Here is a 144,179-nt window from a genome sequence, read left to right on the forward strand (position 1 = left end):
TATATATATATATATGTTAGGTCCCCTTGCTTGGAATTGATTAGTATTCGCTGTAAGGACGCCATAGGATTTTCTTTAAATACATGTTTAAAACTTTTTCTTTCTATGTACAGAATACTGTATATCTCTACAAGGAAGTAACGGTGATTTGTCAAGGATTTTCGAGTGCTAATGGGCCAGCACTAAACGTGAAGATGCAGCATTTCAGCATATGAAGGACGAGTTCGTATGCATCTTGCTTAGCTACAAAAGCAGAGATACAAAGCAGTTTTCAATCCTGCTTTTATGACTGTCCACGAGAGAGTTTTTCCCATTTGGAACAATATTAATCATGGGAACTTAAAAAGACATACACGAGAAAACAGTTGACACAACACTTGTGGCTAACCGAGGAGACCAGAGAAATGAACTAAGAGGTACTTCCCACAGCCATCTGTGAAAAGATAGTCTTTCAAAAAGCAAGTCTAAAAGTGTAAGGAGGCTGATGATGGTGCAACAGTCCAATCACATCCACTTGAAGCGACCGATCATTGTACAGTGGTAGAGTTTATCGCCAGAGTCAGTGTGCTCACTGTCAATGCTCCATTTCACACTCATAAAGGTTGTTCCCCGCAGTCTGGGCTCAGGGAGAGGATGATGGAGGAATGGGTTGGAGGTGGAGGAGGTGCGTGTCCTCACGATTTGTTGTCGTCGTACATGTCCAGGGACGCCTGGATGTCTGGAAGCTCCATCTCACAGACTACGCTGCGCGGAGACACAGAATTACGGTTGAAGAAATGACTGCCTGAAAACAGACAAACAACAAAAATAATAGGGTTAGAGCACAACATAAAAGCCAACTGTACATTTGTGATAATGATCCGTTTTTGTGTACAACAGGGGGATAGAAAGAAAATGAAAAAGATGAAAGAATGATTCTTTTGAATGTTAATAAACTATTCAAGAGGCAGCTCCTGCTGACTGAAAAGACTTATTTACCTCCTCCATAAAGGTTGTGCTCAAATCTGACATTTCATCTCAGCACAAAATCGATGTCAGTTGTTTACGTGTAATCAACACTTATTATGTCTTTGACACCAGACCAATTACCATCAAGCTTCTCAGCAGAAATCTGATATATATATATATATGTATATAAGCTGTGCTTATTGAAAGAAAACAAGTTGTGAAGAGTGAATCTGAGGTTTGGTGATAATATAGCATAATGACATTTACCAACAATTTTTAAAAGGTAAAGAATTTTCAACAACACAATGTTTAAGTAGATTTTATGTACAATTTATAGGGCTACATATTACATTTTATTTATAGTATGTCTAGTATAGAAAGACTAGATTAGGTAGCAAATACTGAACTGCAGACTGTTACAACAAATATGTGGATTGTCTTTTATTAAAATAATTATACGCACAGTATGTATGTAAAACAATGTAACCCACAGGTGGGTAAATAAATGTATAAAATAATGAAATGAATAAAAACTTTATTGATTTACTAAAATGTGCTAGATATTTTATCATAAAAATGCTGTGCTAACTTGTAATTATATGACTATAAACTCAAAGACAGCTGCTTAATAATGTATATTATACTACAGTACAGCAAAATAAGCTTGACTCCATTAAGTAATCCTTCATTAGCTTGTCCATGTGTTGTTTTGTTTTTATGTATCTAATTAAACTCTGCTGGAGCCAAATGACATAAAATCCCTTATGCCCATGCATTAAATGTTAGGCTGATCCACAACACAATCTGTCCTCATAGATGAATTACACTATTTTTAGAGCTTTTGGCTTGACTTATTGTAAGGCACTACTGAATTGAACTGTACAGCTATTATATGCCACAGTAAATCAAGATTGTCTAGTAGACATGTGACATGATGGAGGTTCCTGGTCTGAATGTAAAAATTTGATTCAGGAGTCTCAGCATGGTAAACTGAGAGAGACAGAAATCATCAAAAGAGTATCAAGGAATACAAGAAGTAACTACTAACTTACTAAAAAGCACAAAGATTTTTGCACAAAGCAATTTTAATACACACACAGATGTCTGTAAAAATTCACATGACAATCACTTATGATAAAAAATAATACAAATTAAAAAAAAAAAAAAACATGTAACATGTGAACACTATTCCTCTAAAATGAAAACAAAAAAGGACGAATTAATTACAGCAATTGAATAAAACAAGAAGTTCATTAGCAATATCACTTAGTGAAAAGCTCTGAATATGCTTATCTCTACAGAGTTGAAAGCTAGCTTTATTAACACTACCAATACATGTGCAAGAAACGGACTTGAAGTGCGATCCACAACTTCATTTTTCAGGATGCATTTCAGTTTTAGAAATCAGGATGCCACAGGAAATTTTTTTTTAAAAAAAATCTTCATTCCAACTTCAGCCTGTAAAAGACAAAAAAAAAAAGAAAGAAAAACATTTAAAAGCACTGATTTGAAGTACATGGTAATAATAGAAAACTCATACAGAAGTTATTTAGTTGTGAACACACATTCCTTTTTTTTTTTGTAGTATTGTTTTTTTTAACTAAAATTAAAATGGAAAATACAAATTCAAACTGTAATAATATCTTAATGACACTGAACACTAGTTTGTTTAAATATAAAATGTATCTAAATAAACTGATAATTATTTTCTCAAACTCATTTAAAGATTCATTTTACAGCCCTTACAGCTACATAATACTATGACACTTTATAATTACTTGTAAAAAAAAAAATAATAAAAAAAAATAGTACATTAATATACATGTAATGTACTATGGGAAGTCGTGGCCTAATGGTTAGAGAGTCGGACTCCCAATCGAAAGGTTGTGAGTTCGAGTCCTGGGCCGGCAGGAATTGTGGGTGGGGGCAGTGCATGTACAGTTCTCTCTCCACCTTCAATACCATGACTTAGGTGCCCTTGAGCAAGGCATCGAACCCCCAACTGCTCCCCGGGCGCCACAGCATAAATGGCTGCCCACTGCTCCGGGTGTGTGCTCACAGTGTGTGTGTGTTCACTGCTCTGTGTGTGTGCATTTCGGATGGGTTAAATGCAGAGCACAAATTCTGAGTATGGGTCACCATACTTGGCTGAATGTCACTTCACTTTCACTTTTTTTCACTTTACATTGGGTACGGAAAGTATTCAGACCCCCTTACATTTTTTACTCTTTGTTATATTGCAGCCATTTGCTAAAATAATTTTTTTTTCTTCATTAATGTACACACTGCACCCCATATTGACAGAAACATACAGAATTGTTGACATTTTTGCAGATTTATTAAAAAAAGAAAAACTGAAATATCACATGGTCCTAAGTATTCAGACTCTTTGCTCTGTATTTAGTAGAAGTATGCTTTGATCCAATACAGCCATGAGTCTTTTTGGGAAAGATGCAACAAGTTTTTCACACCTGGATTTGGGAATCCTCTGCCATTCCTCCTTGCAGATCCTCTCCAGTTCTGTCAGGATGGATGGTTAGTGGACAGCCATTTTCAGGTCTCTCCAGAGATGCTCAATTGGGTTAAAGTCAGGGCTCTGGCTGGGCCATTCAAGAACAGTCACGGAGTTGTTGTGAAGCCACTCCTTTATTTTAGCTGTGTGCTTAGGGTCAGTGTCTGGTTGGAAGGTGAACCTTCGGCCCAGTCTGAGGTCCTGAGCACTCTGGAGAAGGATTCCGTCCAGGATATCCCTGTACTTGGCTGCATTCATCTTTCCATTGATTGCAACCAGTCGTCCTGTCCCTGCAGCTGAAGAACTGGACAGATGATGAGCAGGGCCTGGTTTTCTCCACACATACCACTTAGAATTAAAGCCAAAAAGTTATATTTTTGTCTCATCAGACCAGAGTACTTCAGGTGTTTTTTAGCAAACTCCATGCGGGCTTTCATGTGTCTTGCACTGAGGAGAGGCTTCCGTCTGGGCACTCTGCCATAAAGCCCCAACTGGTGGAGGGCTGCAGTGATAGTTGACTTTCTACAACTTTCTCCCACCTCCCGACTGCATCTCTGGAGCTCAGCCACAGTGATCTTTGGGTTCTACTTTTCCGCTCTCACCAAGGCTCTTCTCCACTTATAGCTCAGTTTTGCCGGACGGCCAGCTCTAGGAAGGGTTCTGGTCGTCCCAAACGTCTTCCATTTAAGGATTATGGAGGCCACTGTGCTCTAAGGAACCTTAAGTGCAGCAGAATCTTTTTTTTGTAACCTTGGCCAGATCTGTGCCTTGCCACACGTCTGTCTCTGAGCTCTTCAGGCAGTTCCTTTGACCTCATGATTCTCATTTGCTCTGACATGCACTGTGAGCTGTAAGGTCTTATATAGACAGGTGTGTAGCTTTCCTAATCAAGTCCAATCAGTATAATCAGACACAGCTGGACTCAAATGAAGGTGTAGAACCATCTCAAGGATGATCAGAAGAAATGGACAGCACCTGAGTTAAATATACGAGTGTCACAGCAAAGGGTCTGAATACTTAGGACCATGTGATATTTCAGTTTTTCTTTTTTAATAAATTTTTAAAAATGTCAACAATTCTGTGTTTTTCTGTCAATATGGGGTGCTGTGTGTACATTAATTATATTTAAAAAAAAAAAAAAACTTAAATGATTTTAGCAAATGGCTGCAATATAACAAAGAGTGAAAAATGTAAGGGGGTCTGAATACTTTCCATACCCACTGTAGTAGTACACTAAAGTGACAACTCATCCTGTGAAGTAGGTACTAACTCACTGTTAATGTATTTAGTGACATTCTGAAAATACTCACTCATAGGTGGGGGTGCTGGCAGTGGCTCTGATGATCATGTAGCAAAGTGTGAGAGCAGAGAGGATGCCGAAGCTGGCAACAATAAACCACTCTTCTGTTGACAGAGTAAAAGGGGGAGGGGTCATTTTCTGTTGAGGGCTGGGCCAGGGTATCATCTCGAACAGAGAGCCGAAGAGAAGAGGAAACTGGCGACAGGTGTGAAGAAAAGAGGAGCACTTCTCTAATCCGTGGAACAGGAGAAGAAACCACAGGCAAGCGATGATCGCAAACAAGACAGATTACAACACGAGAGAGAAACTGAACATAGCACATTCAGCGCACATGACACTTAGTGCTGGTTTAGCCGGACATTTACAAAGCAAGAGAGGATTTTGCATCTGCTAAGAAGACCATTTCATTAGAAGATGTATCAGCAGCTGAATATTCCATATTGATGTTTCTTTATTTGTATTAAATCTGTAAAATTCTACATTTTATTTACAAAATTAAGAAAAAACTACGTTTCAAACAAAAACCTTCTGTAAAAACATGAACAAATTGCAGCGCTGTTCAAGCAGATACACCTGCTTGGTGTTCTTGAACATAATTAATCAGTACAACACAAACACAGGCGAACAGGTGGGGTTAAAACTGCTGAACAGAATATTTTAAAGACATAGCACCAGGACAAATGGTTGGTAAATAACAAATGATTGCACTAATACCTAATTACCTTACATCTGTTTCTGCAACAAAGGTGAGGAGTTCCTTGAGCATTTACTTATTTGACTTGTTTGCAGTTTTCTGTTCTTTAGTCTAGTTCCACTGCACTCAGCATGATGTGTGCTACTGCTCTGTATAACCTACATAACTAAAATAACTTCAGATAGAAGGCGAACGAGAGGTTGTCTGTTATTAAGCCAGCTTGAACAAAAGTTGAGTCACAGGTTTGAGGAGAGTCTGATCACATATATTCTGATGTCAAAAACTAGATATGATTCAATTCCAGGTAAGAGGAGAATTAACCAATCTGAAAATAAATAAAATAATAAAGTGAAAATGAGATGAGATGCTGGAGTGGATTGTGTCTAAGAACAGATAAGAGGAAAATATATAATATGGAATATGAAGACTGAACATGATGTAATTAAATACATATTTTGGTTATGGTGAGGGTCTACGGTTGTTACTAGAGGTGTAGTAGAGACAAACAATTAAACTTAGAAATTTACAATCACTTTACATACAGCCACCACAATGACAGATAAAAGAGATACAAGGAGGAAAACAGCAGTATATTTATTGTAAAAAGATGAATACAAGATATTAAGATAATATATTCTTTATATAAAAATAAACTTAATACTATGAAAATGATTTTTGAAAAATATATTTTATAAAATAAAATAAGCCTTAGATCAAAAGGGAACTAACTATATATTAATAATAATATTAATATATATTAATATATATATATATATATATATATATATATATATATATATATATATATATATATATATATATATATATATATATATATATATATATATATATATATATATATATACAACCCGAATTCCGGAAAAAGTTGGGACGTTTTTTAAATTTTAATAAAATGAAAACTAAAGGAATTTCAAATCACATGAGCCAATATTTTATTCACAATAGAACATAGATAACGTAGCAAATGTTTAAACTGAGAAATTTTACACTTTTATCCACTTAATTAGCTCATTTAAAATTTAATGCCTGCTACAGGTCTCAAAAAAGTTGGCACGGGGGCAACAAATGGCTAAAAAAGCAAGCAGTTTTGAAAAGATTCAGCTGGGAGAACATCTAGTGATTAATTAAGTTAATTGATATCAGGTCTGTAACATGATTAGCTATAAAAGCTTTGTCTTAGAGAAGCAGAGTCTCTCAGAAGTAAAGATGGGCAGAGGCTCTCCAATCTGTGAAAGACTGCGTAAAAAAATTGTGGAAAACTTTAAAAACAATGTTCCTCAACGTCAAATTGCAAAGGCTTTGCAAATCTCATCATCTACAGTGCATAACATCATCAAAAGATTCAGAGAAACTGGAGAAATCTCTGTGCGTAAGGGACAAGGCCGGAGACCTTTATTGGATGCCCGTGGTCTTCGGGCTCTCAGACGACACTGCATCACTCGTCGGCATGATTGTGTCAATGACATTACTAAATGGGCCCAGGAATATTTTCAGAAACCACTGTCGGTAAACACAATCCGCCATGCCATCAGCAGATGCCAACTAAAGCTCTATCATGCAAAAAGGAAGCCATATGTGAACATGGTCCAGAAGCGCCGTCGTGTCCTGTGGGCCAAGGCTCATTTAAAATGGACTATTTCTAAGTGGAATAGTGTTTTATGGTCAGACGAGTCCAAATTTGACATTCTTGTTGGAAATCACGGACGCCGTGTCCTCCGGGCTAAAGAGGAGGGAGACCTTCCAGCATGTTATCAGCGTTCAGTTCAAAAGCCAGCATCTCTGATGGTATGGGGGTGCATAAGTGCATACGGTATGGGCAGCTTGCATGTTTTGGAAGGCTCTGTGAATGCTGAAAGGTATATAAAGGTTTTAGAGCAACATATGCTTCCCTCCAAACAACGTCTATTTCAGGGAAGGCCTTGTTTATTTCAGCAGGACAATGCAAAACCACATACTGCAGCTATAACAACAGCATGGCTTCGTCGTAGAAGAGTCCGGGTGCTAACCTGGCCTGCCTGCAGTCCAGATCTTTCACCTATAGAGAACATTTGGCGCATCATTAAACGAAAAATACGTCAAAGACGACCACGAACTCTTCAGCAGCTGGAAATCTATATAAGGCAAGAATGGGACCAAATTCCAACAGCAAAACTCCAGCAACTCATAGCCTCAATGCCCAGACGTCTTCAAACTGTTTTGAAAAGAAAAGGAGATGCTACACCATGGTAAACATGCCCCGTCCCAACTATTTTGAGACCTGTAGCAGAAATCAAAATTGAAATGAGCTCATTTTGTGCATAAAATTGTAAACTTTCTCAGATTAAACATTTGCTATGTTATCTATGTTCTATTGTGAACAAAATATTGGCTCATGTGATTTGAAAGTCTTTTAGTTTTCATTTTATTAAAATTTAAAAAACGTCCCAACTTTTCCGGAATTCGGGTTGTACATATATATATATTTTTTTTTTTTTTCATGTGAGGAAAGAGACACCAAAGAGTGCCATGACATACATGCAGTGACTTAAGAACTCTAGTACAGAATATTTACTGCTGTAAAGGGCAGGACACAATGCGGTTGAGCACAGACACCTGCTCACATCACTGAGCTCAGCCTCAGCAGCACATGAGTCACAGCACACAGATGTCCCTGAACAACAGGTGGAGTGATGCAGTCAGTGCACTACAGAAAGGAAAGCTTACCCCCCGCTGGGGAGGAAATGAGGGAGAAAGTGGGACAGAGGTGAGTAAATAAAGGTGATGGAGAAATTTTAAGATGAAGTGTGTTGCTTTTTTCAACATCAAAATACTTTCTAATATCCCAGTTTAGCATGCAGAGAAAACCTCAAGCCTGTTTGAAAATAATATTTGCAATTCAGTTTGGTGATGCACTTCACCTTTAAAGAACATCCAGATAGAACAAGAGAGACGTAAAAGAGAATTAGCCCTGCTCTTACTAGTGACAGCAATGTTGATCTCTCCAGAGCGAGGAATGAGCTCTTCGTCGGAGGGAAGCTGGGAAGAACTGGAGTGACGTAGGGGCTCTAGACTAATGCTGGTCTCAGAGGACAAGTCCACCAGCGCTGTCCTCTGGCTGGAAGTCTGACTGCGGGACATCCGATCCATGTCAAAAGCCATGTTGTCCACACAGGGCAGGTTGGGCTGTAAGTACAGGAATGTCTTAGTCCACATCTTAGAACAGATTCTATACAAACTCCACCCCAAAAAAAAAAAAAATTCTTGGTAAAATTACCACCAGAGGGAGCCACTAGATCATAAATATTCTACCCCTCACTGCAAAAACAAGATTACAGGCCAAATTACATTACATCATGCAACAATGTTTAACATGTTGCAACCAGCAACAAATACATTTTGCCATTTTTTAAAACAATGTCTACATGCTCTGATCTGTAATATTTTAGGTAATCAATCCAAATCAAACTGCAGTTATTTTTAAGATGATAAATCATAATAAAATCATAACAAATCAAATAAGAGCCTTATGAATGTCACCCTCTGAGATCAATGTGTCTGTTGTTTTTCTATTAAATTCAGTGAGTTCACACAGCTGTACATCGGGGGAAATTGTTCCCAGAAGATAGCTATACAGTAAATGTGACAAAACATATCTTTGGGGGCGTCCTCAAGGGTATTTTATATATATATATATATATATATATATATATATATATATATATATATATATATATATATATATATATATATATATATATATATATATATATATATATATATACATACATTATATATATATATATACATACATTATATATATATATATACATACATTATATATATATATATACATACATTATATATATATATATATATACATTATATATATATATATAAAGGCAGGTTCCTCAGCTAAGAAATGTAATGAGAGAGATTTTAACACACCCCAAACAGAACTACTGAGTGTGTGGAATAAAGCTGGAGCAATACATTTCCGAGGGGTTATTTAAGGATGTCAAATAATGCTTAGGACGTATGCTTCTGACAGACAAACTCCAACAAAGCTTTATTTGCTTGGATGGAGAACATGCAAACAAGGGTCAAATGAATTAATGATGAGGGTGCTTACAACACAAAGGATACATAAAGAGATGCATGACATCAAACTAAGAAAAGCTCTGTGTGTATATATATATAGTGTGAATAATTTTCTAAAAATGCAGGCTTTCTTTTACAGAGGTGGTTGCTTAGATCCGACTGTAGTAATTATAATTAATTTAATTATTCATTATTTCAATAATATTTAATAAATAACTTATACCTAGTGTATGTGTGGTCCTGGTTTTCCCAACATTAGAGACACCAAATGCCAACACAAGTATAGTAAACACCGGTTTTGACCTTATGGGGGCTTTTTTGGTTTTCATGAGGTTAGAAATCATACAGAACCATATTTTTTGAAAACCTAAAACTGTAGAAAGTTTTTTTGTATGAGGGGTAGGTTTAGGGGGAAGTGAATAGAAAATACAGTTTGTAGAGTATAAAAACCATTACTTCAATGTAATGTTCCTATAAAAAGTGTGTGTGTGTGTGTGTGTGTGTGTATGTGAGCTCACCATAACTCCCAGAGCTTTGAGGATGTTGAGTTTACACATAGGACAGGTGCAGTGCTCATTTAGCCACGGATCCACACACATTTTATGGAAGACGTGCCTGAAAAGATGGAAAAACATTTTAATAGCATAAATAAAGGACTTTTGCATGCTGTAATCATGTTTACTTTGTGTATATTTAAAATGTTATACAGTACGTTTAGTTTAAAATGTTATTTAGTTTTAATAAATATGAATGAAATGTTTCTAATAATTCTATTTCTATTATAACGAAGTAAGACCTTGAGATGCAGCATCAAGCCTTTGATATTACCATAACTCTTCACAGAAACGATGAATATTTGAAACTGCTCTAAGAACACAAGTGCAAGAAGGACATTACATGTAAAAGCACATTACACATTTATATTACAGCTAGAGAGAGGAGAGAGTGAGATAGGCAGATTAAAAGCAAGAAGCTGCTGGACTTCAAAGGAGATACATGAGCTTTCACAGAGAGCTTTTGAGTCTCTTCTCCTCCTCTTCATATCTGGCTGCCACACAATTTGAGTGGTGTTTAGTCCAGGAAAGACCCTGGGCTCTCGATTGCGGAAACCCTCTTCATGAGGAAGATTCTCAGCACAAGCCAGCTACTGAGGCTCATGCTAGAGACAAGGAAGCCATTGTGGCTCTGAAGATTGTGTAGAACCTTTATCACTGCATCATAACAATTCATTAAAATAGACTGTTTGAATGTAACAGAAGTCAACTGAACTTATTAACACTAACACCATGTTTGTTTTAGGAGTCTGTTTTCAGTTTTTAGGAAAAGTAATGGCCAAATAAAAATACATCAAATACACTGCCCTTTTAACTTTCCAATAATCAAAGAATCTTAAAATATGCATCATTGATTCAACATTGATTAGAAGCATATTAGAATGATTTCTAAAGGATCATGTGACACTGAAGAGTGGAGTAATGGCTGTTGAAAATTCAGCTTTGTCATTACTGGAATAATTTACAAATTAAAAAAGATGTACATAGAAAACGCTTATTTTAAAATGTAATATTTCACAATATTACTGTTTTTACTATATGTGACCTTGTGACTCACAAAAGCAGTCATAAGTAGCATGGGTAAATTTATAGCAATAGCCAAAATGTTTTTCTTTTATGTCAAAAACCATTAGGATATTAAGTAAAGATCATGTTCCATGAAGATATTTAGTAAATTTCCTGCTGTGTATATATATATATATTTAATCATCATTAGTAATATGAATAGCTAAGGACTTCATTTGAACAACTTTAAAGGAAATTTTCTCAATATTTAGATGTTTTTGCATTCTCGGATTCCAGATTTTCAAATCTTTGACAAATATTGTAATATTGAATGGTATCCTAATAAACCATACATCAATGTAAAGCTTATTTATATTTATTCAGCTTTCAGATGATGTATAAATCTAATTAATGCAGCCTTGGTGAGCAAAAGAGACTTAGTACAGAGCCCAAAATCAATGTAAATATACTCAATATATCGCTCATTCCCACTGCAATCATCCAAGCAGCCTCAAAACCACATTTAAAAACCCCTCAAGTGAGTATGCTAGTTATAGGAGTATTACACAAGTTCCCAAAGGAATAAAGGCAGGTTCCTCAGCTAAGAAATGTAATGAGAGAGATTTTAACACACCCCAAACAGAACTACTGAGTGTGTGGAATAAAGCTGGAGCAATACATTTCCGAGGGGTTATTTAAGGATGTCAAATAATGCTTAGGACGTATGCTTCTGACAGACAAACTCCAACAAAGCTTTATTTGCTTGGATGGAGAACATGCAAACAAGGGTCAAATGAATTAATGATGAGGGTGCTTACAACACAAAGGATACATAAAGAGATGCATGACATCAAACTAAGAAAAGCTCTGTGTGTGGGCCCAATCTTTCTGCACTGTATTATTTTACAGCTACAATAGCAAATGCTATTATATAAATCAAGCATATTTAAATACACATTTCAGGTCACCATGACACAGAACAGTCAGTCACATCCATGAAGTGAGGGGCACACCTCTAAGAAAGTTAAAGGAGAAACAGAGAAGCTAATGCACAGGGACGTAAATTGAATGGCCATGGCTAGGTCAAGTGTGCTGCCATTACTTGTGCTCGGAGTTATTGATTGTGGCTGGAGATGCTTATGCTTAAGAGAGCAGAGATACTCACATTAAGAAGAGATAACCATAAGATAAGAACAAATGACAACCATTTCCATATATACTGTGTTGTGTGTATATATGTATATATACACAAACACACACTAACATTTAGAAGTTTACGGTCTTTACTCTTTTCTTCAGTGTCACATGATCAGTCAAAAATCATTCTAATATACAGATTTTGTGCTTAAGATAAATTTCTATTTATTATCAAGGCAGAAAACAGTTACTTAATGCTGCCTGATTATTATTGTGGAAACCGTGATACATCTTTTAAGGATTCAGCGATGAATAGAAAGTTCAAAAACAGCATTTATTTTAATTTGATTAGATTTTTTGGTAGCATGACAATTGTTTTTGTGGTTGCTTTTGATCAATTGAAGTATTCCTTGCAGAATAAAAGTATACATTTCTTAAAAAAAAAGAAAGTTATTTAAATTAAGACAATTTATTTTAATAATCTTTCATCAAAATGTAATAGTAATCTAACCAATGGCACATTGACAGGAAAAACTAATATTAACCCATAATATCAATGCTTCTTTTTCATGATCCAATGATCCTGATGGTTAAAATCTTGCAAAATCTTGCACTACATGATTTTTTAAAAAGAAATAAACTATATAGTCAAAAGTATTTTGAATAATGGGTTTGGCTATAACAGTTATTCCAGTTCGAATGTCCAAATAAATCTTAATTATACAGCATCTAATTACATAACTGTATGACAATCTATGGTAACGTTGGGTAGGGCCTTTTCTATTCCAGCATGACAATACCCCTGTGCACAAAGCAAGGTTCACAGAAGTAGTTTAGAAGAGTGTGGAAGAACTAGCCTGGTCAAACCTGAACCCCCTATTGAACACCTCTGGGATGAATTGGAATAGATTATAGTCAGTCGACATCAGTGCCTGTCCTCATGGAGGTCATGCATTTGTACTTACTTTTGTATTTAAAATTCTTTATTCCATGATATACTTTTATAGCCTGGCCAGCCAGACTTACATCAAGATGTTTAGTCTGGAAACTCTCCATAGACGAGGTTTACTCCGAGGGGCGGGATAAACGGCTGTCTCTCAAAATCCCTCTGCATGCAATAGGATAGCGCTACAACCAATCAGAGCAACGTATCCAGTCGGCAAAACTCCAAACACGTCTTCCTTTTTTAAAAATGACTTAAGTGCCGTTCTTTGCTCTTTTCTTAAAGAGAAACTTAACTCCAAGTCCTCCAGAGTCGCGGCCAAAGCCGATTCAAAAGATCGTTGTTCGACAGCTGCAGCCGCCATTCTTTGTTTTCAAGTGGCAGCCGTCGCAACTCTCTGTCGTCATATGTTAAGCCCGCCCCGCCTGCTCTATACACGACGTGATTGGCCTGACCCAATCTGGGTTTTTGTTGCTAGAAGGTGTATTGAGAGTTGCTAGACTGTACTCTAGGCTGCGAAATGCACGCTAGGGTGCGTCTAGATTTCTAGGCTAATACTTTTATGCATATTGTAACTTTCCTTTTTGAAGGTCCCTCAGAGCAAAACTGTGAATATCTAATGCTGAACAGTGAATATGATAAATATCCAACATTCTTATTGTAATCAATGATTATGAGGAATTGCTAGAAGGCACTGGTATATTAAAGACCCCATGAAATCCAAGTGTCGGTTTTCTTTCCTGTGTTGATGTATCAAGTCTTCAAATAGGAAGTTACAGCAGCCAATATTTTTAATTGTCCATTAATTTTAATAGCTGATGGGCTCTCGTTTATTAATTTTGAGACGTTTTGGAAGTATGTCACCATATACATGGCCTCAAAATTCCAACCGACATAAAAGTTTAATGACCTGGTTGTTCATCCAACCATTTCTCACTATGACTAAGAGTTTGAGACTGGTTTGTTGCTGGATGCCAGCAGCTGTCTGAGGCAGCACAGTCTGCAGCTCATGAGTGTGTTATTTGATCTGACTGGAGTGAAGCAGTGATTCAGCCGTAAGCAGAGAACAATGCAATTAACCAGGCTCTGGATTAGCATTTCATCACTGTTGTACAGTTGTAGAGACAGAAAGCGGGAGCAAAAGAGATAATAAGGATAGAATGTGAGTGGGTGTGGATGAAAAGAGAAAAATATTAATGCTATGGTACAGCAGATATCGTGGCAAGATGACTGATACTATACTTAAAGAGATGGTTCACCCAATTTTTATTTATTTATTTTGAATCTTTAATTTTCTCATTTCAAACCCTTATGACTGACATTCTAGCATCAAACATTAAAGGAGATATTTAGCAGAATATCGAAGATACTCCATAAATTGAAAGTGGATGAAGAGCAGAAAGTTATAACAGGTCTGGAGCAACATGAAGGTGTCAAGACAAAATGGTTATTTATCTTTAAAAGGAAGCACCTCAATTGTTAAAAACATAAGCAACAAGGATATGTCTGTCAAAAAGGGGAAGGAATGACAACAAAACCGTAATCATGACAAAGACTGGTGAGTATTTAAGCAGTTATAGCATATGATCATGTACAGTATGCATGTTTGGTGTAAGATGATCCACAAAATTAGCAGTTAGACTTCCAGCTGTGTGACCGGGTCATGCTCGACAGATGGTGTCTGAAACTGTAGGAAAGGGCATGTTTGTGTTACATTCCTTTAATACACTGTGCATGAATAGTGTGTATTTGTTTGTCATTTTAAATGTGTGTGTATGTTTGTTTGTTGGCTGCCTAGAGGTCACTGGAAGCTGAGCTGCTAAAAATAAGCAGAGCAGGTCTGACAGGGCAGTGTTTCACAGCCACGAAAGTGCCATATTTCCTCTACAAAACTCACAACAGCAAGTGACCCCTGGATCTCTCTTTATCTCTTTATCTCTTCCCCCCTGTCTCTCTCTCTACAAATGTCATTTGAGCATTATTCAAAGTCTGGAGTGAAAACCAAATTGCATTGGGCAATGCAAAGATTTTGTCAGTGGACAACATAGACATTAAAATGGAAAAAAATATTCATGATTTATGAGTGACCATAACAAGGGCAGTTTCTGTTTAAATTCAGAAAATAAAAACATCAAGGATAACATTAATATAAATGTAATTAGTATTTTTCATGTTATACAACAACAACAAAATAATACTTTATTATTATTATTTAATAATTAAAACATTATTATTATTAGTGGTAGTAGTTTTCCAATAATAAACCAAAAAGAGAAAGATCAGCATTAAAATAAATAAATAAATAAATACATTTTCAAGTTAAAATAAAGTGGATATTGCATTGCCTTTATTCCACAAAGCAAAACTATATACATTTGCACATAAACACATACACTTACTTGCAAGGTAGGATGCGAACCACATCATTTAGCTGATAACCTTCAATGCACACAGCACAATGATTAAAATCTGGCTCTGTTTCCTGCAAGACATGAAGACACACACACAAAAAAAATAATAAAGTTAGAAGTAACATTAGGATACAGATGCAGGTTACACCAGGGCAGTTTCAGGATCATTTACCAGTCAAACAAGAATAGGACTATGTCAAATGCCAAGAACTAGCAAAAACCAATAAATGTCCACTGACCACACTTAAAGGGCCCTATCATACACCCAGCGAAAAGCGGCACAAGGTGCGGCGCAAATGTTTTTGCTAGTTTCAGCCCGACGCAGTTCTCATTTTCCTGTCTTGCGCCACATTGTTTAAATTGCAAATCCATTTGTATCCATTTGAGCGCTCATGTGCTGGTCTGAAAACGAGGTGTGTTCAAGCGCATTGCTATTTTGAGGAAATGAAAATAGACTGTGCCAAAGACAAACTCAAACCTGGTGAAAAGTCTGGCGCAATGTTTTTTTTGTTATTTAAAGCGCGTGTCAGTATATAGTGGTCAACAACGCAAACTGAAATTACATTTGGAAACAAATATAATTGTGTAGGCTATATAAATATAAAAATGCCTACATGCCTATTTGCTCACTCACAAGCAGTGCCGTTTCCTCTCTGGAGATGCATTCTGTCTTTACACTTGCAAATTCCGCTGTGTAAATAGCAAATCTGGCATGGTACGAGCGCAACTGGCTCTTAAAGGGAATGGGAGATGAGATTCTGATTGCACGTTATGCCCAAAAAACACCCATTACTCATTAAGAGAATAGGGACAAGCCGTTTGGACAATTCGCACATGCCTTGAGTGCACCTGCGCTGTGCGCTTTAGACCATGTGCTTAGATCGTTAAAATAGGGCCCAAAGTGTAAAAGCTGTCCGACAAGACACATTCTGAGCAAGATGCGATTGCAAAATTTGTTTTTTAAAATTGTAATGTGCAGCTGCATTTTTTACCAGTGCTACTCAGCACCATACCACTGAAACAGAAACCAAGTGACCATTGAAATGTTCTGTTGCTTATCACTGGATGTCACAAAGTCAAAAAAGAAGAAAATATTTTCTTCCCCCTGATTCAATGTAACTATACAAAAGCAACCAGTTCATAATATTACTTTTTATCATTATTATCTCAATGATAATCAATATCAATACAGAAACATAATGTACAGAAAACTCTTAATATAACTCTCTTTAGGACCGTCAGACTTTAATATTCCTTACTATTTCAACTTAAGCATCACAAGTCCATTATTATTAAATATGCATGCTGGCCTTATGACACCTATCTGTGAGAAATGAGAATAATGCAGGTGTTGAATTCTCTTTAAACGCTTGCCAATATGCTTTGAGTACCTGCATTTTGCTCTGTATTGATCTGATCTCTTGACCTCCTCCCTGCCTCCTCCTTGTATTCATCTTGCCAATCTTTCACTCTCAGGTGCACCATTTAAGGTTCAGATATCACACTTGTACACCCGATTATGAAGTGAAACTAACAGTAAATTCTTTAAATAGATTAGATTAAAATGGTCTAACTACAGCAATCTGTACAATTACAGTATCAAAGTAAGTAATATACATGTAGACAGTATTGCATGCAGAATGCTGTTATTATAACAGAGCACACTCTTCCTAACTTATGACAGTCCAATCAAACAATACACCAAGGCATCAAAAAGGATATAAACCAATAATAACTATTTTTACGTATGAGGTGATCACTAGTTGTCACTAGCTGAATTCAAAATTCAAAAGGTCAAGACAAGCACATTGAATTATGGGAAGCAGTATTTTTTGCAAATTAAGTAGGTCATCTGGGTATTCCATGTACACCATAAATTTGCATACTCTGCACAGTACACTTACAGCATACTCCATTCCTCATATTATGTTTGATGGCATGCCATTCTGAACATTTGACTGTATTTTGTGCCAAATAATTTCATAACACGGATCCAAAAATATGGGAATATAAATAGAATAAACAGAAAGTAGTGTGGAAAACATTCCATCAGTGTGCTTCTGGAAACTCATGTCAACTCCCAGAGAAAACTATAGGAAGCTGCTCAGGTAACTAGTTACTGCAGGGTGACTGAGCAGGAGAGAATGATTGTTTAGCAGATTTAGCAGATACAATGTATCAAAGATGCTGTATTTCTCTGGCTTTTTTCAGCCCATCTGTCACTTGACTGACCTACGAGGTCAGTCTGAATCAAATCTTGACACCACAGAGAAAACGCTGCCTACTTGGAGGATAATATATATATATATATTAGTGTTGTCAAAAGACCCGGTACTTCGGTACCAAGCCGGTACTAAAAAAATTAAAATGTCACGGTACCAGGTTTCTGTAAACCCAGTTCTGGATGCATACAGCGTATGATTTCCGCAAAGCAGAAAACGCGGACGGAATCTCAAAATCCAGTCATGAAAATTAAACTTACATTTTAATATGGACAGTCATGGAATTTGTCAAAGTTAGCATAAATTAATCAAATCAAATCTCCATATGGACCAGTATCTGTAAATGTTAAGCCGCAAAAATTGGTTGAATTATGAATCCTGCATGTTCTGCGCGCCTCTGTGTGAATGAATGAATGACAGAGACATGCAGGTTTGTTTATTACATAGACTGAAGCACGTGACGCTTGCAATAATGAGGACATAAATACACAAACAACATCACCAGAACTGTTCTGAGTCACTTCACAAGCATTTTACTGTTTCATTTGAGTAAAACCAGTGTCAATTTAAAGGTATTCACGGAAAACCGTCAAAATAGCCTCTACATTGTGAGTAAATCACTCGCATATGTGAATAAATTTTACTCAGGGCGACTAAATTATGTCTATTGTTAGCCATTGGCTAATAAATTCTTAGATTTTACTCGCCAGTGTGTGTGTGTTCGAGGCTTTTATAAGATTGGCGCAGATATATTTTCACTCGCTGAACACTGAGCGCTTCAGAGTTCTCTCTCCATCAAACGATGTGTACTTTTCAGAATATATTTCACAATATTACTGTTTTTTCTGTATTTTTGATCAAATAAATGCAGGCTTGATGAGCAGAAGAAACTTCTTTCAAAAACATTAAAAATAGTAATGTTTCCAAACTTTTGGTCTGTACTGTATATAAATATATATATATATATATATATATATATATATATATATATTCCTATAAGACTGACCATTATGCAGGAACCCAAGCAGTAGTAACGGTTTCAAAAACGATTTATGTATTATCATAGCATAAATATAACTCTAGCAGCAGGCAACGCATCACTCAGACCTCCCTGGGCATGGAGCCATTTAGTAAGTGACAAAAATCTTCATAGGTTTCATATCAGACTCTGCCATGTTCTTCCTGGAAGCATCTTCTCTACTCTAGATGCTATTTCCGTCAACCTGGCAGTGTCCGTCTACTCTGCATGGTCAAGGTCATGTTGTGGTGAGTGGTGTTCAGTTTCTAATGGGCCCCTCTCACTGTGAGAGTCATCGACTGTGGTCCGGTCAGTCCCTGCAAAGGACGTGGCTGATACTCAGAGGCTTAGAGGCTTCAGCCAAGGCAGTGAAGCTGTAAGGATGCTTTATCACTGGAAAATGTGTCATAACTGACCAAAAATGTGTATGTGAAGAAGAGAGAGAGAGAGTGAGGCAAGAGGAAGACAGACAGATGTTCTCTCACTAGGTCTCTACCAAGCATGACCTCTCAGATGAAAGGTTTCAATTTCTTGCAGCACTTCTCCAAGGCCACTGATGTTTTATTCATGGCTGATGTGAGCTGACCTTGACAGGGCTATGATACACACCGACTGGCGCGGCTCCACCCTTTTTCCGCTCCTGTTTTGTTTATATATATATATATATATATATATATAAATAAAATGTAATTTAGTTCTGTGATGGCAAAGCTGAATTTTGGTGCCCAAGAAGCACTTATTACTATCAATGTTGAAATTCGTTGTGATTTTTATGGAAACTTTCATACATTTTTTAAATACTTGGATGAATAGAAAGTAAAAAAAAAATATATATATGTATATGTATATGTATATGTATATATATATATATATATATATATATATATATATATATATATATATATATATATAAGGCTGTCACTTTTTATTCGATATTCGAATATGCATTTGAACATGACGTGAAATATATATATACATAATACATAAATGTCTTTACTGTCACTTTTGATTAATTTATTAAATCCTTGCTTAATAAAAGTATACATTTCTTTTAAAAATTATTATGCATTATATTATGCAAGTAATGATGCATTTAATGTGCATTCATTTTTATTGAAACCAGTACAATAAGTGCAGTGTTGTTAGTTTTGCTGTAAACAAAAACAGGGATTTCAACAATTTAACCTGCTCTGAGTTCGCTTTTTCTAAAGTAATAATAGTGAGCAGATACGTATCACCATCCAGCAATTTCCAATGGTGCCGCATTTTGTTTATGCTCTTTAGGAGTCTGCTTTTAAACCGCATGCACTCTTTGCAGACTGTAATGCATGGGTTGCTGCTAGACTGCAAGGCTGGTGGGAGAACCCTGGATTTAATGTAAATGCGATTGTAACTACTTGTATTTTTCAGGAGTTAATTCAGTTGTTGACCGCAGCTGAAAATAACCAAGCTGTGCGTATAAAGAATGAGATTAAATACTCAGAAGGATAGTGACAACTATATTTAGCTGCAGTGTGTACGTGTCCAGTGAGTCCTTCATGGAATACGGAGATGATGCATTATGAATGGAGATTTACACAAACAGTTCCATAATAGGACACAGTGCTGCTTACTACAGTCTGGCGAACATGACATGGATAGAGTGGAGCCTGAAAAAAGTAAACAAGCAATGACGTCAAAAGACCTCACCTTGTCCCCTCTTTTTACTGTCCTGGTAGTCAGCTTGCTAATGGCCTTCTTGGCAGCATTGCCCAGCCGTCGCTATAGTAACAAAGGACAGAGAGGAGAGAGTAATTCACACCATTTTAGATACACAGCTTGACTTAATGAAACAGGAAATTAAAATGACTGAACAAAGTTGGGGAATAAAAGACTCTGAACTGAAAAAGAACTGAAAAATTGTAATTCAGATTTTGATAATCAAGGTAGAGCTGAATAATAACGCAGAGAAGAAAACATGAACGATATTAATTGTGGTAAAAGCAACATATCAGTGTCTTATCAGGATTGTATAAAGCAACTGAGACTGAGTTAGTGAAAGGCCTGACAGAGAGGGCCATAAATAAAAGACTCTAAGTGCAGCCTGTGATGCGCAGTTCATTGTATGAGTGTGTGTCCTTAGTCCTTATTCTGCCAGTTTATTGCTAAATAAACAGCTCAGTAATTTACCTCCGACAGTTTACAGGAAAAAACTCACAGTGTGTGAGTGTGCTATATTTGCAAGGGTCTCAAAATGTCCTAACGAATACAGACACAAATAAACCTCTTTAAGCTAATTAAAGAAGACGTCTTCACAAGTAAAGTTTATTCAATGGCCAAATTATGTTTTAATTAAAATCTAAAAATGCCAAAGGAGTTAGGGTCAGTCTGGACTAATTATAATAAGCTTAATTAAATAAAAAAAAGAACAATAGAAGTCAATCATGGGAGGTACAGTATGTGTATGTGCCTGTGTGTGTAAACGTTTGCGATTACATTTAGGTTAGACAGTAAAAAGTATTATTGTGAAATATGTTTAGAATATTTATTAGCATTATTAGATCTTTCAGAAATTATTCCAATACTAATTTGGTGCTCAAAAACATTTCAAATTATAATCCACGTTGAAAACAGTTGTTCTGCTTAATATTTTTGTGGAGACAGACATACATTTTTAGGATTCTTGGACGAATAAAGTTTGAAAGGACAGCATTTTTTTGAAAATAGAAATGTTTTGTAACAACATTGTATGAATGTCTTCACTGTCGCTTTTGAATAAATAAATAAATAATAATAATAATAATTATAATAAACAAGACAAACAATGTTTACATAAAATGTTGAAATAGTTTTGACATCATAATATTTACAGATGTATTCACAAGACTGAATAAGCAATAATCAAACTGGCTACAATATTCATAGCAAAATTGGGTTAATGGGGGGAAAAAAAGCGACGTGCAAATTAGGTTATGCTGAAACTGTTTATGACTTGTCCCGTATAAAAAATGGTTTAAGTAACCTTACACATGGTCAGGTTATTAGGCATAATCTGTTTAAGGCCTTGCATTTAAATGCACTCAGTGTTTATATTTCAATCCTCCATAGTAAAAATTGTGTCTACTACTTTAAATCTAACTACTAAATAAGAGATTCTGATTTGACATATTTCACATTTATACCAGCAGCTGTTAATACAGCTTGATTAAAGCTTGTTTATGCCAGTAATAGATTCAGAGGTCTGGGAAAAGCGAAAGAGCTGAGAGACATCAATACTACAGTGGAGTAATGAGGAGGCTGTGTGTGTGGAACTAGACGGTGAAGAGGCAGAGTGTCACCAAACACACACAAACACACACATTCCTGCATTAAGATTTCATGAGCTGGGAAGGATGGGCCATTTACTACTATCTTTGAACATACAGGAAGTTCTCAAAGGTCAGATGAGCCTGTTAAATGTCATAGAGTTCTGTAAAAACCTTGCCAGATTTTTCGCTAGGATGCAAGCTTGAGGATGAGTGTGTATCTGTGTGTTCTGTTCAAAAGAGCTGCGGAAGAATACTTAAGCAGAAGTGCTAGGCTGGTATTTCAGTGTACTGTACTGTATGTTGTGTAAGACCTGACTGCGGTCCCGTGCACTGGTGTCTCTGATCTTCTGGATGAAGTAGAAGATCAGCCAAGCAGAGGAGATAATCATCAGTACGATAAAGGAGATGGAGACGAACACCAAGGAGCCGCGGTTGATGTTCTTGGGCGGTCCTCGTGACCCCACCATCACTGAAACCAACACAGTCTGGTTCTTCTCCAGGAAACTTAGAATCTCCTTTCCAAAGGACTCAGTGATCATTACTGCCACTATGTCTCCAGTGCCTTTGGAGAAAGAAGTTATATTGAGAAAATTGTGTGAAGGAAAAAACAAACAAATAATAAAAATAACAAACAAAATGATAAACAAACATTATTAATAATAAAATAATTAATAACATGTATATTATTATTTTGCAGCACCATTTATATATCAAATTAATTTGGGGGGAGGGGGGGGGTATTTTCATGTGATGGCAACCCGTCAAAAAATCTTGACCGTAAACTGTTTGAAAATTAAGAAATTCTGAATTTTACAGTAAATTTAATTTTTTGTATTACTTAAAGTATGTATTTTACAGTTTTTTTGCAAATTATTACAATATAGTTATTTTGTTTCATTTTTTATTGTATAAAAAATCTAAATACAAATAATTTTTATAGTCATATTGAATTGGTCAAAAAGAGTGGGATTAATGCCTATGCAAAGTGGAAAGAGTTTTCTGAAATGGTTAAGTATTAAGTATGTAAGCATAAAGTATATAAAATCTCACACAGACACGCTGATGTTGTCTGATTCAGTTTAATACTCCTGATCTCACCTATTAAACATTCACAGTCACTCAAATGCCACAGTAATCATGCCAACACAAAAAGGAAGATAATCAAACACTCCGCCCATCCCCCCACCACACACACGTGCGCGTGATGACATGGATCTGGAGCTTAGGCCGTACCACAGACACTGATATAAAACTGGCCCTAAGGCTTTCCAATAATAAGGTTAGAACAGTACAGATGGAAACCTACTGCAGACCTGTCTTAGTCAGTGATCTAATCTCACCGTATTTTGCACTTTAACTGCCCTAAAGGAAACCAAATGCAATGACAAATACCATCACATGACTGTTATGCTGGTCAGAATACATTTAAGCAAATGAGACTCAAACAATTTTTATTTTGACCAAAGCAAAAATATGATTAATCCTTAACACAAACTCAAATTACAAACCATTTAGAAAAGAGATGCAGGCTGCTTCTGCTGTAACAGCTGCTTCCATATCTAGACATGCCCTGACATTTTTAATTACAACTTTGTGTTTTATGGCATTTTAGTCAGCAAGTTTTTGGACTGACATGCTGCTGCAACACATCTTTGATGTAAGGTTCTCTGATTTACCCACTGAGATGCCATAATACAACATTAACTGGCTTTTTCCAATGAAAATGGTCTACATGCTACTAGGGTCTACAAGGCACAAATCTACTTTTACAGCTTTGTAGCACCAGATAGCATGGCAGGACGGTGAAAGAATCATAAGGGACCCAGGTTATGCAAAACCTCACAAAATGTTTCAATACAATGCAAAAAGTCATTAAAAAGGCATTTTACTAGTGGTCTCAAATGTCTGAATTCTGAGTAAATATTGAATGAAATAAGCATTTTATATATATATATATATATATATATATATATATATATATATATATATATATTTTTTTTTTTTTTTTTTTTTTTTAATAAACAGTTGGAACAAAACCAATTTAATTTTTACATTGTATAAAAACATATTAGTATTATATATTAAGCAACCTTCTTTTTACTTATTAGTACTCTTATTAGATGTAGCTCTATAGAGTATATGTCCAATAAAGAGATAATGGGCCCTATTTTAGCGATCTAAATGCAAAGTGTAATGGGCGTAACGTTCAATAAACCAATCGGAGTGTCATCTGCCATTCCTTTTAAGAGTGAGATGCGCTCACGCCATGGCGGATCACTATTTACATGGCAAAATTTGTTGGCGGAAAAGCTGAATGCTTCTCAAGCGAAGAAACCGATCTGCTCATGCGCAAAGTTAAAGTGCGCGAGCAGATCATCTATGGGACAAGCAGGAATCCACCAAAGCTTCCCGAGGTGACGAAGGCGTGGGATGAAGTAGAATGTCATTCATCATTATAAGTAGTAATAGGTTGAATTGCAAATAGGTAGCCTAATTCTAATACACGCAATGACTATCCATCATTACATTTTTATATTTATGTAGCCTACACAATAATATTCTTTTACACTGTAATCTTTTTGTTTTTAATATTTGGCATGTTTGTGTGATGCGCATCCCTGTGTGTAATAAGCAAAGTCAACGCGCACTGTGGACCCACCCAGAGGCGCATTTTCTACCAACGCGCTAAAAATAAAAATACAAATATTGCACTATTGACTTTAGACCAGGTTTGAGTTGGTATATGGCGCAGTCTATTTTCAGCTCCTTAAAATAGCAATGCGCCAGCAATGCACCTGAACACACCTCTTTTTTTTTAGACCAGCACGCCCATGTGCACACAAATGGGTGCAAATGCATTTGCTAATTAAACGGCGTGGTGCTAGACGGGAAAATGCGAACGGGCACAGGACTGAAACTAGCAAACACACTTGTGATGCGTCTTGCATCGCATTGCGCCAAGTGTACGATAGGGCCCAATATGTACGTATATATATATATATATATATGTGCTTAAAACAACATACAATGAAAATGATTTAATGTTCAAGGTTATTAAGAATTTCAGTGGATTAAGACTGTAGCATAAGGCTAAAGGGTGAACAGGCATGCATTTGGTATGGAAGTAATCAAGGGTACATCATCCCTTGTGCATAAAAACTGCTGCATCTTACAGCCAAATCCTGAATGTGATGAGGGAGCAAAGAGTGAAAAAGAAGTCTGAATGTCAGAGAATGTCAGTGTGAATGTGGCTGCTAGTGTGTCTGACATTATTATGTGTTCCGTCTTGCAAAACAAAAGTTTAATAATAAACAGAGCAATTCCAATAGGGTCCTCGCACTGCAGTGCTCGGGCCCTAATTATGCAGTCTCCCAGCTGATATCATTATGTACAGATTTTTATATGTACTGGTATATAATAGCACTTACAGTATGTTTATGCGCAGGTGTGAATGAGACGTGACTGTTTAGCATGCTGCCCTGGCTTAGAAGGCAGTTTGTTAGCAGTAAAGATGATGTCTAGGGCAGGACAGGGACAATTTACTCCATCGGTGACTGACCAAGCTCTGACCAACTCCAAGGCCGTTTCTCTCCATAAGTTGCTTGAAAACCAAGACGTATATCATGATATGCATCATGGTACCGAAGTCACTTCCACAGGCACAGTCTGTTGATGGTACTTACAGTATTATTAAACTAAATATTATGAGCTATGCTACTACTACTAATAATAATATAATTATCTAATATAATCCCAGTAGAGAACTCAATAAATTAGCCAAAGATTAAAGATTGAAGTCTAAATGGCCTCACTTTATAACAGCAATGGAAATTAATTTAATTAATTATTGATTGTTCCTCCCATAAAGGTCAAGGCATGCAAATATTGATCTGTTTTAAAAAGGGAAACTCCCTCAAAGGTGGTCTTAAGTCCTGCACATGCTGACTAACACCGACAGTGAAGGGGATGTGAGCATGTGACATTATGAATTTATATGCACTCTGGATTTAATTGGTTTTAAAATACTGGTTTCATCTCGTCACAGTCTCTTTAAACTGTAATCTCTTGAACAGATATTTAAAGGTGTTGATGCTTTTTGTACAAACAATGCTCAGAGAAAGGCACGTGGCTTCATATGGAAAATCAAATTCTCCTTACTATATTTACAATATACAACATGCAAATTAGAGTGCCAGTAAATTTAGAGCAGAGCTTTAAAAAAGAAATAAATAAATAATGATGCTTACATATCTTTGACATTAGCTAATAGCGCATTGAAACTTCATAACAAGTTTATGGTTTGTATGGTCAAAACAGTCCTTGGTTATTCTTCTATAAAAATATCATAACAGAACCTGACATAAACATAATGACAGCAAAACTTTCTATAACTAAATCTACATTATGTCTGTGGCTCTTGAAAATAGTTTGTCAGTTTGCTTGTGGTATTAGGGTTTAAAAAAACATCTCCACCCCCAAGCACATGCACAAATGCAACCCCAAACTTCCTGTGGGTGAACAAAATATGTTTATCTAGTAATGATCTGAATGTTTGACTGAAACCTACATGTATTTAGAAAAGAAAAAGTAATGTGGTGCAAGAAATATGATCTACCTGGATCAGTCCATACACTGATGCAATGCAATTCTTTTTCAAAAAATGTTCTAGACTGATCCGGACAAACAGCAGTACTATTATCATGTGCTTTTGTCATTATTATTATTATTATTATTATTATTATTAATAATAATAATAATAACAATAATTACCTTTGAATTATTATTTATTTATTTATTTATTTTACTTTTAGTTTAGTTAGTTGCCAAGGTATAATTTCTTAAAGCTTTTAAGTTTAAAAGATATTTAATATAAGATTTGTATTTTTTTATTACATCAACTTTATTTAATTTAAAGAAAAATTTACTTTCTTAGATACTAGTAGCTCTGATACAGCATTCCATTCACATTATACAAAAGCTGAAGATCTTGTATAAGATCTTAACACTGAACTTGGCAATAAGCCACATTAACTCAACAAGACTTGCATCTAGTGTTGTCAAAAGACCCGGTACTTCGGTACCAAGTCGATACTAAAAAAATGAAAATTAGGGTACCAGGTACCAGGTTTCTCTAAGTACCGGAGTACCCGGTCAACCTGGTTCTTGAAGTATACAGCGCTATGATTTCCACGAAGCAGAAAACGCGGACGGAATATCAAAATCCAGTCATAAAAATTAAACTTACATTTTAATATGGACAGTCATGGAATTTGTCAAAGTTAGCATAAATTAATCAAATCAAATCTCCATATGGACCAGTATCTGTAAATGTTAAGCCGCAAAAGTTCTGCATGTTCTGCGCGCCTCTGTGTGAATGAATGAATGGCAGAGACATTTCATAGACTGAAGCACGTGACGCTTGCAGTAATTTCAGCATCTGCCGTCTCAATGAGGACATAAATACATAAAGAACATCACTAGAACTGTTCTGAGTCACTTCACAAGCATTTTACCGTTTCATTTGAGTAAAACCAGTGTCAATTTAAAGGTATTCGAGGTAACCCGTCAAAATAAAAGTTCATTTTTACATAAAGGCATTGTGCTAAAAATATTACTATTATTTAGTAGAATGTACGTGATACTGCTACTACTGTTGATTTTTTTTTTATAAAACTTAATTTTTTTAAAGAAATAAATCACACAATATTTCTTCAATGTTTTAATTTTAATAGCAAATCCCCTTTATTTACCAAAAAATAAAATGTTTAAATTGCATTAATTAAAAGACAAATTAAATTTGGGTGAAACTTTTTTACTGATTTTCATAAGTATATTACTTGTAGAAAACTTTAAACACAATTTTAAATAAGTATAAAGAATGGCATTGGTTTTATTTTTAGTGATAAAAAGTTTTTTTTTTTTTTAATTAGCGTATTTTTGTGTTTTGCTTTGGTACCGAAATTGGTATCGAAAAGCATGGATTTTCATTGGTATCGGTACTGAATACTGAAATTTTGGTACCGTGACAACACTACTTGCCTACCTGTGCTGGTGATAAAAAAAATTAAGATGCAAAAAAAAGAACCGTTGTCTCATGACACTATGAATCCAAATCCAACTGAATCGTGAGGTACCTCAAAATTTAACAGCTGGTACATAGAGGTTTCATTCCCATAGGTGGCAGCGGAAAAGGACCCTCTAAATAAATCAAGCAATCCTGCTATATTTAAACATCTCATCGATCTGCCATGACTCACCATCTTACACCCTTTATCTTCCCCTTCTACCAGATCCTCCCTCAGCCCACCACTTTATACATCCTAATACACTTCTGATAAGCTTTAGGTTGAATCATATGTGCCCTGTGCATCCTAAGCTCTTGGATATGCGCCAAGCTCGAAGTGTGTGTGTGGACAGTCCTTCACCATGTCCGAATGTTCTCAAAAACCAAACAAACGGTCTTTGTCACACTCTCACTGCAGGTTTATAACCCCAAGACATATTATGAAATACCTACACACACAAAAAAACACTTTCAAAGCTTGGCAAACAGTAGAAGCTCTAACCAGCAGACATTTGAAAATATAACATTATTCAGCAAAAATCCTAAATGCTCATTCTCCTCAAGGCTGCTGTTTTGATTCTATACAATTGAGAATCATCCATATATTTTCTTGTAACATAAAAAATATCAAAATCCATGCACTGACAACCCTCCAGTCCCATCTGCAACTAAAAGCAACACACCTCGACAAACCGCTCTCACAGAGTCACAGTGAGCAGGCAGTACCAAATGAGTGAGGAAACGTTCATACAGGATGTGTTCTTGCATTCAAAATCAACTAGACAAGCACCACATAAATGCAACAGAACACAGAAGTTTCGAGAAGTTTCAAAGCATCTAAAAAAGCACCCACGCAGGAAGACATTTTGGATAGTCGCGATGCAACCATCACCAACGTCAGTTAGCATGTGCACACAGATGAACTAAAAAAAGTCTACAATACCTCAGACAGAGTGACAAAAAAAAATAGATGTAGAATTATAAATAGTGCCACTAATCACTGTTAGATACTGCAATACTAAAAATCAAATTAAACTGTATATTACAATTTGATCGACTATCTAACAGGACTACAATACATTTCAATAGCATGATTAATGTTACACGCAAGTATTATATATATACTTGCATAATTCATAATAAACAAACCATAATGTATTATATGTAGCTTGATGTATAGTGGTGGGGTGAATCATGTCCGGTTACCATCTGAGTGGTCTGAGTAAACATTAATGGAATGGAATGGGCACAGAAATTCCTGTGTCAGCTGTAGCTTTTACCAAAATGCTTTTTTAAACAAAAAAATGATAATAACAAGTATGTTTTTGCTAAGCACAGCAACATTTTCACCCAAAACATCCACTGCTCAAAACTCAAACTAGTGTGACAGCTACACATGTGCACACACACACACAGTTGCAAATTGTTTGTTTTTATACAGTACAAATTGTATTCTCTACCTCTAACCCTAACTGTCCCTCACACAAAACTTTCTGATTCTTTAGATTTAAAACAACAACAACAACCATTTAATATGATTTTAAGCCATGGTAATTGGTGTACGTTTTTCCTGCAGAATAAAGCTGTTTTTCTATTGCACTGACACACACACACACACACACACACACATGGTAGACACTCTCCCCATTTAGTCCTCGGACAATGATTTTTCCAGATAATGTACCCCGCTGCATTAAAATCTGCTGCAAGCATTACAGAGAGCTTAATCTAACCAGTCAGATGAATCTGTAAAATCACCAAGCTCTGTCAAGAAATAACAACTACCACTTCTTTTATTTTTAACAAAGACAAAAAGATTTATGCAGTCCAATAAAATCATCCATTTACATGCATTCTGAACAAAACTTCTGCATTTTAAATACATATAGTGTTAACATGACTATAACAGGAACAAGCTTCGAGTCCTGTCTAATGGAACTGACTAAAGAAGTTGGAAAAGTCTGCATGACACTAAGTACACGGCGCAGATTAGAAGGAGAGAGCTGCATTATTCATAATGAGAATACATTGATTATGGAGCTCACCTTCATGAGCCATCGTGACTGTGTCTTCTTTGGTGCTGTTATTGTAGATAATGACAGCCGAGGCATTAAAAGCAGCTGCGTTAAGGATCTTCTCCTTGAAGGTGCACTTCCCTCTCTGCATAATGGCCACCCAGTGTGTGGTTTTTGGAGGGACTACAAACCGGGAGTGTGGACAGCCTTGCAAATCCACCACTAAACAGAAAAAAAAAAGAAAGTAAGTTAGAAAGCCTCAATTCCTCTCTTCATTTACATTTTGTACAGCACACAATACAAGTGACACTAATTTTCTCATCATGTTTTTTGCAGCAATATAGAAATACATACTTTTTATACATGTAGAAATATAGCCTAGACTGCAATAGAGATATAGACAGAAATATACAAATACATAAATTTAAGTCACTTTATTTTACATTTCATTTATACATTGCAAAAAAAAAAAACACACACACAAAACTGTAAACCACAATATAAAGTACAGTTCAGAAGTCAGTCAGATTTTTTTTTTGAGAAACTGATACTTTTATTCAACAAAAACACATTAAATTAGGCATTTCACTTTCAAATGCATCAAGTAACACTGGAGACCACAGTAGTAATTAATGAACTATTCTAAAAAGATCAACAAAGAATCCACTAAAAATCCATTTTAAACTAAATCAACTGAATTATCAGTAGTTTATGCTTAAACGCAGCCTCACTGTCACTGTTGACTTGCATTTCTGATGAAACTCACACGGACCACCATGTCATTTGTGGACTGAGAGCATATTACCACTAAACTCGTTAGCAATGTAATGCCTGCGTCATCCCTGTTTCTTATGTGATTCCTCCATTGACACTGGAGATCATGGAGGCGTTCTGATGAGTTGGGCTGTGTAAACTAATATCCTGTCACTTCCAAACACTGACTCATACGTCGAAGCCGCCTGGCCCACTCTCGAGGATCGGTGAAGCCCCCACAGGGAGGCAGAGCAGGTCATGATAATTGATTTTCTTTGAAAGGTAATACAAAGGCTTTTGCTTGTTCCAGCATCCAGCCCACTTCCCCAGCAAAGCCCACCATCCTTCCCTCAAGGCATTCTAGAAAGACTTGTGTACTAAGCGCAAATATCCAAGAAAGGAGAATACAGAAATACATCTCTTTACCATCAGGATCTCACACACACACACACACACACACACACACAATGCAAGCCCTTTCACATATCTGAGCACGCTCACAGAGACACAGAAGATGAAGCAGAATCAAATATTCATCAGTTTGCAGCAGCAACACGGAGATAATGTTGGTGTTTAGGTGTGTGTGTGTTTACTGGGGTGGAGGAGCAACAAGACGATTCCAGAAACAAATAATGTTGTTCCACAAGCTAATATTGTAGGCCCTCTGAGTACCATAATATTAGTATCAGCAGTAATGATTCATCCAGCTGACCTGCAGCCGATGAGTAGCTAGAGCCGAGATACAGTTGTTATATATCACACCCGATATTAAAGCATAAAAACAGCCTCATGACAAAATCAAAAATGCTCACAGGAGGAAATGAATTTTCACTGTTATATTTCCAAAAAAGAACATTTAACAATAAAATAAAAAGATAAATATAGAATTTAATTTAGGCATTTAATATACTGATTTCATGCTTGCGTTTATCAAAGTGTGTTCATTAAATAAAAATGTTTAAATAATTAAAGTCCTTTAAGGTCGAGGTTGGTGTTGCAATGTTATCAGTGCTGAGAGGGCATATTTGGGTTGTGAGGAAAGCTGGTGAAATCTGGTCTTCTAGCTGATCTTTCTCCAAATTGCGTAAGGTTATATAATGAGCAACTCAATGACATCTCCAAAAAGCAAGAACACATGATCGGGAAGGTTCAGTCCTGCATTTCAGCTTTGACATGGAAATATTCAAATTTTGAATGTGAGTGTCCTTAGAGAGATTTATTAGCAACTTGTTTCCCATGGTTAGATTATATTTTATTAATTGTATACATACATTTTGTTTTGGTATTTTGATGTTTATTTAATGTTTAAAAAATGACAATCACACAGATCAGGGTTTAAAATTTTATTCAGACGTGTCCAACAGTTTGGTTTCAAAACTTGGCTGCAGCCTACAAAAATTTCAAACTAGATATAAAATGCTTATAAAAATAATGCTAATGTGGGAAAAAATTTTCACTAAAATGTAGGCTGAATGAGTAAATTAGAAAATACTTTCTTTAAAACTGTAATTTCACAAATGGCACAAATGCTATTGAATCAGAATCAGAATGAGCTTTATTGCCAGGTATGTTTACACATACGAGGAATTTGTTTTCGTGACAGAAGCTCCGCAGTACAACAGAATGACAGCAACAGAACATAAAACACATAATAAAAGAATATAAAAATACAAAAAATACAAATAAGTAGATAAGGAATGACAATATACAAATTGACAATTGTAGGCAGGTATATTACAAAAATGCAGTTATGTATGTATATGTATATTATGTGCAAAATTTAAGTGTATACTAAGTATGTGTGTTAGATAAATTAAGTGTATGTGTATATAAATATAAAGTGTAGTGTGTTCAGTGTGTATCAGCTGTTCATAAGATGGATTGCCTGAGGGAAGAAACTGTTCCTGTGTCTGGTCGTTCTGGTGCTCAGTGCTCTGTAGCGTCGACCAGATGGCAACAGTTCAAAGAGGGAGTGTGCTGGATGTGAGGGGTCCAGAGTGAGGGGACAGAGTGAAAGGGAAGATATTGCATCTTCCCTTTTCAAGAAAACAAAGCAGAACTCACATGCTCTTTTCTGCGCTCTCAAACCCAAAGCGCACGCACACAGAGCTAACTCTATGACAGCTCAAAAGTACCAGATTGAGTTATTTTTCACCATTTATTACACTTAAACTATTCAAATACACACAACATTGTCTAAATGCCAGTTTAATGTCAGTCGGTTATGTCTTAAGTGAATGCAAATGGTATGTCTAACACTATACTGGATCCTTGCATTCAGTCTTAAAGTGACATCAGCCTACTGTATATACCTGCTACTGTCTGTTTAAATCAAACAACAAACGACAAATAGAAAATCTTGAAAAATGTCTTTACCAGAAAATGACTGCTAGACCTACCTAAAAACTTAAAGCAGTGCTTATTAATTCATACGCATATTTATTCTGTTGTATTTATTTATGCTATATCTCATAATATATTTGTTCTGATCGTATTAATGTATAGTTACTTGTCTCTTTTTTTAACTAAAATAAATTTAAATTATAGTTTGAAATCAAGCTTCCTTGGGTCGTTGAAATGACCCTATTATAGGGTCAACACTAGTGTTGGGCGATATGGTCATTTTTCAAATCATCATATCGTCAGCCCGTGAGATCGACGATACACAATATTATCGAGCATGGGTGGAGCAAGAGAGAGACTCTTTGTTCTTGTCATAGCATAACTATTTGGCGTTTTAAACCGCACAGGTGCGCGAGAGAGAGCCTATGGAGTCACCAATAATAAAAAAAAATTACTTTCAAACATACTGACTGATTTAACTAACGTTAAATATAAAAATACTGTATTTAAAACAGCTAGTTCATACATAGTCGGACGCAACTGTCATATCGCACGTCCGCATCTGCACAGGGAAGTTATCAGTCTAAATGTTCTGCGAAATCAGTCAACGGTGAAAATCAATAGTAGATTTAATTTAAAGTCCAACAGTTTAACACTAATATTGGGCATAAACGAACATTTAAATATAAAGTATTTAAAACAGGTAAGTTGATATATTTGTAGTATAGTTGAATTGAACTGATGCATCAGTCACTTTTATAAGTTAAGTGATCAGTCTTTAAGAAAAGGACTACGTGAGAACCATGCACTATTATTTTGTCTTTACTTTATTTGTGACACCTAGAAAGAGTTAATCTGTCATGTATGAGAAGAGCGTGTTGCCGTATACCAGCCATTAAATGTGTGGGACACCAACTCAACGTTTTCTATCTCTTTCATTTCATGGATTTAACGAATTATCCGAGTCAAAGCGTTACAACTTCACCGACCACATGCTCTAATCCTCCTGCGCGTGCGAGGTGTGTGTGTGAAATGCGGGCAGTGAAATTAAGTGAAATAGCTGGGCAGTTTAAAAGCCGAATTATAATAAGCAGCCTAATAAAAATAAAAATAATAGTTATTATTATTATAATCTAATACATTAATAGGAAAATGAGCCTAATATCGTCTTGATTATCGACAGAGAATTCTGCTTATGTCGATATCTCTGACGATCGTCGATACACGATACTATCGTCTATCGGCACAACCCTAGTCAACACGCTGCAACTTAAGAAAACACATGCAAATTGAAAAAACATCCGCAAGTAAGAGAACATCTTCATTAGTTTGACAACACAAGTGTTGCAAACCATCACAACACATGCATATAATGAAATGCGCTGCAAATCCTCACAACGCTTGCATACAACGAAACGCACTGCAAATACTTCACAACACATGCATATAGCGAAAAGCGCTGCAAATACTTCACAACACATGCATATAACGAAACGCGCTGCAAATCCTCACAACACATGCATACAATGAAACGCGCTGCAAATACTTCACAACACATGCATACAATGAAACGCACTGCAAATACTTCACAACACATGCATACAACGAAACGCGCTGCAAATACTTCACAACACATGCATACAATGAAACGCGCTGCAAATACTTCACAACACATGCATATAGCGAAACACACTTCTAATCCTTCACAACACATGCAACGAAACGCGCTGCAAATACTTCATAACACATATAAATTAAGAAACGCTGCCAGAGGTGTCAAGTAACGAAGTACAAATACTTCGTTACATTACTTAAGTAGAAATTTGGGGTATCTATACTTTACTTGAGTAATTATTTTTCAGCCGACTTTTTACTTCTACTAGTATCTGTACTTTCTACTCCTTACATTTTAAAAATAGCTTCGTTAATGCTATTTCATTTCGGCATGTTTTCATTCCGGCTTGTCATCATTCAAAAAAAAATAAAAATAAAACCTATCCAGATAAATCTCGCCATCTGGATGGAGTGAATTTGATTGTGGTTGGATGAGAAGTATAAACATATACCAATCCGACACCCAATTGGTTTGTTTGTACGCGATCCATCGCACCTGCACATGACACAGATCACATCACACTCTATCGATAGATTGTTGGAATATCTGTATCTGTGCAGTCCTTTGTCATAAATACAGTTTACAAAAGGTCACGAGGGAGGAGTCGGTTTCCCATCTACTGTAAAGTTTTCGCTCCGTTCACCGCTCACCACTAAACAGTTGTTTCCTCCATCGAAAATCTAGCCCTTAACACTAACATATGAACGAACACATACTTTAATCATACTTATTTAAATATACTTAATTTAATCATACGTACTTTATAGATACACTACGGTGCAAAAGTCTTAGGCACGTTAATATTTTCACTTATAAGAATGATGTTCGGCCAGTTATTTATATATTTTGCTGTAGTGTTTCAGTATAAAATATCAGTTTACATTTCCAAACATTCATTTTGCCATTGTCACACTGCTTGTGCATTCAAAATCGCACTAGATTATTATTAAAATTAATGGCAAACTGTTATTTCCTACTGACACACTACAGCAAAAGATATAAATAACTGGCTGAAAACCCTAATGTGCCTAAGACTTTTGCACAGTACTGTATTTTAAAAACGACATTGTTGCTACTTTGCAAAGAATGAGAATACAGTAATTCACAGGACTGATTAAAGACAGTGACAGACAGAACTCATCTTAACTAAATATCAGAGTGAGTGACAGAGATACAGTAGAAACATTATGTGTGGTTTTGTATTAAATAATTACCCAGATTGTGAAATACATTTATTAGCCTTAGATTAAGGGAAGCACAACTTTGGAAATGAGAGCATCCAAGGTGAAAGCTATGGATTTATTTCAAATATTTGTAATGTTCTTTAATGTTATCCATATTTTTTTTTTTTTAAGTATCGGTTCAGGCACCGTTTAGGCACCGTTTAGGCACCAGTACGGTTTTAAAAGTATCGAAAAGGCACTGGACCCTACTTAAAAGTTTTTATTTTTCACTACTGGCTCATTTACCAAATAGGTGCTTTCTCTTCGTCCTCAACAAATTAAGCTACTGTAGGTAGTTCGGTAGCGAGACGTTGTAATAAAATATCGTTTGCGATTGACGACGCGATTGACAATGTTGTGATAAGCAGGTTGTACCAACTTTGTAACTCGCCCCCCCCCCACCCCCACCCACACACACACACACACACACACACACTGGACATAGCAGACGTATGTACCGAATACAGGAAGATATCAATCAAGAAGGTATCAGGATTAGGAGTTATTTTTCATTTTTAGTTTTTGATTATTCACTTGGATTAATCATTCATTTTGACAGCACTATAATGTTTATTGTAAATAGACAACCATACAAGAGTAATTGTTACTAAGCCTACACCAATGTTCTTGTCCATTGCCCTCACAGATTCCTGCAGCTAAGCTTGGATGTACATTTACATTCCATTAAAGGTTATTGATGACATGCCTCTGAAGTTTGACTTTTTGCACCATAACAATACTTATAGGCAACTAGTCATCATATCTCTAGTTCTTTAATGTATTTGCATTGTACTAAAGTGCGTTCATTTTCAATGGGCATATATACGGCTGAAACAGGTAGCCTGCATCTCAAATTTTTCAACATTAACATTTTAATATAACATTATAGTCATTATGGCCTATGGCCTTTAGAAAAATGTTTTTTTGAGGAGGTGGGATAGTGCATAATAGGCCCTGTGGCGCTGCCTTTTGTTCTTAATGGCATTTTTTACCTTACATTACTTTTACTTTTATACTTTAAGTAGTTTTTTAAACCAGTACTTTTACACTTTTACTTGAGTAAAAAGCTTGAGTTGATACTTCAACTTCTACAAAAGTCTTTTTAAACCCTAGTATCTATACTTCTACTTGAGTAATGAATGTCAATACTTTTGACACCACTGAACGCTGCAAATCCTCACAGCACATACAAATTAAGAAACAATTAATTAAGCATTGCAAATTTATATTTGAAATTATATTTAGTTGAGAATATTAAAGTTAGCCATCTTAAGTAACGTTTTACATTTAATCATGTAATTATTCAGCTTATTTAGGCTAATAATATCCAAAAGATAAAGGAATTATGGTGTTTAAAATCACCATTCAAAAAAAAAACAAAAAAAAACTGACCTTTCAGTTCACCAACAACTCCACTGACCAGTAGCCACTGCACGATAAACAAATCCAAGTCGGGTCCGACACTTTTTGAGGTCTCCTTGAAACATTTCCATTGTGGTCCGTGCTATTTGCAGCACGTTTGTTAATTGCATGTGTTGTGATGATTTGATGATTTGATTTTTTTTTTTTTTCTCAGTGACTAAGCATGTTCACTCTTCCAAAGCTCCGGGCTCTACATGAAGCTACCATCTTACCTAGTAAGAGCTGGTAAAATCAGGTTTCGTTTTATCTTTCATAAAAGAGAAATAAACACTGCCTGTTTGTTTTTATTTTCAATTTCATTGCATCATCATTTGAATGGACTAAATGCAAAGCCTGCAAATGCACAAATGCAAAACAAGAAAATATTCAAATGCATGTTCTCATGTCCACTCTCTGCTCTCTAGTAAAATGGGGAGAATCACTACTGTAGAACATGAGGCAAAAGTTAATGCAGTCATCCAAATGGATGCTGTTATGAGGCTTTGCCGTAACTATATTATTCCTTCAGAACCTGACCATGTAGCTGCTAAATAAATGTATGATTTTTATAATAAAGACATGAATATTGATATTAGAAGACACTTCTAATGGAAATGTCTTCAGCCATTTTGAACATAATAATGGACCCAAATTTTCAGAGCCAATAATGATGGTTCAGAGGCTGGTCAAGCGATCTGGCACTAGGTCATTTCTGCCAATCGTTAGCTGGGTTGAACAGATTGTCTGCAAAATCAAATTGGGATCTTGTCCAATAGCTAGTCAGAGAATTATGGTTTTCACAAATTAAATGCAGAGCCGGAGGACATGTGCTTCCTAGAAACCCCTGTCTCCATTAATTCTAATCAGACAATGTAGGGCATGAGAGTTGATCAGTGTGAATTTAAAAAACAAATTGATCCTGTGTATCTGGGGTACGTCTGCTTTTCATCATCGAGCATTGGGGACACATCAGCATTAATTATTGAGGGTGTATATTAATAAAGTTACATTACATACAATCAAGTCAACAACTCAGCCATAAAGTAAAACGAAACAATTGCAGAAAAACGAATTAGTTGAAAAACAAACGTAAAGCTGCCATTTGATATTTCTGATATTTTGATATTTTTTGTACCCTTGACATGCACATCCTTAACTTTAAGAATAAAATGAATACCAAATTATTTGTCATCTATACCAGAGATCGTCAACAGAATGTCTGAATAAATAAATAAAATATGCATTAAAATACAATGCAATATTATGTTGATTTAGTTAATAACTGATTCTTCTCAACCAGAAATAAAACAGTGTCAAACATAAGATACAATCAAAGTATGTACAGAACACATCTGCTGCCTTCAAGACATTTTATTTATTTATTTATTTATTTTACACATCTGCACAACCACGACAGGCATGAGCAAGCTTAGGAATGCTAGATACCATCAGCAGAAGCAACACAATCCTAGCATCAGACCACCTGGACTGCAGCCAGACAAACGTCACAATAACCCATCTCAGTGAGGTATCTCTCACTGTGGGAGTCAGAAAGATACAACTCAGCTTTGCAAACCTGAACAGCTGGAAACTGTTCTTTTGCTGTATCTGAAACACAATGTAATATTTGCATCACCCAAAGAACATTTTTCAGGTTCATCTACAATGAGTAGTTTTAAACACCTCAATATCACATAATGCACACGTTAAATTCCAGGAAAAGCTTTCAGACACATGCCGAGTCATTCATCCACAGCAGATCTTGTCGACAGAAAACCCCATTAGACAGATATGTGCCTAATTCTCCTGACAGAAGTGCACATGAGAACTGCTGATGATGACAAGACACTTCACATCTACTGTTCACATCTACTGTATTTAAATCTGGCTAAGAGGATAGAAAAAATAGAAAAATAGAAATTGATGAAAAAGATGGAAACGTTAGACAGTGTGATATATTATATTGTCATAAAGTACTGACTTAAGACTTCAGACTTTTTCTCCATTAGCAGCAAAAGCCAGCTCTTTAACGACATCCTCAATGAGGAAGTGGCAGTTTGGTGAATTCTGGGATGTTTTGTGGTATAGGTTGGGTTTGTTTCCCTCTAAAATATTCCATCTTGTTTGATAAAATTACAGATTACAGAAATGTGTATGATAATTGAAAAATTTCCAAAGTTAAAACACTCTAGTAGGCTAACTCTACTGCTAAATATTATTGCATTAATATTAATTATAGCATGTTTCTGAAATTATATTTCCAAAATAAACAAATCCTTAAATTAAAACAAGCATGTCACATAGTTCAAAAGGTCCTGCATAACAGCAATGACCTCACTGTCGATGACAGATATTTGGCCTGTTACAGTATAAAGTATTTCACCGCTGCTCATCAGCAGAATTTGTTTGATGTGCCGCTCACTACATTATCTCCAATGCAGACACACAAAAGTGCTGTTCTGTTCATGACAAGCTGTGGTAATAAAACTGAAAGGACAAAAACAAGCAAGTAAATAGCAACCTGTGCCTTCTTCAAGTATCTTTCCTAGAAATTGTGGTGGTACTTGTGTTGATCAAGAAAATGTCCTGTGATTGAGAGCAGAAAGGAGGTGAAATTGAACTCAGGTTCAGCTAAAGCAATCACTAACAGCACTAGACTTGAGGGCTGCTTCAAAAACAAATAAAATATACAATGTTGTTTCAGGCATTTTCAGAAGAGCTAAAACCATTAAGTATTTGTGTGAATAAAATAAACCAGGTTAACAGTAAATCATTTCCGGATCACTACAAACTACGTTCAGACACGACACTAATTTGATTCTGTGCAGCTGGTCTCCTAACATGTGTCCATCTCAAATGAGAATGCATTACGACCTCACATGCAGCCACACAGAGGAAAATCACAGGTATTAAGAAAAACACAGGCAGCCAATTTTATTTCCTCAACCCTGCTGGCCCTCTCCAACCTCACTTCATATGACAACAACACCACTGCAATCAATGTCCCAACATAACTCCAGTTCACATTTCCTGCCTGGATCAATTAGAAGCATATTACACGTCACATGGTTCCAGTCCATCCTTTCATCTCTGTTTCTTTTTACAAATGGATTTTTCTGTTCTTTGGGTAGTAGCGAATCAATGGATTGTTTACACGTCACACGAGACTTAACCTCTCACATTGCAACCTGCAAGTGTTAACTTATATTGTAGAGCTTTTTGCAACTGAATTAAACCATGAAAACTTTGTTTTGTTAGTAAAAATGAATGAATCTATGTTGATTCAGTGATTTTAAATAGTATCTTTACATTTTATTTAGATATTACCATTGTTTTGGTTACTATTTTGCTCTCGCGAACTGTCAGAAAAAAAAGAGGGAGAACACCCGTGTGGAGACTACTAGTGAGACTCCAATTATCTTTGATTTGTAAGATTTCCCGTGACTGAAAATGCTTTTCAAAAGAAAACCCACCACTTCAGGTTGATTATGCACTGGGCCGTTCTTGGTTGGTTATCTAGACAGAAAAGTCAGTTGATGTTGCCAAGTGTAAATGCACCATGTTCTGATTGACTGATGATCGACGGGTGATCGCATGTTAATGCCAAGTGTAAACGCGGCCAAATTAGCCCATATGTCAGGGTCATTTACTTGTTCAAGCATCATAAATTGCTATGCACAGGGAAATATTGCTACAAGATATGCATCACTACACACTGGCCACAGTCTTCTTTGAGGCTGCTACTGATTCTCTTTGGCTTGATGCTTCATGTCTGATTGGGGGCTTTGCTGGAATGGCTTTTATTAGACACTAAGTTACCTCTGCATTTTGGCAGGTGATTTTCTGTCTCACTACCCATTAGCCAAGTGTGGTTTGTAATGTTGCCAGACCCCTAATGACAGCAGCAGCTGGTGAGGAAACAGTGAAAAAGATAAATGGTGAGACCCTGCACCCATTTTTGTCTCTAATTTTTTTCTATTTTTATATGGGGTGGACTAAGAGCAAAATAATCTTTCTGAGCTCGCCACCTTGTTTAGACTGATGAGTAGAGGTCAACTGATTTTTTTTACAGATACCGATAGTTAAGTTGGACCACACTGGCCGATACCGATTAATCAACCAACAGTTTTTAAAATAGATACTTAAAAAAAAAACACTATACTTTGTACATGATTAAAAATAACTATTAATTATATATTGATCATTAAAGTTTGTTCATAGTTCATTGATTACTGTCAACAGAAGCAAATTCTAAATTAAAAAAATGGTAATAGATGTTGAAATTAACAGTTACTAGATGGCCATCTTTAAACATCTACACAAAGACCATAGCATTGAAATTACATACATATGGATATTGTATGTATACTCTCGCACGTAATGTGCTTCTATTCTAAAACATGTGATGATTATCTAATCAAAATAAAAAAAATGTGGCAGTCGCACACTGGGCTAAAAAGCACAGCACCGCGCAGACAAACTCGCAGGTATCACACATCGGAAGCATCACGTTCAGTTCAAGCACCGTCTAAAACTGTTTATTTAATCACCAAATGGGCAATAGTTAACTTTAAAAAAGTTGCATAGATGAATCTGAAAGAAAAATGTATATTATAGGTTGTTATATAAAGAATTCAGACTTTATTAGAGCCACAAAAAGACAAACATTTCACTGAAAAATACACAGCACATAATTTTACAGAATAAGGTGAAGACAATGGCAGGGCAGGATTTCAGTCGGAAGAATCAATGTATCAGATTGCTTTCTCACGTCACTAGCATTAAATCTGCAACCTCACTGGCTAACAAATGCATTAACCAGCTGGATATAAACTAATGCAAATAAATGGTAACAATCGTGACAATTTGTGTCAGACTTGCGTGTGCTTTGGTCACATTGTTTTAACAATTTGAGGTGCTGCTTATGTTCGCGCATTCTCAGCCTTGGTACTGCTGTTCTGTCTCCACTAATCCCGGATCTAGTCAGCAAATTAATTACTTAGTAATGATATGAAAACATGCATTACAGTTTAATGCATACACACCTTTTAGTTGTCAATGTTTTAAATCCCATTCTGAAGTGTCCCACTCTGTGCAGCGTGCAGTGTCGTGTCAAAACAAACAGCTAGTGGTAGTGTGCCATATCACACAGCCCACGATAATACCGGTATACATTTTTATATGATTAAAAAATGTGTCATATCGCAATATCAATGATATGACGTATTTACTAGGGATGCACCTAATGTTCATCGGCCGATAGCAAAAAAAAAAAAAAAAAAAAAAAAACTCTTTCTGTGTTCTGCCGAATAAGCAAAAACCGAACAAATGACGTGATGTGATCAAAGGGAGGCGTGCACTAATGCAGCAAATATGATGGCAGTGTGAAAGCATTTAAAACTGTCCGAGAAAGATGCAAAAATCATTACAAGCACCGACAGCAAGAGACCGATGAGAAGAGGTAGAGGTAGTTGTTGCTGGTTATTTTATGATGATTAAATTTGCGAAATGGCCTTAAACAAATAAACTGCAGAACTTTATATTTTTTCTAAGAAACGCACAAACTACATGTGTTCAAACAGTGCTGCGCGAGTTCGCGTCACAAGGGTTCAAATTCCAAACCAAGAGGGAAATAAATAGCCGCTGAAACTGTTAATCGTCAGTTGCTCAGTAACATTTTTATGAATTTTTACAAGGCATGTGACAATGTGATACATGCATCTTCCCAAATTAGTAATGAGAATAATTAAAAAATCTGCTGTTGTCAACAAAAAGAAGCACCGAGGACTTCCTGCGGGTTTACGTCAAAATAAAAGCTCCATCAACATTCATAATTGTTAGTATTGTATTTTTACTGTACTGTATTGTATTGTCATTTTTTACTAGTTACTGTGCCGATTAATCTGCAAAATCAATACATCGGTCAGCCTCAACTGATGAGCCACTGGTAAGCTATCTGAGGGGCAGGAGGAGAGATAAACAGAGGTCAGTCGAATACATTGAGGTCTCCTGAGGAAATATAATCTTGAAGCAGTCAAACAGGAAGCAGTGAGCTGTTTGTTTTTTCTGTATAAGATGGGCTCAATGAGGCTTACAATGACTTCAAAGGCAAATTACTGCACAATCTTATGTTTTGCTTTATGCTAGAGCTTGATGGCAAGGTATTGGTGGTTGATCTGATTTGACAGTTATAAAGGTTCAGCAACTGCTTTCAAAAACCTGTTCTTGTATGGCTTATACAGTAAGTGAAATAAGGACTGGACTGTCCGATCGATATCACAGAATCCTATTTTTCAAACTTAATATCACCATCAACCCGAAACTGTGACAGATTTGTCTCCCCTATTGTATTGTATACCGGAGTACACTAATAAACTAACAAAAAGTAGGGTAGGACAGATTTTGTGTATTTGATCATTGTGGATGGATGGATGGATGGATGGATGGATAGATAGATAGATAGACAGACAAAAACAAGACAAGCTTTAAACCCAACACCACACTCCTTCCTCTTTAAATGTATGCAGCTGAGAGCAATAACATCCCAAACATTCCTTCCTTTGGGAAAAAAAAAAGTATTGGTCAGTTGATCAGTAGTACTGAACCACTCAGGAATGATTATGCCATAGTGAAATCACAACTGTAGCCATCATCAGAGAGAGACAGAGAGAGAGAGAGAGAGAGAGAGAGAGAGAGAGAGCATCCTGACCTGGGAAAGAGATTATAGTTACAGAGGAAGTGGGTGTTACTGCTTTATGTCAGGACTCTGGTCTCTTTTTACACAATATCCTGCTAAGAATCATTACTTTGCTTCAGATGGCAATAAAAGAAGCAGAATAACTTTAACTTACTATAGCTTTAGATTTACTGTGCACACTTACTTTTAAATGATAGAACGTCTTAGCTATTGTCTTTTTGGGGAGTAGTATTCCTCACTGCAAACGGAGGAATGGATGTGCTTATGTCCTTGAGAACATATTTCACATTAAATATAGAGCCCAGTGTCCCTGTTCCAGCTCCTGACTGGATCAGGATTAATGACCTCCACTCAGTTCACTGGCATAATGACCAGTAGGTCAGACAACTGCCTCGGGTCAATTCAACACACTAGGTTAACTAGAACAGTATGTAAGCTAAAGTTGGTAAAATGAGGAATGGACACATGACAGAAACCTGCCCTGCAGAACTCATCGAAAACAAGCCTTGAAAAAAGAACTCAAAATCTGTGTTAAGTTTGCAATGTTTGGTATCGAGTCGACATATTCATCTTCCTTAGTCTTACCACAATGGCACTAAACAAAGTCAAAGTGCGCTGCACCTTAATAAGCATTCTAATGTTGCTATAAATATTGATTAATAATTGACTTACAGAGATTCTCTGTCTCAAGGATTTCTAGTGATTTCTGAGCATCCTGTAACATGAACAAGCAGGGTATAAAAGAACAACATGGGATAGAGAGGGAGAGGGAGATACATACATCTGTACACTGGAAAACGACACCAGCCAGCCTAAGAATGATTATAGATACTGCTCTTCCCTTGAGCCATTCAATACATACAGAAGGATCTAGCAAAAACAAAATGATTCAGCAAAATTTTGAATAACAAGTGTGGCTAATGGAGATGAATTACCCTAAATCTGTCAGCTAAAAAAAAAGGAACGGGAGAATGATAAAGACAACCACAGACAGCAGCCATGGCACTGCAAAGAGCAACTTTTGGGCTTAAAGAGCATGCATGGTTCTTCTGGGATTAAACAAGTTTGCTAAGCAATTGAGAAACACTGGCTGGTATAAAGCGGGCCACCTTACATATGCTCTGAGACACAAGAGCTGCTAATTTAGTGCAGAGGACAGCAAGGGATGGTAATTCTGTTATTGCAAACAAAGCAACCCACACTTTTGTCCCTTATCCCCTACGTCACTGACTTTTTAGAAAAGAGCACACAGTGGTATAGGGCCTCTTCAGGGGGGTGTACAGTTCCGTTTACTGAGTCATTGCAAGAGAATTAGTCAATGCAGGGTACCTGACTATCTACAAGGTCTCACATATACAAAAAGCAACTGTCATTATCTACTGTGAGAAAAATGTAGAAACTCCAGGCTTTTTCTAAAGATTTCAACATCAGTTTTCTCCTCTCTTTGTGCACAACAAGGAAATGACATGACAGTCATGTGGAGATACCAGTGGTTTAATGTAAAGAAGTAATAATACTTTTTTACAGTACTTAAGTATTTTTTGGGAGTATCTGTACTTTACTTGAATTTTTATATTTCAGCCAACATTTACTCCCCTACATTTCCTAATTAAAATTTATACTTTTACTTCGATACATTTCCCCGAAGCATATGTTACTTACTACAAAATAGTCAGAAGTCAGAAGAACACAGATTACAGGAAAGCAGGTTTGACGAATCAGTGGTCTGGCGTTTGCAAGTTAGACTCATGCTCATATGCAAACAAGTGTGCGCACAACGCAGTTAATTTTAAGTCAAGTCAGGGGTGTGCGATACGGGATTGTCTGCAATAATATGTTTAGGGCTGCAACTAACGATTATTTTGATAATCGATTAATCTGTCGATTATTTTTACGATTAATCGATTAATCGGTTTATGTACTTATATTTTATTTTTTTTCATTTTTTCCCCAAGTAAATTATTAATAAATGGTCTTTATCCTTCAGCATAGATTTTTAAGAGATTTTAACCATTTTGCACTGTCATATCCTCATCAAAATATACCTGGAGTTGTTTTATTGTGTTAGTAATCCTTTGTCGAACTCTTCTGCAATCAGAACACTGACCCATACTCTAGCAAATTTCACAAGGAGATTTAAAATAATGTTTTCACCATGGCAGTCCATAGAGCTCCTAAAGTAGTTTAACATCCCGAACAAAGCTTAAGCAATCTTTCAGAACATATTTTCAGGAAGAATAAGGATAAAACAGAATAAAATTGCAGTGCATTGTATTTTATTATTTACTGGGAAACAGCTTTATAGCTTATGCTGTGAAATTGTAAACAATCCTTCGAAAAAAGTGCCAATGGCATGAAACCTGAATGGAACTCAGAATTTAAAGTAAAATCCATCAGAAGGTTTTCCAGAAAAAAAATTGGACACACACAAAAAACCTGCTGTGTGAAAAAGAGCAGTGAATACTTAGAAAAAAAGTGCATTTCAAATATCTTTAAACATTTACCTCGCTCATTCAGTCATAATTAGGCTGCACGACTGAATTATGAACTGGTAAACGACAAACTGATTACGGAACATGTTTGTAAAGCTTTAAATGTTAACTGTTAAAAAGCAATGTTATCATGTTTTACGACTTAACATTTGCAAACAACATTTTACTGGAGAATCTGCACAAATGAAAGTCTTAGGGGCCGTTCACAAATCGCGCCTAAAACGCGTGGAAAACGATAGGCGCACCGCTTTCTCCTTCTTTCCATAGCGCACGAGCAGAAGCGCCCCTGAGGCTTCTGCCTTTGCTAAGCAACCATGACGTGCTCTCTCCTAGAAGACGCGGAAATTTCAGCAAAGGATAAATGGATTTGCAGCTCAAAAAATCGCTTGCAGTAGCTCTGCTACTAAATTTATTTCAAAATGGAAATCCATATACAGCTATGATCAGCTGTTCCTTTCATCTTGACTGAGCTTTTAACGTTGTTACGGGAAAGGATGAAGCTGATTGGTTAGTTCTTGTCACATGACCCGCGGTGCGCTTGCAGCATTCTGAAAAGTTAAAATGTTTTTAACTCGATGCGGTGCGGTGTTGGAAATAACTTGAGCGCGCAAAAGACGCGATATGTGAATGTCCCCTTAAACAGTTCAGTAGTGCAGAGTTTACAGGTTACGCTTCTTTTTTAAAGGCTCAAAGTAAAGTACTCCCACACATAAACATCATATATGATGTCTATGCTCCCACATCACGCTTGAATGCTGCAGAGACGCTGTTCGGGGAGCACGTGACATAAAACGAGGCCAGCTATTGGCTATTCGCTACTTCTCCTGCTCTACTGGCTGAGTAAAACCTCCGGTGGCTCATTACTGCCACACTTTGGTCACCGCAGATTTGAAATATGCACGAAATGAGCCGCTTACGGCACATAAAAGTTATTTAGCAACGAATCGATGACTAAATTAGTTGACAACTAATTTAATAATCGATTTTAATCGATTAAATTGATTCGTTGTTTCAGCTCTAAATATGTTAAGTGTTGTTGTAATGATGTGCGATTGGAAATTATCAAGTATATATCACCAAATCACACATAGAGTGCACGCACATTGATTTATTTAAAACTATGTAATAAATCTATTAAAACTCTAAATTCCAGGCATTCTAAATTGTAGATGGCAAAAATGCTTCTGTATGTTTTTTATATTTATGCTTCTTTTTCCATTTTGCATTTACTTTTACTTTCAATATTTAAGTATGTTTAAGATTTAACATTTCATACTTACGTACAATAAATATCACATACTTTAAGACTTTTACTCAAGTAATATTCTAAACGGTGACTTCAACTTCTACCAAAGTCATTTTCTGGTAAGATATCTGTACTTTTACTTGATTATGGCTTTCAAGTACTTTATACTCCAATGGAAAATACTAAATATCACAGAAAGTTTCTGATCTAAAAATCCACACTTTCCTAAAATGACTTCATAAAGCATGGTAGATTTTAACACATTTGTGATTGTGACAGAAAAACAAACAAACCTTAAAATTTATTAGGTTCACTATATAGACAAAAATACAGTATCAATATCCATAAAATGTTGGGCAAAGTCCCATGCAAGGTTTCAATAGTCAATAGCTGGTAATTTAATAGGCTAATATGGAATATTAACATATTCAAAATAATAATAATAATAAAATCCTAAACTTGTTTTAGCTGATCTGTCAGCCTGACCAGCCTGGTCTCACAAGGGCTTTTTTTTTCAGCAGGTCCAGATTTAAATTAATTTGGGTGCATAGTTAAACCAGCTGAAGGCCAGTCCACCCAGACCAGGACACCAGCGAAGACCTGCAAACCATCTTAAGACTGTTTCAAGATGCCTTTTTCCTCAACAGGGTTATTAAGAGAGTTATTGATCAATGAAAAATATCTGTTCTGGTGAAATATTTTTGCACACCTATTAAAAATATTAATGCACATTCAAACTCACCCCCATTAACAGTAGCAGGTGCGATCACGACCCCCTTCGCCTCTGTTTTGGGGGAATTCTGCCCGTACCGCCCGTCATTCTTCGTCACCATCTGTTGAGGATTGCCTTTATGATCCAAAACGGTGGCGTTGACTGTGGCGCTATAATAATCCTCCTTGTTCACCACAGTTTTGTCGGCACCGATAGACAGCGTACACCTGGGCGAGACGAAAGCGAGGAGAAAGGCGAGAAGGCAGCTGCTGCATGACGCCGGCGCGGCCAATCTCTTCAGCATCTTCGGCAATGTCTTCACCGATCAACGCAACCCGACTCTGCGAATCTTTTAACGGTCAGAGCTCTGTCTCAAGAGCCCTCATGTAAACATACTGCCCTCCTCTCAAGCCACAACGTTCATATGAAGTGTCATGCGTCGCTTCCCCTAAAAAAAGACAGAAAGAAAGGCTAGATTTGTCGACGTACTGACTTTGCGGTGACAACAGAACGCGTGTATTTCATCAGAGGCTTAAGTCCGTATAATGGACCCCGTTGTGTTTTATGAAAGGCGGTTGTCTAAGACTTGTCTACAGGTCCTTTGACTAGTACAATGGCTTTTAACGACTGTTAAACGACTGTTAAAAGGCAACAAATGTATCTCTTCTGCTGTCAGGACCGCTTTGTTCGTGCAACCAGCCCTGACAACCAGCTGCTATGCAACACAAACACCTTTCCTCGCGAGCTGAGATTTTGATTAACTTAAAAGAAAGGTTATGACGAGATATCATACCTGCTCAGTCGCTTCCACTTGTTTTATTTACAGTCCAACTCTCCCTTTGTTGTGATGTTTCACAGCGCCGTGGCTCGTTCAGCCATAGGCAGACCGATGAGTTCTGCTCGCCCTTTTTCCTTCTCAACACTGAGCCGTACGCGTGTGCGCATGCGCGAAGCAGCGCGTCCCTCGCACGGTGAGATCAGGAGGGAAGGATGGGACCATCATCTCAAAATGCGTATACTGGGCCTTAATCACTCATTTAATACCAGTGATAGCATTTGTGGCCGTTTAGTTTTAAATTTGAAAAGTCTAAAATTTACAATGAGTTATTGATGTATTTTATCTTAGGCTATTAAAGTTTTATTATTATTATTATTATTATTTATTGCTAGTGATCAGAGCTGTTTTATTCCAGTTTGCTCATCTGAAAGATGTTATATGAAAAGAATCACGTAAAGCACAATAATGCCATAACAGAGATGAAACGTCCAAATTTGGTAGCCTTCAAAAAATTAGGCTACTCTTAATGTATTGCTCTGTAAAGATGTATCTGTCTCTTGTATAGAAATTGAGATCTCAATACACTAAAACATGCCAGTGTTTAAACAACCCAGATCCCAATTTTGAATAAGTTATGGTAACACTTTCCAATAAGACTTTTAACCTTAGTTCATTAGAGCACAAACTAAAATTAACTCTGACAAAGATTATAAATACTAAGAGGTAGTCAGAGGAAATGCAGTTGTTAATTGTTTATTCATGTTCAAAGTGCATTTGAACTTTGATTTAAAACATGTATTAGTAAATGCTTAAATTAACTCAGTGAAGAACACTTCAAAAGCATTTAATCTTAGATAATGTTACTTTTTGTGTAATGACCAAATCACTTTTTCTTACTCATTTGTAAGACACTCTGGATAAAAGGGTCTGCTAAATAAATTATTTTAGCCTAAATGTTAACTAATGTGGTTAAGTAATGTTAAATGGATGATTATCGGAAAGTGTTACTCTGATTCACATTACATGTTAAACTGATTAACATGTTAATTGTTTGCAGACATGCATAATGTTTCATTTGGTTATCTAAGTAAAATGCACACACTCATGGGAACAATTTGTGAGTATATGGGATAAGTTATATTTATGGTGCCTGCAGAACATTTGCCACAGCTGGCTGCATCTGCACAATAGCCAGATTGTCCTCTTTATTGTACACAATTTCACCTTTAAACAATTACATTTAACCTTTACATTTAATTCTAACTCATCATATGCAAAGTGTAGCCCAATAATAGCAGAGATCCGTTTTAAGCGATATACCATAGCAATATAAACAACTCATCAGATCTTTGGCTCTCTCTAGTGGAGGCCATATAGTCCTACATTACAGTAAATGATTCTATTACAATATTACACAACGCAGAATTCAATTATGTTTAATAAATTTTAACACTCATACTTAAAATACATTCAATTTAAACCTCAATTATTAACTTTAAACTTTAAATCATGAACTTGGTGGAAATTATTTTTCAGGTATTTTTACCCCCTTTCCATATTTATTAATACTTATTCATGTTTCTTCAGCTTCAGATGATACAGCAATTACACTTATCATTTCTCTAGTGCCCTACAAAGTGCTTGGCACCTTTGATAAATACGAACAAAGGCGGATGTGAAAATACATATGCATTGTTCATTTTTTTTAGATCTTTCATTTAAAAAAGAAAAAAGAAAATCGAACCCGAAAATGGGTGGGAGGGGGGTCACATTATGAAATAAATGTTTTCTCCAATGCATGTTGCCCACAATAATTGGCAACCCTAGACAATCTTATGAGAAAAATATCTCTGAAGTATATTGCCATAAATATATATATATTTTTTGTTGTTGTTGTTGATGTTGTTTTTTTAGCAAACCAGGGTGACTAGGAGCATGATATTGTCCAGCCATGACTTCCTGTTCCACAGGATTATAAATATGAGGAACACAAATTCACTCATTCATCCACAAGGAGTAAAATCCAAGGAATATAGTTCAGATGTGCAGAACACGATTGTTAAGCTTCACAAAAGGGAAAGTGGCTGTAAGAAAAGAGCTTAAGCATTGAAAGTCCACATTTCCACCATCAGGGCAATAATTAAGAGATTACAATCAACTAAAGAGGTTACAAATCTGCCAGGAAGAGGACGTGTGTCTATATCATACTAATGCACAGTTAGGAGTAGAGTTTTTTTGGCCAAAGACTTTCCAAGGATCACAGCTGGAGAATTGCACAGATTAGCTGAGTCTCGGGGTGAGAAAACCTAATATACATATATATATATATATATATATATATATATATATATATATAAACTTGCAATCAAACAGCCCCTAGATCACCACATGTTGCTCAGCAGGGTTTGAAGACAAATTCTCCTCGCTCATCTAAAAACAAACTCCAGCATATTCAGTTGCCAGACACGACTGGAACTTTAAACAGGACTGACTTCTACGGTTTGATGAAACTAAAAAAATATATATTTATTTTTGCAGCAAACCCACCAGAGTGGATAAAAAGTACCCCATGTCCAAGGTTAAATATACTGCGGGATGGACATCCTGGACATCTGAAAAAATCTGAAACCTGACTACCTCTGTTAGAAATCTTATAATGGGCCATGGTTGAATCTTCCATCAGGACAATGAACCAAAACAAACATAAAAAATCAACACAAACATGTGTCACTGAGCATGAGATTAAGTTTTTGCCATGGCTGTCCCAGTTCCCTGACCTGAAGACAAGTAGGGTGAACTGAAGAGAAGAAGCACTAACGTGGAGCTGGTCTCTTGTCAGGTGTTTTCTAAACTCATCCGGCGTTATAGGAGAAAACTCAGAGCTGTTATCTTTTGAAAAGGACGTTGGAATAATTGGGTGCCAATAATTATGGCCAATGTGAACTAGATAAAGACATTCATTTCATAATGAGATTTTCTCCCCAATTTCCATTGTTTTACATCAATGGTAGATTAGAATTTTTAATGAAAGATCCAAAGGATAAACTATGCAGATTTATTTTTACAGCCACCTTTGCTTTGCTTTTGCAAATGTACCAATTCTGCCAATAACAAGGGCATTGTACTGTATATTTTAAAAAAAATTGTATTTAACAAAATGTTACATCACTCTAAGTTACATTTTTATTACAACTTGACAATAACGCAGGGCAGATGGAATGCAAAACTGGGATAGTAACCAGGAGCTGATGCATGCACAGTCATGAAACTTCACATGGCATGCACAGACATGATAGAGTGGAAAACTGCAACTAAAAATTGACTTACAGAAACTCTCAGACAGAGGAGCCTTTAAAGTACAACACATGAAATTGGCTTATATACTGCGGACAAAAAGATGGAGTTCCTGTCAGAATTCACAGCACTAGTTCAATTCCTTTCCTGTTGCATTAATCCAAGTTAGACTTTGACTAGTATCCCTTGCAAAGATCTCATCACCTCGATGACAAATCGGTTTAAGACCACGGGAGCCAGACAAGTCCTTTGCACCTGTGCTGCAGCCTGGAATTAAACCATGCAATGCTGGTTTCATCTGGCCAGAGGAGAACTGGCCCACCGACTGAGTCTGGTTTCTCCCAAGGTTATTTTCTCCATTTCTGCACTGATTGAGTTTTGGCATCTTTCCACTGTTGCCTTTGGCTTGCTTAGTTGGGGATGCAAGACTAATTGCACAGACACTATTGGAAGATAACTGAACTGGATTCACTTCAATGAATCATCAGTGAACTCACTTTAGCTGGAAGAATGACTCTGTTATTGTCCTCTTGCATCACTGATAAACTATTTTCCTGTTTGACACTGTAAAGTTGCTTTGACACAACCAGTATTGTATAAAGCGTTATACAAGTAAAGGTGACTTGACTAGTAGCATATATATATATATATATATATATATATATATATATATATATATATATAATGTTTTTTTTTTTTAAGAACTGTAGAAAGGACAGTGCTTGTTGTGTGAAAAACACTTGTTTGTCTAAGTAACCAACATTTTCCCTCTTTCATTTCCTCGCTATCCTATCTCTTCCTCTTTGGTATACAGGTGCAGTTATGAGACATTTCAGAATGTTATTAGGCTGTGTTACAGTCAACTAAATACCTTAAACATAAATACAGGCACAAATTATATAAGTTACAGGCCTTTATCTATTAAATCACCTCTCATAAACATAATTAAACATCTTCAGCGTCTCTCCCTGTAAATAATTTGGCTTTTTAAATCCAACACTGACCATATACAAAAAAATCGCCAGTTATTTGATCATAATATTTTTATAGGCTATGATTATTATAATTTCAAACAATCTGAGTTACAAAACCCATATGAAGTAGCCTAAAACAGGAGAGACGTGTAAAAAGTGAGACAGCGACTTAAATCTGTTTCCACAGACACAGAGAGAGGAACAGTCAAGAGAGACTCATTGGTTGATAAGATCACGAGGGGGCGGAATGAGAAACCACCCAAGATAAGAAAACTATCAAAACAACGTTCTGCTTAATATACCATGAGACAAACGCTAGCGGAATAATAGAGGATAAACAGCAAAGAAGCGCAGTGGACGGGTTCTTCTACAACCTGAAAAACCTTTGAATAGCACATCGCTAGAAAATATCTAGACAGGGGAGAGATTTCACCTCTAAAAAAAAATTCCGTAAAACTTGTATTTAAAGAGACTGAAGTTTCAGGACCATGACGGTTTTTTTATTTACTCCAGTACCTTTTTTCTGTTTCCTCATTTTTCTTCCCGTCTCATCAACTTCAGAGGTGAACAGCTCAAATAACATGACAAACCTTAAAAGTAAGTATGGATTCTCATAATATTAATAACTTTGATGTTAATACCAGTATCCAGTGTATGTTACTCTAGTTTTCATATGAAATGTTCATCATTTTGTCAACAACATAGGCTAACAGAAAAAAAAAAAAAAAAACGTACCCGTAAACTAATAGGCTACGCACAATAAGCACTATTAGAATCAGAATCAGAGAGAATAAAATATAAATTATTGCTTAAACTATAAATCTCCCTTGATTTTCACACAAGGTAGTTCGGATATAATGTAGGTAAAATAAAAATAAAAATGTGTGGGCGGCACTGAGCTGTAACATGCACAGACATGAGATTCATTCTAACACATCTGGCATACACAGGAGCGCTGGACTGGGGGTAAAACCAGTACTGATTACCAGGGCCCCAAAGGAAGAGAGGGCCCTTGAAAAGTCTGGAAAATATATTTTCAAGGGGAGGGGGGCCCATTAGGACTGCCTATGCATAGGGCCCGGGATCTTGTGCAGCGCCCCTCATACATTTTATTAGGAATTCAATCCCAATTTCCTAACTGGCTACGGGTCACTTGACTTCTGGCAGGTAATGATTTATGTTCATATGACTTTGTTCTTTTAAATGGTCGACGTTTTATGGAGTGATATGAATAACCAGCCAGGATCACGACCATTTGAACACTTTAATTGTGATAAACTTCCCTAAAATGTCATGACATTTTAGCATTATTCCGGTGCCCTGCAAGTAGGCTACAAAAGAGTGATCTTTTTAAAGTGAATTTTTTTAATAATAATGAGTGTTTAGAGAATGGGTAAATGAAAATTATTTAAATGTACATTATTTCATCACTTACTCATCCTCATGTCATGGAAGCCATTTCGCCACATATTAAAAAAACATGAGATAGAGACATGAGACATAAGTAGCCTACGAGATAAAAAGTCAGAATTTATGTTATAATACTAAGTCATAATTATGAGCAACAAAATAAATTAAATTGTGAGATAAAAAGCCATAGAAGAAATCAAAATTATTAGGCTATATTAAAATTATAAATATGACATAAAAATAATTAAGCCATAATTAAGAGACAAAAAGTTCTGATAAGACCATTGAAAAGTTGACTGTCATTTTGCCATAACGTCCTATGTCATAATTATATATATTGTATTTTAAACATCTGAATTTTTCCCTAAAGTTAGACTATAACATATTGTCAGTTTTAACGTTCACTCTAAAAATGCTGGGTTGTTTCAGCCCAACTTTTGGTCAAATATGGACTAACACAACTTTTGGGTTATAAATTTAATAAAAAATGTAACCCAACAGTTGGGTTTGTCCATATTTGACCCAAAGTTGGGTTTCATATCATCATTTAGACCAGCGGTCTTCAGCCTCTTGGGCATTTTCTGATTAACACCAGTAAATGTGTAACTAAAGTAGGCTAACTAAACACAGCTTCACTGTTTGAGAGAGACACTGCAATTCACACATGCAACTTTCATCTCTCTCAAAAACATTGATTTTATCTCCACTTGAAGAGAAATAAAAAGTAGTACTTGAGTATCGATGCTGTTTTATTAATGAAGGTCGCGGGCAGCAATGATGACAAGTTCTGTGCTTCTGAATGTTTCTTTATGGTCCCAGGGCGATCTACGATCTCTGTGTGCAAGAGTGTGTGTGTGTGTGTGCAGCACATTTATATGAACTGTGATTTAACGGAATGGTTTAAATGCACAATGTGCCTTGTCACACAAACATAAAGAGGTCTAATTTAATTTAAAATAAAGAAACTTAAGTTTAAAAACAATTCATGGAAAAATGCTTATAAATATTTAAGATTCTGCACTATACGTATGTATGTAACCAAACATAAACATTTAAAAATCTTTATACTATATAAATGCAGCATGCATTCAGAAAGTTGAAGGGGCTGCAGCTGGTTTTTTGATTGCTTTCTGGGTGATCCTTCATTGTGATTGAATGAATAAGTCAATTCTATTCTGCCATTCTTAGGAAAAGTAACAAGATATAAATAAGGCTGACAAATCTGTCTTTTTTCCTCTTAGAGGGTCGGATCTTTCCTCTGTTTAATAATTCCATTCCAGAGGAGTATATGGAGCAGATGCAGAGCTACAGCTTTACACTAGTGGTTCCTCTTCTCTGCTTCTTCGCCTTTTTCATTGGACTTCCCACAAACCTGTTGGCCCTCTGGGTGCTGCTCTTGCGAACTAAGAAGCTCCCATCCACCATTTTGCTGATCAACCTCACCATCTGCGATCTTCTGCTACTGCTGGTGCTCCCCTTCCGTATCGTCTACCACTTCCTGGGCAACAACTGGACATTTGGAGAACCATTCTGTCGGGTTGTAATTGGGCTCTTCTATGGAAACATGTACGGCTCAGTGGTTTGTCTGGCACTGATCGCCATGGATCGCTATGTAGCGCTTGTTCACCCTTTTGGTGCTAAGATGTTTAGAAGTAACAAGAATTCTATCTATATGAGTGTTTTGGTTTGGATAGTGGTTTTAGCTGCTGTTGTGCCCTTGTTAGCCTCACAACAGTCCTATAAGATAGCCAACCTCCCTATAACAACTTGCCATGATGCACTACCTATAGAACAGCATACAACATACTTCCTGCCATACTTTACTACTCTCTTCTCCCTCTGTTTCCTGCTTCCACTGCTGGTTGTGCTGTTCTGTTATTCTGCAGTGTTACATACCCTTATGGCTGAAGGGCAGCGTTTTGCTCATGCAATTAGAGTGACTGTGCTGATATTAATTGTTTTTGTGGTTTGCTTATTGCCTAGTAACATTCTCTTGCTTTTGCATTACTCCAAATCAAACTTTGACCTTTATGTTCCATACCAGATCACTTTGTCTTTCAGCACCTTCAACAGCTGCTTTGATCCTATCATCTTTTATTATGTGTCTAAGGATTTCAGAAAGAAGTTATGGGAGACCCTCAGATGCTCTTGGTCTGATTCAGAATCCTCCTCAGAATCTAGGACAAAGATGACCTTACTATCAAAGATGAGCAGGTCTGAAGCAACAGCTTGATCATGAGGGTAGCATGGCAGGCACGCAGATCAGAAGATATCAGGTTATATAACTCAAACATTCTATGGCGTATGGAATGATTACCATATGCGTCTGTCCACACATTTGTCAATCTGCCTATCCGTGTATTAAAATTAGTTTTATTTCCACAGGGAAAACTGGCATGATGATATGTTAATTCATTTCCTCCTTATTTCCTTTAGTCATTTGTGATACAGGAGACAAATAGATACATTTAAAAACATTTAAAGAGGCAAGGCAACATACAACAGTAGTGATGCTTTCAGGCTTTCTTGCATGCATGTTGAATGCGTTGGCTGCTGTTTGGCTCAGCAATCTCTAGGGCTTAAAGTTGACTACTAGATTAATAATGGTGGAAAACTGTTATTTTAACACTGATATAAACAGTCATGCATTTCATGCACGTATCCAACAAAACCCAGACAATTCAGTGTTTGTAGGGGCAGTGCAAACTAGCCTTAAAGATTATTATATTATATTATATTATATTATATTATATTATATTATATTATATTATATTATATTATATTATATTATATTATATTATTATATTATATTATATTATATTATATTATATTATATTATATTATATTATATTATGTTATATTATATTATATTATATTATATTATATTATATTATATTATATTATATTATTATAGAGAACAGTTCAATAATGAAAGATGTGTCTATTCATTTATATTTATAAAACAAAACTGGAATATAATTAATTTAATTTAACTGAACTGAAAACTGATTACATTTATCAAATTCAAACATTGGAAGGTAAAATGTAATGTGTATTTCAGCCATGTAACATACAGTATACTGGACATGTGACAGTACAATTGTGGTGTATATATTAATCATTAATTAGCAAACGGAGGACTAAAATGCCTTTAGTGTGCCTGTTTTTGCAATAGCAGCATGTATGAAAAACAATAGCTTTTTTATGTATCTGAATAAGTAGGAAGTACTGAACCACATCAAATCCACATCCTTGTCTCTTATGTCAAGAACAGATGATTGCTTTGTGCCTTTTTCTTTTTGTGCTGACAACATACAGAAACACCTTAATATGACTTGATTTGAGAACTATACATATTTGATTAAACTATTTTATATACCTGTGTATGACATAACATTTTATGTTTATGATAATCAAAAACATATTATTTTTTATTGAAATGTGATGGTACAGATTAAATGAAATGGTATAGATATGATATCATGTATCTTTATGGGTGATCAATACAGGTAACTTGGAATTTACTTTGGAAGTGATTCTGTTATACTTTCTTGACACACTTTCTTGACATGTGGTGAGAAAAATAAATATATATGAAAACTTTATTTACAAAGGATACAAATTGTAACTCTCTTTTGCTAGCCACGAGTAAAGAGACTTGCCAAGAGTCAGTTTTAAAGAAAAGAAAGATAAAGAAAATGTGGATATTAGCCTGATTGAACTGAAAAAGTGTTTATGACAGATTTCCATAACACATGCAGATTTGCTTAAAAAGAGGATGATTCAGTATCCACAAAATAAACCATACTCTTTTACTTTAACTGCAACGTACTGACCTATGTCTTATTGAATACGATTCATTTTTACAGAAATGCCCGCCATTGATTACAAACAGGCTAGAAATGTAAGTTGTTGTACATTTCACGGCCAGTTCGACAGTAAGTTTCTTTGTCAGTCTCTGAGACTACTTATTCAGATTCAGAACGCAAACTATCAATGTGGAAATTGTGCACAGTGTAACAAAATTATTATTTAAACATTATAATTGTCATTATTTGTTTGTAACAATACTGACAAACAGGCAAATACAAAAGTGTGCATTATTATATTCATAAACAAACACAAAAGAGTATGTAGTATGTCTGGTTTATAAGATGCCGTCGATTGACTAGACTAGATCACAACAACAGACCTTTTATTTGATTCTTCCACTTCTGTGTTTTGTCAAACTGTGTTTGAACCGTCTTTCTTGATTTTTGCTTTGTCCTGTCAGCGTTGAAAAAAAAACCCCAGCAGAAACAGAAAAGGAGAAACATGAAATAGCTGGCCATAACATCTGAAAGCTGAACTGATTCTGTGCTGTGTGTTTTTGCAATCAGACTACAACAATTCAACTAGTTTATTTTTTTGACTTCTAGCTTCTTTAATGATACATTACACCCTTTTAGACACGCTCCACAAACTCTTGCTTGTCACTGAAACGTCTAATGACATTCCTAATAACAGTGTATTCTGTTCACTTGGTTTCCCACATTCAGTGATTTAAAAGTGTTGTGATTTTATAATTTATTTATTTAAGAAGAACAAAGGGCAGACTTTATTTGCTTTTTGCAAACATTCATTTGTAAACTGGTATTTCCCCCTAGCATGCACACTGTCAATCAGTTTAGATTAAACATTGATGAAGTGGGACTATGTGGGACATGTATTACTAAAAAGGGTCATATATATATATATATATATACAGTACAGACCAAAAGTTTGAGCACACCTTCTCATTCAAAGAGTTTTCTTTATTTTCATGACTATGAAGATTGTAGATTCACACTGAAGGCATCAAAACTATGAATTAACACATGTGGAATTATATATGGAATTATATACATAACTGTAATGATATAACCTTCATATTCTTCCGGAAGAAGGAGGCGGGAACCGGCGGACAATCAAAAACATTTTAATAACAAAATAAACACAAAACAGCGCACCAGCCCCTCACGGACGACTGGTGCGCATAAAATAAAAACCAAAACACAACTAAAAACCCAGGCCTGGTCCTCTCTCGTCCTTCACTGTCGTCGCTCCAGTTTTATATCCTTCCATCTCCTCCATGGGCCTCGAGACCGGTGGGACGAACAGGTGCAGTTCATCTCCAATCACTCCCCCGGCCTCGCTCCCATGTCCCTCGGCCCCGCCCCACTCGTCACATACCCCCATCGCCCCTCGCAGGCCGGGGGGTACTCCCGAGACTGCGCTCTACTCCCCCCCCCCCTCCCTCCGGGGGGGCCGCTCCCGGGGACCTGCGGGAACCTGGGGGTAGGACAGGCGAGGCGAGAGAAAAGGAGATGGAAGGAGGAGCGACAGAGACGAGAGAGGGGAGAGAGGAAAAAAAAAAAAAAAAAAAATTCCGGTTCCCAGACGCACCGCTGCTCGGCCCTCCACCAGCTGGGTGATCTCCTCCGCGGTGCCTGGCGGTGGCACTGGACGGCCCTCGGCGGACGGCACGACACTCCTCCGCCGCCCGGTGGACGGCGACGGCTCCTCCGGTTTTGGGCAGCCGGCAGGAGTCCCCCGTTCCCTGCTCCTCCCCGTTCCGGCGGAGGCAGCAGGCTCCGGCCACCTGGCGAACGGCGCCGACTCCTCCGCTCCCTCACGGACGGCAGCCGTCTCTCCACATCGTGGGCGGCCGGTAGCGAGCTCGCCCGTCCCCGGCAACTCGCTCCAGTCCACCGCCTCGAGCGTCCATGGCGGCACACTCCTCGCCAGCTCGATGGCACCGCGGATTCACCACAGCGGCGAGGGATCTTCAGCAGCGCGTCCCTCCTTCTCCCGGGCTTCGGCACCACTGTAATGATATAACCTTCATATTCTTCCGGAAGAAGGAGGCGGGAACCGGCGGACAATCAAAAACATTTTAATAACAAAATAAACACAAAACAGCGCACCAGCCCCTCACGGACGACTGGTGCGCATAAAATAAAAACCAAAACACAACTAAAAACCCAGGCCTGGTCCTCTCTCGTCCTTCACTGTCGTCGCTCCAGTTTTATATCCTTCCATCTCCTCCATGGGCCTCGAGACCGGTGGGACGAACAGGTGCAGTTCATCTCCAATCACTCCCCCGGCCTCGCTCCCATGTCCCTCGGCCCCGCCCCACTCGTCACAATAACAAAAAAGTGTGGAACAACTGAAAATATGTCATATTCTAGGTTCTTCAAAGTAGCCACCTTTTGCTTTGATTACTGCTTTGCACACTCTTGGCATTCTCTTGATGAGCTTCAAGAGGTAGTCACCTGAAATGGTCTTCCAACAGTCTTGAAGGAGTTCCCCGAGAGATGCTTAGCACTTGTTGGCCCTTTTGCCTTCTGTCTGTGGTCCAGCTCACCCCTAAACCATCTCGATTGGGTTCAGGTCCGGTGACTGTGGAGGCCAGGTCATCTGGCGCAGCACCCCATCACTCTCCTTCTTGGTCAAATAGCCCTTGATGCCTTCAGTGTGACTCTACTATTGTCATAGTCATGAAAATAAAGAAAACTCTTTGAATGAGAAGGTGTGTCCAAACTTTTGGTCTGTACTGTATATATATATATATATATATATATATATATATATATATATATATATATATATGTGTGTGTGTGTGTTTGTGTTTGTGTGTGTGTGACCCTGGACCACAAAAGTCTTAAGTCGCTGTGGTATATTTTTAGCAATAGCCAAAAATACATTGTATGGGTCAAAATTATTGATATTTCTTTTATGCCAAAAATCATTAGGATAATAAGTAAAGATCATGTTCCATGTAGATATTTTGTAAATTTCCTTTAATTTATTTTTTTCAGCTTTCAGATGATATATAAATCATCATAAAAAGTTAGTGGTCAGGCATGTTTAATGAGTTATGCCGACACCAAATAATCTCTTGAAACTCTCTTTGCAAATTTGAGCTTATATCATAATTTTTTGTGTGTTTATTTTATTAATTTATTTTTTACAAACACATCTGTCCTCTAGATACACAAGGTAGATCATTGATCATACAGTTTACATTGTATATTTTGATGATTCTCACTAAAAAACAAAATGTATTTAAATGAGAGTGTGGTCTGTTGTTCCCCTTTTTGGCTGTTATGCAATGTGATTTTGTTTGGACTTTGTGTATGAGTGTTGAAATCAGAATTTCCACATAATTTCCACATGACTCCAGCCAAAATATAAAATCTCACAGTTAAATGTTTCTACCAGATTGAGGACGACCGCAGAGAAGATAGCATCGGAAAACAAACACTTACAGGACTATGAGACTTTACATCCTTTTCAGTTTTCTTCTCTTGGCTGGTAAGGAACAATTTAATAAAAAAAAAAATTGACATTTGCTTTATACTTGAAAATGTTCTTTAAACCTAAAAAATGATTCCCTTCAATCCTAAAACTTAACTTGTAAACGCTGCTTATGAGTTAAAAAAAAGTTCAAATCTATTGCACAAATTAAGCATAATTTATGTTCTAAATTCACATTTAATGTGTTTGTGGTTAAATTAAATACAGAAAAAAAAATTCACAAACAAAAATGAGTATTAATATGAGTTTCAGTCACCATTTTAAGATTTGCTAAAATTTACTGATGTCTTACGGTGTCATTACAAACATTACGAAAAGAGTAAATATGCAAAGTAAATATTGCAAAAACATTTAAACAAAAAACTGTAATTATGCAAATTAAAGTCTCAATGTGTGTCTCTTTTTCAGTGATTTGCAGCTGCCGTGTTGATGCTAGTCAAGGTATCAAGTGTAAATGAAGAAAAAGACAAACAGGCAGAGAAACATAAAGACAGGCAGAGCATAAAGTAACACAGAAAATTATTTTCATTTCACAGTGAAATTTGGCCCCCTCTGCAGTGGGAACTCAAGTAACCGCAAAAGAGGATGTGATACGAAGTATGGCTGTGGAAGCTACGGGGCCAGCCGGTAAATTGTGTTTTGTTTGTGTTTCCTTTGACTCCACTTATATAGAACTCTATTTCTCAAACAAATGTAGTCTTCTCTGACCTTTCCTCATAGCTCTCCTCAGAAGTCATTGATGACACACACAGTGGAGGCCATGTTATGAAATATTGATATCATTCTTTTGTTTTGAGTGTGTTACCACAGACTTGATACTACTCAAAAACCCAATGTTACCAAAGATCTTTAATCTGCGCCATAGACAACATATATGTTAAAATCAACATCATTCACACACCCCCATTTAGTTTTAAATCTGTATCTTATTTAGTTTAAACATATGATATTTTGCAGACAGACCAGGCCTTTATACAGTGGAAATTGATGTGTCCTAACATTATTATTCACACAAGACACACAACATCAAATAATGTTTGATGACACTGAACTCATATCTAACGTGATACATCGTGTCTGATTGTAGATTTGCGAGCTACTGTGCAGTCTATCAGAAGGAAAGAAGATTTTGGAAACGTACATTCGATCATGTTGAGTGAATGTTGACAGAATGCTTATTTTGAGCTGAATTATTCTTCTATGCGTGCAGAGACAGTGGAAAACGGAAACATGGGGGTCTAGACATTGTGTGTGCTGATGGAGCCACAGTTTATGCTCCATTTGATGTTACGCTGAACGGCAAAGCTGCACCATACACAAAGAACAATGCTATCAATGATGGCATTAACTTGAGCGGAGAAGGTTTGTACTTACATCTTTTATAGACTTTCATGTTCGTAGAAAATAAAGTGCTTGTTTGATAAAATACTACTACTATTATAGGACATGTGGAAAAAGATTTCTTACATTAAATTCATAATCTCACATTAATCTCATATCTCCCCACATGATCTTTCTGGCAGGTCTCTGCTTCAAGCTGTTCTATGTTAAGCCGGACAGTTACTCTGGGACCCTGAAGAAAGGGCAGAAGATCGGAACTCTGCTCCCAATGCAGACGGTTTATCCTGGAATCACTTCCCATGTTCACGTTCAGATGTGTGACAAATCAGATCCCACCAAGTACTTCTGATGATGATGGAGCGGATGACCACCTGCAAACCACTTCAGAGTCTTCTGCCATTTATATCAGATATAATGTTATCAGTGTTACATGTCCTAAATTGTAACATCATAGCACATAAATCATCATGCTTTTTAGACTTATACACAAAGAAATACAACGGTGTCTGCTATATCATGAAGTTATCCGCACTGATAATTAGTAAGAAAAGTCAATAAATAAATAAATAACTAAATTAATTAAAACTATATTAATTGTACTCTAATGAATATAGAACAAATTAGGAAACTCCAAGGCACTCTCTTTAAGAAAAATGAAAAAGCATTTATTTTATGGCTTGGTCATCATAAACCTTTAAAAACTCTGACGCGTTTTGGCATACAAGCCTTTGTCAGGGAGTCAACAGTTTCCAAAACAAGAGTCCTTCTTATAAGTCTTCACACAACCAATCAAAAAACTCCATTTGGCAGAGGTAGGTTCAAAGTTGTAGGATTATAGAAAGACCACTAGATGTCCTCCTTGGTACTTAATAGAACAGGATTTTTGTGGCTACACACCAAGGTTACATACAATACATGCATCACCAAAGTACAGAAAACATAAATAAAAAATAAAATTTCTAGATTTGTAGTTTTAGAGAAAAACACTGAAGATCAAGTTCTTCATTCAGGCCTGGATATCTAGTCGCCTGCAGTTTATCAATCCAGAAACTTTCTCTCTGGTTTAGTAGTTTTTGCCTGTCTCCTTTCCTTAGTGACAATGGGATATGATCAATTCCACAGATCTGTACGGTCGATGGATCACTATTGTGGTGTTCCCCGTAATGTCTCGCCATAGAATAGTTCATGTTGCCCATGCGAATCGCATATTTATGTTCAGCCAATCTGTCCTGTAAGCGCCTCTTTGTCCTTCTATATAAAACACTTTACACTCAGGACATTTCAGTCTATATATAACAAATATTGGTTTACAGCTTATGAAGCGGTTAATGGTAAACTGTTTTTGGGAAATAGTTTTAACAAAGGTTTTAGCCTGCAAAACATTTGTACAATGATTGCAGTGTTGACATTTATAAGACCCTTTGGGTTTAGATCCCAACCACGTATATTGGCCTTCTGGTTTCAGATGGCTCCGGACCAGTTTATCTCGAATAGTAGGACATCTCCTGAAGGCTACCAGAGGTGGCTCAGGAAACAGCTGGCCAAGCATCTCATCGCTTTCAATAATAGCCCAATTTTTTCTAATTATTCTCTTAATTTGGTCTGCCTCTGTACTATACGTGGTAACAAAAATGGCTCTATCTTTTGTTGGCTTAGGTGGGTTTCTTTGAAGAAGTGATACCCTATTTGCAGATTTGGCACTGCTATATGCTTTATGGAGAGTTGTGTTTTTATAACCCCGTTCCTTAAAACGTGACGTCATCTCTTTTGCTTTACACTCAAAAGAATTGTCTAGGTCACAACTTCTCCTAACTCTCTGGAATTGCCCATAAGGAACATTTTCCTTCAACCATTTAGGGTGGAAACTTTTAGCATGCAGAATAGTGTTCCTGTCAGTAGGTTTTCTAAACACTGAAGTGTGTAGGGCACCATGATCGTCTTTGAAGATGCTTAAGTCAAGGAACTTAATACAATCTTTAGTATATTCCAAAGATAGTTTAATATTGGGGTTAATGTTATTCAAAAAAATTTGGAATTCTTTTAAATCTGCCTCTGAACCAGACCAAAACAAACAAACTGCCTCTTTTATGTACATATCCTTTCCCCAAATTACTATAGCACCACCTTTATCTGCATTTTTAATAACTAGATCCCTATCTTTGGATAATGCTTCTGTAGCAGGCTACAGCTGTCTGGCCAAATGGCAATTCATTTGCAGTGCTGTGAGTGGCGCTGGGCAGTGAACAGTGAGCCAACCGTATGGGCTGAAATATGTGCCACTAGAAACTGAATTTGAATTGCTAAACTTGAATAATTGCATTGAATAACTGAATTTGAATAACCTAATTTGAAAGTGTATTGTTTAATTTGAATCATTGCATTGAAAATCTGAATCTGAATTGTATAATTTGAAATTGTATTTATTCAAAAACTGAATCTGAATTGTAGCCGAATAAAATTTGTCCAATAAAATTTGATCCTCACTTAAAAATAAACTCTCTATATATCTTCACATTCACTTCTCACAATTCAGATTCAGTTCTCAAATTCAATTTCAAGTTACTGAGACAGACATCCGGGTAGTTGGAGGATGAAGGAAGAGCAATCGAGCACAGATCGATAGATCGCGTTCATTGGCGCACAGGAGCCAATCAGCACCTACGTTTTGAAGCAAAGTACGTACCCACCATGAAACAAGGAAGAAGTGCTTGCCTTGCCGACTGACTTGACCACCATGGATCCGGTGTGATAAGAGATCACGAGGTCATTCCACCAGCTGGGCACAGTCTAGGAAAAGGTCAGTGAGTGATTTTGAACTTCTTTGGGATGGCACCACGAGGTGTCGTTCACTTGCAAAGCGCAAACTTCTGGAGGGCACATAAAATTTAACCAGTGAGTTTTGGTATGTTGGTGCCATGCCAGCAGTGTTGGGAAGGTTACTTTGGAAATGTAATAGGTTACAGATTACAAGTTACCTTGTTTAAAATGTAATAGTAGTGTAACTTTTTCAATTACTTTATTAAAGTAATGTAACTAATTACTTTTGAGTACTTTTTGATTACTTTTATAAATTTGTGAAAATTAAAGAATAATAAATAAAAGCATATACATCAACTTAAATACAGTTATCTAATAAGCATGTGACGTATTCTGTGTAATAAACTCCTGAAATATTGGTGTTTTTTTTAAACTGCTGTCTCTTTGTATATGATGATAGTTTTCTCAAAATAAGTAAAATGCACATGAAGTGACACATAGCAGTTTTAGGAATTATGAGGAATATTGAGGCGGCACAGGTTGAAAACACTGCGAGCTTCAGTAGGCATGTGTAGTAAATGAAACCATGTCTTTGCAGGAGGGGCGGACTGGGAAAAAAATTCAGACTGGAAAATTCAAACTCATACAAACCAGTTCATGGACAAAACTATTTTTTGTTTGGACCTGACATAAAAAAAGGTTTAAATCTTTAGTTTGGGGACATGCAAAATAATTAAAAGTTCTCTCCTGAACTGCACCTTCACTTCTGCACCTATTTTTCTCTTCAGTCTCTTTATTTTGCCCTGTTATCCATCTCTCTCATGACTTTAATACTCAAGATTGAACAAAACTATACTTTACAAACAATACTCTACAATACTACAATATCTTTATAGAAAAATCCTAATACTGTACACGAGTCATGTTTTTCCCTTACAAAAGTTAAACATGCTTTTATTAGCCTATATAAAAGCAAAAAAAACTTCTTTTTTTTGCACATGGATTTGTATTTATTTTTAAATAAATGCATTTGTAAAATAATTTTACATTTTTGGTTACCACAGTTAAACAATAGTAACCATTTTCTCTGGATTTATAGTTAAATATTAAAATGTTAATTTTCGTAAGGGTTGTGTTGTCTGTCGTAGCTCCCCCTAAACCTATAAAAAAAATCGGATTTTTTTTCAGCTAAATTACTACTGTAACATTACAACAGATAATAATGATGTCCTTTATATAGTATTTTGAGTGATGACTGATGAGCAACGTGCTGCTGCTTGATTAAAAGAACAAAGACAAAAAAGCATCTTTACAGATGAAACTGACCTGAAACCCTGAACAGGAGTTCTGCTTCTCTGCTCCAGCAGTCCACTCTCTCTCTCTCTCTCTCTCTCTCTCTCTCTCTCTCTCTCTCTCTCTCTCTCTCTCTCTCTCTCTCTCGCATTGATTACTCTGAGTCTGATCCAAACCGTTTGGCGGAGGCGCGGAGAGCGCGCGCGTCATGACTAACAATTCATGATTTATTAGAGATTTAATTATCAAATGGCGGATTCACAAATGATCGCTTTAGTACATTCGGCAGGCAATTATACAATAATGATATTAAATAGTGGGGCAAAATCGGCTGCCAGGCCACCGGGAATTGTCCCGGTTCTCCCGGTGTCCAGTCCGCGCCTGATTTCCACAGACACGCAGAATGTGCAAGTCATATATTGCATTTTTGGGGCTTAATATTCACAGACACTAGTCCATGTCATGTTTTGATTCAAGTGTACTGACCTACTTTTGATTTAGTCATCCAAAATGTGGCATATTCCGTCCGCGTTAGGCATTCCGTTTTTATGACTGGATTCTACGAACCAGACTGTATTTCCGCATCCCGGAAATTATTAGGGCGGTATGTCTCAGAATAGTCAGTGCAATTTGGGAAATAAATCAGTTAAATCTGTATGTGGATGTGTGTAAATATTCAAATGTAATCCCCTTTGTAATCGTTAAAAATTTCATAAGTAACTGTAATTTAATTACTCATTTTTTTCTTAGTAACTGTAACTAATTACAGTTACAATAATTTTGTAATTAAATTACGTAACGCCGTTACATGTAACTAGTTACTCCCCAACACTGCATGCCAGTGGTCGTAATAAGTGTAATAATTAATTACGTTGTTATATATGGTTTTGCTTACAGGCAGTTAATGTACTGTAATTACTGATTGTCTATTATTTAAGAAACTATCATACAGTAATTATCACACTATTTAAATTATGATGACAGAAATTACAATTGTAATTGAGTTTAACACATATAACACAGTACATAAAAAGGACATTATAATAATAATTCTACTGATTTTTTTTTTTTTTACATATAAATGTTCAAACAATATGCACACTATCAATGTAAGCCATTTATACAGTTTTCGAAATACATAACATTTCAAAGAATCTTTACAGAAAGACATACTGTTGTGTCTATATGGTCAAAAACACCCTCACTATTTTAATAGTTGGTGCTAAATGCTTTAGTCTTCATACATACAGCAAGCAAGCCATAGGCAACAGTGGTTAATAAAGAAAAATCTGCAAGATGTAGATAATGGAGTAAAAAACCTTTGGAGAAACCAGACTAATCAAAAACACTGGGGACCAGTTCTCCTCTGTATATTCAGTTTGAACATTTGGTACAATGTCAATAGTAGTTAACAGTGTTACTGCATTGATTCAGCTGTAAGGTTAAAGGTTAATTGTGCTATGTACAGGCAGTAACATTGTTTTCTCTGTGGCCCAGGTGATGCAGGCAGTGTTAGTGAAGAGTTCTAAGGTGCAGTCATCCATCAATGAATTCTTGCTGTTTTGCTGAAACTGGAAACAGTTCATCCTATGTGAAGTCCATTGTGGAAGATTGGGGAATCATCAGTCTCAACTAGCTCCAGAGTGTCTCGGGACAGAGCCTCTGTGGTAAAGAAAAATATAAAAATGTTTAGGAACTGTAATATAATAACAATAATTATTTCCTCTCTGCCGGTGTAATATACAGTACAGTATGCTGGAAGACTTTCTTGACATCATGCAGAACGGGGTCAGAAGACATCAGAAGCAGGAATCATCAAAAATCATTGTTAACCGTAGAGCATCGGTTTACAAATCTTTCAAAATCAAGTTATGATTTATGTGTATGTTGTTATAAAAACAATTAAACAGACATAAATGTAATCTGTTCAACTCAGTCTATTTTGCATTCAAACATTGCTTTAAATTCTTTCACCTTCCTCTTGTTTCTCAGAAACTGTGGTGTATGTACGTGAATTATTCTTTCTCTTGTGTGTTAGTATTTGCATATTTTTGCCATTTACTTTTTTGTTGCTTCTGTAGGGTCATTGCTTACAGGTGATCCCTGGATTCTTTGACATGATATGAGGTACTTGGCCCCAAAAGTTTAAGAGTCTTAGGTTATATAAATTTGAAGGAGAATATAGAAGCGTACAAACCTAGAAATGCTCACTTTTGTTTTGAAGTTGAAGGAATGAAGTCAGCTTTGCTGAAATGACAAAACACAAGAATGAAATATAATGTAAAATTAAAATGTAAAAATGTGTACAATAAACTCAGTACAGAAGCCACATATAAAATTTTAAGTTAAAAGGTGGACTTTTGAGAGAAAGTAATTTTGCTATGGTCAGGACAAACTGATCAATAATAATCATATGGGAACAGTGACAACCAAAAAAAAACCTTTGTACTGTTGAAAATAAATGTACATCACACAGCACAGTGAGCCTTTATGGTAACAGCTCAGTCAATTTAAAAAGCATTAAATCTAACTGGTCAATGCATTAATCCATTGGTGGGGAGACAGATGCTTGGAGGGATAGATCTAACTAAAATGCGACAATATATTGACTTTTTTTATTGACTAAAAAAATATACTAAAGTTTGATGTTGGGCACTGGGCCCAACAGGACCATGGGAAGGTATTGCATCTGTGAGCAAATATGTTGAATTGACTACTTCTGAGTTGTCTCCTTGTCAAAACATAGTGAGACATACAGGTCTTACTACTCTCTCTCTCCCTCTTAGTAAGCAGTACCCTGACAATGACAATCACGAGGAGTAGTTATCGTAAATAATCACGCTGAAGACATGACCAGTCTACTTGGCGGCAACAACATTTTCACCGGAGGAAGAGGCAAATGCTTAGAAATAATAAACGCCAAGCAAAGATGTTGTTACCAGAGCTAGTACATAACCACAAAAACGTGGGATAATAGCTACTGTGTTTGCAACACATCGAGAAAGATGTAATTTCCCCCGTTTCTACAAAACAGCTACAACATTAAACTATCGTTTAATCGTTAGATCGTTAGATCGTGAAAAAAAAAATGTCATTACCATATTTGTCCCAGGCGGATCCATGGTGGTCAAGTCAGTCGGCAAGGCAAGCACTTCTTCCTTGTTTCATGGTGGGTACGTACTTTGCTTCAAAACGTAGGTGCTGATTGGCTCCTGTGCGCCAATGAACGCGATCTATCGATCTGGGCTGGATTGCTCTTCCTTCATCCTCCAACTACCCGGATGTCTGTCTCAGTAACTTGAAATTGAATTTGAGAACTGAATCTGAATTGTGAGAAGTGAATGTGAAGATATATAGAGAGTTTAACTTTAAGTGAGGATCAAATTTTGTTGGACAAATTTTATTCGACCACAATTCAGATTCTGTTTTTGAATAAATACAATTTCAAATTATACAATTCAGATTCAGATTTTCAATGCAATGATTCAAATTAAACAATACACTTTCAAATTATGTTATTCAAATTCAGTTATTCAATGCAATTATTCAAGTTTAGCAATTCAAATTCAGTTTCTAGTGGCACATATTTCAGCCCATACAACCGCGATGGTCGAGTCCCTATATAAATCGGGACCTTTCGTTTGACAAGCTACGTCATTGACATGCGACTGTTGTCCTGTCTACCTGCCGGCCTATCCGTCTGATGTCTGCCTTGGTTATCTATTTTATTCTAGCGTTACAGGTAGGAAAAGCTCTGGTTCTTTGTTTCCACTCTTTTAACTTTATGACTGGGGCTTATAGGGAATGTTTTAATTTTAGAATCCCCGTTGCTGTAGTAGCCCTGTTAGCAGCTAAAGTTGTGCCCGGTTATTGGTGATCAGAGCCTGGGGCCGTGACTGGATGCTGTTTAGCAAGGGTATGTGACTACGATAATTAATAGATAAATGTTACGGTGAGATGCGTTTATAAGTAGACATTTTTTGTATTTCAGGGAAGGCTTTATAGCCGGGGTGTAGCGGCCAGTGGGCGACATCAGCGCCGAACGCCTGCTGCTTTGCTTACGTTTTTATTGTCATGATTTGTTTGCGGATATAATATGCTCATGTCAACAACTGCGGCTGCCTTTTCACCCGGGACCTAGAATAAGTGGAACCGTGGTTTGCTCACGTTAATCGGCAGCTTCCTGGTGATCTTGTGAAACCAATATACCGTGAATTGGTTTCATTCAGCATCATATGGCCAGTTTCATGGTTTAAGTGTGGAGTGTTGGATGGACTGACACCACTAACTGTAATTATTTTGGTCTATATTTTATAGGCTCAGTGTTGTTTTGTTTGTTTATTTAAACTCTTGTATGGAGGCTTTTTGTCTGCTGCTGATATACAAGAGCATTATTCTGATTTATTTGGGTTGATTATTTATCAGAATCAGAATCAGAATGAGCTTTATTGCCAGGTATGTTCACACATACAAGGAATTGGTTTTCGTGACAGAGCTCCGCAGTGCAACATAACAATAACACAATAACAAAAAACACAATAAGGAATAAAAAATACAAAAAAATACAAATAGGTGGGTAAGGATTGACAATATACAAATTGACAATGTATGGCAGGTATATTAAAATGAGCATTTATGTATGTACATGTATATTATGTGGAAAAGTTTTAACTGTACGCTAAGTATGTGTGTTGGATAAATAAGTGTATGTGTATATAAATATAAATATAAGTAGTGTATTGTGTTCCATGTATGTACATGTATATTATGTGCAAAAGATTTAAGTGTAAGCTAAGTATGTGTGTTGGATAAAAAGTGTAGTGTATATAAATATAAATAGTGTAGTGTGTCCCACAGTTATTATCAGCTGTTCATAAGATGGATTGCCTGAGGGAAGAAACTGTTCCTGTGTCTGGTCGTTCTGGTGCTCAGTGCTCTGTAGCGTCGACCAGATGGCAACAGTTCAAAGAGGGAGTGTGCTGGATGTGAGGGGTCCAGAGTGATTTTAACAGACTTTTGCTCACTCTGGATAAGTACAGTTCTTGAATAGATGGGAGGGTTGTACCGATAATTCGCTCAGCAGTCCGGACTACCCTCTGTAGTCTTCTGAGGTCAGATTTAGAAGCTGAGCTGAACCAGACAGTTACTGAAGTGCAGAGGATGGATTCGATGATGGTGGAGTAGAACTGTTTCAGCAGATCCTGTGGCAGGATAAACTTCCTCAGCTGGCGAAGGAAGTACAACCTCTGCTGGTCCTTTTTCACAATGGAGTCAATGTGAATGTCCCACTTCAGGTCCTGAGAGATAGTGGTGCCCAGGAACCTGAATGACTCCACTGCAGTCACAGTGCTGTTCATGATGGTGAGTGGGGGGAGTGCAGGGGGGTTTCTCCTGAAGTCCACGATCATCTCCACTGTTTTGAGCGTGTTAAGCTCCAGGTTGTTGAGAGTGCACCAGACAGCCAGCTCTTTAACCTCCTGTCTGTAAGCAGACTCGTCACCGTCCTGAATGAGGCCGATGAGTGTGGTGTCATCTGCAAACTTCAGGAGCTTGACAGAGGGGTCCTTAGATGTGCAATCGTTAGTGTACAGGGAGAAGAGCAGTGGGGAGAGAACACAGCCCTGGGGAGCTCCGGTGCTGATTGTACGGGTGCTGGATGTGTATTTTCCTAGTCTCACTAGCTGCTGCCTGTCTGTCAGGAAGCTGTTGATCCACTGACAGACGGAGGTGGGCACGGAGAGCTGAGTTAGTTTGGGCAGGAGGAGGTTTGGGATGATCGTGTTGAAGGCAGAGCTGAAGTCCACAAACAGGATCCTCACATAGGTCCCCGGTCTGTCTAGGTGTTGCAGAACATAATGCAGTCCGATGTTTACTGCATCGTCCACAGACCTGTTTGCTCTGTAGGCAAACTGAAGAGGATCTAACAAGTGTCCAGTGATGTCTTTCAGGTGGGCCAGCACCAGTTTTTCAAATGACTTCATGACTACAGACGTTAGAGCCACAGGCCTGTAGTCATTTAGTCCTGTAATTTTGGATTTCTTTGGGATAGGGATGATGGTGGAGCGTTTGAAGCATGAAGGGACTTCGCACAGTTCCAGCGATCTGTTGAAGATCTGTGTGAAGATGGGGGCCAGCTGGTCAGCACAGGATTTCAGACAGGCTGGTGTAACGCAATCTGGGCCTGGTGCTTTTTTCCTTTTCTGCTTCCGGAAGACCTGGCGCACCGCATCCTCGCTGATCTGTATTGCAGGTGTGGGGGAGAGGGGGGATGCAGGAGGTGTGAATGGTGAGAGCGCTTGATTGGAGAGGTGTTCAGGGTGGGTTGCAGGAGTTGTGATTGGTGTGAACAGTTGTTTGGAGAGGCATTCAGGGTTGGTTGCAGGAGTTGTGAATGGTGAGAGCGGTTGATTGGAGAGGTGATCAGGATGGGTTGCAGGAGCTGTGAATGGTGTGAACGGTTGTTTGGAGAGGCATTCAGGGTTGGTTGCAGGAGTTGTGAATGGTGTGAATGGTTGTGTGGGGAGGTGTTCAGGGCAGGTGATGGGTGTTCTTTCAAACCTGCAGTAAAACTCGTTCAGATCGTCTGCCAGTCGTTGATTCTCCACAGTGCTGGGGGGTGGTGTCTTGTAATTGGTGATCTTCTTTAGGCTTTTCCACACTGATGCGGAGTCGTTCAAAGTGAACTGAGTCCTTATTTTTTCAGAATAATTCCTCTTTGCCACTTTGATCTCCTTTTCCAGTGTGTATTTAGCCTGTTTATACAAGACATTGTCCCCCTTCCTGTAAGCATCTTCTTTGGCCTGACGGAGCTGTCTGAGTTTTGCAGTGAACCACGGTTTGTCATTGTTGTAATTTAGTTGAGTCTTGGTAGGAATACACATATCCTCACAGAAACTGATATATGATGTTATGGTCTCTATGAGTTCATCCAGATCGGTGGCAGCAGCTTCAAAAACACTCCAATCAGTGAGGTCAAAACAAGATTGTAAATCCTGATCTGCTTCATTAGTCCATCTTTTTACAGTCCTTAATACAGGTTTAGCTGATTTTAGTTTCTGCCTGTAGGTTGGTATAAGATGAACCAGAAGGTGATCAGAACGTCCCAAAGCTGCTCGTGGAACAGAGTGAAATGCATCCATTATTGTTGTGTAACAGTGATCCAATATATTACTGTCTCTTGTGGGACAAGTAACATGCTGTCTGTATTTTGGCAGTTCACGGGAGAGATTGGCTTTATTAAAGTCCCCAAGAATGATTAAAACAGAGTCTGGGTGTTGTTGTTCTGTCTCTGTGATCTGCTCAGCGGGTTTCTGTAAAGCTGAGCTCACGTGCGCTTGAGGAGGGATGTAAACACTAACCAGAATGAACAAATGAATCTCCCGCGGCGAATAGAACGGCTTGCAGTTAATGAAGAGCGTTTCGAGATTTGAGCAGCACGTCTTCTTTAACACAGTTACATCTGTAGGCCTACACCACCGTTCATTGATGTAAAAGCATGTCCCGCCGCCGCGCGCGATTTCCCCGTTGATTCTGCGTCGCGATCCGCTCTAAACAGCTGAAAGTCCGGCAGATGGAGCGCGCTGTCCGGTATGGTGTCATTCAGCCAAGTTTCCGTGAAACACAGAGCAGCAGAGTGGGAGAAATCTTTATTTGTCCGAGAGAGCAGAAGCAGTTCGTCCGTTTTGTTGGGTAGAGAGCGGAGATTTGCCAGATGGATGCTAGGCAACGGCATTCGAAATCCGCGTTTTCTGAGTCTCACGAGCGCGCCAGCTCTTTTTCCCCGTCTGTGCGTCCTCTTGAAGCGTGTTATCAGCGCAGCCGCTCCGCCGACAAGAATGTCCAGCAAAACATCAGAATAGTCGAAAATCGGTGAAATATCGGGAGATGTGTGTTGCCGAAAATCCAGCAATTCGTCCCTGGTGAAACTGATTGCAGGAATATAACTAAAGACAGGACAAACTAACAAAAACACAAAAACAACTGCAGAGCACGTCACGGAAGCAGCCATCCTGTATCGGCGCCACTTGCTTTATTTTGTTTTGGTTTGTCTACCCCGACTAAAGATCGTTAAGCCAGAGGGCATTTTTGCCCCATTGTGCTGGATGGGCTATGATATTTTGTTTGTTTAATTTGTATTTTGATTTGTGATTTAATTGCTACCCATATCTTTAACTCTAGTACCATCTTGGGTTTAACAGTGTTTTGCAATTGTTGTGTGTAGTTTTGGTTGATTTTCACGTGTTTGTCTTTTGTCTAGGTGCTGAAGACCGCCAGTGGGAGCAGTGCCCCTTGTGGTGGTGGGTCCCTTGGTGTGTGCAGTGGCGGTGCGTTCACCAAATGTGATCATTTCCCTTGTGGTGCGTGTGTGTGAAATTTATCACGTGTGAGTGGGGTGTTGTGTTATGGATGTTCATTGCTCGGGCCACTAGCCTCCCACTGGTAAGTTTCAGCCCTAGCTTCACTTCCTGTGTGTGTGTGTGTGTGTGTGTACATTGTGATTAGAGTATATTGTGTGTTATTTGATTTGGTGTCAATTACATTCTATTTGCTGTGAAATTCGTATTATATGTTTGTTGTGAAAAATTTCATTTTTGGAGTGACTCTGGTGTGTATGGCTCCATTGGTTGTACATTTTTATAAAAAGTAAAAGAAGAGAAATTAATAATAATAAAATTATATTTTTGTATTTGACCACTGTCTCTGGCTGATCCCTTCACGAACCTGAGTGCCTTGTTAGCGAAAAACCATTAAGTCTTTGGGTGTAAGTCCCATCGTGGCGTAGTCTGCTATTTGACTGGGTCTAAGCCCAGCAATATATATTCCACCTGCCACATTTGGCGTATAGTCGGCAGGGTCGCTTGATAAAGCCAGAGACGTGTTCCAGTTTTTTTGTTGTTTGCATTGTTTTTTTGTTTTCTTCTTTCTCATTATAAGCAAAGCAGCAGCTGTTCTTCGGTCAATCACTAAAGAGGCAGGTAAGGCGGGGAGGGCGTTTTTTTTTTTTTCTGCCAATTGGACTGTGTATTACCAAAAATATGCAACAGGGGGTGGCTGAAGGGAATGAGTTACAGGAGTTGAGGGACTTGATAGCTCACCTGAAAGCTGATAATGAGCGTCTACGTCAGACCCCAGGCCCTGCCCCTGCTCTGGGCCCTGTCCTTATTCCTGCTCCTATCCCGGTACCAGAAAGGTTATTTTTTGTCCCACGTGATAGAAAATGCCCTCTGTTTAGTGGTAGGGCAAGCCCTAAGTTGGGGGAGTGGATTGAGGAAGCGGAAGATTGCATGAGAGCACGACATTTGACTCGTGCTGATCAGGCATTCTTTCTTTATGATCATCTAGAGGGGGAGGCTCGGGATGAATTAAAATACCGTCCTAGTGCAGATCGAGCAGACCCAGATAGGATATTTGCTGTGTTGCGTGAGGTGTATGGCTGTACTGCTTCATATGTAGCCCTGCAGGAATCCTTTTTCTTAAGAAGGCAACAGGAAGGGGAATCCCAGTTCTGCCTTGCCTTGCTGAGCCTTATGGCGAAAGTTAGGGAGAGTGCGCCTGAGAGTATGTCCAACGCGGAGGCACTGCTAAGGGATCAGTTTGTGGAGCATGTCCTCGATGGGGCTCTGCGTCGTGAACTCAAGCAGATGGTACGCCGGCAGCCGACCGCTACTATTTTAGAAGTAAGGAGTGAGGCTATTAGATGGGAGCGGGAGGGCTTACCGGGAGGTATGAGAGGTCGTAGCTACTCTGTTCCATCAGCATTGGGGATTCAGTATCGGGTTCAAGGCAGTTCCCAGCCGGTGGCTCTGGTGCCGGCTGCTTCTGAACTGAGTGAGATCAGGGATTTGTTGAAGTGTCAACAAGAGCAGCTGAAAAACCAACAAGATCATTTACAGAAGCTTACCCAGAGTCTGTCCCTCTTACAAAATCCTCCCCAACGCAATCGCTTCCCCCGTGATGCCGTTAAGACATGCAGGCGTTGCCAGCAGCCTGGCCACTTGGCTTGGGAGTGTGATGGGGTTCGTGTCGCTGCTCGCTTTCCACTCCCTGCTCAGGCCCCGCGGGACTTTAGTAACCAATCTCGTGCCAATCCGATGTCGGAAAACTAGTGCCCACCGAACTGCAGAGCCATAGTTTGGGTGGGGCTAATATTGGCTCAGGGTTTGGGTCACAAGTGTCGAAGGGTGCCTCAAAATTGATGTCGTCTTGCCCTCATCTTGATGTGCTATTTGGGGGAGTTAAGGTACCTTGCCTGCTTGATACTGGGTCTATGGTGCCAACTGTCACTGAAAGTTTCTTTCGTCAGAACTATGAACCATGGGGTCAAGAGCGGCTCCACTCTTGTCATTGGTTGCAGCTTAGGGCTGCCAATGGACTGGCCATCCCTTATCTTGGCTATTTGGAGCTAGATGTCGAACTTTGTGGGAAATCAATGCCCAATTGTGGAGTATTGGTAGTTCGTGATCCTCCAAACAGCCAGCCCCATCCGGTCCCTGGTGTGTTAGGGATGAATGTGATCCGCAAATGTTATCAAGAGCTGTTTGGGGCGCATGGCACAGCTTTTCTTGACTTACCCTTAGTGCTGGAGGCTCCATCACCCGTGTTGCAGGCGCTACAACAATGTTATAGTTGCAGCATCCAGGTACCTAGTTCTGCCCCTGGCATGGTTAGGGTCAGAGGTAGGAAGGCTTGTCGTATTCCAGGTGGAGTAATAAAGTTGGTGGCAGCCACCTGTTCCGAACAGTTTTCAGGGTCCATGGTGCTCTTTGAGCCTTTGGCCTCTGGCCTACCTGTTGGCTTGTTGGCCTCTCCTGCTCTAGTCCAGGTTAATCGGGGTACAGCCTACATACCCATAGTCAATGTAAATTCTACTGACGTCTTGCTTTTTCCACGTACTATTGTAGGCACGATTGATCATGCTCGCATTGTTTGCCTGCCAGCAGGGGTCACTGAAATACCCCCCGTTACTACTACGGTGTCATCCCAGCTTGTTAGCCCCTCTGTGCCGGACCAGATAGAGGTCTTAGATTTGTCCTCACTGCCCACTGATGATCAAGGACCAGTGAGGGAGTTGTTGTACAGATATAAGGATGTCTTTTCGGCCTATGACATGGATTTGGGCTGCACCAATTTGCTTGCTCATGATATCCCTCTTGTGGAGGATACTCCGATCCGTCGACACTATCGTCGGATACCTCCTTCAGAGTACGAGGTAGTGAAAGAACACATTAATCAACTGCTTGAGGCAAACATCATACGAGAGAGTTGTAGTCCTTATGCGTCCCCGATTGTCCTAGTTAAAAAGAAGGATGGTAGCCTGCGCATGTGCGTAGACTACCGCCAGCTAAATAACAACACTAGGAAGGACGCATTCCCTCTTCCTCGTATTGAGGAATCGCTCGATGCATTGACCGGTGCTCGTTGGTTCTCCACTTTGGACCTGGCCAGTGGGTACAACCAGGTCCCAGTGGCAGAAGTGGATAAGCCTAAGACGGCTTTTTGTATGCCCTTTGGGCTTTTTGAGTGGAACCGGATGCCCTTCGGGCTCTGCAATACCCCCAGCACCTTTCAGAGGTTAATGCAGCGTTTATTTGGAGATCAACAATGTCAATCGTTGCTTCTATATCTTGACGATATTGTGATCTTCTCCTCTACAGTAAAACAGCATCTGGAGAGGCTGGAAGTGGTGCTGGGGCGGCTGCAGCGAGAGGGGCTGAAGGCGAAGCTCTCCAAATGTGCCTTTTTCCAGCAACGGGTTCAATATTTGGGCCATGTGATCTCTGACCAGGGTGTAGCCACTGACCCAGGAAAGATTGAGGTGGTCGCTGGTTGGCAGGCCCCCACTACCATCTCAGAGCTCCGTTCTTTTTTGGGGTTTGCAAGCTATTATCGCCGTTTTGTGCAAGGGTTCGCAAAGTTGGCCGCCCCGTTAAATCGTTTGGTGGCTGCCCAAGGGAACATCAAGTCAAAACGGAAGTCTGAGCGGGAAAATATTGGTAGGTGGAGCGACGAGTGTAGGGATAGCTTTGAAGCTCTAAAACGTAAACTGACCACAACACCAGTGCTGGCGTACGCTGACTTTTCCCTTCCATTTATTTTGGAGGTTGACGCAAGTTATGGTGGTCTGGGAGCGGTGCTCTCCCAAGAGCAACAAGGCAAGGTGCGGCCAATAGCATATGCCAGTCGGGGGTTGAAGCCTACAGAGTGTAATATGCAAAATTACAGCTCCATGAAACTGGAGTTTCTGGCCCTTAAGTGGGCCATGACAGAGAAATTTCGTGAATATTTGTTGGGTCACAAATGTATTGTCTTCACTGACAATAACCCACTTAGTCATCTAACATCGGCAAAGCTGGGTGCCACCGAACAGCGTTGGGCAGCCCAGCTTGCTGCTTTTGACTTCGAGTTAAAATACCGTTCTGGTAGGAATAATAGGAATGCAGACGCTTTGTCTCGCCAACATCCCACAGGCCCTTTGGAAATGCAAGCGATGCTCTCTGGCACACCTTTGCCTAAACCACTCCAGCAGGTATTGTCCCTGGGAGATGTGGAGGCAGCGCAGGCGACCATCACTGCCTTGCCCTGCCATTGGCCAGATGAGGTTTCACTCCTCCAACAAGATGACCCTGCTATTAGAGAACTCAGGCGGTTTTGGCGACGTAAACAGCGGCCTAACTCTGAGGAACGGAAGCAGGTGTGTCCAACTGTGTTGGCTTGGCTTCGCCAGTGGGATTGGCTACTGGAAACTGGTGAGGTCTTATATCGCCAAGTACTGCGCCCTGATGGAAAAGAGGCAGTGCTTCAATTATTGCTGCCCGCCTCATTAAAACAGGATGTGCTGACTCAAGTTCACCAGGAGCACGGCCATCAGGGGGTGGAGAGAACACTGGAGTTGCTGCGCCAACGGTGTTTTTGGCCGGGTATGTCCACGGAAGTGGCACAGTGGTGTCAGGCATGTGAGCGATGCCAGCTTGCCAAGAACTCTCAACCTGTGGCCCAAAGCTTCATGGGGCATTTGTTGGCCTCGCAGCCGAATGAGATTCTGGCCATTGATTACACCACCCTGGAGCCTGGTAGGACAGGTGTGGAAAACGTCTTAGTGATGACTGATGTTTTCAGTAAGTACACTTTGGCAGTTCCCACCCATGACCAGCGTGCTCCCACTGTGGCTCGTGTATTGGTGACCGAATGGTTTTCTAAGTTCGGGGTTCCTTCTCGGATTCATTCTGATCAGGGCCGCAGCTTTGAAAGTGCCCTGATCCAGCAGCTATGTGGTTTTTACGGCATTAAAAAGACTCGAACAACCCCATATCATCCGTCTGGTAATGGTCAATGCGAGAGATTTAATAGGACCCTTCACAACTTGTTACGGACCCTGCCTGTTTCGAGGAAGAGGGACTGGCCGTCCTGTTTACCACAGGTACTCTATTGCTATAACACTACCCCCCACCAGTCCACTGGAGAGTCTCCATTCTTCCTCTTGTTCGGGCAGGAGCCTAGATTACCAGTTGATTTTCTTTTGGGTAGGGTTCAGGATCCGGTTGGTGGTACGGTTCATGAGTGGGTGCAGGAACACCAGGCCCGACTACAGGTTGCTTTTTAGGGGGCCAGAGAGCGGTTGGACATAGCGGCCCTACGCCGGAAAAGGAACTATGATCGACACGTTCGAGATGCTCCACTGGTGGAGGGTCAGCAGGTGTTTTTGCGTGACTTTAACATCCGTGGACGCCATAAGATTTGCGACCTGTGGAGCCCAGTGGTGCATCAAATCTTGAGGGCACCTAAGGGTGGTGGGTCGGTTTATACGGTGGCACCCGTAGCCAACCTTAATAGGGCTCGTCATGTGCACCGCTCTCTCCTGAAGGCTGTGGTACAGAACCCTTCCTCTGCCTCAGTCAGCCTAGGTGAACCTATTTCCGCTAATCCCTCTTTTTCGCCCCGGCCTACTGATGATGATTCTTATTGCGACTCTGACCTGATGGCTTGGAGATATGAAGAACCTGCCGTGCTTGGCTTGCCAGACATCAGCAGGCCAGTCGTCATAGCTAGTCCAGAATTGCACCTTCAGTATTCACCTCCAGGTATATCCCTGCCAGAACCTAGTTCTTTAGCACAGTCACCTCATCCTGAATTGACGGATGATTTAACCACCTCTTTGGCAGTTCTTCCTTCGGGGTGCTTGGATACTGGTGAGGTGACCAGACGGAAAACATCCCGGTCCACGGCTGGAAAACACTCTAATATCCATCATTTGCCATAACATGTACGAGTTCCGGCTACAAAGGTCTTCCAGGCCTGTGAATCGTTGTGTATTTTCGCCTCTAAATGCTGAATCCACCACCTAGCGTCGTTTAGTGTTGTAATGGGGTTTTCTTTTAATCGTTGGGTCAACGATTTAGAAATGGGGGGCAGATTGTAGCAGGCTACAGCTGTCTGGCCAAATGGCAATTCATTTGCAGTGCTGTGAGTGGCGCTGGGCAGTGAACAGTGAGCCAACCGCGATGGTCGAGTCCCTATATAAATCGGGACCTTTCGTTTGACAAGCTACGTCATTGACATGCGACTGTTGTCCTGTCTACCTGCCGGCCTATCCGTCTGATGTCTGTCTTGGTCTGCCTTGGTTATCTATTTTATCCTAGCGTTACAGGTAGGAAAAGCTCTGGTTCTTTGTTTCCACTCTTTTAACTTTATGACTGGGGCTTATAGGGAATGTTTTAATTTTAGAATCCCCGTTGCTGTAGTAGCCCTGTTAGCAGCTAAAGTTGTGCCCGGTGACTGGATGCTGTTTAGCAAGGGTATGTGACTAGGATAATTAATAGATAAATGTTACGGTGAGATGCGTTTATAAGTAGACATTTTTTGTATTTCAGGGAAGGCTTTATAGCCGGGGTGTAGCGGCCAGTGGGCGACATCAGCGCCGAACTCTTGCTGCTTTGCTTACGTTTTTATTGTCACGATTTGTTTGCGGATATAATATGCTCATGTCAACAACTGCGGCTGCCTTTTCACCCGGGACCTAGAATAAGTGGAACCGTGGTTTGCTCACGTTAATCGGCAGCTTCCTGGTGATCTTGTTCCCCCTGTTATACCGTGAATTGGTTTCATTCAGCATCATATGGCCAGTTTCATGGTTTAAGTGTGGAGTGTTGGATGGATTGACACCACTAACTGTAATTATTTTGGTCTATATTTTATAGGCTCAGTGTTGTTTTGTTTGTTTATTTAAACTCTTGTATGGAGGCTTTTTGTCTGCTGCTGATATACAAGAGCATTATTCTGATTTATTTGGGTTGATTATTTATTTGTTTTGCTTTGTCTACCCCGACTAAAGATCGTTAAGCCAGAGGGCATTTTTGCCCCATTGTGCTGGATGGGCTATGATATTTTGTTTGTTTAATTTGTATTTTGATTTGTGATTTAATTGCTACCCATATCTTTAACTCTAGTACCATCTTGGTTTTAACAGAGTTTTGCAATTGTTGTGTGTAGTTTTGGTTGATTTTCACGTGTTTGTCTTTTGTCTAGGTGCTGAAGACCGCCAGTGGGAGCAGTGCCCCTTGTGGTGGTGGGTCCCTTGGTGTGTGCAGTGGCGGTGCGTTCACCAAATGTGATCATTTCCCTTGTGGTGCGTGTGTGTGAAATTTATCACGTGTGAGTGGGGTGTTGTGTTATGGATGTTCATTGCTCGGGCCACTAGCCTCCCACTGGTAAGTTTCAGCCCTAGCTTCACTTCATGTGCGTGTGTGTGTGTGTGTGTGTGTGTGTGTACATTGTGATTAGAGTATATTGTGTGTTATTTGATTTGGTGTCAATTACATTCTATTTGCTGTGAAATTCGTATTATATGTTTATTGTGAAATCTTGAATTTTTGGAGTGACTCTGGTGTGTATGGCTCCATTGGTTGTACATTTTTATAAAAAGTAAAAGAAGAGAAATTAATAATAATAAAATTATATTTTTGTATTTGACCACTGTCTCTGGCTGATCCCTTCACGAACCTGAGTGCCTTGTTAGCGAAAAACCATTAAGTCTTTGGGTGTAAGTCCCATCGTGGCGTAGTCTGCTATTTGTCTGGGTCTAAGCCCAGCTATATATATTCCACCTGCCACACTTCCAAAGCCTTTTCGTTGTAAGACAGATTACTCTGCTTGGGTGGTCTGATGAAGGCTTGTATGCCGAAACGTGTCGGAATTTTTAAAGGTTTATGATGACCAAGCCATAAAATAAAGGCTTTTTAATTTTTCTTAAAGAGAGTGCCTTGGAGTTTCCTAATTTGTTTTATATTATGATTATCCCATCCAAAGAGCACCTCAAGCTAACATTTTGAGTCCTGGAAGCGCTCCTCTACAGACATTTGATGTACTCTAATGAATGTTCATGTTTAGTTTGAGCCAACCTGCTTTTATTTTTCATGTCCTTTTGTGTGCTGCTCTGGCCTATAATCATAGTTCTTTATGGCAACCATTATTTCTATTTTCATTTAGCTCAAGTCTATTTGTGTATGTCAGAGCAGAAAATCAGAGAGCGAGAGATATATTTTAATAGTTTCTGAGAATGTGTTGAAGCAGTGCTGTTACAATGAAGCAGAACGCTGACCTCAAACCATTTGCAGCATCTGCTAAGTGCATAGACATAAACATAGACATGGCTCACATCTAAAAGGACACAAGGTCAACATATGGTTACTCAGAAATAATGCTGTACATCTAGTCAGTGAATATATTAAAATGCCGTTTTCTTATTACCAACCACGGCATCATACTTGTGATTCCATTACAACAACACACTGATACGCTGCTGAATAATCTGTGAGGTGGTAAAACAGCACAGTGGACTGTAGAAAAACTTCCCAATGTTTCTCATATTTCAAATAACTGTCATTATGGCTTTCCATTAGTCAGGGATGGGTAAATGGGTTTCTTATCATAATCAATATCATGTTCCCTCATTCAGTATAAATTAAATTGTGGTTTTGGTGGTATCAGGTTTGGCCACAAAAGGAAAGCAGAGTACATAGACGGGAACAAACTTCTGTGTTTTTGTCCGGTAAATAGTCTTGATAAGCTGAACATTACCAGAGACAATTTACTCACAATCCTGTATTCTAGAATGTGGGTTATAGTATAAGACTTTTAGATACATACAGCTGCAATAACAATAATATAACACTACATTAAAAAAGGTGTTTTTGATGTTTTGTTGATTGTTTGTGCAGAGGCACGTGACCCCTCAGATTTTTGAGCCAAGTGGATTTTGAATGCAGCTTCCAAAAGACAAAAAAATAGCTGAATATTATTTTCAATATTTGATATAATCACACCACCGTGATTAAATCATTCAGTGCATCATATCATCAGCTGCTAAATTCAAATCTGCATTTGCTGGCTGCCGCTGAGCCAGAGACACACGCGTTTGTACAGCACTGTGCATTATACCCAATCACACACAATACTGTTGAGTTTATGAATGCAGTGGCCAATCAGAGGTTGTTCTGATGAGTCATCGCTAAAATGCCTGTGGTTTTTTTTCTCTACAACTTAACTCTTTCTGGTGAATTCTTTAGTTAGAAAAACAACATAGTGCAGATGTGTGTGTGTGTGTGTGTGTGTGAGTCTAGAAGTAAGATATTCATTTCACATCATTTCACTCAGCTTGAGTGATTTAAATTGGAGTTTTTGAAAGTGCTTGATCTGTCAATGAAAAAGTTATTTGATAATGCAATGTTCTTAGCTCTCTTTCTGTACAATGAAAGTTTTATGATAAGGATCCTAACTTGCAATGTATTTATTCACATTAACTTTCAGTGTTAAATTCACATTAAATATAAAGTCAGTCGTATTAAAACTATGCTATGACATGACACCCATATACACCCATTAATAGACTGCATCCCCCATAGATCAACTAACATAATCCATAAAGGTGAGAATCGAAATATTTCATGATATTGTAACGGATCTGACCCAAATCAGACAAATAAAAGTGTCGATCAGGACTTTGGTTGAAACACGAGCTGAATTCCTCATAAAGGCAACAGGAAGTCATAAAACATTCTGGGTCACAAGTCCCAAGCAAGATAACCAACCAACCAACTCTTTCACAGAACAGCTTTCAACATTAACACCACTAGAACAATTATTGACAATTTAACTTCGGAGAAGAGATTGTCAAATTTGGGGCAAGTAATTTAGATGCAACGCCGGACTTCACATGTAAACCCATGAGAGTTATACACAATATCCTTAAACACTTCCCCCACCTAGCAGAACCAGATTTAAATTCCTAAGGGGGGCCTTTTAACCTCTGGTCTCCACAGAAATCTTTGTCAGATAATGGCACAGAAAACTGTCTTTTCTACATATATATGGACCAAAATGAACTCAAAAAGACTTATAAATGAATTTCAGTCCATCGCTTAACTCCATATTCATTTATATGTAACCCACACATTTGACTATCAAGTTAAATCACTTATTGTGTATGTTTCTTTTTTAAATAACTATTGGATAGCTTAAGGATACATATTCATGTTTGGTGTGTATACGTTTTTGAATCTGTTAGCTTGAAACAGTCCTGACCATCAGTTATTTGTCAAATGTATCATATTCTTGTTATAGGAATCATGTCCAAAATTAGACCCTGCAAGAGCGGGAAAATTCTGACCACATGCTTGATAAGATAACATATGATTTATGATACCCCCGAGCCAAGACAATATCTGATTGGTCAAGACAACATTTGAGGTGTGGCCAACAGGCCAGTTTAAATACTTAGGACACCATAAAATCTTGCTTTTAGCTTTTAGCTTGCGTATAGCTTCTGCTATTAGTCATGCCTGCTTTTAGTTTGCTTTTAGCTTTGCTTCTTAGCTTTAGCTTTTAGCCATGCTGTTAGTCATCACTGTTCTTTGAGCGTGTTTCCAGCGTGCTTCGGCCTGCACGCCTGCTGCTACTTAGCCACGATGAGAAGAAACACCACTTAGTCTCGTCAAACTTTACTTCTTTTCTTTACCGTTTGAGAGTTTCGTGTTCTGAGTTAAGTTTTGTAACGCCGTGTCTGACCTCGAGTGCCCTCGAGAGCATTTTCTTGAATTTGCACGGGTTTTTATGGCAAAGTTGCACATCAATCTCTTCATTGGACCCTGGTGCATCATCCTATAAATTGCAACCAAGTGGCAAGCCTTTGTGTTTCGATTTTTTCCCCCTCCAAACCAAGATGGCCAAGGGTCAGTCAGACATGCCAAGTTGCTCCAGAATATCCACCCATTCCTTCTATCCTAGGAGACTCTTGTAGGTAAAAAAAATATTGCAGCATAAAGCAATATCGAATGAGTCATATCACAGTAAAATTTTCCAAGTTTTGATTTTAGATTGAGTGAAAACTCTGATTAATCACATGTCCACTGTAGTGGACGTCATGCATGCAATGGCTATATTTCAGCTACAATTCATAATTATAATGTGAATATTGTTTTTGAAATTTAAAACTTAAAAACTTAATATGCATTGACTTTTTCTACTGTAAATAAATGTATTTATTAGAATGTAATTTTCATTGACATCGAAAAAAATCATGTGATTACATAATGTATGACACTTGTAATGCATTACTTTACTTGTTAGATCAAAAAGTAATCTGATTTTATAATGCATGTTATTGTAAAGCGTTTTTTTACTAATAACATCAAAAAGTAATCTGATTACGTAATGCATGTTACTTTTAATGCGTTTCTTTACTCATAACATCAAAAAGTAATCTGATTACATAATGCATGTTACTTGTAATGCGTTTCCTTTCTCATAACATCAAAAAATAATCTGATTATGTAATGTGCGTTATTGTAATGCGTTTTTTTACTCATAACATCAAAAAGTAATCTGATTACGTAATGCATGTTACTTGTAATGCGTTTCGTTACTCGTTACATCAAAAAGTAATCTGATTAGGTAATGCACATTACTTGTGGTTAATTACTTGTTAGATCAAAAAGTAATCTGATTAGGTAATGCATGTTACTTGTAACACATTACTTTACTTGTAACATCAAAAAAGTAATCTGAATGGGTTATGCATGTTACTTGTAATGCGTTACCCCCAACACTGATCATTTCAGATGAGATTGAAAAAACGTATCGCTAGGTTTTCTCAGAGGAGGGCTATGATAGAAATGTGCATGTCCATCTTGAACATAATCATAATTATCGCTAATAAGGGTAAATCTCCATACTCTGGTGCACTGGAGGGAGCATCTGAGTGGTTTCCACAGTTGTACCTTGACAGGCTGTAGAAAATTCTGATGGAATCACGTCCTCATGTTCTGATATCATAGATGCGCGAAGTGCAACTTGTATGAAGTTGTATGAAGCCATTGCAATATTTTGCATTTATATTTTTTGAATATATTTTATAGTTTTCACATTATTTGATATAATTGCATTGATAAGTTTGTTAAATTCACATACTTTATCTGTTTGATTATTGTCTTATATTTAATACAGTATATCTTCAGTTTAAACCAACCGCATGCTGTCCACTCAAGTGGACATCTGAAGATCTCTTTGAAAAATTTGTAAAAAAATAAAATAAAAATCAATTCTTGTTTTTCATGCCCTAAGAGCAATAAAAACACATAGGAAAAAATCCTGACTGAGGTTATCATAATTCATGCGTGAAAGGGTTAAGTGATTGATGGCTGTTCATGTCTATGCAATTTCACGTATTGCTGTAAACTTGGGATTCCACATTTCCATTCTCTTAAACTCATCTTTCCCTAACTTTCGATCTTCCTGCAACTTGTGTGAATGTATGAGTGCGTGTGCTTTGTGTTAGATTAGTTTATATGTCTTAGATTTATCTAATAAAGCCTTATTCATATTGAAAAGAGAAGTATCTTGTGTTTTGTGCTTATAAGTTAATGTCTTAAACTGCTGATCTTGATACTGTGCTAATTAATAGTGTTTTCACTATACTTTGGATATTAATATCTAGCGCAGATTTGATGTTAAACGGCTCGTTCAGTGAATCGCAAGTCTATCGCATTTTGATGAATTTTTGGGGAAATTATCTATCTATCTATCTATCTATCTATCTATCTATCTATCTATCTATCTATCTATCTATCTATCTATCTATCTATATCCACACACACACACACACACACACACACACCTACACTTACACCTACACCTACCAGTTCAGAGGTCAGTTCTCCTCTGGTCAGACGAAACCAGCAGTTCAATTCAAGACTGCAGCAAAGTCAGATTGTTCAGAGGACTCATCTGGTTCCTGTGGTCTTGTCCCGGTGACTGTCTAGGAGAAAAGGTCTTCACTGGGGATCTGTCTCTGGGGCGCATCTAGTTTTAGATCTAGATTTAAGAGCGACAAATATGTACTATGATTCCAGATAAGGAATTAGGCACTGGAGGAAGTTATCTTCTTCAAACTTCTATTTATTTTCACTTGTCAGGCAGTAAGTGACATCCATTACCAATATTTCACAAAAATATTAACATCCCTTCACAGATACACAGTTGCATTTACTTGTGGAAAGTTGTGCTCTGTAGAACAAATTAATACAATATTTTGTGGTATCAGGATTGGCCACAAGAGGGAAGCAGAGTACATAGAGGAGAACCAACTTGTGTCATAAATGAATATAATTTGTCCTGGTATAAACATTTTGAGAGCATTATTACCATTCTGCTTTATACGTAGAATAGTATTAGATCTTTAGATACATAGTAATATTATAATAGCTTTAATAAAGGTATAATATATAATTAATATATAATAACATTTTATATAATTTTATATAATATTTTTTATATAATATATTTTATATTATATATTTCCCATTTGTTTCAAATGAAATGCCTGTTGTATCCAGATCACGCCACATGCAGTCTGGTATTACGATCAAATCTATTTTCATTCCTTTGTTGGATCTTGCCAGCTGTCTTTATTCATGTCTCTCCCTACTGTTACTCACTAATTGCACAGACCAAACTTTCATCCGTTCCATTACAGATGATCAAACCAGGACAGCGAGATTTCCTCTGGGCAGTATGAATTCATTTAAATCAACTCGTTCTTATTCATTGGAAATCACGGCCTACTGTGCAAAGCTGATTGTCCAGTTTTGATTTCACCCTCCATTCATTCTGCAAGCAAATCACAAATGTCCATCACCGGTGATTATATGCTTAAATTCCAGCTCACAAGGATAATGTTAACTAGGCCAGGCAATTTATCCTCAGCCCAACTGTCCTGGAATAAGATAATAATAATAATAATAATTCTGACTCAGGGATACCTTAAAATCCATTTACACACATTTGCCTAAAATATCTGCAAAGCTTCTCACCGTTTAGTCTCCATTCCTTTCTTTCTTTCTCATCTGCAGAACGTATTGACCTCTCTCTTTCCACAGCGATACACAAGTGTGGGCACAAAGAACAGACAAAGACAGAGGCATACAGTAAGTGTGTATGGGGTTGAATGTGAATATGAGACCGAGGATAAGAGAAAATAAAGGAGAGAGACATGGTGAGCGAGCCCTGCAGGGTTTCCTGCATTCAGTGCAGATGGGTTTGTGTTTCAGCTGTACATAGATAAAAAAGTACATAAATATTTCATTTCCAGTTTAATGTGCAGAGACAAATATGAGAAAGTCATTTTTTTGGTTGTGGGTTGGTTTTAGCCGACTGGTTTTAGCCAGCGGCAGGGTCCGTTTGATTTATTTTCTCTGTTTGGAAAACAATTTACCTATAAATCAGATACAGTTTCAAACTTCAAAACTTTTTGAACTGTGATTCACCCTGCTTTTAATGAATAGAATATAGATTTTATTCTAAAAACAGGTTAAAGGTATACTGATCAATAAAAATGTGAAATTATGTACAAGAAAAGTGAAAAAGAAGAGAGGGTGGATTGGACTGAAGAGCTGTAGCATTCCCTGTGTGCTGGATGAGACAGATATGAGATTAGCAGAAGAGTGTGCTACAGCCTCGCTAATGGATTTCTGTACTGCAGTAAGAAGCAGTGAATGGCACTGGGACTCGTGTTTGCCTGCTCGGCAGAAAAGCCATAATCCATCCCCTACATTATTACACAATGGATCTGCCATCCAGGTACGGCCATTGAATAGAGTTACCTTATCAGGTATTGCCCTGAATGCCGCCGCTTCAATTAGCAATAAAAAAGGGGTAGCAGAAAGAAAGAGAAAATCTTGCTACTATTAGACTGAAGCAATCACATCTGATTCTGATGAGCTGCTGTGTTGTTAATTGCTGGGTCTTGAGAGATGGGTTTCTTAAGGCTGTTTTAATGGGAGAGGGTGAGTTATTTTCAGTGTTGATGGGCTGGAGCGGGTTAAAATTATGGGCTTGTGACATTTTATTATTTTTATTTTGGAGAAACTGAAGTGCTTGAAGAAATGTATAATATATCACTACGTTTTATAAAGCCTTTTTGTATTGCTTGCCCATATAATGGTATGATATTATTATTATTATTATTTTTTTTTTTACATTGAATATAAGGGCTTGTTTGTAACCAAGACAAATACATTTATCATTAGACGGGACAGCGGGGTGATTTGAGCCTGTGTAAAAGTATTAATTTATTTTTGTTTTAAAAATGAGAGTATATATATATTCAATGCAGTCGAGTGTGAAAGCTAGCCTAGGACTCGCTATTATCATGCCGTCGTGAAGGCTGTTAAACTCTTCAATAAGGTCGTCACAGAGAAAAGCTGTTCAGTGTATATTTATGCATGTAAATACATAGTGTCCTCTCTGTGCCACTCTTTAGGAAACTGCATCTATGATATCAAAGCCTTTCTATTTTCACTCACTTTCTGACCTGTTGTCCTGGCTCTTCTACACTTCTGCACATTTAGCTGAAGAACATTTATGTCTGTCAAAGCTGGGCTCTCTTTTGCAACCCAATAGAAGAAATAGAAAGAAAAAAAGGCTGACAGAGATATGTATATGTGAGATTGAAGAGTGAGCTAGAGAGGGTTCAGTAAACATTACTCAGATGGAATAGGTGGCCATGGGCAGGCTTGCTAGCTACAATGCCAGCTCTCCTTCTCTGTTCTTGTCTGTGGGTTCTACATTAGCCACTACTTTAATAGCAGAGATATAAGAGCTATAACCCTCTCCCCACTGGCAGTGAATAAATCATGCAATTCTAAAATGCAATTTTATTTGAAGAGAAATATTACTTTTGCTTAACCCTTACTTCTCAGACATCCCAATACCACCAGCCTTTTTATCCTGTTTCTAAGCCAACATTACTATCAATAATAAGGATCCTATCTGAAGATCAATGCGTGCTTTTCATGACTGAAAACACACTTTGCAGTTTAGTCTTTCAAGAGTGAAAAATAAATATTAAAAAGATATAATGATTAGATTCAATGAATAATCAAACCAATAACTAAACAAATGAAATGCAATATGATTTAAATAATAATATTGTAGTGTAATTAAAATAAAGAAATACAAAAAAAGCTGGAAGTGTTGCAGAAACGGTAGGAAAGAATTCTTATTTTTTAATACAGTTATAATGCACACAATTATGAGCATCTTGTTCATAGTAATTTGCCCAGTTAAGATGGTCCTGTCTCTCCCCAACAATTTTAATAATCTTATAAAAAAGTAAAATATACAATAAGAGGCTGCATAGGGGTCATGTTATAGGGTACCCATAAGTATTCATTAATCTAACGAGGATTTTGACATTCAGGCCTCAGGCTCCTCTCCCTGATATACACAAGGGCTGAATTACACCACAGAGTGGATTATTCCTCTTTGGGGCAGCAGTGCCTCATTCTCTCCATCTTTAATTAAGTTTTCAGAAGCCCATTAATGAGCATGTTTATTAGCTGCAGGAGACAGACTTATTGTGGAGGGAGATTTGGCTTGAGCGGTTAGGTAAAACAGAGGAAACTTTCGTTATTAAACCTTCCAAACTTTTTAAACCTTTGCTTTTTCATTTAAAACTACAGTGTATTTTTGAGCCAGCATCATTAAACAGAATCTCAATAAACTATCTAGTGTCATGGACTGTTTTTTAGTTGAAAATCTTAAATACTATAATAAAGCAAATGAAAATCATATTACTATTTCACATCAATGTATTATCATATTTAAAGGGGTTTTATTTTATAATGTCTTCAGGTGCACTTACTATGTTAGTAGGATCTTTATATCAAAAACGGTCATAATTTAAAAATAAATGGCAATTTTCTCTGATTTGTACACTGTCTTCTTAAGAGATCCATGAAAATGCCACTGCCATGACAGGGTAAAATATTTGACTATGAAATAGATATTATGTTTAGAATGATTGTCTCAACGTTTTTTTTCTCTAAACTATGTTTTTATTATTACAGCTGCCAAGACTAATGGAATGCTTTATCCCAAAAGGAAAATTTGCAAAAAATGTACCACCCTTAGGTCCAGTGAATAAATAAATAAAGTGTGTTGAACATTCACTACCCTTAGGTAAATATCTCTACGTAAAAGTCTGTTCTGCAATGATTTTGACTAATTTACTAAAGAACAAAATGAACTGAACAAACAAATAATCCTCTACTAAGACATTCACAGATTTGAAAACGAACAGCCACTTTCCAAACATCAGGATCCTTTGGAAGTATATGTCATTTCACTAATGCACCATATATTCATCTAATAAAAACCCAGACTTGGTTTCAATAAAAGCATTCGTTTTTCAACTAACAAAGGAAGAATTTGAGCTCTGAAACTTGCAGTATGTTTTTATAGTACAATAGCTATTAGAAAAAGACCAAGGAAATTTGGTCTTTAACAATAAGACATTTTATAATTTATTGTATTTAATTCAAACAAATACATTTCATCAGGAACATCTGAATAGAGTGCTGAACTGCGTGTTTCACGTCTCATTACCTTTATTCTGATTCTGCGAATGACATTTGCAGTTCAGCTGTATTTGTTTTAGGGCTTTTCTCTCTCTCCCTGTTTTAATTGGCTTTAGAGGATCTGATGTTTACAGTTCTGGTATTGATTTGATTCGGAGGTCCAGTCCACAGACTCAATAGCAAGGGCCCATGGCTATTGAACCACACAGATGGAGTCAGAATGCGCCTGTGCGGCTTGGAAATAACGGCTCTGGGTTACCAACGCAGGAGTGAAAATGTTAAAGCGTGGTGAGCAAGGTTAAATCTATACTCTCAGTCAGTCTGCACAAACACGGCACACGCAGGGGAACAAGGACCAGCGGCTATAAAGCAAGATGTCATCAGGGGAGTAAACTAATTCATACATGCATGCACATGCACAAAAACTCAAGCTTTGGCCTTTCATAGAAGTATATAATAACAGTATATAAGTGAGCAAATACAGTACTTGCCTGAAAATGTTAGCTTATATAAACTGTCTTTTACATAAGCTTTTATATAGGCTAGCGCACATATGTAAGAGTAACATGAAAATACATTAAACAGTATTTTTGTCTTATTATTTTATTATTTTGTGCTCTTTTTTAATAATCTAACCTGCAATATCCTAAATCTTCCACAATCCATTATAATGTAGAAAACAAATGACCAGTGACAAGATGAACACTGCAATAATATTACAGTAATATTAATACTGAAGTCATCTGAGATGATTCTGTAAAACAACCAATAAAAGAGATGCAAAATGGCTTAAGTTTGTCAAAGACTGACCAGTCAGAATAAATTATTCCAGATAATAGTGTAATATGCAATATTGAGGCTTGTTTCCACAGATTATATCTTGAATTAAATTAATTTTTATTTCCCCAAACAGTTTAATTTCTTGTTTTAAGCATAAAACTCATAAAATTGTGCTAAATTTAAGCTTAGACCAAGAAAAAGCTACTGTATTTGCCATTGAGTAAAACATCTTAATATCTAATACTGTGTTGTTTCTCACATAAAGGCACATTTCTGAAGGATAAAGAAAATGATTTATTGCATTGCAGTGGTCAGCTGTTTCTAAAAAGGATTTGTGTGGGAGGTCACAGATCATGCAAGAGCTTCTTTTCCTGACATCTCACCACTGTAATCACAGCCCACTTTCTCTAATAATGGCTATATAAAGCCAAAATGGTGGAGAAATGGGACTGTGTGTCATTGTGTTTAGGTGAGCTGGACAGTGGAAAAAGAGAATTTGTATGATGTAGGTGTCAGTGGATCTGGGTGTTCCTAAAAGTGCAACTGTCCTTGGACATTCTGATCTTTGGATATTTTTATGGAGAGTCTGTCTGAAGGGTGTCATGTGGGAATGCTGTGTTTGTGTTTGTCTTCGGAGGACTCTGATGTACAGACACAGAAAATCAAAGAGAAGAGATGAAAACAGCTGAGGCACAGGTAGCCGTGGGCGGTTCAGCTGCTACTTAGAGGTCTCATCTTTTCTGTATCCCTCTCTTTCTTTCTCTGTGTCTCTATCACACACACACACACACACACACAAAGAAATGAACTGATAACATATAGCAAGAAAACCCACAGGTCCATATGAATAGCCACTTTACCCACTTTACATATAACAAACAAAGCTTGCCGGCAGCCAAATCACCCTGGAGCCCAAGACCAGTTGCCATGTGAAGCTAAGCAGGGCTGAGTCTGATCAGTACCTGGATGGGAGACCTCCTGGGGAAAACTAGGTTACTGCTGGAAGAGGTGCTAGTGAGGCCAGCAGGGGGTGCTCACCCACATGGAAAGAACCTATATGTGGATATACTGTATGCGCATATATGAAACCTATATGCAGTGTATATGAACATATATGCTGCACATATATGATAATTTATATGCTGCATATATTTACATTTATTCATTTAGCAGACGCTTTTATCCAAAGCGACTTACAGATGAGGACAGTGGAAGCAATCAAAAACAACAAAAAGAGCAATGATATATAAGTGCTATAACAAGTCTCAGTTAGGTTAACACAGTACACGTAACATGGGATTTTAAATAATATAATTAAAAAAATATATATAAAATAAATAAAAATAAAAAAAGAAAACCGATAGAATAAAACAAGAATAGAGCAAGCTAGTGTTAGAGATCTTTTATGGAGGTAAATCAGTAGCTAAACTCGAGAGGTTGAAGATCTGAATGTGAGAACTTGTCATATTAATATTTGTATTTGTAAGTTAAAATTTACACTCACAGCTCTGATGTGAAAAGCTGAATCTTTCAATTTGCACACACAGACAATGATCAAAAAACTCGTGTTTTGAATTGGAAGTTGTAGATTAATAGTCACAAATGTGTAGAATGACATTCACACAAAGAAAATTACATACACACATGTTTACAACATATTTACTTTTGCACTTTACTTCAGTTTCGCTGCACAACGTCAAGTCGGCACTTACAACCTCTCAGATCTGGAAGTACAAGTTCAAATCCTAGCGCTCTGACTTTTGCTACTCTTTTTGCGGTATTCTGTTGCAAAACTCACTTGTGCACTTGTATATGCAGATGTGAGAGAGCAGAGCTGGGGGCGGGGCTTTGGTGCGAATGAAGACATTTTATTGGTCGATGCCCGACCAATGAACAACGGCAATTGTTTTCACTGAATATCCTTAGCTTTGACAGGATTTTAAGACACTGCATTCATTTTGCCATTCAGGTATTATCTAGTAGACAAATAATGGAACATATTTTATATGTATATCCCACTGCATATCACTCTACCAGAGTTGCAATATAATGCTGTTTTTATTATTTTTATGTTTTGTAAAAATAATTTTAACTTCTTCATTGGGTTAAATTCCCAATTTGCTTGTCAGTAATGAACCTTTTTAAATGCAACATTATTATTATTATTTTTTTTTATAAAAATCGAGTGTTTAATAATGTCTAAATGTACATTAAACAGCAAAACCTAAAAAATAAGCACTTATGACCAGAAATACTGTTTTGAGCAACTAGTAGAGCTAAATACATGTATTTATTAAACATCAACAAGGCCATCTAGTGTTTAAGCAATGGAATTGCATATGAATATTATCTTTCTGGCCACCAAATGCCTCTAATTTAAAGCTTGCCTCTTTGCACAGGAATTTAAACCTACATACTGCAGTTATTGTAGTATAAATAATAACCATATTAGAAAATGTTATATTTCAAATGGTCATTCATGGATCATAATTATTGCGCATATTATTTAGTACCATGATCTCTTCAAATTAACTAAACAGGACTGAGTTTACATGTAGTACAGTTATTTTATTGGTTAAAAGTTACACTCAATTGTTTAGTCACATTTAACTGCCAAGGAGGAGTGTGAGAACATAGGCTGTACCATTTTTACAGTATAAAATGCTATTGTAAGGCATAGTCATTAGTCAACGTAGTTATCCATGCATAATCAATGCACTTTAAGTGTTACAAATTACTGGTAATTACTGCAAATATAATGAAACTGCTGTCTGTCCCAATTAGTACATTTCAAGAATATTGACAAAAAGTGTAGTTTAGTACTATTGATAGCTCCATGAACCACGTGACCGCGTGGCGGTGAGATCAAAGCATGCGAGTTTACTCTGCCATATGCAGTGGGATATACATATAAAATATGTTGCATTATTTGTCTACTAGATAATACCTGAATGGCAAAATGAATGCAGCGTCTTAAAATCCTGTCAAAGCTAAGGATATTCAGTGAAAACAATTGGCGTTGTTCATTGGTCGGGCATCGACCAATAAAATGTCTTCATTCGCACCAAAGCCCCGCCCCCAGCTCTGCTCTCTCACATCTGCATATACAAGTGCACAAGTGAGTTTTGCAACAGAATACCGCAAAAAGAGTAGCAAAAGTCAGAGCGCTAGGATTTGAACTTGGACTTCCAGATCTGAGAGGTTGTAAGTGCCGACTTGACGTTGTGCAGCGAAACTGAAGTAAAGTGCAAAAGTAAATATGTTGTAAAAATGTATGTAATTTTCTTTGTGTGAATGTCATTCTACACATTTGTGACTATTTATCTACAACTTCCAATTCAAAACACGAGTGTTTTGATCATTGTCTGTGTGTGCAAATTAAAAGATTCAGCTTTTCACATCAGAGCTGTGAGTGTAAATTTTAACTTACAAATACAAATATTAATATGACAAGTTCTCACAATCAGATCTTCAACCTCTCGAGTTTTGCTACTGATTTACCTTTATATCTTTTCTCACACACACACACACACACACACACACACACACACACACACACACACACACACACACACACACACACACACACACAATTGCATAATAAATGAAAAGAAAATAGAATACAAAAAGTTTACAAAGGTAGTTAGATTTTTTTAAAGAATAGAATTAGAATAGTGAGTGTTAAAGTTAGAGGGTCAAATAAAGACGGAAGAAATGTCTTTTAAGGCGATTCTTGAAGATGGCTAAGGACTGCTCGGATTGAGTTGGGGAGGTCATTCCACCAGGAGGGAACATTTAATTTAAAAGTCCGTAAAAGTGACTTTGTGCTTCTTTGGGATGGCACAATCAAGCGACGTTCACTTGCAGAACGCAAGCTTCTAGAGGGCACATATGTCTGAAGTAACAAATTTAGGTAAATGGGTGCAGAGCCAGTGGTAGTTTTGTAGGCAAACATTAATGCCTTGAATTTTATGCGAGCAGCTATTGGAAGCCAGTGCAAATTGATAAACAGAGGTGTGACGTGTATTCTTTTTGGCTCATTAAAAATTAATCTTGCTGTCGCGTTCTGAATTAATTGTAAAGGTTTGATAGAATTGGCTGGAAGACCTGCCAAGAGGGCATTGCAATAGTCCAGCCTGGACAGAACAAGAGCTTGAACAAGGAGTTGTGCAGCATGTTTCAAAAGAAAGGGCTTGATCTTCTTGATGTTGAATAAAGCAAATATGCAAGATCGGACAGTTTTAGCAATGTGGTCTGAGAAATTCAGCTGATCATCAATCATAACTCCAAGGCTTCTAGCTGTTTTTGAAGGAGTTATGGTTGATGTGCCTAACTTGATGGTGAAATTGGGATGAAACGATGGGTTTGCTGGAATCACAAGCAGTTCTGTCTTGGCAAGGTTGAGTTGAAGGTGATGGTCCATCATCCAGGAAGAAATGTCTGTTAGACAAGCTGAGATGCGAATAGCAACCGTCGGATCATCAGGATGGAATGAGAGGTAGAGTTGAGTGTCATCAGCATAGCAGTGGTATGAAAAGCCATGTTTCTGAATGACAGAACCTAATGATGCCATGTAGACAGAGAAGAGAAGTGGTCCAAGAACTGAGCCCTGAGGCACCCCAGTAGTTAGATGTTGTGACTTGGACACCTCACCTCTCCAAGATACTTTGAAGGACCTATCTGATAGGTAAGACTCAAACCATTGAAGTGTGGTTCCTGAGATGCCTTTTGCCAGTAGGATTGATAGGAGGATCTGGTGGTTAACCATGTCAAAAGCAGCGGACAGATCAAGCAGGATAAGTACTGAAGATTTGGATTCTGCTCTTGCCAGTCATAGAGCTTCAACAACTGAGAGCCAGTCCGTCTCAGTTGAATGTCCACTTCTAAAGCCAGATTGGTTGCTGTCAAGGGGGTTGTTGTTTGTGAGAAATGTAGAGACTTGGTTGAACACAGCTCGTTCAAGTGTTTTTGCAATGAAAACAAGAAGGGAAACTGGTCTGTAGTTCTCTAAAAGTGATGGGTTGAGGTTGGGTTTCTTAAGTAGTGGAGTTATACGTGCCTGTCTAAATGATGAGGGAAAAACACCAGTGTGGAGGGATGTGTTGATGATGTGAGTGAGTGCAGGTACAACTGTAGGAGAAATGGCTTGAAGGAGATGAGATGGAATAGGATCAAGCGGGCAAGTAGTAGGGTGATTAGAGAGGATGAGTTTTGAGACTTCTGCCTCAGAGAGTAAAGAGAAGGATGTAAATGAGTGTATGTTTGCTGGTGATATGAGCTTGACTGATTGTGGTGTGGAAAATTGTGCACTAATGTGTTTAATTTTATTAATGAAAAACGTTGCAGAGTCGTCAGCTATTAGAGATGAAGCAGGAGGTGGAGAAGGAGGACAAAGAAGTGAGGAAAATGTTTTAAAAAGCATGCGAGAGTTAGACGAATTGTTAATTTTGTTATGGTAGTATGTCATTTTAGCAGTGGAGACATTAGCAAAGAAGGAAGATAGGAGTGACTGATACACATTAAGGTCAGTAGTATTTTTGGATTTGCACCACACCCTTTCAGCAGCTCTAAGCTTAGAACGGTGTTCGCGTAGAACATCAGATAACCAAGGGGCAAAAGGGGTGTTACGGGGTGTTGTGTTTTTATATATACTGCATATATGCGTATATATGCCACATATAGGCAAAATTGAGGTGCATATATGTGCATATACAGGAAATATAGGTCTCCGGTATTGCTTCTTCATATCCACATATAAGCCCCATACATACAAGATATGTCTTCTATACAGCTAATGGCAGGATCAGGTCATTTTGTAGCTCATATCTAATTTTTGACTGTCATACATGATGCCTAGCTGTAACGCCACGCCAGCAGAGGGAGCTCTCACCGGAGTATCGACTGTTCTCCACTCCCTCTGCTTCTACAGTCATTTCCTGTTTGGAAATATTTAACATGTGCTAGCATGTCACTTCACTGCGAAGTATTTCCAGTTAACCTGCCTTACCAAGCGTTTTCCTTGTGAGTATTCTGACTGCCTGTTTGATCACGATTCTGCCTGTTATCTCATTCATGTCTCTTGGATTGCCCCTTTGGATATATTGCCTGATTGGACTGATGTTTGTGTTTGACCTGTTCGCCTGCCTACTCGTCTCTGCCTACTGTATAACGTCTTCTCCGGTTACTGCCGTAACCTCGGTTCCCAGAGAGACGGGAACGAGACATGGTGTTAACGCCTTGGGGACTCCCTTCCTTCCTAACCTACCTGAAATCCTATTGCAATCCTATTGACCGTATGAGGCGTTACAGTCTGAACCTCTCCCTACAGGACCTGGTCAAAACCACCATCGCCGTCAAACGGCTAGTGGTTGCAGGAGGAACCACGGGTCGTACTCACCGATAGGACCTGTGAGGCTAATGACTGCACGTCTAAGTTGTAGAATCTGGCGAAGGTATTTTGCGAAGACCATCCAGCTGCCATACAAATATCTTTGATAGAAACTCCCTTAGTCCACACCCACGAGGAGGCGACAGCCCTCGTCGAATGGGCTCGAACACCAATAGGACATTCCATACCATGGCTAGAATATGCCAAGGCAATAGCGTCGACCACCCAATGTGACAGCCGTTGTTTAGAGACAGGCTGTCCTCTGGCGCTGCCTCCGAAGCATACAAACAGCTGCTCGGATTGCCGAAACGCAGCCGTGGGGTTGACATAGAGTGAGCTCCCCAGCCCGTCGTCGACGCGTCCGTCGTGACCACTTTCCGCCGCGTGTGTGTGTGTACACATGTATATAATTTAAATAAATGAATTATGAGTTACTTACTCAAAAATGAAAATTTTCGAAAACATTGAAACATTATGTACATCTATCTATCTATCTATCTATCTATCTATCTATCTATCTATCTATCTATCTATCTATCTATATATATATATATAACTTCTAGTGTCAGCCTCAGACGTCATGCCCACGGACTGTTGGCTAAATGTTAAACGTAAACTGATGCTTATGGGACACAGAAGTTGAAACACTTCACGACCCAAATGGAAAAAAAACTATACAAACATATATGTTTCAATATAGGTTTTGATATAGGTTTTTAATATATGTGACATATATAAAATTGGCCGTTTTCCTATATTATATGTACATATATATGTACATATATATGAACATATATATGTACATATATATGAACATATATATGTACATATATGTACACATATATTTACACATATATGTACATATATGCACACATATATTTACACATATACAACCCGAATTCCGGAAAAGTTGGGACGTTTTTGAATTTTAATAAAATGAAAACTAAAAGACTTTCAAATCACATGAGCCAATATTTTATTCACAATAGAACATAGATAACATAGCAAATGTTTAAACTGAGAAAGTTTACAATTTTATGCACAAAATGAGCTCATTTCAATTTTGATTTCTGCTACAGGTCTCAAAATAGTTGGGACGGGGCATGTTTACCATGGTTTAGCATCTCCTTTTCTTTTCAAAACAGTTTGAAGACGTCTGGGCATTAAGGCTATGAGTTGCTGGAGTTTTGCTGTTGGAATTTGGTCCCATTCTTGCCTTATATAGATTTCCAGCTGCTGAAGAGTTCGTGGGTGTCTTTGACGTATTTTTCGTTTAATGATGCGCCAAATGTTCTCTATAGGTGAAAGATCTGGACTGCAGGCAGGCCAGGTTAGCACCCGGACTCTTCTACGACGAAGCCATGCTGTTGTTATAGCTGCAGTATGTGGTTTTGCATTGTCCTGCTGAAATAAACAAGGCCTACCCTGAAATAGACGTTGTTTGGAGGGAAGCATATGTAGCTCTAAAACCTTTATATACCTTTCAGCATTCACAGAGCCTTCCAAAACATGCAAGCTGCCCATACCGTATGCACTTATGCACCCCCATACCGTCAGAGATGCTGGCTTTTGAACTGAACGCTGATAACATGCTGGAAGGTCTCCCTCCTCTTTAGCCCGGAGGACACGGCGTCCGTGATTTCCAACAAGAATGTCAAATTTGGACTCGTCTGACCATAAAACACTATTCCACTTTGAAATAGTCCATTTTAAATGAGTTTTGGCCCACAGGACACGACGGCGCTTCTGGACCATGTTAACATATGGCTTCCTTTTTGCATGATAGAGCTTTAGTTGGCATCTGCTGATGGCATGGCGGATTGTGTTTACCGACAGTGGTTTCTGAAAGTATTCCTGGGCCCATTTAGTAATGTCATTGACACAATCATGCCGATGAGTGATGCAGTGTCGTCTGAGAGCCCGAAGACCACGGGCATCCAATAAAGGTCTCCGGCCTTGTCCCTTACGCACAGAGATTTCTCCAGTTTCTCTGAATCTTTTGATGATGTTATGCACTGTAGATGATGAGATTTGCAAAGCCTTTGCAATTTGACGTTGAGGAACATTGTTTTTAAAGTTTTCCACAATTTTTTTACGCAGTCTTTCACAGATTGGAGAGCCTCTGCCCATCTTTACTTCTGAGAGACTCTGCTTCTCTAAGACAAAGCTTTTATAGCTAATCATGTTACAGACCTGATATCAATAAACTTAATTAATCACTAGATGTTCTCCCAGCTGAATCTTTTCAAAACTGCTTGCTTTTTTAGCCATTTGTTGCCCCCGTGCCAACTTTTTTGAGACCTGTAGCAGGCATTAAATTTTAAATGAGCTAATTAAGTGGATAAAAGTGTAAAATTTCTCAGTTTAAACATTTGCTACGTTATCTATGTTCTATCGTGAATAAAATATTGGCTCATGTGATTTGAAATTCCTTTAGTTTTCATTTTATTAAAATTTAAAAAACGTCCCAACTTTTCCGGAATTCGGGTTGTATGTACACATATATATTTGTATACATATACCTATATAGGTACATATATGCACGTATATATGCACCTATATGTTCACCTATAATAGTACAATTAAAATCCATAGCTACTAGGCAACATAAATAAAAGTCCAAAATGTAGAAATGTACATATTTATTTACTCAAGATCAATCAAATAGTACAAAACAAAAAATATAGTACAAGAAAACAAATAAGACAAAAAACCTGCTAGGCAACATAAATAAAAGTCCAAAATATAGAAATGTACATTATGTATTTACAAGAACAATCAAATAGTACAAGAACAAAAATAAGACAAAAAACTGAACAGAAAAAAAAAGATCTTTATTATTCTTTGAAGGTCTGTCATGACGCTCCTCCTCCTCCTCCTCCTCCACCGCCTCCTCCTCTTCCTCTTTCTTCCTGCACTATCCAATGACGTTTGATAGGGTGACCGAGATTTTTATTTTTTCCTTTATTTTTTTTTGGCGCACAAATTTTTTAGCGGATAGGCAGTTTCGTCCACACGTATCTGGCGTTTTGGAAGAGTGAAACCGATGTTTTGAAACCGGGTTCCAGAGTGGATATATTTGAAAACACCGCCTTTGCATTTCGTCTGGACGGCGAATCCATACATTTTCTGAAAATATGATGTCTTCAGCCCACGTCTCGCCCCTAGTCAAACACCACTACATCACGTAACAGCAACATAAAAACATGAACAAACACTGAACACTAACATTAACACGGATTAATAAATGTGTTGTTCCATGTTCGTTTGTGTACCATGCAACTGTGATTGGTTGTTTGACATGTCGGTCAAACATCCTCATGGGCGGACCTTGGCCAATGAAAGCTCCATGAAGGTCTGGCTACGTGAGACTATATAATTTCAGTCCCTATAAGGGTTAAGAACAACATAAGTAAACACACTGGTGACACCCCACAATAAGATTCAATTTGTTAACATTAGTTAACTACATTAGTTCACATAAACTAACAATGAAAATACTTCTAAATCTTTTATTAATCTTAGCTATTTTAGTTTTGTCAAAACTTTTGTCTTTGGACAAAACTTTTGTCTGTAGATATGATGTAATGGACCTGAGCCAACAAGATGTTGTATTTTTATAAACTTTAATGTTAAGATTAATAAATACTGTAACAAATGCATTGGTTATTGTTAGTTAATGTTAAGGGGCCTTATTGTAAAGTGTAACCAATAGAATATTTGAATCTTATTAGTTTGGGAATAATACAGTTACATTTCGGACTCACACACTGCACAAACCATGCACAGTAAACTCTGTTGTGACAAATAACTAGTCGGCATGTCTTGCATCTCACTCAAGTGAGTGTTCTGAACACAGAGTTAATGGCTAATGTATTTAAAATTAAGAGGCACAGCACGCAAACAGCTCTGGGTGTTGGTGAAGTGAGAGATGTGGGGAAAGAGTGGAGAGGAACAGAGTTGCGGGTCTTCTGAGCTATATTAAAATACCCAGTGAGACCTTTCACCTTTTGGCATTCTGTTCTCCATATCTTTCTCCTGGCGTGTTATTAAAATAGCAGAACTCTGAACGGACTCCATCGAGTGTGGAAGTGGGAACTTGCTGAACCTATTAGATAGGTTAATTAGTACAAAGGGCCAGGGCTCAACTCTGAATGCACTCTCAGATGGCCGAAAAGAACCCCAAACAAACAAAAACCCACGCTCATTGCACTTCGTTCCACGCTGCCTGCCGGAAAACACTCATGGTTTCTCCCAGGCTATTTCTTCACAGCTAAATGCCAGTTGTCAATCAAGTACCGGGGATCGCATTCCACATTAGCATCCTGCGACATGAGCATGATTTTAATCATTGTCCTTCTGCTCATTTAGGACACTTTATAAATATGATTGAATTATTTAATCCCATAATTGAGGGCATAGGCATGTACATGAATCAAGAGTTACATATTGCCAATGTTGATCATTAAGTCAGCCATGAAAGTTTAAGTTTGCTTTATGTTGATATGATGCCTTATGATGTTATGATGTTTATAGATTATCTGACTTTCCTGAAACTCACATTCCAGATAATCTTAAATTGGCACAGGGAAATCAATGCGTCTCTAGGGCAACCATCATCTGATTTATATATATAATTGTGTGACACCCCCATGTCTGGCATTTTGCTCTTTTGATCAATTTATTAAATTCTTGTTAATTAAAAGCACAGCATGAACTTCTCTTAAAAAAATAAATAAAGGTTATGGTATGCAAGAAATGTTAAAACGGAACAACCTCAATTTTATAATATTAGATGGTTATTTATTTTTATGGGCTTTTTAGAAGGTGAAACATTCGATTCTAGAATATAAGCTGCTGCTTCTTTTTTTCAGTCTGTGTGGGGCTGGTGTCTGGCTGTATGTTCTCTTCTCAGAATACTAGCAATCCACCAAACAGATGAAATATGAAGAGTGACCAGTCTATAGTAAGCAAAAGACCCTCCTCTTTTAGTCTGACAGACTTGTAATGACAGCTTTATTAACCACCATCTGTCTGTGCCCAGGGATTTTTTGACTCCATCAGAATAATATGAGACAGGCTTTGGGGGATAAGTAACCAGAGAACTGCTTCTTCAGACACTTTGTGGTGCACAAGGGACACTTGCGCTCTAGGGTGTTCTGCCACACATTAGTACCCTTTTTTTGATTCTCTGAAACCACTGCATAGCACTCTCAATCAACAGCAGATATATACTTGTAATAAAAACATGTAAGGTTACGGTCTGAAAGCCTCCTTAGAGTCAAAGTTTTAAATGGCCACATGATGCATTCTGCAATGCAATGAAAAGAGAAATTATCTCAGAAATAGTCTAGAAATCTTTATGAATATTTCCACAGCTGCCTCTCCAACAAGGACATCTTCGCAGTGCTCATTCATCTGCAGGCGTGTAGTGGAAGTTCTTTGTTTAGGTGATTTCCATGGTGGCTTGACACTGTCATTTGAAATGCTCTTGCTTCATCTCTCTATTTATATTTTCTACTTTATCTGCTATTCATTAAATGATAAAAAGTTTATACTGTACATTCATAGTCTGCATGATAACTGCTATTAATGATTCATAACTAAGAAAAAGTGTTTTGTGCAAAACAAACGTGACACCACACTCGGCATTAATAGATTTCAGTATGCACAGCTTTCTAGATGATTGACAGTTGGCTTTAGATGACACAAGTCATGCTGGTGGCAAGCAGACAGTGTTCTAAATTCTGCATTGAGTGTTGAGAACAATCTGTGGTGTGAAGCCTCAGGAGAAACTCACTAACAGCTGGTCTCTCTGGGCGCCAGTCTTGTCCTCTGTGGCCCTTACAGAGATTGGCTCTGTTAATTGACCGAGGCTGGTTCTGGCTGTAAAAGATGGATATAAATAGTTGTTTCCACTAGAAACGTCACCGGCACCGGAGCTGTGGAGAGGGTAACACCAATGTCGTGAAGCCAGCAGTGGTCATGGTGAGTAGCAGAGCAATTAATGACTTCCAAGTTCCCTTGGAACTGAAGTTAAGTGCATCTTTTTTTGCGATAGCCGTTGAAGAGCACATACCCAGTTCAATTCTCATGCCAGCATGTACCTTAACTGACACCAAAGATGTGTTTTATAAACATTGAGGCAAGTGCAGTTTCTTCTTTGACCAACAGGGGTCACTTTAAATACACTCTTTAAGACACCACTGCCAATTGTTTGACTCAAAAGACGACTTGTGAATGGCTTTGCATTTCTACATGCATAATAAAGCAAGAGTTTTCCATTCCATAGGTAGTGACAGAAGAGCCAAAATTCATGCAGTATGTCTGGAACAGATGATGCAATTTCTGAAGAAGCAACTCTGTTTTGTATTACTTTGTCCATGAAGCAATGAGAGTCAACACAGTGCTGCAAAAATATAAGAAACCACATTTTCAAGCAATCTCAGACTGCACTACTTTCAGTGACCTTTTAAAAACAACATAATTGCAAAACACTTTTCCACTCTGCTCATTGGATTTGCCGCACAGGTTAAAAGAAAATGTAAAGTGCAGCAAGTTAACCTCATAGTATAGGCATTATATAAAAAAAAATAAAACATAAAGATTTAATACAATAGTATATGCACATAAATATATAATACGATGTACCTCTGAGAAAACAAAGTGAACTGCTCTGTCAAGAAGAAAGATTTAAATTAGAGTTAGTCAAGGTCGTTTTAGAGCTCATAAACAGGATATCCAGCTTATTACTTACAGTGAAGTTTCACAGAGAAGTCTGTAATTAAGAGATTTGGTTTAGTCTCCTTTCATCATTTTTGAATAATATAATATTTTTTTCCAGGAATTATGCACCTTGTGTCAGATACAATGCTAAGAAAATATGCAAGCTATGTGAAGGTTACAGGGTCTCGCAAACACAGATAAACTTCTAGGTTAATGAATGGATCTAGTGAAGTAAGTCTAATTTAATTCTGAAAAGGAAGCAATGGAGTCATGTTTGATAAAGCTTTGCATTATTCCATCTTCTTTTCTGTCTTAATTTTTTAACTAAGCAGACAGTTAGGAGTGCACACAATCTCTTTCTGTCTCCCACAGTCACACAAATGTGTTTTGCTCAGCTCAAACTACTAAATTCTTCTGGATAGTGCAGTATTTTTTACTTTTTTGCTATTGATTGTTTTGATGTCCTATATAAAAGCCCTGTTCCATCCTTCAAAACTGCATCTAGTTTTAACTGCAAAATGGGTTGTGGGTCCATGCTGTAAACAATCAATCAATAAGTCAAGCTTCATATTTTAGGTAAGGTGAGCTAAACTCATGCCACTAACAAGATTAAATCAAACATATTTACTTTACCTCACTGACCATTTAAAAAGCATTTTCATCATATTCGAATACAAAAATTGGGGCACAGGAAAGCTATTTTAAGCTCCGCAACAGAAGATTTTGGGACTTTTGTGAACCAACACACCATTTAAAAGAGAAAAAAAAGAAAAGACAGAATGCCAGTTAAGTCTTTCTACTAACACTGAATCTTCACATGCACCCTGGAGGACAGTTTAACAGTCTTCTAAGTCGTGTATAGCTAGAACTGCTCTATAGTTTTCTACTCTTTGAGTCTCACAGCCAGCCCCAGTCATGTTTTGTTTGTACATTCAGCCATTGTCTCAAATGCATAGATTTCTTCGGAATCAACACCCTTTAAACATTTGCGCATTCCCCGTTTGAGATCTGACCTCCCCCTCTAATGTTCAGCTCTGGAGGGTCACATTCAATCACTCTGTGTGCCTCTGCTCTGCCACTTTGACAATGACGTAGAGATGCAATACTTCACCTTTTTGATTCAAGGTTTGAATCAATAGCCTTGTCACAGACAAGGCCAAGCGATCTCATTCAGGAGGAAAAGATCTCTATTGTGTAGACACTCACAATAAGTGCAGTCTGTCAGCCCACAGACATGAAAATGGCAGCTCAATCAGAGGTCATCAATGTTTGGACTTCGAGATGTGGTGTGCGGCCACTGCGCAGTGAAGTTAAACATGAATATGAATAGCATGACCCTTCACTTTTAGGGCAGAGAACAGGTTTCATGTGCTGGGCTCACGATTATGTATGGTTGGGGAAATAAATGTGAGCAATTTTCTCCCTGCTGCAACTTTCAAATAGACCTTTCAAGATATCATAAACCAATTTTCAAGTACTCAAAAACTGTGAAAAGACACACTGTAGTGTTCTTTTATTGCACAAAGTGACATTTTGTGGCTTTAGTCTGATTAGATTCAAAAGGAAATAATTCTGTTGAAATTTTGAAGCAAAATAGTCCAGATTAATGTTAATTCCCTCTCTCTTTCTTTCTGGATGTTTCTACCATGTTTGTAGAAAACATAATCTGATTGTCTCCACCAGAGACTGTGCTGTGCCTAACAGCTCTCAAAAGAAATCTTTTAATATTGCCCTACTGTGATAAACTGCCTTCATCATAACATAAGCTGGTCATCCTCTGTGGAGTGGTCGTAAGTTATGCTACTGAAAGTTTATAAGAGAATTGCCATGGCAAGGATCATTGAGTGCCGTAATGCTGATCTGAATGTAGCCAAGAGCATTTAAAGGGGCTAGCAAGAACAATGTCTCTCATGGGGTGTTGAATCCTACTGATGGGATGCCGATTGCTGGGACAATAATTGCAAAATAATGGGTGCTACTGAATAAGTTTCAAACACTCCGCCTTCCATTGTGGACAAACAGGTATTAAACAAAGGCACTTTAAAAGATTTATCAGATGTTGTTTGGTGCTGCTAGTGACAGAACCTTTTTTTCTGTATTGTAGAAAAAAAGCATTGTGTTAGCAGAGCAAAAGGTTGTGAGTTCAATTCCCAGGAAACACACATACTGGTAAAACAAAAAAATTATATGCTGAATGCACTGTTTTGGATAAAAGCACCTACTAAATGCATAAATGTAATAATAATAATAATAATAATAATAATTCATTACATTTATATAGCGCTTTTCTAGGCACTCAAAGCGCTTACATAGACAGGGGGTATCTCCTCATCCACCACCAGTGTGCAGCATCCACCTGGATGATGCGACGGCAGCCATAGTACGCCAGAACGCCCACCACACACCAGCTTACTGGTGGAGAGGAGACAGAGTGATGAAGCCAATCAGAAGATATGGGGATTGTTAGGAGGCCATGATGGTCAGAGACCAATGGGTGACTCTGGCCAGGATGCCGAGGTCACACCTCTACTCTTTTCGAAAGACATCCTGGGATTTTTACTGACCACAGAGAGTCAGGACCTCGGTTTAACGTCTCATCCGAAGGACAGTGCTTGTTGACAGTATAGTGTCCCCATCACTACACTGGCGTGCTAGGACCCACACAGACCACAGGGTGAGCACCCCCTGCTGGTCTCACTAGCACAGACATGTACAAAGCTACATCCTAGTGAAATTGATCATTTAAAAAAAAAAATAGGACAGGGATTTGGTTCATTCCTTCCTGATGTAGATGTACATGATGTACATGATCATGATGTAGATCAATCCAAATACCAGTCAACTGTAAGAAATGTGTGATGTTCATGAAAACCAATTGCCATTTGATTACTGAACATGATATAGCCATTTTTCTTTCAAGTTGTGTGCAACACGGTGGCTGTGACATGACATGACATACAGCCAAGTATGGTGACCCATACTCAGTATTCTTGCTCTGCATTTAACCCATCCAAAGTGCACACACACAGCAGTGTACACACACACACACACACACACACACACACACACACACACACACACACACACACACACACACACACACACACCTTGAACACACACCCAGGCTCGTTGGAACTTCAACCAAAGTGGTACTAAAAATAGTACCAGGTACTTGGTACTGTACACAGTTGTTGCTGTAAATAACAGATATAAAATCTGAGTATTGCTTCGCTGATTTCTCTCTGTTATTTTGTGGGTTCCCCTACATTACTAAGTCAGTATATGCCATTTCTGACATTTTATGGAGTAAATGAAAAGGTTTGTGGCATGACTCCGTGTTCATAATTCACTGCTCCACTAACCCATCTGATGTTTTACTGTATGTTCTGTGAATGTGCATTGTGTTCAGCCACCCTGTATTCAAGTGCAGTTTATACCATAGGTTTGCATTAAAGGCAGGGTAGGTAAAAAATGTATAAAAAACTTTTTTTCCAAATTTGTTTAAACTTTATTTATATATCAATACATAATTAAAATGTAAGTACTCTGAAAAAGAAAGTATAAAAATCGAGTGTCTGTAGATCTCTCACGACTGTTTTAAAGACAGCTCATTATTTCGATTCACTCCACCCCCTCCCTTCTGGGCTCCTTCCAAAGTCTCTACTATGGCTCGCTAAGTAATGTTATGTTAGCTATATTACGCAGCTACGTGTGCTAATGACACATGCTTCATGAAAAAATAAACAAAAAAAAATGTATGATCAAAATACAAAAAGAAAGATTTACCTGTCCAGCAGAAATAAAGCCATCAAGGAGTCACTTTTCAGCCCCTTGAGTTCCCTCAGTTCTCGCCATCGCTGGAAAGCCACGCCGATATTAACTCATGTTTTATTTCTTTGTTTATCCAAAGACTTTTTGTTCATTGCCTTTTCTTGTACTGTTACTGTCTTCCTTTTTTTGCCTGGTTTGCCTTTACTAACTGCATAGGCTGGTACTGTGAATTTTGCTTGCTGTTTCTCTGCCATTGTTTTGGTATTCCTAGGATCCGTGCCTGTTGAATTCCTCAAATCAAACGTGCGCGCGCAAGTGGGCAGGTCATGTGTGGCAATAGGGTGGTTGCCATGGTTGCGAGAGAGTGACAGTTGCCTAAGCCAATCCTATGTTTCGTCCCGATTGGAAATAATGAGCTGTGTTTAATACAGATGAAACGGTCTAGAGTCACTCGATTTTTATAGTATTTTTATCAGAGTACTTACATTTTAATTATGCACTGATATATATAGAAAGTTTAAACAAATTTGGAAGAAAGTTGTTTATAAATTCATTACCTACCCTGCCTTTAAGGATATTCAGTAGTGTGACTGTTCTCTCTATCCTCCACCTCCCTGCTACAACTGATTGATAAGCTCAGTTGCATGTGTTCCTCTGTGAAATAACTGGTTTGCCAGCAGTTACTCTTGCTAGTCCCTGGCACTTTTACTGCCCTGGGTCTGATTGCAGTGGTGACACCCTGTTATATACAGAGGTATAGAAAACCAGAAGCGAGTGTGTAGTTTTTTTCAATATTATGGCAAACAGACAACACAGATCTAAATGGGTGGATGATTAAATTTCAGGTTGCCACTGATTTAAAACTTTCCCACAGCAGTATCTTAATATATCCCTCTGACTCATTCAGCATTATAGTGAAGAGACTGCTTTCTGTTCAGGCTCTCATTTCATGATGAGATGCATGGGTTCACACATCCATGAAGCTCAACCAAATGAGCAGGTGCCCTAAAGCTCCACCATTATTTTGTAGAATACTGACATTGAGATGAAAATAGTAAACATGCAATTCTTGTCAGTGTATTTTGATTCACTAAAATGACCACTCACCTGTTATATGTTAAAAAATCAGACTATACTGGTTGCACTATATGTTTTTGATTCACTAAAAGAAATGAATCATCAGGGTCAATAGTATTTTAATAATAAGCCTCTTTTGGTGCAAATTTAACTCTTAGCCATTCTTAAAAGTCATTAGGCATATACAGTTTGTGGTAATATTGATTCATTTAAATGTTTGACCACAATGACAATTTTGTTTATTATAAATGTTGTTTATGCAAACATTTGTACATTTAGATTTGTACACACCCACTTGCGAAATCTAAGTCTCAAAGCAAAACCAGTTGAAAGCCAATGTGCCCATGATGATGTCCAATCAAACAGGCATAATTTAAATCTGTTCTCAGCAAGCCCTCAAGTAAAAAGCCTTCAGTAATAAATACACAAGGACTGATATTTCAGCGTCAATGCCTGCGTCACCATCATCCAAGAGATGCCTCAGTGTGACAATTTTTGGCATGGCATTATGTATGTGCATCAAACATGATCCTATAATAAAACCATTTATTCATGAAATAGGATTATTCATGAGAGAAATAGTGTGTCCCCACATGAGCTTCTTCCAATTCCATCTAAACGACATCAACATTTTTCCAGAAAACACAGACAGAGGGTAATTTAACGCTGCAAAGAATTTTCTCTTGTACCCTCGGACACAGGCTAGACAGACAGCTGTTGAACCATTTGAATGACATCTTGAGCTCCCTAATGTCAAAACTGTGTTTTTGAGAATGTGCTAATATAAAACTGCCAAAAGACAGGGGAGAGAAGGAGAACTGTACAATGTTTGACAGTCCTTTGTCTGTAAAACAACTTCAGCTTTAGCCAGTGACATCTGATCGAACCTAAAAACCTGTTAACCTAAAACTATTAATTTAGAACTTTCTCTGATTCTTTTAAATAACTTTCTGTCTGTCTGTGGCATGAAAAATATATAAAACTCTTTGAAAACAGGCAAACGTTTTTGAGAAACGTTTTTAGACCACCAGCACAAAAAGATGTTAAGGAAAAACAAAAACAAAAAGCTTTATCTTTGACAAAAATGGATAGATGGGTGAGAGTGTCCTTAATTCAAAATGTCTGCACTTTTAAAAGCAGGACGGTCAAGAAGAGAGGAGTATTTTTAGATGGAATTGATTTGTGTAATGTTTGAAAGAGCCATTTATTACAAAGGCTTATATTTTTGTAAAATGGGGCACTTACTAGAGAATGCACATAAATCATATTTTCTTGGCATTTTTCATCTCTCCTCCAGCATACACAATCACACAAATGGATTTGACTAGTTTTAGCATTTAATTGTGTAACTGGAATCCAAATATGACTTGATGCAATAAGCTAATGCAGATTAGTTACATCTAAATGGGTTTGTTCTTTGTTCTCTCACTGAAATGTGACCTGTAAGTTAAGAAAAAGAGCATTTCATCCATTTAAAAATATGTCTCTGCGTGAGTATATATATATATATATATATATATATATATATATATATATATAGTACAGACCAAAAGTTTGGACACCTTCTCATTCAAAGAGTTTTCTTTATTTTCATGACTATGAAAATTGTAGAGTCACACTGAAGGCTGTGTTAATTCATAGTTTTGATGCCTTCAGTGTGAATCTACAATTTTCATAGTCATGAAAATAAAGAAAACTCTTTGAATGAGAAGGTGTGTCCAAACTTTTGGTCTGTACTGTATATATATATATATATATATATATATATATATATATATATATATATATATATATATATATATATATGTATATATATATATATATATATATATATATATATATATATATGTATATCTATATATATATATATATATATATATATATATGTATATCTATATATATATATCTATATATATATATATATATATATATATTAGGGCTTGCATAGTCGAGTAGTTGAGTGATCGACTACTTCAACCACTAGTTGGCACTGTCGGAAACAATCGACTACTCGAGCATGCATTAACCATAATACATACAAAGAGTTTGCAATACGATGGGAATTTTAGGATAACAATACTGCGTGTAGCTGTTACTTTCTGTTGCATGTAAAATTAAAATATGTAAATAGGGTTGTGCCTGAAGCCTAATACCTTATTCCGAATGGCACGGATAATGGCTTCAAAAATGAATAACAGACAAGGAATAATTCTGCCTGAATTCCCGGCTGAAGCTGGCACAGTCCGGAGTTTGCTAGATAACAGGTGAGCCAGGGGATCAGTGCAATATTATACACAGACCTGAGGTGAATGAATGTAAACTTTATGAGTGAAAAGAGTGCAAATCAAACACAGCATTGCTGTTGTCTCTCCTGTGCATCTCTCAGAAATCAGAGCTTGGCAAGAATAATATCACCTATAATAATACATCATACACGTTCTATTGTATATATTTAAAAGGCAATGCTTTAAACCGTAGGCTACGATATGATAGGAATGAATGGATTAAGCACAGCAGGCTCACCAATCAAACAGCCGCGCTGCGCGTCAGTCTCTCAAAAACCAGTTTTTGCTAGGGAGAGGGTAGGGAGAGAGCAGGCTAATAATCAACTTAGATATGGATACATTTTCTATTTGGCCTACATGTTTGCATCTTTATCTTTTGCTGGTTTGTGTGGCTCACACAACACATTTGTTTAGTGAAGTTCACTAAACATTAAGACTTGCTTAAAGAGTTAATGAAATGAAAATGTGCGCATTGAATTGATTCAGTCATGTTCAAATGATCATTAAAGTTTTGTCATGACATCTCTCTGCTTGAATGATAAATATTATTTTAGAAATTAATAATTATTTTAGTTTAACACGGCATACTTGTTCAGTGATAACTATAGAATAAAAAGATCTTATTACTGTACGACGTTGTATCCGAATGCAGATATGAAAAATGTTGTGATTGTTACAAGCACAAATACAAATACTGGCTGTTACATGAAAATTTAAATATGAAATGTCATAATAGTTTTGAAAATGTATATATGTAATCTAATAGGCTTTGCCAGACCCTAACTCAGTTTCAACTGAAAAGGGTCTGGTTTTAACCAGGCTAGCATGAACCACGAGTAGTCGAGTAACTCGAGTATTTTTTAAATAAAAAATCAACTAGTAGAAATCAGTAGTCGTGCATCCCCTAATATATATATATTGGATTGAACTCATTGTCCTGTTCAAGAAACCAGTCTGAGATGATTTGAGCTTTGTGACATGGTGCATTATCCTGCTGGAAGTAGCCATCAAAAGATGGGTACATTGTAGTCATAAAGGGATGGAAATGGTCAGCAACAATACCCAGGTAGGCTGTGGCGTTCAAACTATGCTCAATTGGTACTAAGGGGCCCAAAGTGTGCCAAGAAAATATCCCCCACACCATTACACCACCACCACCAGCCTGAACCGTTGAGACAAGGCAGGATGGATCCATGCATTCATGTTCTTTATGCCAAATTCTGACCCTACCATCTGAATGTTGCAGCACGAACCGAGACTCATCAGACCTGGCAACATTTTTCCAATCATCCATTGTCCAATTTTGGTGAGACTGTGTGAATTGTAGCCTCCGCTACCTGTTCTTAGTTGTGCATTCAGAGATGGTATTCTACATACCTTGGTTGTAACGAGTGGTTATTTGAGTTACTGTTGCCTTTCTATTATCTCTAACCAGTCTGGTTTAAGCTATTTTTGATCAACAGGTAAGTATATTGAGCCAACACTTTAAAGACAAGTAATTTCCAGACAATTAAAAGTGTTATATAGCCCACTGAATCATACTCAGACTTAATGCTGACAGCAGTGGAACCACTTGGGAGAGAAATGCCAGGTGACTTATTTCTTAGCATAAAAGAGGACAATGGTACAAGAGGAATACCAAATTATTGTTTTAAGTTCGAAAATATAGCACCAAACTAGCACCAACAACAATCAAAAACAATGGACTTGTGATAAGGCTCTTGAAATACTCAGGTCTTCAATTTAAGTTTAGATTTAGTGATGAGTGAATTTTTGCTAGAAAAAGAGCTGGAGAAATAACATGCAAGTGTCTCAGAGCCAGAAAAAGCTATGAAAAGAGTTACACCGTCACAGAGTATGACGCAGCCTGCAGTGACATGCATGGTTTGTTGTCACCACTAGAATTACCTATTTTAGCCAAAGCAAAATAAACTCATTTATCCTACTCCAAGGCCCATATTTACAAAATCGAGACTTCTGGGAATCCGTACTCTAGTCTCAAGAAACCAAGGGGTTAGAGGGATTCTGTAGAGACAAGCTGAGCAAAACTCCCCATTAAAGACTGGAGCATTTAAGGAGGTCATCCTCCAGGAGTTAAACAGGACAAATGTGAAAATTTGTCATGAACTTGTGCCAAGAATGGTCAGATCAGTTTACTTAAAGTTCTGGAGGACATATTTCGTATATTATTCGTAATATTATACCTTTTCTGAATTAAATCTAGGGTGTACTCATTTCTGCAATCCTTCATTTAAACAAAATTGGCTAATTTACTTATCTTACAGTAAATATCAGCATATATTTTGTTGTTTTTATTAAGTATATGTTCAGTATGTTTAAATTTTGCCATCTTTCCATTAATTATATTAGTGATCATTAAGAAAATACATATTTTATATTTATTCAGAGGGGGTGTACTCATTTATGCTGTGCACTGTAGATGCCTAAATGCATTGAGTTGCTGCCATGTGATTGGCTGATTAGCAATTTGTGTCACCAAGCAATTGAACAGCTGTACATAATAAAGTGCAATATATATATTGCATTCTCTAATGCTATAATGCTATAATCAAGAAGATAAACTAAGACGAGAGTGAACAGAAGTACAGACAAACTTTCTAATTCCACTAATGCTTTTAATGATAGAGGACGTCATAGCACTGGCAGCTGGTTTAATTATGAGAAAGCCATGCAGAGCAAGAAGCTCTCCTACACATTGCATTAATTATTGAAGTGCTGGAAAATAAATAATGAAGTCAATTGCACCATTTGGGTGTGGGCGGTAGGTGAAATTATTCATGAATTCAATATTTGTAAATGTAATAAGAAGTAAGTCGAGACATCTTGGAAAGCAAGAAAAAAGAAATCCCACTACTATTAGGCAATTTAACTTGTATTAAGTCTTAATGTTAAACACGGAGGAATATTTTGGAAATGATGTGTTTGTCTTAATAATCAAACAAATACACACTCGCACACTCATATACAGATTGTGTCACCCATTAAAAGTAGTTTTTTTTTTTTTTTTTTTTTTTTACCAGAACCATTAGCCACATTTATGTTTATTTATTAGATGTATTATGTTAGGCAGTTGTTTTTATATGAAGGGTTTTCAACAATTTTTGGCCTTAACCCTTTGGACCCTGCATTACATAAAGCTGACTGTTACATACATATTAATGCATTTACGTTAAAGGTCCCATTCTTCATGAACCCATGTTTTAAACTTTAGTTAGTGTGTAATGTTGTTGTTAGAGTATAAATAATATCTGTAAAATTCTAAAGCTCAAAGTTCAATGCCAAGCGAGATATTTTATTTAACAGAATTTGCCTACAAAAAACGACCCGTTTGGACTACATCCCTCAAGTTCCTGCAGTAATGATGTCACTAAAACAGTTTTTTGACTAACCTCCGCCCACAGGAATACACAAAAAAGGGGGTGTGGTCTTGTTGCGCTCCAGATGGAGAAGAGGAAGAGCTGCGTTTGTGTTTGTCGCCATGTCGTCAAAACGCTGTTATTTTCATCTCGGAGTCCAATCACCTTTGTTTGGGCTTCCCAGGGATGCTGTACTTGGAGATTAATGGTTTCCATTTATGTTTAACTCGGTTCCCGAAAATTATAATCCACATGTAAAACTATGTGCAGCACATTTTGCTGAGGACAGCGAGCTTCCTCAATCTCAATCAGTTTAATGCCGGATTCGCACAAAGATTATTCTTGAAAGATGGAGCAGTTCCCTCTTTGTCTGGAGAAGGCGTTGTTTATGGACCACAACCGGTAAGTGTATTTTATTATTTAAGTTGGTGAGTTTAACAGTTTCTGTAACTTATGTAACTTAAACGCTGTTTAGCTTTGTTAACTAGATGTTAGGGCTGTGCAAAAAAAATTGAATACGATTTTCATGCGCATCTCGTCAGTATAAACGCTCCTGTGATTACAAGTACATCTCCAGCACGGGATTGCCAGGTTTTCAAAACAAATCCTGCCCACTTGCTTCTCAAAACTAGTCCCAAACTAGACCAATCTCATTTCCAGGAGGGCAGTGTGCGCTAAGCTGGTGTCGAATCACAACACAGGAACCGCTGGCACAATCAGAGCTCGTTAAGTATTTCTGAAGGAGGGACTTTATAGAACAAGGAAGTCATCAGCCCGTTTTTATGACAGTGAAAACAGCGGTATACAGATAGGTGAATCGTGTGAAAAGTACTGTGTTTTTTACACGCGAAACATGAACACGTTATATTGCACACTGTAAACACAATCAAAGCTTCAAAAAAGCACTAAAATGGGACCTTTAATATAGTTACAAACAATTTAACATTTATAATTTAAGTTTATAAGATAACTTTGTTCAGAGAATTTGGCATTTTATTAAAAAAGAAATTAATTGAAGCTCAAAGTAGCATTGAAAGGGCCCTTGAACCCGGGCTCATCGACACCTGGTGGCATTAGGAAAACAGTGAACGGTAGGCAATATGCTCTTAAAGTGGCAAATATAGGAAGAATGTCAAAATAATTTCTATATGCCAAACTTCCTGCTGCCAGCTGCTGGTGCTATGACTATAAATGAATAATTGCATGTAGATGTCTTAAGGCCAGGACTTTTATCAAATGTGAAGTTTGGTGCAGAATGAACATGGAATATTGAGTTTGAGTTTCGAGTGTAAAACTTGATATATCCTGTTGCCAACAGGTGGCGCTGTGATTATAACTGAATATTGCCATGTGATGTCTTGAGACCAGGACTGTTATGAAACTTTGGGAGTTTGAGGCAGAATGGACATTGAATGTTTGAATTACAATAAATATCGTTCTCATGGAATTATTAGTATGGTTTAACACTTAGCTAAACACATTGCTAGCATATTTAGCATTTGATGGTATATTTTAATATTTTAATAGGAGTGCATCACAGTCTAAAGCATGTCACCTGTTGTAGGTGGCACTATGATTATAACTAAATATTGGTTTCTAGAGGCCTTCAGGCTAGGACAATGATCAAATATGAAGTTTGGTATAGACTGAACATTGAATCTTTAAATTTGTGAAAACATGCCAAACATTGTATATATTTAAACTTGTAAAGCATGCCAGCTGATTTTGGCAGCAGGTGGCTCTATGATTATAACTGAATATTAGCATGAATTGTCTTCCAGCCAGGACTCTTATACAACATGTGAAGTTTGGGGCAGATTTGACATGGCTTGTTTGAGTTTGTGCAAAACATGCCAATTCCTGTTGCCAACATACCTCAAATGTGTTACATTTGGGGCGGATTGGACAATGTATGTTTGAGTTACAACAACTTCCAGTTTCATGCCATTAATATCATGTTTTAACAGCTAGTTAATTGTTGCTTGCATGGTTGAACATGTTTATACCATGTTGCTATCATGTTTTGCAGTTGCTGGCATATTTTATTATGTTGCTGATGGTACATTACAGTGTAAAACATGTCACTTCCTGCTGCCAGCAGATGGCACTATAACTGTAACTGAATATTGCCATGTACTGTAGATGTTTGGGGTAGGACTCTTAACAAACATGTTGAGTATGGGGCAGATCAGACATTGTATGCATGGGTTACAACAACTTCTTGTTTCATGGCATGGCATCTTACATCTGCCATGTCTTGACATTATTCTGATGAAGATTCAAGCAAATCAGGTAAAAATAAGAGCATGATTTCAAAGCATTTTGAAAATGACATAGTTCTTGCTACCAGTTGGTGCGCTATAACTTTGACTCATAAGTTCGATCAAAATCAGACATTGTATGAAAATGTTATTAGACATTTCCTGTTTCCTTATGTTCGTCATATTTTTGTTGCCTTGTTGATCCATTTGCTGACAGTCATGGACTGATGAGTTCTATATGTGTATGAATTTAAGTGACTGTAGGTCAAACAGTGTGTTATTATTATTATTGTTATTATAACAGATGCAGATATTTGGTTTAAAACCATCATACTGCCATAGTTTAGAAGGAAAGGATGAATGCGTCTATTTGTAAGGTCTTTTTTTAAACAGCCCCTCCTTGAACTGCCACCTTAATGTGGTGGAGGGGTTTGAGTACCCGAATGACCCTAGGAGCTATGTTGTCCGGGGCTATATGCCCCTGGTAGGGTCTCCCAAGGCAAACAGGTCCTAGGCGACGGGTCAGACTAAGAGCGGTTCAGAAACCCTTATGAAGAGATTAAATCAAAGGACCGTGACGTTGCCCGGTATGGCGCAGCCAGGGCCCCACCCTGGAGCCAGGCCCGGGGTTGGGGCTCATATGCGAGCGCCTGGTGGCCGGGCCTCCCCCCACAGGGTCCGGCCGGGCTCAGCCCGAAGGAGCGACGTGGGGCCGCCTTCCCGTGGGCTCACCACCTACAGGAGGGACCGTAAGGGGCCGGTGCTTAGAGAATCGGGCGGCAGTCGAAGGCGGTGGCCTCGACAGCCTGATCCCTGGACACGGAAACTAGCTCTAGGGACATGGAACGTCACCTCACTGGCGGGGAAGGAGCCCTAGATTGTGTGTGAGGTTGAGAGGTTCCGACTAGCGATAGTCGGGCTCACCTCTACGCACAGCTTGGGCTCTGGAACCACATTCCTCGAGAGAGGATGGACTCTTCACCACTCTGGAGTTGCCCATGGTGAGAGGCGGCGGGCTGGTGTGGGTTTGCTTATAGCCCCCCAGCTCAGCTGCCATGTGTTGGAGTTTACCCCGGTGAACGAGAGGGTCGCTTCCCTGCGCCTTCGGGTCGGGATAGGTCTCTCACTGTCGTTTGTGCCTACGGGCCGAACGGCAGTGTAGAGTACCCGGCCTTCTTGGAGTCTCTGGGAGGGGTGCTGGAAAGTGCTCCGACTGGGGACTCCGTCTTTTACTGGGGGACTTCAACGCCCACGAGGGCAACGACAGTGACACCTGGAGGGGCGTGATTGGGAGGAACGGCCCCCCTGATCTGAACCCGAGCGGTGTTCAGTTATTGGACTTCTGTGCTAGTTACAGCTTGTCCATAACGAACACCATGTTCAAGCATAAGGGTGTCCATCAGTACACCTGGCACCAGGACACCCTAGGCCGTAGGTCGATGATCGACTTTGTGGTCGTTTCATCCGACCTCCGGCCGTATGTCTTGGACACTCGGGTGAAGAGAGGGGCGGAGCTGTCAACTGATCACCACCTGGTGGTGAGTTGGATCCGATGGCAGGGGAAGAAGCTGGACAGACTCGGCAGACCCAAACGTACTGTTAGGGTCTGTTGGGAACGTTTGGCCGAGTCTCCTGACAGAGAGATCTTCAACTCCCACCTCCGGCAGAGCTTCGATCGGTTCCCGAGGGAGGCTGGAGATATTGAGTCCGAGTGGACCATGTTCTCCACCTCCATTGTCGAAGCGGCCGCACGGAGCTGTGGCCATAAGGTCTCCGTTGCCTGTCGAGGCGGCAATCCCCGAACCTGGTGGTGGACACCGGAAGTAAGGGATGCCGTCAAGCTGAAGGAGTCCTATCGGGCCTGGTTGGCTTGTGGGACTCCTGAGGCAGCTGACAGGTACCGGCAGGCCAAGCGGAATGCAGCCTGGTTAGTTGTGGAGGCAAAAACTCGGGCCTGGGAGGAGTTCGGTGAGGCCATGGAGAAGGACTATCGGTCGGCCTCGAAGAGATTCTGGCAAACTGTCCGGCGCCTCAGGAGAGGGAAGCAGTGCCCTACCAACGCTGTTTACAGTAGAGGTAGGGAGCTGTTGACCTCAACTGGGGATGTCGTTGGACGGTGGAAGGAATACTTCGAGGATCTCCTCAATCCCGCTGTCACGTCTTCCATTGAGGAAGCAGAGGCTGAGGGCTCAGATGTGGACTCGTCCATCACCCAAGCTGAAGTCACCGAGGTAGTCAAGAAACTCCTCGGTGGCAAGGCACCGGGGGTGGATGAGATCCGCCCTGAGTACCTCAAGTCTCTGGATGTTGTGGGGCTGTCTTGGCTGACACGCCTCTGCAGCATCGCGTGGCAGTCGGGGACGGTGCCTCTGGGATGGCAGACCGGGGTGGTGGTCCCTCTTTTTAAGAAGGGGGACTGGAGGGTGTGTTCCAACTACAGGGGGATCACACTTCTCAGCCTCCCTGGGAAAGTCTATGCCAGGGTACTGGAGAGGAGAATCCGGCCGATAGTAGAACCTCGGATTCAGGAGGAACAGTGTGGTTTTCGTCCAGGCCGTGGAACACTGGACCAGCTCTATACCCTCTACAGGGTGCTGGAGGGTTCATGGGAGTTTGCCCAACCAGTCCACATGTGCTTTGTGGATTTGGAGAAGGCATTCGACTGTGTCCCTCGCGGCGGCCTGTGGAGGGTGCTCCGGGAGTATGGGGTCCGGGGCCCTTTGCTAAGGGCTATCCGGTCCCTGTACGACCGGAGCAGAAGCTTGGTTCGTATTGCCAGCAGTAAGTCAGACTTGTTCACGTAAACTTGGAGGAGTTTAAGTATCTTGGGGTCTTGTTCACGAGTGAGGGAAGGATGGAACGGGAGATTGACAGACGGATCGGTGCAGCTTCTGCAGTAATGCGGTCGATGTACCGGTCTGTCGTGGTGAAGAAAGAGCTGAGCCGCAAGGCGAAGCTCTCGATTTACCGGTCAATCTACGTTCCTACTCTCATCTATGGTCATGAGCTTTGGGTCATGACCGAAAGGACAAGATCCCGGATACAGGCGGGCGAAATGAGCTTTCTCCGCAGGGTTGCTGGGCGATCCCTTAGAAATAGGGTGAGAAGCTCAGTCACCCGGGAGGAGCTCAGAGTAGAGCCGCTGCTCCTCCACATCGAGAAAGGTCAGGTGAGGTGGCTTGGGCATCTGTTCCGGATGCCTCCTGGACGCCTTCCCGGGAAGGTGTTCCGGGCGCGTCCCACTGGGAGGAGACCCCGGGGAAGACCTAGGACACGCTGGAGAGACTATGTCTCCCGGCTGGCCTGGGAACGGATAGGTGTCCCCCCAGAAGAGCTGGAGGAAGTGTCTAGGGAGAGGGAAGTCTGGGGTTCTCTGCTTAGACTGCTGTCCCCGCGACCCGGCCCCAGATAAGCCAAGAAGATGGATGGATTTTTTAAACAGTATTTTGCACCAACAAATATAGGAGTCTAAATAGACCTCTGAGGACATGGTGGTTAACTTTCATTTTTGAAGGAAATGTCCCAGAAAAAACTAAAAAGTTCTATACTTTTTGCTAATATTTTACACCGTACTTGACTGCCTCACAAACGAGGGTCAGTTAAGCACTGGAGCTGTGCAAAGATTGCTTCTGAAAGAGGGATTGATACCAATGCTTTGTGCGCAAACATCCTGACTCCAGACATCCAGACAAAGTAAGCATCATGCATCATATTTTGTTTTCCAAAAGAGCCTCTCGGCTCTCTGTAAGGTTAATGTTGCTAAAGCTACTATTGTCTCTGCCTGTTTTCACCAGAATGATCGTGAATAGGAATGTGGTAGTTAGAAATTGCTTTTGTAAGCTAAGTTCGAGGTCAGTAACACGGTCACCGTAAAACCAGTATGCCCGCAAGCATGAGCACTTGAAGCTCTGCACTCTTCTGAGAAGCGAGAAGGGTTGGCAGGTTTCCGCAACGACACCCTCCTGCGGACATGAAAAGCAACTCGTGGGAACAGTGTTAAAGTAGCCCAATTCCATGGGGAGAACGCGGACTTGGCAACACTGGAAGGTAGGCGGGAGCACAGGCTCATTCTCATTTAAAGGGGATATACACTTAAACAGAGTGTTTTGGCATTTTTGCTCTCTCTCGTGAAGCCCATATGGAAGTGACTTAAAATGTAATTCGTCAACTGGCCACTAGAGGCTGGCTGATTAAGGGAATCAATCCCATAGACTCCCCATGAATGCCCAACTTTACAGCAGAAAAAAACAACAACATGTTTACAGCCTGGTTCAAAAAAATATGTTGGCCTATATAACTAATTTTGCCCTTCGTGACAACTGTGAGGAGGATAAAATTTTTTTTATAACTCATCTGTTTAAATTATATTAAGCCTTAAAGTTCTGCATAATTAAGGGCGCGGCCACTTGAGTGACAGGTGGATTGCCGCTGCTGTCACCACCGTCAAGCTAGGTGGGCATGGTTTCAGCAACCAGCTCCCGCCTTTTTGCCCATTTTCGATGATCCGGGAGTGATGCTCTGTGACACGCTGCCAAGATGGCGATGGCCACCTCCGCCCACTTTTGGCTTCAAAAACGCTATTTTTATACAGTCTATGGTTTTGGATCATACCCTCAAATTGGCAATTTCAACAAGCTATATAAAAAAATAACAATTATATGTGGGGTATTTTGAGAACAATCCTCAGAATCATCAGAGAACAATAAAAAAAAATTGCATTCTATGTATTTTGTTTCTTGAAAATTCAGTAATTGTAGTAATTTAAATGGCTACTTGAAGAGAAAAAAAGGCTATTTCTTTCTTTTTAAATGCCCCCAATGTGCAAGCATCTGCTTCTGTGTATTTGTCTGTTTATCTGGTCAAATGTTTCTTCTTCCACAAAGACACCCACCCCCTCCCCACCCCCCGGTGTTCGATAGACAGCCTCTGAGAGGAGAGGCTCAGTACAATTAAATCATCCTATCAGCACTGAGAGCCAATGAATCACAATGATGCCTGTGGATGGACTGTTGTTATTTGCTCCAACTCATATTGAACCTAATGATGTTGTCCTTCACTTGGGCCCCACAACTCTAGTCAACATCCAATCAGTGTTGCTTGTCATGTATCCACTAGCAGGTGAGAATTAAGTCTCTGTGTGTGCTGAGGTCAGATTTGCACGGTCAGCACATGGGAAAGAAGAGACATGTTGGGAAGTTCAAATGCAAGGAAAGGTCTACATTAAAGTGTCAGAGAAACCTAGAAAAGGAGGCTCACATTTATAATTTCGTTTCCTTGAAATTATAAGTTTCTATCTGACATTTTTATCAGATTTGAGTTATTCCTATTTTGTTATTCTGTAACAATTTATTTACATTATGTGATAGATTTATTTTTAATGTTGTATACATTATGGGATTTTTATTTAAAACAACAATAAGGTTCTATCTACACAGGCGAACAGAATGCAAAAACTTTGAAGCTCAATATCTCAAAACTACTCGGAATGCAGATAGAACCTTATAATTCCAAGGGGACAATTAATCTGGATGTGCAATTACTGAACTAAAAAAGGCTGAAATAGGGATGCTCCCAGCCCGGAGATGGCATCACAGTATGGTAATGGGCGTAACATTCCACACACTTGAGGAATTTGACGAATCAATGCACTGGATATCTGACCAATCAGCGTACACCTTGCTTTTCAGAACGATGAGCTTTGTAAATATCGACACGTTTCAGAAAGGCGAAACAATAATGTACATTATGTCGAAAATAATGTGTTTTTTTTTAAGCTGTGTCGGGTATGTGGGATCACCTGCGATGCAGAGGGCTTTGCGGGTGAGACGGGATCCATAAATGTCCTGGAGGGTGGGGAGAGAGACACCAACAATCTTCTCAGCTGCACTCACTATGCATTAAAGGTTCTTCCGGCATGATGCGTTTCAGTCGCCATATCACACAGTGATGCAGTCTGGATGCTCTCGATGGTGCCTCTGTAGAAGTTGAACATGATGGTGGCCGGGGTTCTGGCTCTTCTTAGATTGCGGAGGAAATAGAGACACTGCTGTGCTTTCTTGGCCAGTGCTGCAGTGTTGTCAGTCCAGGAGAGGTCCTCTGTGATGTGCACACCCAGGAACTTGGTGCTGCTCACTCTCTCCACAGTCGCACCATTGATGGTCAGAGGATCATGTTGAGTGTGCACTCTTTCCTTCGTCTTCACCACATTCAGAGAAAGATTGTTGTCACTTCAACACCCAGCCAGGTGACTCACCTTGCTCCTGTAGTTTGTCTCAACTCTGTTGCTAATGAGACCCACTACGTTTGTCTCATCCACAAATTTAATGAAGAGGTTGCAGTTGTGTGACGGTGCAGTCGTATGTCACAAAGTGAAAAGGAGGAGGCTCAGCACACATCCTTGGGGGGCTGTAGTGTTCAGTGTGATGGTGCTGGATGTGTTACTGCCGCCCCGTACTACCTGATGTTGAGCCCCAGCTGGACCGGTTTGTGAATGAGCTGTTGAGTGGTGATTGCGTTGAATACTGAACTGAAGTGTACGAACAGTCTTTTTTGTGTAGATGTGTAAGTGTTGAGTGGATGGCAGTGGTGATGGTGTAATCAGTTTGCCGCTATGCAAACTGGAAGGGGTCCAGGGAGAGGGGAAGGGCAGACTTGATATGGTGCATGACTAGCCGTTCAAAGCACTTCATGAGAATGGGAGTATGTGCAACTTGACGGTAGTCATTATAGCAGGTTGTAGACAGCTTCTTCAGGACTGGAATGATGGTGGTAGGGGACAACAGCCTGCAATTGGGGACAACAGCCTGACAGTGAGATGTTGAAAATGTCTGTGAAGACATCAGTGAGCTCCACTGCACAGTCTCTCATTACATGCCCAGGAATGTTGTCAGGACCTGGAGATTTGCGTGCGTTGATCCTGCTGAGGGATTTCCTCATGTTGTCAGGGGGCAGCGTCATCACCTAGTCACTGGGAGGAGGTGAAGTCTTCTGTGCAGTGGTGCTGTTTTGTTTTTCAAAACAAGCAAAGAAGGTGTTCAGCTCATTCAGCAGGGAGATGGTGCTGTAACAGGTCTGCAGTGGGGCCTTGTAGTCTGTAATGGTCTGTATCCTCTGCCACAGGCTCCAAGTGTCTCTGCTGCCACTAAATTGATGGGCTATCCTCCTGGAGTACTGTCTCTTAGCCTCTCTGATGCCACAGGATAGGTTGGCCTAGCTGTCCTTAGGCCAACCTCATCTCCAGCTTTGAAGGCAGCATTCCGAGCCTTCAGGAGTCTGTAGACCTCCCCTGTCATCCACTGCTTCTGGTTATCCCGGACAGTGATGGTCTTTGTGACTGTTACATCATCAATAAACTTGGTGATGTAGGCAATGACAGTCTCTAGCGCCTTTCACACACCGATTCCAGAAAATACACGGGTAATGTGTCCCGGCAATTGTTCCTGGGTCGCTAGATTTTGCCCCTTTCACACTGCCAGTGATTACCTGGAATATGTGCGTGCGTTCACACACAACCCGTAAAGGTCCCGTAAAGACACGTAACATCAGGGTGGGACGTGTAATGTACAAGTCGAAAATGCTAGGCACGTTAACTTTTGAGCCAGTGAGAAATAATAACTTTTAAGTAGGGACCAGTGCCTGAACTGATACTTAAAAAAAAGAGCCACAAATAAAAACTATGGATAACATTAAAGAACATTACAAATATTTAAAATAAATCCATCGCTTTCACCTTGGATGCTCTCATTTCCCAAGTTGTGCTTCCCTTAATCTAAGGCTAATAAATGTATTTCACAATCTGGGTCACTATTTAATACAAAACCACACATAATGTTTCTACTGTATCTCTGTCAATCTCGCTGATATTTAGTTAAAATGAGTGCTGTCTGTCACTGTCTTTAATCAGTCCTGTGAATTACTGTATGCTCATTCTTTATAAAATAGCAACAATATCATTTGTAAAGTACAGTACTATGCAAAAGTCTTAGGCACATTAGTATTTTCACCCCAAACAAGGGTTTTAAGCCAGTTATTTATATCTTTTGCTGTAGTGTGTCAGAAGGAAATATCAGTTTGCCATTAATTTGAATAATAATCTAGTGCGATTTTGAATGCACAAGCAGTCTGACAACGGCAAAATGAATGTTTGGAAATGTAAACTGATTTTTTCTACTGACACACTTCAGCAAAATATATAAATAACTGGCCGAACACCATTCTTTTAAGTGAAAATACTTCGTGCCTAAGACGTTTGATTAAAGTCATATGTACGTATGGTTTAATTAAGTATATTTAAATAAGTACAATTTAAGTATGCGTATAGTGTTAAGGGCTAGATTTTCGCTGGAGGAAACTGCGGTGTGATGAGCGGTGAACAGCGAAAACTTTACAGTAGATGGGAAACCGACTGCTCCCTCGTGACCTTTTGTAAACTGTATTTATGACAAAGAACTGCACAGATACGGATATTCTAACAATCTATCAATAAACACACCTTGTGTCCTCTGTTTCTGTTCGAGTCTGCTCGCGCTGCTCCCTTCGCAGTCTGCAGATTGAAGAGCGCGCTGAAAGGCTGAGAGGAGACCGGTCTGACGCCGGATTCATATGAAATTTAAGGGGACTGACTCTGAGGCGATCGCAAATTTGTGTACAGTTTATGGAGCTAAAACCTATAGCCCTGCTAAAAGACGCCCCTGTTTCTTGTGTACATTTCGGAGAACCAGGACAAACATTTCAATCGATCGGTCAGGCATTTAAGAGGCACCGAAATCTGTGTCCTTATTCGGTTCAGTGCATACCGGTTCCATACCCAACACTACTTTTAAGAAATATATTTTTTGATAAACGATCCCAACACTGGCTATGTCCTTGCAGGAGTGTGATGTGATTTGTGTCATGTACAGGTGCGATGGATCGCGTACAAACCAATAGGATGTCGGAATGGTATATGTTTATACTTCTCATCCAACCACAATGAAATCCACTTCATCCGGATGGTGCAATTTATCTGGATAGTTTTTTTTCTTTGAATGATAACAAGCCGGAATGAAAACAAGCCGAAATGAAATAGCAGTAATGAAGCTATTTTTAAAATGTAAGGAGTAGAAAGTACATATACTTGCATGAAAATGTAAGGAGAAGAAGTAAAAAGTCGGCTGAAAAATAATTACTCAAGTACCCAAAATTTCAACAAAGTATTTGTACTTCGTTACTTGACACCTCTGACACATGCACACACACACACACACACACACACACACACACACACACACACACACACACACACACACACACACACACATATATATATATAAACAACCAAAAACAACATAGTGAAACTGAGCTCTTATTTATCTCTACATTTTAAAAAAAGACTATTCTGAACTGAAGAAGGAAGCCGTCATGGTGGTGCCCATTGGCTGTTCAAGAATGTCATGAAGGGTGTCTTCACAAAATATAGTAATGCAGGTACGGGGTCAGGGTCCTGCTGAGCGCATATAGCATAGCGTGTGTGATCTGGTGTATTTGTTTGTGTGTGTTTCATTGTGCATATAGAGCTGGAAGTTCCTATCTCCGAAGGTTTATGGAAGTTGCAGGGGCTGAAAGGTCAGTCTCTTGCCAGAAACTGTTCATCACCCTTGTTGAATAGGTCACATAGCGTTCCTGTTAGCTCTACTGAACGAATACACCACCTCTCACCTCCAGTGAAGAGAGACCCATAGAACACTTCTGCCTCCGCTTCCTTCCTCTGAGAGAAACAAGCTGATAATGTGAACTCACTTTTACCCTTCACTGTGTACAGAAGTCAAGTGATTTTCACCCATTTTTCACAGGCAATGCTCATCACCTTAATAATCTCAGTCCAAACCCCAGCAAAGTTTCATATATTTTTTTCCTATTCATAAATACAAATTTATACTTTACCCACACCTTCCATGGAGTTAAGCAAGCCATGCAAGATGATCTCAAAAAAGAGGTCAATATATGTGAATTTAATCCCTAAGATTCACCGTTGTGCCATCGACTGAACCTTTCATGTACAGCTTGCTAGTAATTGATGTCATTGTTATTGCATCAGTGAAATTTTACACTTAATTTTAAGAGTTTTAGTTTTTGCTCTTTATCCATTTTACAGCCTGCCCTAACCAGCTGCAATGCGACAAGTTTCTAGCGACAAGCAGTTTGACCATCCACAAACTGCGGTGTGACATGACAATCAAAACACAATCGACATAAAGAGATAGACTTTAAGCAAATTTAATAGTTGTAAAGCAATAATTTACTTAAAAATATAAACTAAATATATTAACCAACAAACCATGCTATTCTGTTAAATGTACAAAAAAAAAAAAATAGAAAAAAAGAGAGAAAACATTGACAGAAACAAATAATATAATAAAATAACCAAAATTTATAATTAAATAAATAAACAAACAAATAATTTAGGCCCTCACACTGAGCAAATGGAGAAACTAATATACAAACTAGTTATCAATCTTTGCTTTTCTTTAAATTAATAATAAATGTTAAAATAAAAGAGTAAATAATATGCATTATTAAAAAGATCAGAGATTAAAAATATTGAAAGCATGCAAATAGATATACACTGTTACTCAATATTTAATTACAGCTTCATATGCATATTTTCATTAGCTTCAAGGATACACAAGAAGCATGTTCAATGCGGATGCGCAACCAGTTGTAGTGGTAATGGACACCACAGCAACCTTTCACGTGTCTGCTCTTAATGCACATCTTTTATATGAAATACATTTTAGGGGGCCCTAAGCTTTTGGGGGCACAAGGTAATTGCCTATCTTTGCCTAATGGATAAGTCCGCCTCAAGGTTGGCTTGCACACGGAAGGCTCTGGGATATGTCAGAATGAAGGAATGTCAGAATGAAAGTCTTTGCATACAAACTTGCAAACAGATGAAAAGGTGACTGATTGCACCTGCACAACTCCTCCCTCTCTCCAGGTGTTGTATAGGTGTGAGACTTGCGCTGTCCCTGTATTTCTAACATGTGGGTCAAAAGTCCCATGCTGGATTCAATTAATCCCATTGATGAGTGAACCTGCTCTCAACAGCCGTCCTGTGATTTAGTAGGAGGATGGAGTAATGCCATACCATACTTAATCATAATTATTTTTCCATCCTTGACTTCTTTTTTGCAAAGTCAGCGGCTTGCTTGTTCCCTGATGCAAGAGGAGCTTGAGTACAGCAAAAATTGAGATCATGAAGAAGTCACTGATGCAGCTTTTTGTATGAATGTTTTTATAGATGGTTTCATTGGGCGCATGCGCCTGGCCCAAAGTTAACTTCTGGTCTGTTTGTTTATCAGTCTGGCTATGGCACTGTCTAAAAACGCTGTTAAATTTAAGGTGATGAGTAGACTGAAGTTGGGCTCAGGTGGTTGCACTTTGGGATGTGTTTCCCATTTATTTATTTGTGATGCTCACAATTTCAAAACTGACCAATATTCCAAAAGCCTTTCGTTGAATAAACATGAGCATGTACTGCACTTTTGAAAATCAAAATGAGGCGCGGGTGTTTTTATATCAGTGTATTTCTGAAGGAAGACTATCTTTAATTAGTCTATTAAATTTTTTATGTAATTTTCATTTCATCTTGCATGTTATATGCCTGATAAAGCAGAGTTTGTTTCAGATTTGGAGAAATTTTGCATTGCATCACTTGCTCACCGCAGTGAACAGGTGACATCAGATTGAGATTTCAAACAGCTGATAAAAACATCACAATAATCCACATGTATCTTGCATGGCCTGAGGTTGGGAAAGGTTTCACGTTTTGGTGAACTATTCTATAATAAGTTTTTATTTATTACTTTTTAATTAGATGCCATTTTTGTCTCAGAAAACGGACTGAAATTCATTAATTTCAAATTATGAAATATTGACATTTTGTCTTCAAGAAAAAAAAAAATTCAAGAATAGTACAGTTGGCATATGTTGCTTTGCCTACTGTCCATTCCAGTGAAAATCACAAAATAAAATGCAAGCAAAGAATCCTGTTTCCGATATCATCCACTGATTCCCCCATCTACAAAATCCCAATTTATCCCCCTGTGATACAGCAAACAAGTCCCTGATGTGACTCTTTGATTTCCTATTTCTTGCATATCCTGATTGACAAGCAGGAACTCTGTTACCCAACTGATCTTTAATTATGGTGTGACAGCATGTGACCACACAGCAGGGTAAAACTCTGTTCCTCTCAGACCTCACAAAAGCTTAGCAATTTTATGGCAAGCAGTTTGTGGTTGTGATTCTGACCGGACTGTGAAATGGAATTGTTGTGACTCTCTCTTAAGCTGCTGATAGAATAACCACACTGCAGGTGATCTGAGCGGAACAAACACAATCCTCAATTTACCAAGATATATGTGGAGTATCTTACCACAGCATCTTTATCCACTGATTTTGTGTCAGCTTCAGGACGATAAACGAAATTATCAATAACACTGAGAGACTGAAGATACAGAGGTTATATATGATCACAACGCACAAACAATGAAATGACTCACTGAAAAAAAAAAAGAAAATAAAAAAAATCCCTTTGTTATGGTTTATATATAGAGAGAACATATACAGGTCCTTCTCAAAAAATTAGCATATTGTGATAAAGTTCATTATTTTCCATAATGTAATGATAAAAATTAAACTTTCATATATTTTAGATTCATTGCACCAACTGAAATATTTCAGGTCTTTTATTGTTTTAATACTGATGATTTTGGCATACAGCTCATGAAAACCCAAAATTCCTATCTCAAAAAATTAGCATATCATGAAAAGGTTCTCTAAACGAGCTATTAACCTAATCATCTGAATCAACTAATTAACTCTAAACACCTGCAAAAGATTCCTGAGGCTTTTAAAAACTCCCAGCCTGGGTTATTACTCAAAACCGCAATCATGGGTAAGACTGCAGACCTGACTGCTGTCCAGAAGGCCATCATTGACACCCTCAAGCGAGAGGGTAAGACACAGAAATAAATTTCTGAACGAATAGGCTGTTCCCAGAGTACTGTATCAAGGCACCTCAGTGGGAAGTCTGTGGAAGGACAAAGTGTGGCAAAAAACGCTGCACAACGAGAAGAGGTGACCGGACCCTGAGGAAGGTTGTGGAGAAGGACCGATTCCAGACCTTGGGGGACCTGCGGAAGCAGTGGACTGAGTCTGGAGTAGAAACATCCAGAGCCACCGTGCACAGGCTTGTGCAGGAAATGGGCTACAGGTGCCACATTCCCCAGGTCAAGCCACTTTTGAACCAGAAACAGCGGCAGAAGCGCCTGACCTGGGCTACAGAGAAGCAGCACTGGACTGTTGCTCAGTGGTCCAAAGTACTTTTTTCGGATGAAAGCAAATTTTGCATGTCATTCGGAAATCAAGGTGCCAGAGTCTGGAGGAAGACTGGAGAGAAGGAAATGCCAAAATGCCTGAAGTCCAGTGTCAAGTACCCACAGTCAGTGATGGTCTGGGGTGCCATGTCAGCTGCTGGTGTTGGTCCACTGTGTTTTATCAAGGGCAGGGTCAATGCAGCTAGTTATCAGGAGATTTTGGAGCACTTCATGCTTCCATCTGCTGAAAAGCTTTATGGAGATGAAGATTTCGTTTTTCAGCACGACCTGGCACCTGCTCACAGTGCCAAAACCACTGGTAAATGGTTTACTGACCATGGTATTACTGTGCTAAATTGGCCTGCCAACTCTCCTGACCTGAACCCCATACAGAATCTGTGGGATATTGTGAAGAGAAAGTTGAGAGACGCAAGACCCAACACTCTGGATGAGCTTAAGGCCGGTATCGAAGCATCCTGGGCCTCCATAACACCTCAGCAGTGCCACAGGCTGATTGCCTCCATGCCACGCCGCATTGAAGCAGTCATTTCTGCAAAAGGATTTCCCGACCAAGTATTGAGTGCATAACTGAACATAATTATTTGAAGGTTGACTTTTTTTGTATTAAAAACACTTTTCTTTTATTGGTCGGATGAAATATGCAATTTTTTGAGATAGGAATTTTGGGTTTTCATGAGCTGTATGCCAAAATCATCAGTATTAAAACAATAAAAGACCTGAAATATTTCAGTTGGTGTGCAATGAATCTAAAATATATGAAAGTGCATTTTTTATCATTACATTATGGAAAATAATGAACTTTATCACAATATGCTAATTTTTTGAGAAGGACATGTATATATATTTGTGATCCTTGTCCAGCTGCTCCTGTTTAGTTCCCTCATATATACAGTACAGACCAAAAGTTTGGACACACCTTCTCATTCAAAGAGTTTTCTTTATTTTCATGACTATGAAAATTGTAGATTCACACTGAAGGCATCAAAACTATGAATTAACACATGTGGAATTATATACATAACAACAAATTGTGAAACAACTGAAAATATGTCATATTCTAGGTTCTTCAAAGTAGCCACCTTTTGCTGTGATTACTGCTTTGCACACTCTTGGCATTCTCTTGATGAGCTTCAAGAGGTAGTCACCTGAAATGGTCTTCCAACAGTCTTGAAGGAGTTCCCCAAGAGATGCTTAGCACTTGTTGACCCTTTTTTACTTCTGTCTGCGGTCCAGCTCACCCCTAAACCATCTCGATTGGGTTCAGGTCCGGTGACTGTGGAGGCCAGGTCATCTGGCGCAGCACCCCATCACTCTCCTTCTTGGTCAAATAGCCCTTGATGCCTTCAGTGTGACTAGTAGTCATGAAAATAAAGAAAACTCTTTGAATGAGAAGGTGTGTCCAAACTTTTGGTCTGTACTATATATATATATATATATATATATATATATATATATATATATATATATAGTATATAAGTATATCAACTGGATATGTGCTAAAACATTTTGTTAATGTTTAGGTGTACACTAGCATATTAAACTCAATGCGAAACTCTAGTTATGGGTCTTTAGACAATTGTTAAAACAATGTTAAGACATAAATGCTATAAATGGAGCTAAATAGTGAGTAAATTCAATACTGCCTTGATATTTATATTTAAACATCCTCTGTGCTTTTGTACTGAATAGTAGAGAAAGAAATGCTTATCAACAACATGCTGTGTTTTTGCCAAACTTGGTATTTAGACACATGGTGTGTCGGCTACTGATTCCTCAAATGTGTTTGTGTCTACTTTGCACAACTTTCTGTTCCAACTTCATTGTTTTTTTTTATTGCAGGAAATGATGTCAGACTTCACTCATCTGCTGTTGGAAGAATACCTCCAGGGCGCTTGAGTTTAAAAAGTCTACTACAGCCTCCCACAGTTTAGCACTGCTGTGATACTCAGAGACCAAAGCGGATAGTCAGTCTTTGTAGTGCCTACTGTTATTAACGGATAAATTATTTCTGTCTTGTTTTTTGCTAATAGTTAGAGGGGATTTGCTTCTTTTCATCCTTTCTGAAAACAAACCAACACCATCTCTAACTCAGTCTGCCTTTTTTTCTTGTCAACCCTCTCATAAGAATAATTTCCATTAGGAAACAAAAGTGTGAGTTGGATTGAAAGCAGGGAAAATAAAAGCCATGATTTCTGAAAAAACTCCCAATCAACCCATTTTTTTACACTTTGATATGTTGACTGCAGAGACAAACTAAAAGAAAAAAAAAAAAAAAAAAAAAAGATGATTTCCACCTCTTCAAGCCTGTTTCGACTGCACTGATTGGAGTGTTTTTGAAGCTGCTGCAACTGATCTAGATGAGTTCACAAATTCTTTACCATCATACATCAGTTTCTGTGAAGATCTGTGTGACCCTGGACCACAAAACCATCAGGACCCAAGTCATAAGGGTAAATTTTTTAAAATTGAGATTTACATATCGTCTGAAAGCTGAATGAATAAACTTTCCATTGTTGTATGGTTCGTAAGGATAGGACAATATTTGGTTGAGATAGAACTATTTGAAAATCTGTAATCTGAGGGTACTAATGGAACAAGGCATCAAAACTATGAATTAACACATGTGGAATTATATATGGAATTATATACATAACAACAAATTGTGAAACAACTGAAAATATGTCATATTCTAGGTTCTTCAAAGTAGCCACCTTTTGCTGTGATTACTGCTTTGCACACTCTTGGCATTCTCTTGATGAGCTTCAAGAGGTAGTCACGTCTTCCAACAGTCTTCAAGGAGTTCCCCAAGAGATGCTTAGCACTTGTTGACCCTTTTTTACTTCTGTCTGCGGTCCAGCTCACCCCTAAACCATCTCGATTGGGAAAATCTGTAATCTGAGGGTACTAATGGAACATGATCTTTACTTAATATCCAAATTATTTTTGGCATAAAAGATACAATGAAAATGGAAATTTTGACATACAATTTTTTTTTTTTTTGCTATTGCTAAAAATATATCCCACCTAATTAAGACTGGTTTTGTGGTCCAGGGTCACATATGCATTCCTACGAGGACTTATTCAACATACAATGCAGGGACGTGCGGTCAGGGTAGGCAGGGTAGGCAGTGCCTCACCAAAGGAAATGTTGACATTACATTTATTAATTCCAAGAGCTTTATTAATTCACCACATTATTAATTGCATTAATTTTATTCCAAATATTATTTTTTGTAACAAAAATTTTCAGGAATACACATAATATACTCATTTTGCCATTGTTTGCTCCTAAAAACCGTTGTTTCATGCAGGAAATTCAAAAGCCATGGCCATTGAGGCAGAGGTGAGCGGTGCCTCTTTGGTCCATAGAACGTAGTTTATGTAGATTTGCGCATGCGCAGTCAGTTCTCATGCTGTCTTGAATTATCAGCATTGAGGCAGAGACCGAGCTTGCTTCATGTCACGTGATCTACTCGCTCTCACTCAATCCGCGCGCTTCCCGAAAACTAGCATCTAGCATACTTGCGTGTCGGTGTGTGCGCCTAGCAGTTTGTAGGAGCGAATAAGCTGTTTTTGTACTTTAAAGCTGTACTGCTGACGCAATGTTTTCTGACTGTAGCCTGTAGACCAAAAGTGTGTGTGTGTGTGCGCGCCGTGGCTGTCTGTGCGCGTTTGCGCATTTTGATGGAGTGACTAGGCTGCCGCGCCGCCTCCTTCTCTGTGTCCCGCACAAAACATTTGTTTGTTGTATAAGTCATAAGATAGATGTGTCCATTAATTTGATTATTATATTTTATTGTGCATTAGCCTCACATGACTGACTTTGCTGAATGCAGGCAGCGATCTGATGATGCCTGATATGAACTTGGGTTGCTAAATTAACTGAATGAATATATGAACATATATTCCACACATTGATAGTTCACAGCCTACCCATGACAAGATTTCACCGCACGTTACTGATACAATGACAAACCATGGTTCACAGCAAAACTCAGAGATCTTCATCAGCCCAAAGAGGATGCCTACAAGAGTTGAGACATAATCTTGTACAATCAGGCCAGGAACACACTGACAAGGGAGATTAGAGTGGCTAAGAGGAGTTACTCTAACTGTCACCAAATGACCCAGCTTCAGTGTGGAAAGGCCTGTAAAACATTACAAACTACAAGACACCATCCCCCAGCACTGAGGTGAATCAACAACTTGCTGACGTCTTGAATGAGTTTTACTGTAAATTTGAAACTCCCAATGTCTCTACACAAACATTAAAACCTCCAGCAACCCCTCTTTCCACCCCACTTTATTTTGGACCAGTGAAGATAATGTGTGTCAGGTCTTCAAGAAACAAAAGAGAAGGAAAGCACCAAGCCCAGATGGTGTTTCACCAGCCAGTCTGAAAACCTGTGCTGACCAGCTGGCCCACATCCTTTCACAGATCTTTAACAGATCACTGGAGCTGTGCGAAATCCCTGCCTGCTTCAAATGCTCCACCATCATCTCCATTCCAAAGAAACCAAAAATCACAGGACTTAATGATTACAGACCTGCTGCCCTAACTTCTGTTGCCAAGAAGTCCTTGAGAGACTGGTGTTGGCTTATCTGAAGGACGTTACTGGACCCCCTGCAGGTTTCTTACCAAGCAAACAGGTCCGTGGATGATGTGGTGAACATGGGACAGCACTGCATCCTGCAGCATCTGGACAAACCAGCCACTTACGTGAGGATCCTGTTTGTGGACTTTAGTTCGGTCTTCAACATTATCATCCCAGCACCCCTCTAGACCAAACAAACCTAGTTCCTTGCTCTATCTGACAATGGATCACCAGCTTTCTGATAGATAGGCAACAGCTAGTGATACTGGGGAAATTCATGTCAAACAGTTGCACCATCAGCACTGGCGCCCACAGGGATGTGTTCTCCACTGCTCTTCTTCCTGTACACCAAAGACTGCACCACTGGTGTCATGCCCATTCAAATTGAGGGGGCACATGCCCCTTCAGATTTTTGAGCCAAGTGGATTTTGAATGCAGCTTCCAAAAGACAAAAAATAGCAGAATGATATTTTCTGTATTTGATACAATCACATCACCGTGATTAAATCGTTCAGTGCATCATATCATCAGCTGCTAAATTCAAATCTGCATTCGCTGGCTGGCGCTGAGCCAGAGACACACGCGTTTGTACAGCACTGTGCATTATACCCAATCACACAAAATACTTTTGAGTTTATGAATGCAGTGGCCAATCAGAGGTGTTCCGATGAGTCATCGCTAAAATGCTGTGTTTTGTTCACTACTACTGAATACCTCTTTCTGGCGAATTTTTTATTTAGAAACATCAAAGTGCAGATGTGTGTATGAATCTATAAGTAAGAACTTGCTTGAACTCTACACTGTCAATGAAAAAGTTATTTGATAATATAATGTTCTTTGCTCTCTTTCTGTACAATGAAAGAGTTACGATAAGTAGCCTAACTTACAATATTTTTATTCACATTAACTTTGAGTGTTAAATTTACATCAAATATAAAGTCAGTCGTATTAAAACTATGTTATGGCATGACACCCATATCTGTTACTTAAGTAAAGAGACAGGTTTTTATGCATATCAATAGACTACATTATTAGGCTACTTTGACCATCGCCCACGATAGATCAACTCATGCCCCTTAAAAAATAATTAGTTTATGACACCCCTGACTACACATCTACTCACCACTCTGTCAAGCCTCTATCAAGGTTCCTGGGCACCACTGTCTCTCAGAATGGCCGTGGGTGAGACATCTGAGGCTGTGACTAAAAGTTAGACAATCACATTGACTCCATTGTTAAAAAGGCCCAACAAAAGTTGTACTTCCTTCGCCAGCCAAGGAAGTTTAACCTGCCACAGGAGCTGCTCACACAGTTCTCCTCAGCCGTCATTGAGTCTGTCCTGTGCAGTTCAATAACTGTCTAGTTTGGCTCAGCTACAAAATCATATATCAGAAGACTACAGAGGTTGGTTCATACTGCTGAAAGGATTATTGTTGTTCCCATGCCCACCCTTCAAAAACTGTATATATCCAGAGTGAGAAAAATGGCTCAGAAAATCACTCTGGATCCCTCACATCTAAGCCATCTCCTTCTTGAAGTTTTGCCACCTTGTCGGTACTACAGATCACCAAACAACAGGACAGCCAGGCACAAAAAAAGTTTATTTCCCGGGTAATTGACTTCATGTGAAATGCTCTCCCCATTGTGCAACAAAAATATGTGGAATACCACTTATATTTATTTGATAACACCCATCTTAGTGCATCCCTACATTTGACTCTGTTCTATATATAGCTGTCTATTTGTTTATATACAGTATATATATATATATATATATATATATATATATATATATATATATATTTTATTCATATATTTTTTTATGTGTGTTGTTATTGTCTCTGTGTACTAAAAGCATCTGTCACCAAAACAAATTCCTTCTATGTGCAAACAAACTTGGCAATAAAGCTCTTTCTGACTTCACTCACAGACACACAGGATTAATTGGCCATGCGCTACTGTGAGGAGCCCTCTCAACTAATTACAGATCTTCAAATCCATTGCTTGGCTGGGTTAAGTAGGGTATGTTAGTCCTGTCCAATTAGAAGATACCCAGGGTTGCCAACTTTCACGCATCTGGCGTGACACTCACGCTTGGACTTCAGCGTGAGATTGATGCTGAAAGCGTGAGTGTCACGCCAGATGCGTGAGAGTTGGCAACCCTGAGAAACCATAACTACGAAGAGGGATAGCAATCAGGTCATCAAAAGCTCAACTCATTCTTCTCTTTCTCCTCTTTGTTCTGCATCAGCATATAGTATTGTTGTGCAAGAGCATAGTGAAATACACACAGAGGTCATTGTAACCCCAAAATAAAAGAGGGCATACTATCATAACAGAGTCACTTGAAGGAGACCCCGTGAAGCTATCTGCATGTGTAATACAGGACCAGAATAAAGAAAAAAGTGCATATATTTAAAAATATACATTTACATCTCAAATGAAAGATAAACCTTGCTATAGTTCAGCTGTTGCACCTTTTGCGGGTTCCCTTGTGTCCTTAACTGGTGACCTTTGACCTTTTTGGTAGGTATACAGAACTGTCTCAGGTACAGCGACCAAAGTCCTGTTGTGCTCTCCATACAGAATGAAATTAAACCTCAAATTCAGGAGTTCAGCTTTGGTTAGAACCCATATTCCATGTGACTTTGAAATATATATATATATATATATATATATATATATATATATATATATATATATATATATATATATATATTCACACAGACACACCATACATATATAAACATTTATATTATTTTACATTATTTCCATCCATCCATCTTCTACCGCTTATCCGGGGCCGGGTCGCGGGGGCAGCAGTCTAAGCAGAGAACCCCAGACTTCCCTCTCCCTAGACACTTCCTCCAGCTCTTCTGGGGGGACACCGAGGCGTTCCCAGGCCAGCCGGGAGACATAGTCTCTCCAGCGTGTCCTAGGTCTCCCCCGGGGTCTCCTCCCAGTGGGATGCGCCCGGAACACCTTCCCGGGAAGGCGTCCAGGAGGCATCCGGAACAGATGCCCGAGCCACCTCAGCTGACCCCTCTCGATGTGGAGGAGCAGCGGCTCTACTCTGAGCTCCTCCCGGGTGACTGAGCTTCTCAACCTATCTCTAAGGGATCGCCCAGCCACCCTGCGGAGAAAGCTCATTTCGGCCGCCTGTATCCGGGATCTTGTCCTTTCGGTCATGACCCAAAGCTCATGACCATAGGTGAGAGTAGGAACGTAGATTGACCGGTAAATCGAGAGCTTCGCCTTGCGCCTTGCTTTCTTCACCACGACAGACCGGTACATCGACCGCATTACTATAGAAGCTGCACCGATCCGTCTGTCAATCTCCCGTTCCATCCTTCCTTCACTCGTGAACAATACCCCAAGATACTTAAACTCCTCCACTTGAGGCAGGAACTCTCCACCAACATGAAGTGGGCAAGCCACCCTTTTCCGACTGAGGACCATGGCCTCAGATTTGGAGGTGCTGATTCTCATCCCAGCCGCTTCACACTCGGCTGCAAACCGTCCCAGTGCATGCTGAAGGTCCTGGCTTGATGAGGCCAACACGACAACATCATCCGCAAAGAGCAGAGACGAAATCGTGTTGTCACCAAACCTGACCTCCTCCGGCCCCTGGCTGCACCTAGAAATTCTGTCCATAAAAATCATGAACAGAACCGGCGACAAAGGGCAGCCCTGCCGGAGTCCAACACGCACCGGGAACAAGTCTGACTTACGGCTGGCAATACGAACCAAGCTCCTGCTCCGGTCGTACAGGGACCGGATAGCCCTTAGCAAAGGGCCCCGGACCCCATACTCCCGGAGCACCCTCCACAGGCCGCCGCGAGGGACACAGTCGAATGCCTTCTCCAAATCCACAAAGCACATGTGGACTGGTTGGGCAAACTCCCATGAACCCTCCAGCACCCTGTAGAGGGTATAGAGCTGGTCCAGTATCCACCGGATTCTCCTCTCCAGTACCCTGGCATAGACTTTCCCAGGGAGGCTGAGAAGTGTGATCCCCCTGTAGTTGGAACACACCCTCCGGTCCCCCTTCTTAAAAAGAGGGACCACCGCCCCGGTCTGCCATCCCAGAGGCACCGTCCCTGACTCCCACGTGATGCTGCAGAGGCGTGTCAGCCAAGACAGCCCCACAACATCCAGAGACTTGAGGTACTCAGGGCGGATCTCATCCACCCCCGGTGCCTTGCCACCGAGGAGTTTCTTGACTACCTCGGTGACTTCAGCTTGGGTGATGGACGAGTCCACATCTGAGCCCTCAGCCTCTGCTTCCTCAATGGAAGACGTGACAGCGGGATTGAGGAGATCCTCGAAGTATTCCTTCCACCGTCCAACGACATCCCCAGTTGAGGTCAACAGCTCCCCACCTCTACTGTAAACAGCGTTGGTAGGGCACTGCTTCCCTCTCCTGAGGCGCCGGACGGTTTGCCAGAATCTCTTCGAGGCTGACCGATAGTCCTTCTCCATGGCCTCACCGAACTCCTCCCAGGCCCGAGTTTTTGCCTCCACAACCACCCGGGCTGTAGTCCGCTTGGCCTGCCGGTACCTGTCAGCTGCCTCTGGAGTCCCACAAGCCAACCAGGCCCGATAGGACTCCTTCTTCAGCTTGACGGCATCCCTTACTTCCGGTGTCCACCACCGGGTTCGGGGATTGCCGCCTCGACAGGCACCGGAAACCTTACGGCCACAGCTCCGAGCGGCCGCTTCGACAATGGAGGTGGAGAACATGGTCCACTCGGACTCAATATCTCCAGCCTCCCTCGGGATCCGGTCGAAGCTCTGCCAGAGGTGGGAGTTGAAGATCTCTCTGACAGGAGACTCGGCCAAACGTTCCCAGCAGACCCTCACAGTACGTTTGGGTCTGCCGAGTCTGTCCAGCTTCCTCCCCCGCCATCGGATCCAACTCACCACCAGGTGGTGATCGGTTGACAGCTCCGCCCCTCTCTTCACCCGAGTGTCCAAGACATACGGCCGGAGGTCGGATGAAACGACCACAAAGTCGATCATCGACCTACGGCATAGGGTGTCCTGGTGCCACATGTACTGATGGACACCCTTATGCTTGAACATGGTGTTCGTTATGGACAAGCTGTAACTAGCACAGAAGTCCAATAACTGAACACCGCTCGGGTTCAGATCAGGGGGGCCATTCCTCCCAATCATGCCCCTCCAGGTGTCACTGTCGTTGCCCACGTGGGCGTTGAAATCCCCCAGTAAAACGACGGAGTCCCCAGTGGGAGCACTTTCCAGCACCCCTCCCAGAGACTCCAAGAAGGCTGGGTACTCTGTACTGCCGTTCGGCCCGTAGGCACAAACGACAGTGAGAGACCTATCCCCGACCCGAAGGCGCAGGGAAGCGACCCTCTCGTTCACCGGGGTAAACTCCAACACATGGCAGCTGAGCTGGGGGGCTATAAGCAAACCCACACCAGCCCGCCGCCTCTCACCATGGGCAACTCCAGAGTGGTGAAGAGTCCATCCTCTCTCGAGGAGTGTGGTTCCAGAGCCCAAGCTGCGCGTAGAGGTGAGTCCGACTATCATTAGTCGGAACCTCTCTACCTCACGCACAATCTCGGGCTCCTTCCCCGCCAGTGAGGTGACGTTCCACGTCCCTAGAGCTAGTTTCCGTGTCCAGGGATCGGGCTGTCGAGGCCCCCGCCTTCGACTGCCACCCGATTGTCTAAGCACCGGCCCCTTACGGTCCCTCCTGTAGGTGGTGGGCCCACGGGAAGGCGGCCCCACG

At 38.8% G+C, this 144,179-nt stretch overlaps 3 protein-coding genes across 5 annotated transcripts; 2 read left to right on the plus strand and 1 right to left on the minus strand.

The window, feature by feature from the left end:
• Window positions 1-271: 271 nt before the first annotated feature.
• On the minus strand, window positions 272-49,640 carry LOC132113701 (E3 ubiquitin-protein ligase RNF130-like). Of its 3 annotated transcripts, none has more exons than XM_059521630.1 (10): window positions 49,484-49,640; window positions 48,721-49,138; window positions 30,239-30,430; window positions 22,441-22,691; window positions 20,532-20,603; window positions 15,591-15,673; window positions 10,071-10,167; window positions 8,433-8,637; window positions 4,771-4,864; window positions 2,089-2,406 (listed from the first exon to the last, which is right to left on the minus strand). In XM_059521630.1, exons 2-10 carry the CDS (start codon window positions 48,992-48,994, stop codon window positions 2,391-2,393), a joined length of 1,284 nt encoding a protein of 427 aa, XP_059377613.1. In that variant the 5' UTR covers window positions 48,995-49,138; window positions 49,484-49,640; the 3' UTR covers window positions 2,089-2,390. The 3 variants fall into 3 exon arrangements, with proteins under 3 accessions (XP_059377614.1, XP_059377613.1, XP_059377612.1); XM_059521629.1 differs by having other exon boundaries at window positions 4,771-4,955; XM_059521631.1 differs by lacking the exons at window positions 2,089-2,406; window positions 4,771-4,864 and adding an exon at window positions 272-784.
• A 4,294-nt stretch (window positions 49,641-53,934) lies between these two features.
• Window positions 53,935-57,423, plus strand: LOC132113702 (proteinase-activated receptor 4-like). The gene is made up of 2 exons (XM_059521632.1): window positions 53,935-54,333; window positions 56,388-57,423. Exons 1-2 carry the CDS (start codon window positions 54,225-54,227, stop codon window positions 57,377-57,379), a joined length of 1,101 nt encoding a protein of 366 aa, XP_059377615.1. The 5' UTR covers window positions 53,935-54,224; the 3' UTR covers window positions 57,380-57,423.
• Window positions 57,424-62,354: 4,931 nt separating this feature from the next.
• LOC132113703 (leukocyte cell-derived chemotaxin-2-like) lies at window positions 62,355-64,230 on the plus strand. The gene is made up of 5 exons (XM_059521633.1): window positions 62,355-62,481; window positions 62,893-62,925; window positions 63,021-63,111; window positions 63,695-63,846; window positions 64,008-64,230. Exons 1-5 carry the CDS (start codon window positions 62,442-62,444, stop codon window positions 64,172-64,174), a joined length of 483 nt encoding a protein of 160 aa, XP_059377616.1. The 5' UTR covers window positions 62,355-62,441; the 3' UTR covers window positions 64,175-64,230.
• Window positions 64,231-144,179: the final 79,949 nt, after the last annotated feature.

This window comes from Carassius carassius, chromosome 33 (assembly GCF_963082965.1).
Source record: "Carassius carassius chromosome 33, fCarCar2.1, whole genome shotgun sequence".
In the NCBI taxonomy this organism is placed as follows: domain Eukaryota; kingdom Metazoa; phylum Chordata; class Actinopteri; order Cypriniformes; family Cyprinidae; genus Carassius; species Carassius carassius.

Bases quoted from the DNA above. Each gene is read 5' to 3' on its own strand.
- LOC132113701 (XM_059521629.1), bottom strand. From the start codon at position 48,994: ATGCTGAAGAGATTGGCCGCGCCGGCGTCATGCAGCAGCTGCCTTCTC. The intron at 20,604-22,440 runs GTCTTACACAAC...TTGTTACTATAG, and splicing joins GTGCACGGGACCGCAGTCAG to CGACGGCTGGGCAATGCTGC. The intron at 10,168-15,590 runs GTAAGTGTATGT...CCATCTTTTCAG, and splicing joins GTTCGCATCCTACCTTGCAA to GCACGTCTTCCATAAAATGT.
- LOC132113702 (XM_059521632.1), top strand. From the start codon at position 54,225: ATGACGGTTTTTTTATTTACTCCAGTACCTTTTTTCTGTTTCCTCATT. The intron at 54,334-56,387 runs GTAAGTATGGAT...TTTTCCTCTTAG, and splicing joins TAACATGACAAACCTTAAAA to AGGGTCGGATCTTTCCTCTG.
- LOC132113703 (XM_059521633.1), top strand. From the start codon at position 62,442: ATGAGACTTTACATCCTTTTCAGTTTTCTTCTCTTGGCTG. The intron at 62,926-63,020 runs GTATCAAGTGTA...TTCATTTCACAG, and splicing joins CCGTGTTGATGCTAGTCAAG to TGAAATTTGGCCCCCTCTGC. The intron at 63,112-63,694 runs GTAAATTGTGTT...CTATGCGTGCAG, and splicing joins GGAAGCTACGGGGCCAGCCG to AGACAGTGGAAAACGGAAAC.